Raw genomic sequence first — 118,376 nt, forward strand, 5'->3', positions numbered from 1 at the left:
ACAGTATAAGTGTTATTTAAACAACATAAAATGTAACACCAACACATGAAAGAACGTAACTGGTGGTAACAAATAATTATTTAAATTTAATATCGTCACATAGGAAAAAGTCACACAAGGAATTATGGGAACGTTCGTTTACTGTTTTCACTGTAAATTTTATGGTGGATTGTGTTTAAAAAAACAAACATAATTTTAGCTATATTTTACTGTAAGGTTATATGTATTCTCTTGTTAAACATTATAAAAAAATTTCACCATAAAATATAACGTATTTTCCGGACTATGTCGCTCTGGAGTATAAGACTGTCAACTCGTAAATCAGTCAAAAATGCGTTTTGAAAAGGAAAAAAAATATATGCAGTAAGTTGCACAGGACTATACGTCATGTTTATTCCAAAAATGATTTCACAAAATCCAAGCCCAAGGACAGACTTTTCATCTGGAAAGGCAAGTTATTCAACTAAACAATGGCTCACAGAACAGCAGGCTGAATAGGCGTCCTTACATGTTAACGTAACATTACCATTTATTCACCTAACACAATAGCATATCGAATATACCTAGGCTAAATTAGCATGACAAGCCAAATCAAGTTAAAAAAGGACCCAAAGTCATTCCACATCACTGAATCCATTGAATTACATTAATACAGGAGAAGCATAGAGCGGACTCTCGAGACTGTAGACGGTAATGGTTTCTCTTGGTTCATATGAATTCATTTTGACATATAAATCGCAACTGATTAGAAGTCGCAGGACCAGCCAAACTATGAAAAACGTGCAACTTATAGTCCGGAAAATATAGTAAATAATGCTTTCAATAAACATACATTTTACATTATTTTACAATAAAATGAAATGTAAAGTCTTGTCAAATCCAGCCTGATCTCATGAGAATTCGTACATATTGTATGGGTTGGCTAATTTGTATTAATTCGTACAAAGTTAATTGTGCAAAAACATGATTAGCCTATCATAAAAACACTACCGAAACAAGGCAAATTGTATAAAAATGTAACCAACAATACGAATTACAAATAATTGCAACTTTTTAAACTAGTGAAGGGTTGCTGTAAATTATAATTCAGCTTTATTTTTATAAATTATATCAAATCCTGAAGTTGAAATGAATTGTAAATTCAAGTTGATTAAGCTTAAAAATTGAAGTACATTAAGTGATTTTTTTACGGTGAGTGAATAAAATACAATAGCGTTATAACAGCTTCCACTCTTCTAAAAAGGCTTTCCACAAGATTTCAAAGTGTTACGCTGGAATTTTTGCTAATTCGTCCAGTACATAATTTATGAGCTTAGGGACTGATTTTGGACGAGAAGGCCTGGCTCACAATCTCCGTTCCAGTTCATCCCAAAGGTGTTTGATGAGGTTGAGTTCAAAGCTCTTTGCGGGCCAGTCAAACTCTTTCTCACCAAACTCATCCAACCATATCTTTATGAACTTTGCTTGTGCCTGCACCCTAGTCATGCTGGAATAGAAAAGGCCCTTTCCCAAAAAGTTAGAAGCAAAGCATCATTCAAAATATCCAGAATAACCATGCACGATGGCCCTTACATGCAGTCAAAGTTTGTTTTTATAGCGTTACGTGCCATTTAGTTGCAGTGATGTCAGAAAATAAAATTTGCTAATGGTACGACTCTGAGTATAGCACTTTAAATAATCACATAATGTCAGCGATCACAAGTGTATACTAGAAGTTTTTCTCAGTATTTTGTAGAATGTGCATTAGGCGATTAGCAAAGAGTTTATACAAAACAACCCTTATATAGTGTCTGTCCCATTGACTATTTTTGTTACTGCCATTTTCAAACATTTATGTATGCAGTTACTTTGTACCGTAGTGCAAACCTGCGCATGGATCTGAACATTAAGATAATGGATGGAATGGCTCTTAGCAAGAGAGAAATGACTGAATGGAGCGAAGCTTTATTATAAAATGAATCCCATGGCACAATAAACTGCCTATTATAGAATACAGCACTTTGGAGTTTGTTGAAAGAATATAGCTCGAGAGCAAACCAATTGCGAGCACTTATGGTTCATTTCTGCTGCCCGGTAAAAACACCTTTGATGGGGCTGATTTTATCTCTTTGTACACTGGAACGGTTTCAGCTGTTAGAGCAAACTAATGACAATAAGTCAATGTAACAGCTTTTGTTTAGGGTCAAATCAGACATAACAGTAACAATATCAACAATTAAAAAAAAATAATAATAAAAGTGAGTTGTAACTTTTCTTTATATGTCAACTTTTTAGAAGCTGACTTGCTCTAATAATGCACATAAGTCGTAAGTCAAGTCAAAACCACGCTTAGTTATTTAGGACAAAACCCTTTTAATTGGATAATTGTTTAACACCACTTCCCTTTGTTATCCTGCCCTTGTGTGTTAGATCGAGCCTCCAGGCGGGAGGCTAATGCAGGCTAATGAAAAGGAAAAATGGCACTGGGTAGATGCAACGATCAAGGCCCTCGCTTAGCCAATGCATCTCCAGGCAACCGGTATCGATCCTGCATATGCGAGCTTATTTTTATCAGGCTTGCTTAGGGGAAGATCATGCCTTTGGAATTAGTGGACTGAGGTTTCCAATTAGTGGTTCCGCCTGGGTTGTCTCGCACCGGACCCCCTACCATTCCGGGCTAATCAGAAGTGACTAAGAGAAAAGAGACCTCTCTATCTGCAAATTGCCTCTAAACGGACAAGATAGATATTGCAGGCTGTTAGTAGCCCTGGATCAAGGAGTCTAAAGCCTTTATGATACGTGAAACTCGCTATGTATCATTCATTATCTTGAGCTTTTCTGGACTTATGATGTTTATCGTTTCTTGACCGAATACGAGCTAAAGCTCCAATGCAAGAATTGTGTTACATAGTTTTCTCATAGCTTCAATGTTTGCTTGCTTTGTAATATTATATGCAATTGAACAACAATTCAACACCATCCCATGGGAATTCGTAACTTTTACAAGGTGGAAAATTCATATTTGTGTGATACTCTGCCCAGTGGTGGCCGATGACTTCTCCTGCAAGGGGCGCTTGGAGTGTTGTGTGTTGCTTGTCATGTCAAAAAATGTGTTTGTTGGGTCATGTGAACCTTGTGCATCATTCGTCTTATCAAAATATGTGCCTGCTGCACACACGTCGAGTTAAAAAGAGAACAGTTAAAGAGTTAAAAGAGACGCGCACCTTCACAAAATATTCACAAGACAATCACCTAACACTAAACTCTGATTACACATGACATTTTAAGCGTGGTATGGTTGTTGGTGCCAGACGGGCCGGTCTGAGTATTTCATAATCTACTCAGTTACTTGGATTTTCATGCACAACCATTCCTAGGGTTTACAAAGAATGGTGTGAAAAGGGAAAAACGTCCAGTATGTGGCAGTCCTGTGGAGCATAAATGCCTTGTTGATGCTAGAGGTCAGAGGAAAATGGGCCGACTGATTCAAGCTGATAGAAGAGCAACTTTGACTGATATAATCACTCGTTACAACCGAGGTATGAAGAAAAGCATTTGTGAAGCCACAACACGCACAACCTTGAGGCAGATGGGCTACAACAGCAGAAGACCCCACCGGGTACCACTCATCTCCACTACAAATAGGAAAAAGAGGCTACAATTTGCACAATCTCACCAAAATTGAACAGTTTAAGACTGGAAAAAAGTTGCCAGATCTGATGAGTCTCGATTTCTGTTGGGACATTCAGATGGTTGAGTCAGAATTTGGATCCATCATGCCTTTGTTACCACTGTGCAGGCTTGTGGTGGTGGTGTAATGGTGTGGGGGATGTTTTCTTCCACACTTTAGGCCTCCTAGTGCCAATTGGGCATCGTTTAAATGCCACAGCCTACCTGAGCATTGTTTCTGACCATGTCCATCCCTTTATGACCACCATGTACCCATCCTCTGATGGCTACTTTCAGCAGGATAATGCACCATGTCACAAAGCTCTAATAATTTCAAATTGGTTTCTTGAACATGACAATGAGTTGTCACTGTACTAAAATGGCCCCCACAGTCACCAGATGTCAACCCAATAGAGCGTCTTTTTGGGATGTGGTGGAACGGGGGCTTCGTGCCCTGAATGTGCATCCCACAAATCTCCATCAACTGCAAGATGCTATACTATCAATATGGGCCAACAGTTCTTTCAGCACCTTGTTGAATCAATGGCACATAAATTAAGGCAGTTCTGAAGGGGGTCAAACACAGTATTAGTATGGTGTTCCTAATAATCCTTTAGGTGTAAGTTTACATGAGACGCCAAACACATATTTCGATATAATGAGCCACACACATGATGGGCGCTAAGCATCGTGCACCCTCGAAATCACATTGACACGTGGACATTATCTTCACAAAGCGAATTTAGCTAAGATAGCTTTCACAATGCATCAGTACAACCGAGAAAGAAATGAAAGGGTCCAAAATAAATTTTTCAACCTGTCTTTTCTCATGACGGATGTAGTGGCTGATCTTACTACACGAAGGCTCGCGAGTTGAATGTTCTGACAGCGCATTGTGTGTTTTGCCAGGGCCAAGTAATAAGGCATAGAGTGTCAGAGGACTTTTTTTTCTCTGTGTCTTTTCAATTGTCCTCCCCCTCGCCCCCAGATTCTGTCTGGTGTCTCTAGTTCCTGTTATTTTTGTCAGCTGCGAGGACATTCCAGCTGTGCAGCATCCCATGGTGCTTTCCGGACTCTCTTTCCATCATGACTGATTGTTCTTTGTGAGTACATGAAACTGTCCGCGGGCAATCAGAAAAGCTGCTGTTGTGTGATTTTTCACACTGCTAAAGGAAAAATGATAAATTAAATGGATAAAAAGTTAGCGGTATCACAGTACACTTAAAAATAAAGGTTCTACAATGTTTTTTTCGGGCTGTATTGTTCCATAAAAAACCCTTAGCATTCACAGAACCTTTCTGGTGCGCAAAAAGATTTCTTCTGGATTGGTAAATGGTCTTAAATATGGTTCTTCTGTGGCATCGCAAATGCCCTTTTGGCTTTTGGCAGAGCTTTGTGATTGTGTGGTGTTATCTTTATTGACCTATTATGACTATTGCAAAGTTCACCTTACAAAACGGAAGTGTGTAGATTGTATCTGGTTTTATTTAAGAGAGAGACTTTCTGTTCATATGACATCTTTATGCTGCACATTTCTTCTAAAAATATATGGGTTGACCGGGATAATGTAAAACACAGCTAAGCCTCATCGAAGTTGTTTGATGGTTCCCAGCTTGGATTCCAGGATTTGGTGCGAGGAACATGTCAAAAACTAATATTATGCGATCACAGCTGAGACTGCACTCAGTCACACATACCAGACGAAAGCTTTTAAATGCACGAAATGCATCTGAGACCCATAAATAACTCACTCGTTGACATGAACACCCATCATACTTTTCCAGGACGTTTAAAACAATGCATTCACCTAATATTTGAGGCACACCTGTTTTTCTTGCCATGAGTAGTCCCACCCTGTAAAAAAGCACATTATTGGCAAGCTCTCAATGAGCCAGGGTTATTAGCCCGAGGTCCGTGATGTTAATAAACACAATTCACTCCATGTTCTTTATGCATCTGCCCAGGTTTTAACCTAAACAACAAAAATACATGTTAATGCACAAAGTGAGATTGTGAGTCCCATATTTGCTCGTGTGGGAAGCAGGCTCAAATTCTCAGATTAAACCCTTCACAGTCAGTGTTGTCAGACTTTTTATTATAATTTTTTTCTTATTATTCCTTAATATTTTTTACTGCAGTAAATCACGTCAGCTATGAGGAATGCCAGGAGATCAAGCCAAAGGACGATCCATATGATGTTTTTCACTGTGAGTAAACGTGTTGGAAGTAAAAGAAAAGGAAAATTACATCATTTATCTATTTATTTAGGGTTAGGGCTGTTGGGTTAGATTAACCAAGAAAATGTATATATTTGACTCAACATTAGGTTAAAACAACTCAGCATTTTGTGTTAAACAACCCAGCATATGTTAAATTACAACCCTATGGGCTGGGTTCATCCCTTTTTGACACAATGCTGGGTTCAAAATAGCCTTGCTGCTTGCAATACCTGGGATAATGTTGCATCAAGCTTGGTGAAGACTTTTATATTCTGGCTCCTTAGGAGACATATTTTCAACTTGTGACAAAGACATAAAAAAGATGGATTGTATTTTTGCTCAGTGGCTAGCAACGTCTCTGATGAACTGTTATGGATAAGTGTCAAAAGAAAGCAAAAGGCTTATGAGTGACATTAGGCATGGATAAATAATGACAGGATTTTCATTTCTGAGTGAACTATTCCTTTATTATAACATGGGTCTGTTGAATGCTTTATTCTGATTGGTTGAGAAATGTTCCATGGGTGTTGATTATTGTTCTAAAAAAGGCACACCTGACCTGTCAAATGTCTTAAAAATAGGCACAAGAGTGATGTTTGTGGTAACCGTGCTATAAGAGAAATAATTGACTCCGGACCTTTGAATTATTTGAAAATAATCTGCATGCTTTGCGTCGTGCCGCATTATCATATACAGTATGTATCTTGGATTGGAGAGTACATCATGGGATAATTTTGATATTTATATAGTATAGTATAGCTCCAATAAATAAAAAAAATAAGAAATTAAAGGTACAAGAATGTAAACAAGGTACACTTTTGAGGTACATACTGGTACTTCAAAGGTACATCTGTAACAAAATGGTACATATTAGAACCTTTTTAAAAGATATTATCCCAGTGACAGCTTTTGTACCTTTATTTCTGAGAGTATGTAAAACATTTTCCATGTTATTACAGTTTTTCTGAAATGCCAAAACACTAAAACTTTTTTTCTTTTGGCAACCCATGCTCAGGTAGACACAATTTGACACTATAGGTGCTACATACAGGTAGCACTTTTTGCAATTAACTTTTTTAGTGCTATTTAGCGCCATTCTTTTAGAGTGATATGTAAGTGGTTATGATATTACTACGGTATTACTGCATGTGGATTTGATACCAGCCAAGTACAGTATTAAAATAATCTCTGCTCTTTTATAAACTCATTACTTAGATGTGATTTGGCTCTGCTCTTGTGATGGGGCCCTGCAAAGCCAAATAACATTTCAACACACAACATACTGGTCCCTTCTCTTGGTGGATGCTGAGGCAAGGCAGTCAAGTGACCTTCTAAATCTCATTCATTTTCATAATTACTACATTTGGATTTATGATGCACATGGTCAATATAAACACCAAGTTACATACTAGTAAAGAGACACTAAAATAAAAGCAAATGCTTAATTTTAAAAGTCCTAAAGCTAATTTACTTAATATTGTTGCATATGTTTAATCTTGAACTGTCGGCTGCTGATGATTCACAGACAGAATTAATGAAGCGGTTGATGTTTTCTTTGCATTAAACTCATTTCTGATGGGTCACTGAACTGATCGGCATGTTTAACCGCTAATTGGTGATTATTGATTTAAATGTCTAACTTAGTTACAATGAGGTAAATATCTGTCAACCACTGACCTCTTTCTCAATTAAAAGCTGATTGGAACCACATTAAAACTTTAATATAAACAAAAACAAAGACTTTTGATTATGGTTTGTAATCATGAGATAATGATATTAACTGAATGCTCTTTGCACATAGTTTACATTCATCAAATACTTTATACTGTGTATATGGAAAGATTGGGGCTACTTGTCACATGGGAAAGTTGTCACAAGTACCACATTTTAACATTTAGTTTCATAAATGTGACCTTGCCTCTTTTTGATATCTTTAAAATTGACTGAGTAAGGCATGTCTAAGATTGAAATCAAACTTTAATGTGTCATGACTGCTGGGTGATCGATGGCTGTGTGATCTGTGTGTGTGTGTTGTTTACCTGTGGTGCCGGTTCCTCGTGTGTTCACTAACTCCGCCCCCTTGTTTCAGTTGATTGTTCACCGGTGGTGTCTCGTTTACCTTTCCCTTTATATTGCACGTAGTCCTGTCCTTTGTTGCGCGCTCATTGTTTTATCACAGTCCTGCTGCCCTGCCTTGTCTTGTCAGTCGCTCTCTGTCTTCTCCTTTGTTACCCCAGGTTTGGTTTCGGCGTTCGGGGACGCGTCTTCACCCGGACCGCTCGCTTGTAGGAGCATTGGATTATACTGACTTTGTTTGTCTCTCGATACAGCTGGTTCGCTTCGTTTCTAGGCGGTATACCAGCTGTCTCCCTCTCTCCGGTTTGCATCATCACCCGTGAGTGGAGTTCACCCATTTTACCTTGTGGATTATATTGACTCTAACTACTGTTGTTTCTCGGAACCGCTGGTTCGCTTCGTTTTTAGGCGGTGACCAGTGGTTTCCGGGTGGTCCTTCTACATCTGGATTACACAGTGGATTATCCGTCTGAGAACTTGGACTTCCATCTCCGCCTGTCATCCACCTTCAGGGCGGCGTGTTTCATCCCTCTGTTGCGTGTGGTGACAGTGCTGGCGTTCTCGACGGAGCGCGTGGGTGGCTCTCTCTTCCTTTGGATCTGTACTGAATTATTGTGTAGCGCCGACTCACTCTCCCCTACTGTGGGAGTGATTCATTCCCACAGTAGTGTTTCCATCGGAGTGAGTCAACGGGTGTACGCCGTGTGTGGATCTACCAGTGACTTGCTCTCCTGTTTTCTATATTTTTTCTAAATAAACTATTTAACTTGCACTTGACTCTGAGTCCGTTTCCTGACAGATGAGCGCGCCAAAAATGGAGTCAGCAAGTTTAGAGAGTCTGGAGGTACAGACCGCCCTTCACCAGCAGGGGGCGGCCATCGACCAACATTCGTCGTTATTGTCCGCTGCTGCCAGAGATTTCAGCATCCTGTCTGAGCAACTGAAAGAGCTCAGCAATCGCTTGGACCAAGTGACTCCTCGCCATGAAGCCTCAACCTCATCCGGGGGAGCCGCTTCATTTGAACGGGAGCCACACACGGCTACACCCCCCACCTACAATGGCGATCCCAACACCTGCAGACCCTTTTTACAGCAGTGCTCTCTCGTCTTTGCGCTCCAGCCCCGTCGATTTTCTTCATCCACTTCCAAGGTGGCCTATGTCCTGACATTACTCACTGGAAGGGCGAGAGACTGGGGTATGGCCGCCTGGGGGGCCAAAGCTCCTTTTACTTTTTCATTTGAGGCTCTCGAGGAGGAGATGTTAAAGCTGTTTGACCGCTCACTCAAGGGAGACATGGCAGCGGCTGAGTTGGTGAGATTACGGCAACGTAATGACTCTGTGACAGATTTCGCCATACGATTCAAAACGCTCGCTATTTGCTGCAACTGGAATGACGCGGCATTAAGAGCACAGTTCCTCGAGGGTCTCACGCCAGGTATTCAAGACGAGATTGCACTGAGGGAGCCACCCACGTCCCTGGAAGCTGCCATCGATCTGGCTCTGAGGGTCGAGTCTCGCCATCGGCAGAGAGATCTGCGTCGCTCATTTCGCCACCTGATGTCAGAACCAGGGGAGATCGCTTCAGAGACGCCCGCCGAGGAGCCTATGCAGCTGGGCAAGTTCCGAATTTCTGCTGGAGAGAGAAGTCGTCGGCTATCTAATGGCCTCTGTTTGTATTGTGGCAAGCCGGGGCATCTGGCGGCCACCTGTCCGGTAAAAGCTCACGCCCGCCGATGAACCTGGGAGTCTCGGTGGGCGCATCGTCATTTAAATCTCCCGTAAGCAGCACCACACTACCTGTCATGATTAACTCTTTCTCGTCACAGGCGTTGCTGGATTCCGGTGCGGAGGCGTGTCTTTTGGATGCTGGGTTGGCCAAGTCCTGGGGTATTCCATTCATCCCTCTCTCCTCTCCTTTGTCTGCCTGGACATTGAAGGGCCAGCATATGGCTGTGATCACGCACCGCACACCCCCTGTGAGTTTGTTTGTTTCTGGCAATCATCGTGAGGAGATTGAATTTTACATCTTAGAGGATTCACAATCGCCAGTCATTTTAGGTCATGACTGGCTATCCAAACATAATCCTCACGTTGATTGGCAGAACAATGTTGTGTTATCATGGAAGTCTTCGTGTTATGTTTCTTGTCTTGGTCCTGCTCCCTCTCTTGTCTCTTGTTCTGTCTCGCAGGTCCCGGCTATCGATCTCTCAGGGGTCCCGGCGGAGTACTCGGATCTGTATCAGGTTTTCAGTAAGTCCCGGGCTACTTCTCTGCCTCCTCATCGGTCGTATGATTGCGAGATTAAACTACTTCCCAACACTTCTCCGCCTAAGGGTCGCATATTTTCCCTAGCTAAACCAGAAAGAGAGGCTATGGATAAATACATTAATGACGCTCTTAAAGCCGGTCTCATTCGCCGCTCCTCGTCTCCAGCTGGTGCTGGATTTTTCTTTGTAAAAAAGAAAGACGGGTCTCTTCGTCCGTGCATTGATTATCGAGGGCTGAATGACATTACTGTTAAGAATAAGTACCCCTTGCCTTTAATGTCATCAGCATTCGAGTTATTACAGGGAGCGCGCGTATTTACCAAATTAGATCTGCGCAACGCTTATCATTTGGTACGTATTAGAGAGGGCGATGAGTGGAAGACAGCCTTTAATACACCTTCTGGACACTGGGAATATTCCGTTCTGCCGTTCGGTCTTTGTAACGCTCCAGCTGTCTTCCAGACCATGGTCAATGAAGTGCTGGGTGACATGATTAACAGATTTGTCTTTGTGTATCTCGATGACATTCTCATCTTTTCTCCCTCCATGCAGATACACACTCAGCACGTTCGCATGGTTTTACAACGGCTATTAGAGAATCAGCTATTCGTTAAGGCGGAGAAGTGCGAGTTCCACAAAAAGTCGGTTTCGTTTCTGGGTTTTGTCATTGCCGAGGGAGAAATTCGTCCCGATCCCGCTAAGGTTAAGACGGTTGCCGATTGGCCAGTACCCGACACTCGGAAGGAGCTTCAGCGATTTCTGGGGTTCGCCAATTTTTATCGGCGTTTCATCAGAAATTTTGGTCAGATCGCTAAGCCTCTCACCGCTCTCACTTCACCTAATGTATGTTTCCGTTGGAGTAGAGAGGCTCAGGAGGCCTTTGATGTGTTAAAATCCCGGTTCATCTCTGCGCCTGTCCTCTCTATTCCCGATCCGGCTAAACAATTTATAGTGGAAGTGGATGCATCTGATGTCGGGGTAGGCGCCGTCTTATCACAGCGATCGTCTATTGATGGGAAAGTACATCCGTGTGCTTTTTTCTCTCACCGGTTAAACCCAGCAGAACGTAATTACGACATAGGGAATCGGGAGCTGTTGGCGGTTAGACTCGCTTTGGGTGAATGGCGTCACTGGTTGGAGGGAACCTCGGAGCCCTTTCTGGTCTGGACGGATCATAAGAATCTTGAATATATCCGTTCGGCCAGAAGACTAACATCTAGGCAGGCTCGTTGGGCACTCTTCTTTGATCGTTTCAACTTCACCCTCTCGTACCGGCCTGGCTCGAAAAATACCAAACCTGATGCTCTCTCCCGTCTGTTCGAAAAGTCCGATTCGGAGAGGACGGAGACCATTCTCCCGGAGGGGAGGGTGGTCGGCGCCCTCGTATGGGGAATCGAACAGCGGGTGAGAGAGGCCGGCCGGGAGGGGGAAGTTCCGGAGGGGTGTCCAGCGGGTCGCCTATGGGTTCCTGAGCGGTTACGTTCCGATGTCATCCGGTGGGGTCACGAGTCCAAATTTGTCGGCCATCCAGGTATTCGGAGAACGTTGGCTGCCGTCCGTCAGCGTTTTTGGTGGCCTTCTATGTCCACTGACGTCAGACAGTTTGTATTAGCCTGTTCGGTGTGTGCTCGTAATAAAGCATCTAATTTACCACCCGCTGGTCTGCTTAAATCTTTGCCCGTGCCCTCCCGCCCCTGGTCTCATATAGCTCTTGATTTTGTCACCGGCTTACCGGCATCTAATGGTAACACTGTTGTTCTAACTGTGGTGGATCGTTTTTCGAAGGCGGTTCATTTCATTCCCCTGCCCAAGCTACCTTCTGCAAAAGAGATGGCTCAGGTTTTGATTAATCACGTTTTTCGGTTACATGGTATTCCGACTGACGTAGTGTCAGATAGGGGTCCTCAGTTCATCTCTCGTTTTTGGCAGGAGTTTTGTAGACAAATTGGCGCCACGGCCAGCTTGTCTTCTGGTTATCACCCGCAGACCAATGGGCAATGCGAACGGGCTAATCAGGATCTCGGTAGAACGCTCCGCTGTCTGTCGTCACAATATCCGAATTCCTGGTGCGATCAGCTCCCGTGGGTTGAGTATTCTCATAATTCTCTTCCCGTTACGTCTACCAATTTGTCCCCGTTTGAACTTTCCATCGGTTATCAACCTCCCCTGTTTCCATCACAGGAGCCCGAGGCAGCGGTTCCGTCTGCGTTAGCTTTCGTACGCAGGTGCAGACGCACCTGGAGGAGAGCTAAGACACTGTTATTATCTAATTCCAGACGAACCAAAGCTGCAGCTGATCGTCATCGGCGACCTCCACCCCGTTACGTTTGTGGTCAAAAGGTATGGCTTTCTACCAAGGATCTGTCTCTCCGTGAGCCTTCTCGTAAGCTGGCTCCGAGATTCATTGGGCCATACAGTATTTCTAAGGTCATTAATCCGGTGACGATTAAGCTTAAGTTACCCCTTTCTCTTGGTCGGGTTCACCCTGTTTTTCATGTATCCAAGGTTAAACCTGTGATGTTTGCTCGCTATAACCCCCCTGTCTCTGCCCCCAATCCCCCCGCCCCTCGTCTAGTGGATGGTGCCCCTGTCTACACTGTTAAGAGGTTACTAGACTCCCGCCGCAGGGGCAGAGGATTTCAGTATTTAGTGGATTGGGAAGGATACGGTCCTGATGAGAGGAGCTGGGTTCCGGGTCGGGATTTACTGGATCCTGGGCTGATCGAGGACCTCCGTCGGCGACAGGGTGAGTCCCCCGGTCCGTCTGGTGCCGGTCGTGGAGGGGGGGCTACTGTCATGACTGCTGGGTGATCGATGGCTGTGTGATCTGTGTGTGTGTGTTGTTTACCTGTGGTGCCGGTTCCTCGTGTGTTCACTAACTCCGCCCCCTTGTTTCAGTTGATTGTTCACCGGTGGTGTCTCGTTTACCTTTCCCTTTATATTGCACGTAGTCCTGTCCTTTGTTGCGCGCTCATTGTTTTATCACAGTCCTGCTGCCCTGCCTTGTCTTGTCAGTCGCTCTCTGTCTTCTCCTTTGTTACCCCAGGTTTGGTTTCGGCGTTCGGGGACGCGTCTTCACCCGGACCGCTCGCTTGTAGGAGCATTGGATTATACTGACTTTGTTTGTCTCTCGATACAGCTGGTTCGCTTCGTTTCTAGGCGGTATACCAGCTGTCTCCCTCTCTCCGGTTTGCATCATCACCCGTGAGTGGAGTTCACCCATTTTACCTTGTGGATTATATTGACTCTAACTACTGTTGTTTCTCGGAACCGCTGGTTCTCTTCGTTTTTAGGCGGTGACCAGTGGTTTCCGGGTGGTCCTTCTACATCTGGATTACACAGTGGATTATCCGTCTGAGAACTTGGACTTCCATCTCCGCCTGTCATCCACCTTCAGGGCGGCGTGTTTCATCCCTCTGTTGCGTGTGGTGACAGTGCTGGCGTTCTCGACGGAGCGCGTGGGTGGCTCTCTCTTCCTTTGGATCTGTACTGAATTATTGTGTAGCGCCGACTCACTCTCCCCTACTGTGGGAGTGATTCATTCCCACAGTAGTGTTTCCATCGGAGTGAGTCAACGGGTGTACGCCGTGTGTGGATCTACCAGTGACTTGCTCTCCTGTTTTCTATATTTTTTCTAAATAAACTATTTAACTTGCACTTGACTCTGAGTCCGTTTCCTGACATAATGCTCCTATAAACTCATAATTATGGGACTTTTTTGTCATACAGTAGATAACAAGTCGGGACAAGTTGTCACATATTTAAAATGTTCTATATGTTTAAAATATATAAATAACAAGTTCTAATTTTTTAAGGCCTAATGCAAAGTATTATTTTTATGCAATTTAGGCTAATTATTATCTAAAGAGTGGCTGTGTAGAGCATAAGCAAGCACAATGTACATTTTGATGCTCATTCTCTTGAAAAGCAGTAGTGCTTAAATATTTAAGCAATGAATATATACTGTTTTTATATTGTTGTTCTAAATAGAGTGCTTGCTTTTATATTTGTTCACAGCCTTACTATACAGAGTTACTATATATATTATATAAGAAATACTTACTTTATAATACATTTAATTCATACGGTAGCTTACTATTGCAGCCTACTACTAGTCTTTGTTTTCATTTTACTTTTGAATCTATTAAAAAGTCTATTTTACAAGTGTACTTATTAAATAAATATGAACATGGCACATTTTGTAATAATATTTTTTGTATTTATTTATATTTTTATTATTTAATTACAATGTAATTATAGATAATTGTTATAATAATTATCTTTAAATTATTTTAATGCACTTTTGATGCTCTTTTAACTTCAAAAACTTAATAAAAAAACAACAACGAGTAGCCCAAAACCCACATGGTCATTTTTAGGATGTTTACATAATTTCAAAGAAGTGAAGTTTTCTGAAAATGTGAATCTTTTTTAAATCATATTTTGGATTACTAATACTGGATACACTTCCTCTTTATTTTTGGAAAGCTTTTAAAATGTTCTGTAATAGCAATCATATTGTATGAGTACATGAGTGCTTCAATTGCATTCATGCAAATTTCATTTCCCTTCCCTACTATGATAGTGTTTGTCATCCTCAAGCATACTGTGCATGTTCTCCAAACTGTATGATTGAAACGAAAGCACTTCATCATGGTCATAAAACCTTTCAAGTGCGCTGCTAAATCATATCTTTTACAGGAGAAGTGAACAAAAAACAACTTTACATTTATAGCATTTGCTCAAGAGAAATACAAAAAAGATTCATGTCATGCATTTGAAGGTGCTAAGTGTGTGTGCTTGACTTTGTAATGCATAAGTGAAGCATCTGTATGAGGTAAGTGGAGATGAAGAGAGATACATCCAAGGATATTTGCAGAGACAGCTCCCCATGAGACCGACATTTAATTATACATAAAGAACCAAACTGACAAAGACACTTTCTGAAACCTGTGACGGCACTGTCTTCCTCATTCATCTCATAGCATTAATACTCATTATTGGTTAGGTACAATTTCCAAAATTCCACATATTATTGAGGCCAGATGGTATTTGTACAATTTTTATGCTGCTTTCGAAAAAAAAACTGATATAAATGATGATAAAATGTTTCTTCTTGGAGCTTTGGAGCAGTTGCAGTATAAAGTTGCGATTGATAAGAGCAGACCTATTGCAGACATTACATAAACATCAACATGCTGTCAAATGAAACGCCAATCAACACAATTCATCTCCATGTAAAATACACTTTAGCCATTTGGTTATTTTCTCAAGTGTGAAAACACTTCATCTGCCCATGATTGAATATAAAATGATTGCAGAAGCATTTCTAACCTCTTTGATGGTGGTTCTTCGTGGAAAGTTAGCATCATTCAGAGTAGATAAAATGTATTACTTGAATTGATAGGAATGTCTCAGACTTATTAAAAATAAACTATATATCAAATAACTGGAAAATCATGGAGAGCATAGAGTTCAAATAAGAATATAAAGAGTATGATCGACCTTTGGTGTAATGTGACATTTGGGCATGCATTGGTCTACCTAAAAACCGTAAAGACAGATTGACCTAAACTTTGATAAGCCTGTAATTGAGAGTTATGATACATGTTTAATTGGAAAAACAACTCGACTTGTACTTCAAAACCAATTATTTTAGTTCAAACATACTGACTTACCTCATAAATGTGGTCTTTGGATTGGCAAACTGTAAGAAAAATGGTCTCTAGCTGTCACTGGGGCAATATCCTTTAAAAAGGGCCCTAAATGTACTGTTTAGGTACAGATATGTACTTTTAAGGTACTAATATGCACTTTTTAGATGCAAAGGTGTACTCTTTTTTTAAAAGGGCACTGCCCCAATGACAGCTATAGGGACCATTTTTGACCATCTTTTCTGACAGTGCAGTTTATAGTAATACATAACAACAAGGCTTTTATAATTTAATATTATAAATTAATAGATGAGTTAATATTATTCAGCATGCCTATGTTTTTCTTCGGATGATCCTTGAAGAGTAAATAACAGCTTGCTTGATGACTTGAGAAGGTCAAGCGATTGAGAGTTTGCAGCATATAGTACTGTATATACGGCACATAAAGGACATCTCTGAAGCATACCAACCTAAGTGTTTAATGTGGTGAAAGAAGCACTGTGCTTTAATCCCGTGCATGCTGCTGAATGCTGAATATGAACGTTTATAAAGACTTTGCTCTTCTCATACTGTAACTGTGAGTCGAGTGTATTCAAATTACACATGGAGGCTCAGCCAAAACCACATCGCTATCAATCATATGGTTTGGAAAACAGAAAATCAGAATTTTCGTGTCAAGATAAATTTGTCAGATTATGATGGGTTTAGGCTTTTTATTTTGGTCTGTTATTTGATATTTAGCTTTTACACCTGTGTATTCTCAATGTTAAACAATATATACACTGTGGAAAAATGGTCCCAAGCTGTCACTGGGGCAGTACCCTTTAAAAAGGTCCTAAAATGTACCATTTAGGTACAGATACACAGATCAGCCATAACATTATGACCCCCTGCCTAGTATTGTGTAGGTCCCCCTTTTGCCACCAAAACAATCCTGACCCGTCGAGTCATGGACTCCATCAGACCTTTCCAGAATCCGCATTTACATTTTTAGCAATTTCAGCTGCAGTAGCTTGTCTGTTGGATTTGGGAACACCCCCCAAGAGCTGTAGTTTTGGAGATGCTCTGTCCCAGTTGTCTAGACATCAGCCATCACAGTCGCTCAGATCCTTACACTTGCCCATTTACCTGCTTCTAACTCATTAAGTACACTTGTCCTCAAAGTTGATGTGTTAGAAAAAAGGGCAAGCATAAGGATCTGAGCGGCCAAATTGTGATGGCTAGACGATTGGGTCAGAGCATCTCCAAAACCGCAGCTCTAGTGGGGTGTTCCCGGTCTGCAGTAGTCAGTACCTATCAAAAGTGGTCCAAGAAAGGAAAAGTGGTGAAGCGGTGAGAAGGTCTTGAGCGACCCATTGATGCAAGTGGGGAACGAAGGTTGGCCCCCTGTGATCCGATCCAACAGACAACCTACTGTAGTTAAAATTGCTGAATGCCGAAATACGATAGAAAGGTCTGGTGGAGTCCATGCCTCAACAGGTCAGGGCTGATTTGGTGGCAAAGGAGGACCTACACAATATTAGGCAGGTGGTCATAATGTTATGGTTGATCGGTGTATGTATATTAAGTACATATCATTAATATGAATTATTTAGCGGTGAATGTGTACTTTTAAAAAGGGTACTGCTCCAAGGACAGTAAAAGGCACCATTCTTGACAATTTTTCTGACAGTTTTCAGATTGTGTGTGTGGCCAGATGAGTGAACCAGATCCTCCTATAGCTCAAACAACACAGGTTAAATTACAGCCTAACAGGTTGGGTTTGTCCTTGTTTGACCCACGTATGGTAACAATGTCTAAAATGTGCCCAGACACAATGTATATGTTGATATGCATACAGTATAAGTAGAGCGTACCCTGCAATCTTTGCATTTTGTGTGTTTATTTTAGTTTTCAATACACAGAGAGAGACAAGCCCAGCACTTTGGTTAAATTAACCCAGAAAATGTTAATATTTGACATAACAATGGGTTAAAACAATCAGCATTTTGGGTTGAAACTACCCAGTATAGGTTGGATTACAACCCAACGGGCTGCAGGGGTTGGTCCCTTTTTGACCCAACGCTGAAAAAAAAGATCTGTACATTGACATTTGCAGTAAATGGATTGTAAAGCCATTCCACACATCCTCTACATTGCCTAATGTTTTTTATTGACTCTGGTTTAATTGGTTTTCACTGTTCCTTTTGTTTCTTGGGATTATGCCATACTTTTACTTTTCCTCTTAACAGCAAAAAGCTATGCTAAGTCAAGCAGGCCTGTAAAATGTACAATTTTACAAAGTTTGTTATAAAGTTCACACGTGACATGTGCCATTATGCAGTATAGGCCTATATATAAAGAAGATATAAAAGAGAGTTTATTTGGGTCATAAAGCCCAAAACAACGGTTTAATTCTGAGTATGATTTAAAGTAATGATGTTATGCTAATCTGATTAGTTGATTGAATTTCTGACCATCCTCCATTGACAAATGTTGTCATGATCACATTATTTGTGCATTGGGGACCCCTCATCTTACACAGGTCAAACCAAATGTTCCTTGCAGGAATTAATTTGAAATATATTTTTTTAGGGATAGTGCATTTCATATTCACTTATTAATAATATTAATATTCCAGTCACCCCATAGCAATAAAATAACAAATTTGTTTTATGATGTTTGATAAAAGACAGCTCTGTGAATAACTTCAAAGACAGGAAGTGAACTCTTTACTGGAAGGTTAAATGGCAGATGTCTTATCATTATTCCAAGGCATGACAAGCGATTCGAAATTCTTTATTAGAAACTCATGTCAGATGCACGCTGTGTCACATGACACTGCAAAACAACCACCAGTTCTGGTCAAAGCACTTGGAATAAACATTTAACATCTTGAGAGCAATAATAATATAATTTGTACATATTTTGAGGTTGAGTTGATGACACATACTGAAATAAATGTTTCTAATGTGCTAAAAATGGGAAGACATGTTATGAATAAGATTGTATTATGTTTTCTGTATATTTCAAATAATTCCAGATATTACTTGTATCCACAAGACAAAGAAATCGAGTTATCGCAATATAAGCAGGCGTGTAGCCCATAGCATATGTGACGTTTATCATTATGAGAAAAATGTGCACAGTTTTGCAAAGGAAAGATGGATGAGAGCCCAATGACTTCAGTGCACTCAACGTATCTAATGATATCAACATTTACATCACTCGCCCATGGGCGGAAATCCCGGGGGGGTCGGGGGGGACAGGACCCCCCCTATCTGAGGGTTGTCCCCCCTAAATTATCATTAGAATATGTGTATTGAAAATAATTTAATGATTTATAATACTTAAACTAGTTGTGTAAGAAGTGAAACAATACAAATGCAAACGGAGCAACAACATAAAAACGTTTTAAATATTTGGATTCCCCCTCCCTTGCCTCACAGTGGTTTGGTCCACTGCCCACGCCCCTTTTACCTCACCACCACACATTCCGGTGGTAGAGAAGTGTACGGAGCCGACGCGTTAATAAGCTATATACAATACAACGTTTCCCATCACTTATCAGTTTATCCTCATATGTTTTAAAACTGGACTATTTTGACATATAAACATGAACATATTTCGTTTTCTGAGAACAGAAGCAGATAAACGATCAAGAAAACATTTTTATGCATTCATGCAGAGGTGAGGCAGAGCTGAAAGTAACAAATTACATTTACTCACCTTGCTGTAACTGAGATTTTTGTGTACTTTTACTTTGAGTAGTTTTTAAAATCTGTACTTTACTTTTACTTAAGTATGTTTAAAGTATTGTTGGTTACTTCGCTACATGTTAAATCATATCCGTTACTGAGTAAAAATAAATAAAAAAGTAAGGTGATAAAGACGCGCCACGGTCGGATGATTGATTGATGGGCGGGGGAACGCGCAAAAAGAACCATGGAGAGGGACGAGACAGGCGCAGGCTAATGCAGACCCTCAATTCAATTCTTACGAAAGAAACCCCTGGCCATTGACGCAAAGCGATTGTTTCATTCAGGTAGGGTTCATGCTCTTGAGTACGGAGTTTGAGAATTGCCGACCGTGTTTAACCGCTAATTTGCACGATGCATTTTTAATACATGCGCATTATCTTCCGAGGTCTAGCAGCTTCGCGTCAAGTCAAACAACTTGAGAACGTCCTCGAGAATGCGCAGATCATTAGACATTGCAGAGAGAGAGAGAGCGCGAGAGAGATAGATTGAAAGACATCAGGTACACAGGTCTGGGAGCTAATAAACGTGTAAAGGATGTATAGTGTATAGCCATGGCACTCATCTCATTATATGTTCATTTATGTATATAGTTTAATAACAATGTATGTTACCAGCAATACATCAATTACAACCTTCATATAATGATTGTATTTACTAGCTGCTGACCTCATATTATTTTTGCTTCAAAAGTGCATAACTCACCTGTAAAAATCATTAAATAATTCCATAAATGTTTCTTAGTTATAAAAAGCTTTTTATTTTATTAACATTTGTTATTGCACTTTAATTGTAGAGATGTTTACAATTAAAAACATAGTTTGAGATGTATATATCCTTCCTTTGTGAACTATACTAGAAACCTCTCCCCGCTGTAAAAAAGTAACTCTTAAAATTAAAATGACTTTTTACTTGAGTAGATTTTTAGACCAGTAACTTTACTTTTACTTAAGTAAAATATTATTAAAGTAACTTTACTATTACTTAAGTAGAAAATTGTATTACTCTTTTCACCTCTGCATTCATATGTATTAAAATTAAATTTGCGTCCGTTCATAGAGAAAGAGAAACGTTTTCTATCTGTACCCATTTCCTTGCAAGTACAATTTTGCCTGTATTATTGGTGTCCCCTTCAAAAATTGTTCTTGAAAAATTTTATGTTTATTGTCCCCCCCAACATTTAGATGAGATTTTCGCCCCTGCACTCGCCATGTGGACAAGTTAGACATGGGTCCTACAACCATGTGTTTACTTTATACCCAAGATATTAACATTACTAACTATTAGTTTCGTTAAATATCTTGAAAATATAAAGAGTTTGGTTCCAAAACGAGATAATTCTGTTCTCTTTTTTAAAAATTTCAATCCTAGATTTAGTTAAAAATTGAGATATTGAAAAAGCTTTGGATGTGTGAAATTATAGAATGTAAGATGTGGTTTATTTATTTTTATTTAATGTAATTATTTATTTGTATTTTATTTTATTTGTTTATTTTTAAATCCTACCTGGGGTAAGGGGTTGTGTTTTTTTCTGTTTTAAATATTTTGTAAAATCTCAATAAAGACTTGTTCTAAAAGTTTTTTTATTGTACATTTATTTTTTATTGTTTTTTTATTGTTTTGACTGTTTTGTTTTGATTTAAGCCTTCATAACTAAAAAATACATCTAAGTAAAACAATAAAACATAACATAATAATAAACATGTTTTGACAAAAAAATCTTTTTTTGGAACCAAACTCTTCATATATTACTTGTTGCAATTAACCTTAACATTAAGTTTCCTACAGAATATATCTAGTAAACTTAAAAATTTTCATTTATTATTTATTATTTAAATTTGTTTTGATTCACATATAGTTTCTGGTCACAACGTGTATAAATCATAGACTGTAAAAAAAGATATAAATATATACACATATACATGTTTTAATTGCCTCTATAAGGCTATTTAATTGTAGTCCTATATATTTTATAGTGTATAAACGCAAATACTTGATCGCACAAAAAAAAAATACTTGCTTGCAGTACTTACAGTAAAGTATTCGCTATATTCACTGAACTAAACTTGTGATTACAGTAATAGAGATTTTTAACAGTATTTGTCAAGTGTGTTGTTATGTACAATAAACATGTATTTTTCTGTAAGCAGATCTCCTGGATGTTGTGTTTTCCATTTTTTAAGGTAGTGTCTAATGGATGCTTTGTAGTGTTTTATATAATAGACGTATGTGTGTATGATTTGAAAGCTTAGTTTGATTTTGAGTACAAGTGAAATGGTTTTGAAGGAATTGTTTGATTTTCCTAGAAGAGTCAGGGGTTCTGTGAACTTTGTTTAAAATTGGGATTTGTGTTTAAGGTTTTGAGAAAATGAGTGATGGTTTCAAAAAATGTGTTTTAGCAATTCAGAAATCTGTAATAAAGTTAGGCTATGCTACGTAAATAACTGGCATTAGGACCGAGAGGCAGTCCCGCAGGAGCAGTATTTGTGTGCGTGTGTGTGTGTGTGTGTGTGAGAGAGAGAGAGAGAGAGAGAGAGAGAGAGAGAGAGAGAGAGAGAGAGAGAGAGAGAGAGAGAGAGAGAGAGAGAGAGAGAGAGGCTGCAGCATCAGCATCATAATAAATCACAGCAGCTTTGAGGCGCGAGCAGTAAGGCGAGCAGGCGCGAACTTTCAGAGCTGGATGGTTACGCAAATACGCTTTTATTATTATTAATATTAATCTTTTCCAACCCAAGGAATAAAGAAACTGGACAGCGATTAGGTTTACTTTATCTCCAGGATCCTTTTTAAGGAGCCATGGATTATAAAACTCGACAAACTTCTGCGAAACTCGCGTTTCTCATCTTTACAGGTAAGTGTTTCACGTTATACCTTATGAAGTTTATTGACGTAAAATCCGTTCAGATTAAATGCTTTCGGATAGTTTAGATTAAATCCACTCCATCTATTGTCATTAAACAATGCGTATTATACAAGTGGATGTTGTGTATAAAATGATGAACCCAGCTAACAGGTTTAGGCTAGTTGTCCTGCTTTTCACAGAGGGTGTGTGATGTCTGAAGTTACTATTTCAAAAATAACTATCAAAAGTAATCAGTAGGAATAAACAAATGATTTCAGATGAACAGGACTTTACAATGCTTATACGTTCATCATTTTCTCTCAGTTAAATTAACGTATTTTTTTCGCGGCATAAAATCCTATGACGCATCAGACGGGCAAACATTTGCTGACATAGACTAATTAAATAAAGTAATCTTAAGAATTAGATAATAGGCTACTGGATAGAAGAACAATGTTTTCTGGCACGAGCAGGGTTGAAGGCAAACAAGGTGAAGCTGTGGACAAAACTTTGGCCAAAAGAGTTTAATTTCAGCCTTCCTAAATAGGTCCACGTGTTAGATCTTAGTTCAAGATTAGATACAGACTTCATCTCATCAAAATGTTGATTGTCATATACAGTAATCCTATTTTCTAACTCTCTTTATGGATAAACATGAAACACATGATTCAATGAGGCATCATTATACAATGATAAGGACCCCTAAAATGAACTGCAAATATTTACATTTGTTTCCCAAATACTGGTAGCAATGCATTTCCCCTCTGCATTATCTACAACAGCACCTATGTCATTGTTCACAATTATCCCTTTCTGATTTCCATGAAAATCAAACCCATGACCTTGGAGTGCTCAACTAGTTAATCTATAGCTCCAGTGTAAGTAATTTACAGCTCCAATGTATATATTGTTGTTCACACATGCAGTGGAAGACTGAATTTGTTTAGTGTAAAAACAGTCCAAACAAATAGAGAAGTTGGTGAAAAATATTTGAGGTTTGAGGTTTTATTTGATGTTGGAAGTTTGTTGGATGTGGCTAAATCATGTAATCAATTTGTTGTTTTGAGAAGATTTATTAGATTTTCAACCCAGCATTGGATCAAAAAAGGACAAACACAGCCATTGGGATGTTTATTTTTGAACGTACAATGGATTAAAAGAACCCAGCATTTTAGGTTAAAACAACCCAACATATAGGTTAAATTACAAATTGAATCCCTTTTTTAATCCAACGATGTGTTGAAAATTACCCAGCATTTTATCTGATCTTGTTCAAGTTTTTGTCTGACAAATTGACCTTATCATTGTGAGTTCAATGCATCCTTGTGTTTGTTTTCAATAAGGCAGGAGCATTTATGATTTATGTAATGATTGCATTACATAGTATTACAGTATCACTTTGATCAGATAGTGTACAGGCTTCATTGTTATTTAGCAATTGAGAAAAATGGTCCAGGCACACATGTTCTGATCATAATGGATTGTACACCATTTTCCTCGAACTATAGCTTAGCAGTATTCAGCAATCTTCCAATTTTGCATTCAATGCACGCATTATGTACTGCACTGTTTTGTCAGCGTCTAACATATTTATTTACTTATTTATTCATATCCTTCTTGGCACACAAATACAATCGGGGTTACTTTGCATTTATACTTCTGCAAATCTCTGTTGCGTTTTGCTTTTAGCAAGATTGAATAGGCAGATGTCAGGACTGAGGCAAAAACGAAACCCATTTTGAAGTTACTGAAGGCGCATGTGTGTAGTTGAATACTTGAATACTTTCAATATTTCATTTGAAGTTTTCATTCATTTATCTTTCTTTAATGAGAATGTTTTAAGCTAAATTAATTCACCTATGGGCTATACAAAAACAGATAAAACTGTTGACGTGGCTACAGTTACATTAAATATGGAGCACAGCTCTTAGATATGATGTATTATGAGTCTGCCCTGTCAGCTTATAGTCAGCTTTGAGGACATTTTACTGGAGGATTGTAAATGTCAGTGCTTTTCATGTACAGTACTATTATAAGACTGCACTATATATACTGTAATACTATATTTATATAGTATAAATGTCAATTTATGTTTCCATTTAAAGAGCACCAATTATCTGATTCATGATTTTACATTTCTTTGCTGTGTAGTAGGTGTGTATTAGTACATGTTAACGATATGGAAAAGGTACAAACCCCAAAGTAAACAAAGAGATTTATTTTTCCAACATAAATCTCTTTTCTTGGACTACAACAAACACACAGACTGTAGGCAACAGTTTACGTCCTGGGATTGTTGACGCATAAAAGACCGACATTATCATAATTACTCCCGCTTCGGACTCTGTAACTTAACTCATGAATCTTTCAAACATGGTTAGGAGCGTCACATTTCCGGTTAACGTTTATTTATTTGTAATAATTATGTATTTAGGCCAATCACAACATACAGATTTTCTGGCCAATCAGGGACATAGCCCTTTTCAAATCAATGAGTTTTGTACATGAATCAATGTGTTTCAGTAAGAGAGGGAAATCTGGGGCTACAAATGTATTGTATGTGGAAAATAATTGTAACCATAAACCACGTTTATCTGAAATAAACATGGAGAAATTCATTGATAAAGCCTGATTTACCTATTAGAGCAGCAACCTCTTTACAAAACACAAACAATAAGCAAGAATGTGTCTAAACCATAGACTATAAAAAAGTAGTTAGTGTCTGTGACCCATATGTGAAGAGCATTTTTGAAGCTTAAAGTAGGCGTTGCCTGCTGTCGCCATCTTTGCCGTGCGTCACCGCGCATCACTTGTGGATAACAGAAAATGGGTAAAGAGGTGGGACATGGGTGAAGCTGAGGTTCTGGTTGTTGAAACCACGCCCCCTTAGCTCGATTCTAGTGACAGCAGTGGCAGTTCACCTGTCACTTAAAGCCGCTCTATGCTATTTGGCGTTTTTGTCAAACAGCGACCCCTAGAGCGCCTGAGAATACTTGGAACTGTCGTAATTTCCCACTCTAGTACTCCAAAGATAATGACCAGGTAATGTTTCACAATTTCATATGAATATTAGGCTACTGCATAGTCTACTAAACTACAGATGATGGTGATAGGCGCATAATAAGAAGTTTATTCCAAGTGTAAAGTGCATATAATAATAAAATACCGCGTTTGCTAGCTTATAATGTTTTAACATGATTGCAGCTAAATCACAATTAAACATTACAAAATGCCATGACAAAGTTAATTGTGTACGTTGCATTATCTCATAACATTGTTCGTTATAATGTCACTATACATGATTATAGCTATTTATCATAATAGTTTGCAAATTGTGCATGTTCACACTATTAACAACCTCTAGGCTTATGTATGTCCTAATAATTATGTGAGATATTGACAACTGTTGTCATGATAATCGCATGACATACTACAAGCAAACGCAACAACATACAACATAGACCGCAAACAAGTTTACAAATGAGAGATTTACTTACTAGTCCATCATCAAGATCGCCAGATCAGCATCCCTCCAGTGCTGTCTTTAAGCTCACCCCAACGAGTAAAAACCTGACCGAGTGGGACTCTTGTCCGGTTCCTAACGCGGTCAGATTCTCTTTTCCTACTCGCTTCCGAACGCGCTTTCTTAACTTTTAAATTGTTTAGCATCACGTCTCAAATTCGCGCGTGCAGTTGTTGTTATAGGCTTGATTGACTTCATGCAGCGCTGCAAGAACCGACCGCTGGATGACGTCAAAGTGCCGTCTCGGATCATTCTCGCGGTACTTTGACGTCATCCGGCGGTCGGTTCTTGCAGCGCCACATGAAGTCGAACAAGCCTAACGTGTGTGACGTCGTTGCCGTAAAGCAAGTCGTGCTTCTCGCGAGATTTGTCAGGGGCGGTTCTCTCAAGCTTGCATTGCTGGTTTTGGTAGCGGCGTCCTCCCCGAGCTTCAACAGGAGGATGATTCGCCTTACTATGACTTTGTTTACCACCGAAATAACTTAAGTTATTTGTACTTTGTTGACGACGATGCCTAGCAGGTTGGTCCTATAAAACTCTGTGGCTGTCATGTCTTGCCATATCCAAACATCCTTCTTGGATATGAAATTGTTTAACTCCAAAAGTTGCTCTTTTTTAATAAACTTGCTATCAAAACTACTTAAAACACTATCTAAGGCTGCATTGAAAAGTAACTTCGCATTTGCTGCCGTGAAGGATAAACAAAACTGCTTCGGTTTGTCGCATAGACTTCGTCATCTTCTTGCTGCCCCCAATCCGTTCTGTGATTAGTTTCCTATTTCAGGGGAAAAATTGTTCCATAGTTTCCATGCTAGACTTGCAGCGTAAATAAATTTGCACGCAAGGCAGCATGGGAAACCCAGGCTAAGTTACCACAGACATTTTTAAGACATTGCTGTGGTGGTTATTTAAAGACATTTTACAGGTCAAGTATGCGTTTATTGATAAATAATGCATATTCGTGGAACATTTCTCAACCATCAGACCAAAGCATTCAACATCCCAGAGGTATAAACATACAATAAACAGAAATACAGCTTATTTGTCTTTTATGCGTATAAGATCTTTTTCAATCTGCGCAGCAGAGGTGCAGAGGCATTAAACAGAAAATGTCTTACATTTTGAACAAACAATGTCCAGCAACTTTTTGCTGCCGTTTGACATGAGGCACTACAAAAACAGGCACTGACAAATGAACTCAGCTTTCCTGTGATGTGTTTGATGAATTCTATATTTACAGTACAGTGTTAAATGTCTTTGAGGTTTCTGAGAAAACTGCACTCCATCTATACTTCTAATACCAATGAATTAGATAAATGACCATACGTCAACTGTCATCAGAGAAAGGTTTTATTGTGTGAAGTGAGTGCTTGTGTAAGTGGTGCTCAGCATGAATCTTCTAAAGGAACTTAGACAGCTTGTTTGCTGGATTGGACTTTCTTTGCAGTGACAGCAGCATAATCGTCCAGAAATTACAGCTCTGAATGTCTAAAAACAGTGTTTGCTTCAGACAGGTGCAATAAGTGTTGAGCACTGCGTTTCACAGAAATTTTGCTTTGTTTTTTCGTCACTTACAATTCAGTAATCTGTATACTTGCAAACACATCAAGTGCTTTACGGTCATTGAATGCTGTCAAGAGTTGCATGGTGCTGCAGTCATCTTTGGCTCATGCCATAAAATAGTTTTGATACCTTTGATACCTACTATCGTGTAAGACAATACCTGTAAGATTGATGTTAAATATAAATTATGTTTTATTTAAGGCCACATGTTATTATGTAGTAAAAACCTCTCACACCTGTTACTTACAATAATATCGAATGTATTTGATATACTGTAAAAGGTAGTTTGTGATGTGAGGTGCTGTGATCTAACAACTTTTTTTGTCTAGAGATATCATCTGAGGAGCTCAAATGCAAAGTCGCTAAACACCACCCTTTACATCAAAAATGAGATAATGATATTAACCAAATGCTCTCGGCATGTATTATACTTATTTTATAGAATCTGCTAAACCCCACTGACTTTTTAGCAAAGTACATCACGTGCATAGAATCAAACTGGATGAACAACAGTGCGCGAAAAGACCAAGGATCACATTCAAATTTGGGTCCCTTTTGGTTTAGCTTTTTTCATTTTACATTCTGATTTTTATTATTTACAATGTTTCTTGTTGCATCTTCAGTGATTTTGAAACTGTTAACTTTGTCTTTTCAAAAGAAGTGGCTGTTTTTGCCAAAAACGCTTGTGCACTTAGAGGGTTTTGAAGCGAAAGACAGTTAAATGTGTTTGACCAAAGTGAATTTGTGAAAATAAGACATTTCAGTTACTGACTAATAACCTTTTCCTTGCTATTAAAGTGAAATTACTAAACCCAAACATAAAAGCCTGATTAATAAAAAGGCTCATTTACAAGAAAACACATCAGACGCATTAAGAGGGTTTTGCATCTGAACTTCTCATTTGTTTCCTCCTTTATACTGTGGTATAAATTAGGGATGCAATCAGTGTTGGGTAAGTTACTCAAAAAAGTAATTAATTACTAGTTACTAATTACATCTTTAATCATGTAATTAGATTACTTTACAAATTACTCTTTCCAAAAAGTATTTAATTACTTATTACTAATTACTTTCTAAATCCTATTTAGTACATGATACAAGGATAGGCTTGAAATGGCTCGAAAAAATAATATATAAAAGTACATCAATTATTCTGGTCCCACTTTAGGGTCAATCATCTCTATTAACTAACTAACTACTTTTGCCTCAATATACTCCAAATACTGCTTATTAATACTAAAGAAGTTGTTAATTTTAAGTATTGGTAGAAATGGGGAGGGTTAAGGACGTAGAATAAGGTTTTGCAGAATCAGATATGTGCTAAGCATTAATAAACAGCCAGCATCTCATTAATATTAATGCTAATAATCAACCAGTTAATAGTGAGAATTTTAAACTTAAACCATGTTAAATCCACCTTTGTATTACAGTTAACATAATAGTTTTAGAGTCCATACACAGTATTTAGTTACATCAGAAGTAACTGTAATTAGATTACAAGAAAAATAAGAGTAATCCCTTACTTTACTTTTTCAAGGGAAAAGTAATTTAATTACAGTAACTAATTACTTAGTAACTAGTTACACCCAACACTGGATGCAATGAAAGTAAAATTCTTGGCCGAAGCCAAATAAAATGAAAAATTTGATCGAATAAAGATCTACTAAACAAATTTTTATTTATTTTTCATTTTCCTAATTATTTTGCCAATTTTCACCCTTTTCTGACCCTCTTTGCCGTTATATGACATGAGATGAAGAGCTAAAGTTTCTCGCTTTCTGTGCTTGTGCATTCAGCAGATACCCAGTATCGCTGTCGCTGTGTCTTTCTCATGCGCTGCATGGTGTTCAGGATGTCTTAATTTTAAATGATAAAGGAAACTTGTAGTGCTGTATGTTTTTGCGTCTTTCTCTGACATTTTAAAATGCTTTCATCAAATATCAAATATGTTTGCTGCATTTGCACATCTCTCACTCTGTGCTTGATATTATTTGATTGTGTCATCAAAGACCTCATTGTTCGGTAAAATTTATTTGGCCTTTTTACTTGTTTTTGCTATTTTCAGTTGACGAAACATTTTGTGCATCCCTAGTATAAATTGTTGTGCGTGTTTGTTCGCTGAGTACATCTTTTAGATTATAAAAGAACAGTTAATCTGTTTGGTTGGCTTGACCCAGACATGTTCAACCTGATACTGCGGGTCAATATGTTTTTGACATCTGGCAGTGTAGATTGTTATCAGCTATATGGTTTAGTTGATGACTAAATTATTATGTCAAGTGCTTTTCCTACAGTCACATTGAATCTGATAAGGATGTGCAAATTAATCATCTTAAAAGTTTTTGTTTAGGAAAGAACTGCCTCTGTATAGAACAATTACACTATAGATTTTGACAAACATATGATCAGTTATTGAACAGATGGCAAAGAAATAAAGATTGTTTTTGCTAATTTATAGTTATAACATATTATTCTTATTGGTTAATCAACAAATGCATATTAGTAGCCTGAACAAAGGAAGATATTTTGAGGAATATAATAAGAGGCCACATTGACTTCCATAGTACAATTTTTTCCTGTATGGAAATCATTGGGGCTGATCTGTTTGGTTAAAAACATTCCAAAACAATCCATTAAGAATATCTCCCTTTGTGTTCTTCAGAACAAAGAAATGTATACAGGTTTGTAACAACATGAGTAAATGATGACAGAAGTTTCATTTTTAGGAGAACTATCATTAAAAACAATATTGTTGTGATCAGGGTTTTCCTGCATAGAGATTTTGGAGGTGGCCGCCTCGACCAAATTTCATGCTGCCTCTGGCTCTTTACTTTACTTCAGTTTTATGTTTGTTTAATGGTCTGACTAGTTGCTAAACTGAACTCTTGAACAAATACCCTGTCGAAAATAACAAATGTTTTTGTAACATTTTTCTGTTATTTTAAAACATTATGTGTCATTTCATGTTGATTTTGAGTTCAAATAAATAACTAGACACAAGATGTGCTATTTTAACACATTCGTTTTAAGAGTGTATTGGCAGTCTTGCTGACACTGAAGATGTATAGTAAAAGCATCAGCTTTTTGTAAAGCAATTTGGTTTATCTTCTGTCAAATGTGGTGAGGAATCTTTCTGCAATAATCTGGCAACAAGACAAACATCTGAATGAAATAGGCTTTTAAAAGCAAAGGGGACAGAAACCCACGTAGAAGGTGACGTTCTCACGACCTTTCGCAACGTTCCCTTAAAGTTCTCTAAAGAGGATGAAAAGACCTGAACCTTTAGAGAACATTAGGTACCTTCCTAAAACGTCCTTTGTTGGTAATAAAAGTCTTGCAGTTCAAGGTTCCTTATGTGACTTTAGGGGGACGCCTGAGACATTAACAGAACATTCCCATATGGTACTATTTTGGTCAGATAAAAACGTTCCCGATATGACTGTAGGAAGACGTTCCATATTGGTTATCCTGTGGTCACATAAGAACGTTACAGAGAGGACATTTGGAACCTCAACAGAACATTCCCACATGATACTATTTTGGTCATATCATAACGTTCCTGATATGACTGTAGGAAGATGTTCCATATTGGTTATCCTGTGGTCACATAAGAACGTTACAGAGAGGACATTTGGAACCTCAACAGAACATTCCCACATGATACTATTTTGGTCATATCATAACGTTCCTGATATGACTGTAGGAAGACGTTCCATATTGGTTATCCTGTGGTCACATAAGAACGTTACAGAGAGGACACCTGAAACATTTACAGAACATTCCCACATGGTACTATGTTGGTCAGATAAAAACATTCCCGATATGACTGTAGGAAGACGTTCCATATTGGTTATCCTGTGGTCACATAAGAACGTTACAGAGAGGACACCTGAGACATTAACAGAACATTCCCACATGGTACTATTTTGGTCAGATAAAAACATTCCCGATATGACTGTAGGAAGACGTTCCATATTGGTTATCCTGTGGTCACATAAGAACGTTACAGAGAGGACATTTGGAACCTCAACAGAACATTCACACATGATACTATTTTGGTCATATCATAACGTTCCTGATATGACTGTAGGAAGATGTTCCATATTGGTTATCCTGTGGTCACATAAGAACGTTACAGAGAGGACATTTGGAACCTCAACAGAACATTCCCACATGATACTATTTTGGTCATATCATAACGTTCCTGATATGACTGTAGGAAGACGTTCCATATTGGTTATCCTGTGGTCACATAAGAACGTTACAGAGAGGACACCTGAAACATTTACAGAACATTCCCACATGGTACTATGTTGGTCAGATAAAAACATTCCCGATATGACTGTAGGAAGACGTTCCATATTGGTTATCCTGTGGTCACATAAGAACGTTACAGAGAGGACACCTGAGACATTAACAGAACATTCCCACATGGTACTATTTTGGTCAGATAAAAACGTTCCTCATATGACTGTAGGAAGACGTTCCATATTGGTTATCCTGTGGTCACATAAGAACGTTACAGAGAGGACATTTGGAACATTAACAGAACATTCCCACATGGTACTATTTTGGTCATATCATAACGTTCCCAATATGACTGTAGCGGGACGTTCCATGTTGGTTATCCTGTGGTCACATAAGAACGTTACAGAGAGGACACCTGAGACATTAACAGAACATTCCCACATGGTACTATTTTGGTTATATCATAACGTTCCCAATATGACTGTAGCGGGACGTTCCATGTTGGTTACCCTGTGGTCACATAAGAACGTTACAGAGAGGACACCTGAGACATTAACAGAACATTCCCACATGGTACTATTTTGGTTATATCATAACGTTCCTGATATGACTGTAGGAAGACATTCCATATTGGTTATCCTGTGGTCACATGGCAACGTTACAAAGAGGACATTTGGAACATTAATAGAATGTTCTCACATGGTCCTCTGTTGGTCATTTAATAATGTTCCTGATATCACTAGGAGGACAAAATATGAAATTACAGTTAGAGCATTTTATTTTTATAGGCAGTTAATACAAAGGATGTGTCAATGTGCAGTGGACCATACAAACAAAGTAATAAATAAATGATTTCAGAATGAAGAAAAATAAACGAGTGATTCAGTCTGCACTATCCTACATCAGACAAAGACAAATAGCAATTAAATAAGACTTTACATTAAATTGTGTTAACAAGCACAAAAATACTAGTAAGTAATACTATACTAATATGAATTATGTTGTACTCTCTGAATATGATGATGTAGAAGGCAATGCATCTTGGAAACAGTAGTCCGTTACCAGCAACAGCGTTCAATCCGCTTTATGAAAAGGACTACCTTACCCATAATGCCACAGCTTACAAGAGGACCCGGAAGTCGCATGAAATTCAAACTGCCACACTTGACGACGCGTGATCTTTGTTTTGTCTTTATATAATACTGTAAGGTAAGTTAAGATACTTTTCTTTTTAAACCTACATAGATTTCACTAGTTGTTCTACAGCGAGTTACATGAATGTTTTTTCTGTTTATTTGCTATTCTTTTCTGTGATGTTTTTTATTTCTATGTTAGGCTATATATTCTTATTTTCCATTTAAAGTATAACGATAAACATGCAGGCTTACAGTGAGCTAAACAATTTTAATAAAGAGGATGTTAAAAAAATCTTTAAGATGTTCGATCTTTACAAAATTAATTAATGCTCAGCCCACAAAGAAGCCAACCGAAGATCAAATGTTTTGTGTACAAAACAAAAAAATCGACACTTTTTGGAAATACTTTTGTAAAGGAATTTAATACCTAAGAATCATAAATTAGTGTTTGTCTTACCCATTTATTTTACTTTTTTTTTTTTTACAAAAAAAATGTAATGATTATTGTGCTTTGTTTGCAGAAGTCATGTACCACACATTGTCAAACCTGAAGAAGTGTATCTTCCTGCAATCTGGGTAAAGAAGGTGTAACTTTAATACACTATTTAAAAACATAACAGTCATGTTCATTATTTATCTTTGTGTAATTTGATTTAAATTACAATATTGAATGTATTGAATTTGTTAAATTTTGTATGAGGTAATTTCTTGTATGGGTTAATTTGCCTAATATCAGTATTAGATACAAAAGCACAAGTGTTTTGGTTTAAAAGTGACAGCATGTTTTAAAAATGTTTCAGGTACTGGGGCTTGGATTGTTTAAAGTAGTAAAGAATAATGGCAAATAATGAAGCAGGCAATAAAAAATACTTGACCAACAAGTTTTGGAGCTTAACATTTTTGTAGTTTGTAATTGCTTTTTTCTTTAAGTTGGTAATTTGAAAATCTTTTTGGAAGTCTGACATCTTCCAACATATTATTTCACATCTCGATTTGAACGTTAAAAAAAAGTTCTTGGATTTGTGATGTTTTGTAATATGTGTTTTTGCCCTTACTTATGCATTTTATGTAAATGTATTTTTAACTGGATTTGTATTTGTATGCTCTTATTCTGCAGGCTCCAGACCTGGAGATTGAAGTTCCTAAAGGTTGATGTTTATCAAGCTTGTGACCTTATTGCATGGTGTTATTTTTTTACATTTATATATCTAATACACATTTGCACATCTGTAAACATAAATTTAATATTTTGTGGGTTATTTTTAAATTTTATTTAACCAGTTGTTGTATATTGAAATCTGTTATTACATGTTATGCACTCCAACTGTAAATGTTTTGTTTTAATTGCATCTTTATTGTTTTAAACAATTTAATTAATGTGGGTTTTTGTTAGCTTTTATGTTATTCTTGTATTTTTTGGCTATTTATTTGTTTTTATTATCCTTCTGTTAATTTGCCAGATTTTGACCTTCTATTTGTTTTTCCTGTAATCTCACTTCAATTATTTTCTGTGTTTTTCAATGATACATTTTTGTCACAGTCCCAATTTGTTCCTGCTTGTTTCTCCATGTTTCCCCGTTCATCATCCATTTGGACTTCATTTCCCATAATCCTTTTCACTCTCTCACCTGAACTGTGTTTGTTATTATCCTCACCTGACAGTCATCCCCGTCATCACTCCATTGTCTAAATACCCCACTTTTCCGTTTGTCTAGGTCAGTTCTTGTTTATAGTGATGTGTTGTGTGTTTTGCTGTACCAGTTTCCATGTTCCTTGTTTTATATTAATTAAAGATTATCATTTTGGATTCATCATGATCTCCATCTCCTCCTTTATCTTCCACCACACCAACCGTATCAATTTCACAGTATAATTATATATTGTTTGAGTTATGGCTATTTTCTGTCTTAAATGTTCTGGGAACTTTACTAGGCAATGTCCTTAACACCAGTGGGGTCGTTCCGGGAACATAAAATTTCTACATAAAATATGGTTCCCTTAACATTTTCTGAACGTCCTAAATGTTCCGTGAAGGTCTGCCAAATAACGTCCTTCACCCTTTTAAAGAACTCCACAACACGTTTGTCTCATAACGTTTTGGGAACTTTACTGGGCAACGTCCTTAACACCAGTGGGGTCGTTCTAAGAACATTATGGGAACGTAAAGTGTACATAAAATATGGTCCCCTTAACATTTCCAGAACGTCCTGAATGTTCCGTGGAGGTCTGCCAAATAACGTCCTCCAGCCCTTTAGGGAACTCCACAACACGTCCGTCTCATAACGTTCTGGGAACTTTACTGGGCAACGTCCTTAACACCAGCAGGGTCGTTCTAAGAACATTATGGGAATGTAAAGTGTACATAAAATATGGTCCCCTTAACATTTCCAGAACGTCCTGAATGTTCCGTGGAGGTCTGCCAAATAACGTCCTCCAGCCCTTTAGGGAACTCCACAACACGTCCGTCTCATAACGTTCTGGGAACTTTACTGGGCAACGTCCTTAACACCAGCAGGGTCGTTCTAAGAACATTATGGGAACGTAAAGTGTACATAAAATATGGTCCCCTTAACATTTCCAGAACGTCCTGAATGTTCCGTGGAGGTCTGCCAAATAACGTCCTCCAGCCCTTTAGGGAACTCCACAACACGTCCGTCTCATAACGTTCTGGGAACTTTACTGGGCAACGTCCTTAACACCAGCAGGGTCGTTCTAAGAACATTATGGGAATGTAAAGTGTACATAAAATATGGTCCCCTTAACATTTCCAGAACGTCCTGAATGTTCCGTGGAGGTCTGCCAAATAACGTCCTCCAGCCCTTTAGGGAACTCCACAACACGTCCGTCTCATAACGTTCTGGGAACTTTACTGGGCAACGTCCTTAACACCAGCGGGGTCGTTCTGAGAACGTTATGGGAACGTAAAATTTCTAGGGGGGAATGCATCTCTTGTGATTTTTGCTGCCTGAAATGAGCATCTTTATTTACATCATCAAAGCAGACACTGATCCATATAATTATTAGACAGAAAAGAAACATCTTTTTGATTATTTGCTGAGATATTCAACTATCCAAGAAAACTTAATTTGCTCCTAATTGATTTTTGTGCATAGATGCTATTTCAAATTTTTTTATATGACGCTTTTTACAGTTTACACTGTTGCAAAGGAGCTTTACTGAAGACACAATGTAGAATATTTCTAAATATGTCTTAGGTTTATGTTCTAAAAAATCTCCTAAAATAATTTTATTACTCTAACCGATGGAAAAATTTGTTTTTCTTGCTGGAATTTAATGATAGCTTTTAACATTTGGCGAGCTTTAGCATTCATAACCTAATCACCATTCTTGCTGTGCTGGTCAAAAGTATAGAACCTATATGCAGGACTCGCAATAAACTTTTATTCTCGCTGCAGTATACAAGATAACATTACCATCTGCTAATAAATCTGAATACCGGTTATCTAAAACATTTAGAGTAAAACAAAACACCTCTTGACAGAATTTATCACTCTTGTCTTTAATACAATAAATACTGTGTGTGGAGCTTGGAATGCACAAAACAATGCAGTTTATTTTATTAAGAGTTAACAAAACAAGGAAAAATATCAAAAGCAAAATATAAATTACTCAAAAATTAATTGATGAACAACAGCATTTAAATAAATAATTTATTTCAAACAGATCCAAATGCCTAAGAGTCAATTATCTGATACAGAATAAATGGAACTTTCCAATGAAAGAAAGAAAACCAGTTGTTGTGTCGTTTGGCTATCAAGCTGCATTTGCTTATATACATTTTACCACAAAACCGCACAATTTCTTGGAAAAAAAGGGAAAATTCCACAGTGTTTCAATATATCGGAGCAAATGTCATGCCATGTGGTATTTGTGGTAGAGGAACTGTCCAGGATTGTTGTTGCTTGTTAAATACCTGTTATTTAGTGGACAAAGTCAACAGTGATTACAAGATGTTTGGTTTCATTTTTTTTTTTTAACTTTATATAAGTTGTTTTTGGGCAGTGGTTAGATTGTCTTTATTGTCCTTAACAATTTTACTGTGTTTGGATGGCTATTAGATGCCTTTTAAATGAAAAATTGCTTGCTGCATCAATGCATGTTATCTACAATATAATGCAAGCTTAAATTACCTGAGCTGTTTTAGTGCAGTTTATTGATAAGATAATTTTTGTCCATTATCTCAGAATGTGGTTTGTGTGATCCAGTCACAAAAGATTTCATTTACACCTGCTGTCAGCCCTGTCCACTTGTTTAAATAAGTTGTGGCGTATGGCGTAAAATTCACTTTCATACAATATGGATGTTAAGTCTATATGTAATTATGTACACTTGTTGTTGATAAAAACTAGCTTTTCAAGTCTCATAATTTTCACATGAAACATTTGAAAGTAAACAAAATAAATCAATCTGGCAACACTTGTCACCTCACTCTCAATGTGCAAGTGAATAATATAAAATATATCTCTGCTTATCTAAAGCATTAGGAAACCTAGTTGTAAGTATTGTCCATGTGCCTATCAGCTATAGAGAGCATTAAGAGTTGATAGTTTCCACTCCAAGAAAGGGAAAATCAATAGTTTTCAGTCACATGACCCACCAGGGAGGTTGGCGGGCAAAAGTGGCAGTTCAAATTGGGCTCTCCATAGAAAGACGGTCAATTTTCTGTCTGTTTAAAGCCGTGAATATTTAAAACACCTCTCAACAGAAGACAAAAATTTTGATATAAACAAAAACTACAAGTTTTGGGCACTTGCGATGTATACACGGCACCCCATAACATATTTAATAGTCACTAAAACCACCAGATTCATCCCAGACCTCCACTTTGGTATTTCATGAAATATTCCTCACCTTATACTGATGCCAGAAACATATACTATTAATATTATATCATATTGCATTGTATTATAATATATTAAATCGCATTCATGAAAAACAAAAAAGTAAAATCTGAACACAACTTTAAGGTTTTAATTATCAAGCTTAAGAAAATTATGCAAAGATAAAGATTTATGGCTTAAAATATAATGATAAATATATCTAGTGTTTACGTGAAGTTACATTAGTTGGATGAAGTGGTCACAGTAAATATGAGTGTATATTGATTGCTGTCATTGTTTCCCCTCATTGGGACAGAGGCAGATGTTGTACGTCTATGGCACAAAATGAATTAATTCCTACTTTCTGGGTTTTCTTCGCTGACCTCATTCTGAGGCATAGCCCAGGCATGTCTCCTTGTCGTCAGTGCATTTTATTAAACTAAAACTATTCACTATTTAGGCTAAACAAAAGAAATCACTCACAATGGCAGATAGCGATCTCTTGCTCGCCAGCCAGACGTTACCCTAAGTGCGTGACATCACATAAAAACAAGGAATTGGATCAGTTTTCTGCAGTCTAGGGCTCTGTCTCCGCTGATGAATCCGTCGGACATGCTGTGCTGTGCTGGGTGTCGTGTTAGTTAGGAGAGACAGCGCTCAACTGTTCACCAAGGCAGTGCGGTTAATGAAGCTCAGCTGTCAAATGTTTCTGTATTGGCCTAAACTGGCTGAAACAGGTAAGCCAGGTGTCACGTTTCACCACTTGGACAAAAAGCAGAGGACTGTGATACATGCAAATAAAATAGTTTGTTCTTTATTGGCATTGAAAAATATGCGGAGACAGACCACATCAGATGAATTTTCTACTTTTCTAGAGATCTTTATTAGTCAGATCCAAACCTGGCACATGTCTTGTGCAAAAGATGTCTTTGATCAAAGATTAAAAATATAGCTTCTATCTCTGGTATTGGTTTGCAAACCAAAATGCTTTGTTGGCTTCTTACAAAAATGCAGCATAAGAAGCATCAGCATAAATTGTCCATAATTAAAGCCTATTCTTGCCAAAAACTGAATCTTAGACAGGAACTGACTATCATTAATTTCTGGAACACTAATACCTTAAAGCTTAAACAATGTGCATTAGTTTTACAATAGCAAAACCTCTTTATTTTAGGCAATTCCTTAACTTTAAACAGTATGTACTGTTAAACCATGTATACATTGTATATATACTGTGCAAAACCATGCAATAATTGTTGTTTTGCAATGTTTTAGTGATCATATATAATTGTTTCTCAGTCTCTTTAATAGAATAGATCCAAAAAATACAGGAAATGTGTATAGTATTAAAAACTATATAAAAATTTATAAATGTATATAAACTCCCCTTCCACTTGAGCAATAGCAGGAAACTGTAGGATCTCTTAAACCTTAATCAAATTAAATCCTAATTTATAATTTTTAAAAAATGAGTCTTTTTACTTCATTCTGCTCAAAAACGCTCAAGATGGGTTTAGTGCCAAGAGAGGTCACACTAAACACAGACGATGCCTAAAGAAAACTTTTATTTTTTATGTATCTTAATAAAATAGACTGAAAATAAATATCGATGGACATTAAAACTTCTAAAACAATAAGTCTAACTAACTTGATAACTTTTCCATAAATTCCCCATTGTGTTGGAACATTTAAAACTTTTTTTTTGTTGGAAATTGGTAACTATTAATATATTTAGTCATAGGTCACGATCTTTGTCACATGACAATTTCCCTCTGGGCTATGACCTTTTGAATACACGCTGCACCCCAAGGCAGTCACTTTTGTTCCTTATTTTGCATTTTTCATAGCATTTTTCTAGCCAGTTTATATTGAGGCTTAAGATAATAAAGGCAATGCATTCAAACTCCAACTGAAAAGAAAATAATTGTGTGATCCCTACAGTATATTGACATACTTAACAGCCCTGACCCAAACCAAAACTAGCCATTATGCACGCATGTCATCGATAATAAAGTTTTGTGTTTTATTTGGCATGCGTTTCTCTTTGTGCAGTGTTTTGATTGTGTGCCAAATTTGTACCATGACTCGATTTGTCATGGTATTTAATTTTGGACGAATCGTAAATGATTTCATTGGGTGGACATTTGAAAACCTTTAAAAACATGTTTACAGTATTTGAATTGCGGTTCTCATTCTAGTTGGATTCAGATTTTACGTGCGTTTCTAAAGTTTAAATGACAAACTGTTGAGTTGCATACCTCTTTTTAAAAGAGGCTCTGACTTTTCGAAATAGTGAATTTGTTATGAATGTTCTGTTATAGCATTTGGCACCTTCTGAAATAAATTTTTAGGAAACTCTAGTGGGGAATGGCTGGGGTATTCAAAGTATCATAGTTTTTGATGTTTCATCAAATAGAGTGTCTGGTATACGGCCAGGAAATAACAGCAAAAGTGTACTGCGGACATTATGTAAGACCTTAAATGTGGGTCATAATTGGCAAAACATGTACATATCAGTGCTGCTTTTGTCATAGTACAGTCTGGCGCTTTTCCATTGCATAGTACCCCACAGTTTTCCATTGGGTGCAATACTTAGTACACAATACTTTTTTCATATCACCTCGCTTGGGGTTCCAAGCGATCTGAGCTGATACAAAAACTTGACGCCAAAACACTGTAGATCACGGATTGGTCTGAGAGAATCGTCACTACCAGCATCATCACTATAATGTAAAAGATTAGCTTTACCTTCGTGCTAGCTGGCGCTGTCTCAAACAAATATGTTGTAATCTGTGCTCTGCTGTAAGTTCCCAAACTCCCTTTTAGCGATGAAAAACATCCACAGGTTGAGAATCAGCAACACCATACCAGTTTTTTTCCAGATGGCAGTTTGTGGCGGCACATTCGTGACGAGCATGTCTGCATATGCTTAAATGCAACTTAAATGAGGCTCAGCGGAGTGCAAATCTGAAAACATATATTTGTGGTGGCCAATTTTGATTTTGTGACGGACTGAGAAATAAATGAATGTATGGGGATGTACGACGACACTCTCACTTGTATGATGTCACAGCAGTAGGCAGCGCAAATATAACGACACGTCTATAATCCCTCCCACGGTAAAGCGTTACTAAACTTGATGGAAAAGCTAACCATGCCAAAGTGAGGTGAGGTGACCCGACCTGACCCAAACCAAACCGTGGGGTACTATGCAATGGAAAAGCGCCAACATGGTGTACTATGTGTACTGATAGTCTGACACTAAAGATTAGCTGATAAATAGAAAAGTATGGAACGAAATTAAAACCCACACTGCATCCAGCTGTTCTGAATAAAATACATGTACAGTACATAACTGTACTTACAATATGGTATTATGTAAACCTTTTAGGGTTTTTGTTATTAACAGTGATGACAGATCAAAAAAGCCATTTTTGTGGACTTGAATGCTCTTTTCAAATGAAGGCTTCTTTAGCAGCTTTTGTCATTCAAATTGACGGTCTTATTATTTATTAAATTCTTTCGCTTGAGAACAAGGACTTGCTTTACTGTTTTTGACAGCATGCCTGACCTTTGTACTGATGCAACATGTTCTTGCTTTTTTATCAGTGATCAGCAGCAGTTGTGCTCTGTTGGAACGAATGTTGGAACATCCACCAGCACATCCAGACACTCCTGACTCCAGTTCAAAAGAAGACAGTGAACGTAAGACACTGAGCATTAGTTTATTACCTCAACTGATTCTCATTAGGATGTGATGAACTGCCACGATACAGTCACGAGGAGACAACCAGTCTGTACTGTTGACATTTACTTTTCTTATGAAGTTACTCCTACTAATAAAGAATATGAAGACTGCAGCTGTGCCAAAATCGTGTGTACTGTGACAATATGTTCTGAATTAGATGATGTCGTTTCGTTAAAACAGTACGTTATGTACAGTATGTGTGGTTGCAGTATGAAGACATTTCTGCCATGTTTTCATTGCCGTGTGACCTGTTTGTCCTTTGACGTAGTATAAAAACTATGACCATGATTTACGTATGTGTTGTTTTACGAGTACAAGGAATAATTTTCTTGGTACCAAAATCACTTATAGAGCCGGCCGGTTCATAGATGGCGGGGGATGCTCGGCATAACGGCATGCAACACTTACTGTGGGTTTACACCAGCCACGTTTGAGGCGTCAAATTCACATCTACCGCGTCTAGTTTGCCGCTTTAACATTTTCAGTTTACCTGCTTCATTCGGGCCTGAAATTTTAGTCATCGAGACATTCACACAGAAATTTGCTTCATGGGAGGGGCTTCTGCGACTCCGCTTGCTTCCTAGAGCAAGCTCCTGATTGGTTAACGCGGCACGTTTTTCCGCCAAAGTTCAAATTTCTAAACTCGCGCGTTTGCCGCGGCAATGCCCAATTTGCGCCATTTGCGCAAACGTCTCATTCACGCCTCGAGAGCTCCAGACGCGCGTCAACGCATCTTTACATTGACTTAGCATTGAAATCACTTGCGCTTGATGCATCTACCGTGGCTGGTCTGAACGCAGCATTACTCTGTGTATGTTTTGATCATCGTTCTGAATCTGATGTCTAACAAAAGTCCATTACAAAAATGCAATTATTTCAGCGTTTTGTTTGTTGTTTATTTATTTGTTTGTTTGGAAGCAGAGGGTCTGTTTGCATATTTTATATATTTGTATGTTTACAAATATATGAAATATATTTGGCGGGCAACTTTTTTTAAAGGCTGGCGGGGAATGAGTTTAAAATCTAGTTAAAAATCTAACTGGAAGTTTAAGGTCATCCGGGTTGTGTTTTTTGAATACTATAAATTTGAATACGACTACTCACCTTGCATACTGATATTTCACCTATATATATATATATATATATATATATATATATATATATATATATATATATATATATATATATATATATTAGGGCTGCACGTTTTCAAGTTTTTCATTAACCGTTAACCGACACCCTTAGCGGATACAGTGCTTCAGCCTCTCACCGGTTAGATCACTTGCCCACCGCGACACCGTCTTTCACCATCGTTTTGATATTTTCTTGTAATTAAATCATCTAGTTTCGTTAGAGAGAGCAAACACTTACAACTGAATGTGTCTGATGCCTGAAGCGGAGCTGAATGCGCGTCACGTCACAGAGCAGCCGCAGGTGTCAGATTTCATTTATTTCTGTCAGAGTTTGCGAGGCGAGCTGAATGACCAGACGATAGCAGAAGCCGCGTGCTTACTCGTTTTTTGTTATAATGTACATATATGATGTTTAATATAAGCGAGATCGTTTTGTTGTATTTTTTATCAAGAAAAATAATAAACCCATCATTTAAGCAGCGCTTTATGGAGGAGTAGCCGGTTGCACTGCTTGGAACTGGCGAGTTCTGCGAGAATTACCTGGCCACATTGACTCGAGCACTTAATTAAACCAGCTGTTGCACTCGCATTGCACGCAAATTCATACGCTATTTAACGCAGCTTACGCAAGCGCTGCATTTAAACAGAGTTCCGTACTTCAAAAGTGAAAGTAAAATGCACACATCTGCATGCATTAACAGGTGGGAAAATTCTGTCACCTGATGCCACTTAACCGAGCAAAATGTTTCACTCAGTTAAACAATTTTTAACGGTTAATCGGTTAACCATGGACACCCCTAATATATATATATATATATATATATATATATATATATATATATATATATATATATATAGTATGGAACTAGGTGATTTTGTATGCAGCGTGCAGCCTAAAATAAAACGTATTTACTCACTATTGTTTTATTCCAAACCCATATGACTATTTTTTAAATATCATTTTTTTTATATTTCATATTTTACAAAGACAGGAGCAGTATAAATCCAAAATAATAAAAAGCATAAAATGGTTTACATAACTCATGTGCTTTATATTTGTGCTCTCTGCTTGAGGAACAACAACATTTATGTAATTTTTCGCTGATAACCATGGCTAGATCATTGAGTGGGCTCAAAAAGGATCAATCTGATTTGTGAATAAATCATTCAGGTTGTTTTTTTAGGCTGGTTGTTTTTTCTCCTACATTTATTTCCTTATTATTTCAGTTACCACATTGAACCAAGAACAAACTTTTCCACTTCAAATGTGTGCTGAATCCCACAGGGGTTATGTGGTTTCCCTGTTTTGCGGTCTCTGTTGATCAATAGCTTAATAATTCCAAAGACAACTTGCTTTGTGTTTTTCTACTGAAGTGCCTGATTACAAACAGAAAGCCCTCAGGATTTCTCTCTTCTGCCCGAACTGACATAACCTTTTATTGATTATTTGTTAATTTTAATGTTTTGCATTTTTGAAATCATTAGAGGAAAAGGCAGATGGTGGAGAACGAGAGAATCATAGTTTAATTACATTTTCTTTCCAGGAACCCAATTCTTTCCAGATTTTGTTTACAAACAAGGTCTCTTTTACACCCATTTGTTAAATATAATTGCTGACAGATCATTTGAAAGGTCAGTTTTTAGCCATTTCTTTTCTTCAAATGCATTACTCAAGAAATAATGGCTTGTTTTTGAACACCTACTGTTAAACACATTGTTTAGAAACAATACATCAAAACCAAGATTACAAAATAAACAAAATATTCTTAAATATTATAAACATTGTGGCTTATACACTTACCATCCATGTTTCCAAATGTTTGTGTTTTGGTCTTTCCTCAGTTTGATTCAATATATTTATTTTTCTCTAAATAATGCTTATTTTGTGTGTTTGCCGAAATTTGTGTTATTATAACTCATTTATAACAGGCATTGTTACATATTTCTAATAAGATAATTTCATACAGATTTAAGTATAGGTCATTTTTATAATCTTTGCATGTTGAGTCACATTTAACCCTCTTAGATACTGTTACTTTATCTATCTACAGTTTCCTACTGTGATTTTGAATCTTCATGTTCTTGGACCTTATCCAATCACAGCACAGGAGAGGACTGGTTAGTCACATCACCACAACAACACAGAGCCAATAGATGGGGTTTTCAACCAGTCAAAGATTATTCTACTGGAAAATCTGAAGGTAGAAATAATAACTTTTCTTTGATACCTTTACTTTTTCCTTGTTTTTTGCTGTAACACTCATTTCATTCAGTGGAAAAAAACATATTAGAAATCTTATATGTGTGACCCCTGGACCACATGAAGAGTTTGGTTCCAAAACGCAATAAATCCATTTTGACTAATTTCGATAAAAATGTGTTTTCTATACCAAAAAAGTGACAAGATGAAAACCAATATTTTCTGTTACAAACTTTCACATAGCATCTTTAGGTTATAATAACATAAAAAAATAAAATACATAATTTGATTTTTAAAGATTTATTATAAAAATGAATAATTTTTTCCGCAAAATGCAATGAATCCATGACAAGTTTTTTTTCAAAATGCTATAAATCTATTGAATCAATATATAAATGTGCATTCATCTTTGCCATATTTTATTCATTTACTTAACTAGTGGTATACACTGATTAAAAAATAAACATTAATGTCATTAATCAAAACACTTACTTTGTCACATAAAGAACACGGTCATTGCTGCTGTTACTTGGGATGTCCTCGCTGAACTTTTTTGACAGCGATCAGCTGTAAAATGTTTTGCTTCTGCTCGATTTTCCTTGACTTTGAGTAAAATAATGAAAAGTTTTTCATAAGATCCCCTGGGGTCAATGTGTTAGCATGACAGAAGCTTGATGCTGTCGGGAGAACAAGCAACAATGCTTTTCATGTACATTTTTAGATTTTGATGGCTTACGTTTCTTCCTCGTCACCGAAAACCACCACAGGTTTATCAATGCCATCAAAATTATTATTTTGTTTTTGTTTGTTTGTTGATCACGAAGCAGATAAGGAAAAATTGGATTACGTGTTTATTCAACCATTGTTGAATTGTTGTTTACAATGCATGTGTGCGTTGTTATTTGTTGAGGGATTTATTGCATTCTGCAGAGAAGGATGACTGGCGTTTATCGCGGTTTGGGAAAAAAAGGAGAAAAGATGACAGAATAACATGGCGGATATTGGATTTTGCGTAAAATTAAGAATTTTACATTTTAATACTGACCAGATTCTAAACTACATATTTTTAAAAATGACGTTTATCGTGTTTTGAACCAAAATCTTTATTTGTAGCAATAGCCAACAATACATTGTGTGCGTCAAAATTAGATTTTTTTAAAATGCCAAAAATCATTAAGATTTTAATTTAAGATCATGTTCCATGAAGATTTTTTGTACATTTCCTACCATAAATATATCAAATATTTATTTATCATTAGTAATATGTGTTGCTAAGAACTTAATTTGGACAACATTGAAGGCGATTTTCAGAAAATCCTAATGATTTTTCATTTCAGCTTTTTACTTCCATTGTTATGGTGGTAATATATTTGTTCAAATGTTAGCATATAATCATCATCAGTTTTATGTTTCAGAGATTTTTTTTTTGAAACAGGTCATTATCTGTTACTAAAGCCCAGCTCAACTCATGTTGGTAGATGTATTTTCCACATCACCAGTCCTATAGTGCAAACCAGTGGGCCAACGTGTCGCCTTCAACTCGCTCGCTATCAACCAGAAGCACACAAAGGAAATCTGTCCGTCTTCGTGAAACATGCAGACTCTTCTGACATAACACCGGTAGCTGTTACGCTCAAGGAACAAGGAAGTGGCAGGTGGGCACATTGTCTAAATTCTTAAAAATTCAAATGTGAATTTAGTGATTGCCTCAAACTTGTGACATCTTCAATTTTTTACACTACCTAATACGGTCTGGTACAGCTCACTTTTGGGGGTTTTCCACTGTGTACAGTACAGTAGCTTACCTACTGCAGTACCAGGTACTTTTTTTGGTACCCCCTTGGTTGGGTTCCAAGCGAGATGTAACAGTGCGAGGCAGTAGAGGCAACGCAACTATAATGAAAAACCTATAATCCCACCCACTTTAGAGTGGTACTAAAAAAGCAAACCGAGCCAAAGTAAAGCGAGCCGTGCCAAGCATACCACGCAGTGGAATAATGCCATTAGACTAAGTCTTTGTTAAGCCTGCAGCATACTATACTCCTTAATGTACAAGTGAAAATGTTTTATACGTATTCATATCAAAAAACCACCAGTATTGCCGTAGATTGGCGACATTGCAACAAATCTGGTTGACACGTCATATTGATGTATTGCAGAGACGCTTCTGTAAATAATGCTTTACTTACACGCAGAAGAGCAACCGAAAGACTTTTGTTATGGAGATGTCATTGGTATCGATTTTCTTATGCTGGGCACATCACGGGACAAGATGGATGAAAGCATTTTGTTTCTAAAAGTAGATCCTGATACTCATTTTGGCATAATTGGTCCTGACATCGAGCTTGAAATAGATTGTGATGCAATGTAATTTGGAACGGACCAGCAGAATCATGATGAAGCTAATACACTTTTACTCTCTGGATTTGGCCGCATGGCTCTCGGGCCTAATAAATCTGAGGTTACGCCATATAGTGCGGTGTATTATACAAATCACTCATACATTTATAATGTCGTTTTCAAGCCAAACTCAGAGACTTTAGTTGAGCTTGCATTAGCTCTTTCCACTCTACCAAGCGTCTATATAGGCCTATCTAATAAAGCTAAAAGTCATTCAGCTAACCTCAAACTCTATATGGTTGTGACCTTGAATAGGATACTGAAGTGTGGGTGACACTACATTCTTCATGTACATTATATTTATGCATTTTGTGTGAATTAGAAGTATACATTTCATTAGTATGTGAAACCAATGCAATGCTCTACCAATTGCGATAATTTTAACTACTCATATTTCATGGAAAAAGGAACAATAACTGTTTTTACTCTTTTCCATAAAATATGAAGTTGAAGGTGACACTCAATGAGCATTCATTTTATTATATTGTATATAAAGGAATGTAATGATGTATAATTCTTTTCATTGCGGTCAAGGGCACAGTGGGATGTGCTGGAGGCTCTGATTGGTCAGTCAGATGAACCCTTCCGGGTGACAGTGCAGTACTCATCCTGTAGAAGTCATGAGGTCGGTTTTCTTGCGATTGATTCGCTGGAGCTGATTGACTGTGTGATGGGTGCGTATTATCTTTCCTTGAATCAACACAAGTTTTTTATCAGAGACATTTCAATGTTTTGTTTATTTATTTATTCTTAATTTTCTTTCGGCTATATTCATGCCAAGTTCTGGTTAATCCCATGCTCTACTTAAACCGCACACGTTAGGGGAGGGCAATATAGTGAAAGACCGATATATTGGCCGGCCAATATATCGGGCCGATTTTTGTGAGTTTTATGTGTATCGGCATCGGCCGATATGTGGCTGCTGAGTTTGCCGATAGTTTTTTCCAGCATTATTTACAGACAGAGTGCTGGAAGCCACAAGCGACTGCAGGTCATGTGACTAAAAATGTGACGTTTCCATGACAACATCGAAAGCTCGGCTTTACAGCTGATCAAAGCTGGACAAAGCGGGTTTTTATTTCTCATCTCTATATATATTTGTAGTAGTAAAGTGCTAGAAATCAATATCCTTTGCTGATAGTTCCTCCTCATTGTGGACACCGCAATTTTACTATTTGTTAATTATAGGTTTTTTAAAGTTTAATAAATGTTACTTTTTTTAAATTAAGACTTTTAACATTTGGCATCATCATTGTGTAATTTTGATGATGTAAATTGAGTGAGCAAAAGCAGTATCGGCTCCAAATATCGGCTCAAGAAAATCGGCAGCCTGTATCGGTCATCGGCTAAGGCTGATTAAAACAAAAATTGGCATCGGCACTAAAAAAAAATCCATATTGGTCGATCCATAATTCGCAATTCACTTAACATGCACGTTTTTGGCCTGTGGGAGGAAACCTGGAGTGCACAGAGTAAACCCACGCTGACACAGGGACCACCTCTCCTAGCCGGCGTTCAAACCAGGGTCTTACTGTGAGGCAACAGTGCTACCCACGGAGCCACTGTGCCACCCTTCTGTTATGCAAACCATTAAACTTGGCTGTAGTGTTTGGTCAAAGACTATAGATATTGATAAAATGCTAAAGTTTTTTGTGAACGGGTAAAAGTGTTATGCTCAATAAGTTCAAGTAAAAGAGCCAATCATCGACTGAGGGTCAATCACTTGCCAAACTCATAAGCTTGAACAATCCAGAAATGTTTTTTAGGGCAATTTGAAGTTAACTATTTACTTGCAATTGATGAGTTTTTAAGGCAATCCATATTTCTGCTATTATCCACTAGGTGGCGCTCTTACCCAATTTACAAAACACTAAAGTATCCACTGACCTAAAACTGTAAAAACTCTCTGTATGTTTTAATAATCGCTCTGAATCTGATCTCTAACAAAAGTCCTTGCGGGGAAAAAGTTAAGAAACAACACTTGTGATGTAGTTGATGTCATCTTGAATTGTTGGTTGGAAAAATGTTTGTTATATTTTATCTCTCTTATCTTATTCAAATAGATTTGGTCTTCTTTGGCTCTAATAGCTGCCTGGAGACGTTGCAAATATGACTGTCGAAAGCTTTAACTAAATCTTTATTTTCTTTTGGTTTTATCGCAGGTGATGATGATTTACGGTTGAATCTAGACTGTGAGAATCCTTCATCTTTTCACTGCAATAGCGGAAGCTGCATTGAGCAACAAAGAGTGTGTGATTTTCATATTGACTGCCCACTTGGGGAGGATGAGGGATTAATATGCAGTAAGTAAAATGAGAGATTTTTTATATTTAATGAACTTTGAAAATGTGTAGTTCGGATGCAGCATTTCAAGGCAGGAAGGCATTGAATCCAATGTTTGACTCCTGAGATACCTTTATCGTCTTGTCGATAAAACGCTTTATTACGTTTTGTACAACCAGATTATGTCATCCCACGGTCCTTAAATGCCTTATTAAACAACTTACCATTGGTTGTTGGCTGTTATAAAACTTTTATATCTGGCTTGTCAGGGCAAAGTTGTTTGATATCCATTTACATACCTGTAGTGATAGCTGGGGTACATATTTTGTCCATTTCATCCAACAGTGCATTAAAGGAAAATTCCATTATTTTTCATAAAGGTCCGTTTTTCCTTTAATTTTACTAACTAAATGCACTATACCACCTACAATTATTTGTGCTTCAGTTAAATTATGTGTAAAGCCTTACAGTGCAGCACACACTTAAACAGGAGAAATTGGTATTTCCACTGAGAAATTAAACAACATCTGTTAAATGTGTGTATAGTGTGGATTGTGATCCTGCGAATAACATCTGGAAATGAATCCATATCAGTTCCTATCCCATGTCACCATAACTATATTATTGTTGGACACAGATGATATTGGAATATGCTGATACTCGAACACGATCATAAATTGTGTTGTCTTGGTTGTCTCTACATGTTTTAGTAGATTTGTTCTGGTCGAACTTGATTCTCTGCCAAACTGCAGTAAGAAACAACGTTCAAAAATGTTTAATGTTCAAAAAACATTAAATAAAGCTGTAACAACATGAAAGAATAGTTGAGATTTTTGGTTAATGTACATTATTAATTGTAGCTTCTCTAATAACATTGTGGGATGTATTTGCAGATGCTTTACCTTTTGGCTCATATTGTTCTTTTGAGTCTGACACTTGTGGATGGTCTGCGTCTAATTCCCAGTCCACATGGAAACGAGTTAGCGGAGAACAGCTATCTGAAAACAGTGATCTACTGGGCACAATGCTTCAAAACACTAAAGGTAAATGTGAAACAGCTTCATTAATATTATATTATATATAATATTATATAACATTAAAGGATTAGTTCATTTTCTTAAAAAAAATCCAGATAATTTACTCACCACCATGTCATCCAAAATGTTGATGTCTTTCTTTGTTCAGTCGAGAAGAAATTATGTTTTTTTTTTGTTGAGAAAAAACATTCCAGGATTTTTCACATTTTAATGGACTTTGATGGACCCCAACACTTAACTCAACACAACACATAACAGTTTTTTCAACGGAGTTTCAAAGGACTCTAAACGATCCCAAACATGGCATAAAGGTTTTATCTAGCAAAACGATTGTCATTTTTGACAAGAAAAATAAAAAATATGCACTTTTAAACCACAACTTCTCGTCTATCTCCGATCCTGTGATGCACCAGCGCGACCTCACATAATTGCGTAATGACGTGGAAAGGTCACGTGTAAACGCACATTTGCGGACCATTTTAAACAATAAATTGACATAAAGACATTAATTAGTATCATTCAACATACAACAATGTCGGAACGGTCCTCTTTCTCCACACTTGTTAACACTGGGGCGTAGTTTTGGACGCATCATCCGTGACCTCATGACGTGATGACGTATTGCGTGAGGTCGCGCTGGTGCATCACAGGACCGGAGATAGACGAAAAGTGAATTTTTTTTTTCTTGTAAAAAATGACAATCATTTCGCTAGATAAGACCCTTATGCCTCGTTTGGGATCGTTTAGAGTCATTTGAAACTCTGTTGAAGAAACTGTTGAGTGTTGAATTAAGTGTTAAGTGTTGGGGTCCATTAAAGTCCATTAAAATGAGAAAAATCCTGGAATGTTTTCCTCAGAAAACATAATTTCTTCTCGACTGAACAAAGAAAGACATCAACATTTTGGATGACATGGTGGTGAGTAAATGATCATATATAAAGAATCATTGGTCTATAGAAAGAATCATTGGAGAAAGAATCACCTGTCTCACACATACCGGGTTCAGTGTATTCATTTCGCCAAATAAGACTACAGGATGAGTCATGTCAAAAGTTTTCTCATATCAGTTTAATTGGCTTGGGTTTGTGCAAAGAGTCCAATTAGAGAGGTGCAGTTATACCACAAGGTGGTTAGCAAGTTTTCATCTGAAACGAACAGTTTTTAACGTTAAATGCTCCAATCTCCCCTTGTGCTTTTAGTTGCTTTTGCCAAAGCGTGATCTCATTAAATGAAGGTCAAACAGGGACATGTAGGAGACCCTTGTTTACACAAGACAAAGATATTCGCATGTATGCATTTCTCTAAAGACACATAAATTTAAAAGCTGTGATGTTAGTTATGAATGCGACCAGAGAGACTTTTCTTCCTAATGCTACATTGGAGAAAGTAATTTTGTGACGTGCTTATGGCATATGGGATTGTAACATGATCGAAATGATATCCTTGAGAGAAGTCTGTGCTGATTTAAAGGCTTTAGTGTTATTATGTAGCATTGTGATATAATGTTTTGCCAAACGAAATTTCACATCTGTAACAAAATTGTTCAGTTTATGGGTTATGACTTATTTAATTTCAAATCTTCCAGGTTGAAAAAGCTAAATGTCTGTTTTAAAAAGAAAACAGCTGGTATTAGTTTTTTGTGAAACACTGTGTACCTCTCTAAAGAATTGTCTGTGTTGTATCTGAGGGTTGCAATGCTGTAAAACCCATTTTGGAGATTTTCAATAGTCTCTCTTACGTTTTTCATTTGTAAGCAGTGCAATATCTGAGCGCTCTGTGGAGTACTGATGTTTTCTCGCCTCAGGGCATTTTCTTTTCCTCAAGGTCAAAGGTCACGGTGATGAACGTGACGTGATCCTTCAAAGCCCTGCTTTTCCCTCAACTATATCCAATCATGGATGTCAGGTAAAAGTTTATGTTTTCAAAGTTATGTAGGAACTCTTAATGGTGAATAGTAAAAAGCATGCACTCTTAAAAATAACGATGCTTCACAATACTATAGTTGAAGAACCTTTTAAAGCCCTGCGGTTCCATAAAGAACCTTTAAAGTCCCTGTGAACCAGAAGTTGCTCTCCGTGTTTTGACGCATTTCTGAGTGAAACAGAATATCATGCAAGGAAAATAGTGGGTGTGGCTTGTGTTTTCCACTGTGCTTTGATTGGATATTAAAAACTAGGTCATTCATTGAGATATTGAACTGTCAGCAGAGTTTACAGATGCTCTAGCCCAAACCATATAGCTGACTAGTTAATGGCGCAAAAGAGGATGTTTTTCGCCGACTGAGAATCCAAAAACGGTTACTGAGTTTTTTAAATGAGCGCATGCGTAAGAACAGCCTCCCTCCTTCACAGCTCATTTCTGGGGAACGCCTTCCAAAACTCGTGCACGAATATTTGAACACGAGTGTTTGTTTAACACCGGCATATGCTGTGTCGCGTGACTCGCGTCAGTGGATTCATTATGTGAAATGATGATAATAAACAAATAAGACGTTAAAACATTAGATCAGTCGACGCTACTCCCATTTCAACTAGCATGTAGCAGACTGGTCACTGCCTTACAACTACAGTACACAAACAACGTCAATATACCTGAATAACAGAACAACAATAATTATTCCCCAAAGAAAGAATAATCACTGTTACCTGTCGAGAAGAATTTTGCGAACTGCGCGTCTGTCTTGACACCTCTCTGTTCCTTCATTGCTCTCCAGCGTTGAAATGTTTCTCCAATAACGACTCTGTTTACATTACGTTCTTTTGACAATTTTCTCCTATTCCCAGCGGCTTAAAAAAGTCTTTCTTTTGCGTCCTCCTTCGAGTTTCTTCTCTACCGTGGTGCAAATTCGAGGAGGAAAGCAGGATCGACAATGAAAACAAAACGAAACTTAAGACGGAGTTTTATGCGCATGCGTCGCCTGTGTTTAGTTACTGGAGCGCGCACGTCTCTCACAAGGATCGTAATGGCAGTGATTGACAAGCCAGAGGGCCAATCGCTTATGCGATGACCGCATGAGCAATTGGATGATGTTTTTAAAGCATAACTAAACCCCTGGTCAGAGCCTGACTCCACCCACTGCAATATTTGAAAAATGCAAGAAAAGTGGGCAGATCCCAACGGAGATAGAGGGGACGAACTAAGTGTGTGGTGAGATCGTAACAAGGGCGTGGTGAGCTTGAACCTGCTTACGTCACGAGTCATTTTTTGGACCCAACATCCAATAGGAAAATTCAACTGCAGTAGCCACCGTTCAACCTGAAGAGGGCAGCACTCAGACGTTTTTACACCATATATTGTAGTATTGAAACACTTTATATCCAAATGTCAAAAAACTTACTAAAATCAATGAACAGCACTAATAAAGCCTCATTCTTACAGATCATTAACTAAAAAAAGTTGGTTTAGGGTTTAGTTACTCTTTAAGGCCCTATCTTGTGCACAGATGACGTATATTAATAATATTACGTTCAGTGCAGCTAATAAATAGTCTTTTATCATTTAGTAAAGACAGTTTCAAGTAATATTGCAAAAATGTATAAAACAAACATCCTCTTTTTCACCTTTAAATAATGATTTATGTTAATTAGGGATGTCAAAATGTATAACACGTTAACGCAAATTCATTTTAACGCCACTAATTTTATTAACATGCGATTAACGCAATGTGCAATTTCTGTTTGACCCTTGGTATCCACACTATTCCTACGCCCCATGACGCTTTGCGCGAATTGTGGGTGCGACTTCCGGCGCGTACTGTCACTGGACCAGAGTGGTGATTTCCATGATGATTACGGTCATAATTTCATGTATGAACCAGTGTGAGGATGAAATTAAGAAGTGTCCTGATACATCAATATATATTCAATCGTTTCATGTTGTTCCTCGGGGGCGACGGATCTTCAATGTGCAAATAAAAGCACAGAGACATGCCGTATCTCTACAGTGGGACAGTCAGTCGAGTGTTTAATACATGGAATATACAGAGACTTCTTGTTTTTAAACGTTTCAGGTGATGGTTTAAAATGTCACAACTGTCCCTGGTGTGAGGTTTTTTTAAACGGCAATTTTTAATCGACTTATCGAGTTTTTAAGGCTTCACATCAAGCTTCACGCGATCCGACAGCAGCAGTAACTCATTCAATACAATGTAAGTTATTTAAACAAACCATAATAAACATATTAAACTCCTATTACATGTTTTCAGTTTTCGTTTTATGAAAATATTATACAGTAAATAAGACATGAGCTTATGAAATTATTTGCTTAAATAATTCATTTAAAACACAACAAAAGTAACGGTATGCGTAACACATCACGAACTATTATAAACATTAACTAATAAGCAGTTAATGTCGTAGGCTATATATTATGTGCTGTAATCTCATTTTTGTAATAATATATAGGCCATAGTAGCAGAATAAATAAATCAGCATATTTTTATCTGCATAATATGTTGTTTTTTAATAATTATTGTATTTATTGTTCACTGTCAGTTTCTATGAAAGGTTTTACTGGATGGATGTGTGGATACAGTTAATAGATGCACGTGCGCCACATAAACATTCAGTTCTTGAGCGTGTATTACAGTTAAAACAACCGTTTTGTAAAGGTTTACTGCGTTTGTATCATCTATTATGTTAACCCCTAACTGCACAAATTATGCCGATCTTCCTGGATTTCATAATAAGCATTAAAATGCCAGTCAAAACGGCAGACTCGTATCCCTCGCAATAGGACTATTATTAGCTGTAGTGGCTCACCGGAAGTTTTACCCATCTGAGCTCAAGATGGCGTCGCCCGCATTAACCTCAGGAATAGTGTGGATAGCCCATAGTTGACAGTTAGACAGTAAATGACTTGTGCTGTCTAAATGAGTTGGAGGTTTTTTGAAAAAAAGAACATTAAGCCCTCATCTAGCGTTCCCAATGCTCTAAATAGTTGTTGAGCATCAAAAAAATTTTGTACGATTTCTAAGAGGCACCTGATTGAGTTATTAACTCTTTCCCCGCCATTGACGAGTTATCTCGTCAATTAAGAGAAACATTTGCATAAAAGATACGTGTCTCAGAAGATTTTCCATGTTAATCTGTAATACCACGACTATTCACTAGATCTGTTATGTCTTAAGTGAACTGTTGGGGAAAAAACAGTCTGCCTGTCTCAATGTCAATCAAATAAAAGAAAGAAAAAAGTTTAACATATATTAATAAATAAGTTATGGATTCTGTAATTTTGTTTTTGAACCTTAAAAAAACCTTGGATTTTCCTCTAAATTAACTTTGCTGACTCAACTTCAAACAGGTGTAGTTCTGTCATGTTTTAAAGTTTTTTAATAGAGAATGTCAAAATATAAATAAATTTGCTCATTCCGACTCAATTTGCCAACACGCGTCACAAATGACAACACAGCAAACAAAAATGGAGAAAAAAAAGGGTCTTCTGAAAGGAACATTCATATACTAAACAATGGCAGATGGTTCTGTCGAAAATGTAAACAGGCTGTTGTAAGTTAATTGCTCTGTGCAAAGAAAGAGAAGTAATGGGAACCTGTGGTTTTTCTATCTTTTCCCCATGCGTTTAATAGATAAACAAGTTCTTAAAAAATCTGCTATATTTGAAATATGTTCTTTATGCTCTATTTTGAGTATGGTTTCACTAATAATAAACATACATTTGCATAAAGCATTTATGTTTGTCCACACCCATGTTGATTAGAGTATTAAAAACTTGAAAGTGTTCAATTAAAGTAAATTAATGTGTGATTAATTTGCGATTAATCATGAGTTAACTCATTGCAATCATGCGATTAATCTTGATTAAATATTTTAATCGATTGACAGCCCTAGTTAAAACCTTGAAACCAAATCTTAGTTCTTGTACTTACCCTTTTAAAAGAAAAGCTCGACTGAAATGATTTACTTAACTTTAGAAATATTTAAAAACTGATCACACAGCTCTTTTTATGTACCAAAAGTTCCAAATAGCTTACACAATGCACCAAGTCTGACTGTTTTTATTTCCCATTTCATCTGTTCCTTTACTAATGTTTTCTGTGCAGTTACACTTTTCCCTGTACCTTTATGGAGACTTCAATGGAACGGTTGTTGTGTCTGTGGTAGAAAATGAAACCTCATCACCTTCGCTTGTGTGGGAGAAATCTGGAAAATGGAAAGATAGTTGGCAGGATGTCAATCTGCAGATAACAAAGATCTTAAATGGGTGAGATGAATAGATGGGAATCATGGAAGATTGATTTAAATGAAGAAATTACGCTACATGGACAAATGTGGACACCCAATCAACAAACCATTATGATTTTTATCCATTAACAAAAATAAGTTGTCGGTCTCCTTCTGTTCTGTGGGGTTCAGATCTACATTTTGTGCAGGCCAGACTGTTAAGTGTCGAAATGCCAATCCGAATCAAGCATTCCAACGAGCCGTATTATAACAGATAAACCTGGTTATTACTGTAGAAATGGGTGCCAGACTACTTTTGGCCATGTGATGTATATTTTACATTGTTGATTTTTATGCTTTACTCCAATAGTTAATGCATTTACATAAACAAATCTATTATTATTAAAAGATAATATTGTATGTCATTTGTTTTACTACAGGTTTTATATTAAAGTGCAGACGTCATGGACATCTGGCTCAAAGGCTGACATTGCACTAGATGGTATTTCATTAAGTGCGGGATGTTTTGAAACAGGTACGTTTTTTCTGCCTTACTCACAAGCACACATAAGTGTGCATGCACTCATTCATTGAATCACAGATTGAATCTATTTGTTACAGTCTGTTAAAAGCATGTGGACTATAGCACAGTTTTAAGCATAAAGCTTAACATAAGGTTTAGACGTACAGAAGATTCAAAAGTTGTAATAAATGCACCTAATGTGTTTCTAGCGGGAAATGGTTCTCATAATGTTAATGGAGACTCTGCTAAACTGCTTTTTATTTTTTTATTGGTTTTTTATTTCACAAACCCACAAAACACATTAAAAAAGTGTCATTTTCCCAGGCAAAGCAGTGAGGAGGGCAGCATACCATACACATTTCAGTCTATGGGGACTGGTGCTCCTTTATATTTATATTCATTTAAATACTGCATGTTTAGCTCAGTTTAAGGAGCATGTTGCAAATCTGTTAAATATTTAGCAAGAACAATTGGTTTTGTTTACAATATCCAATCAAAGTTTATATAAAGTATAGTGAAGTAAAAATTCACCCGTTTTCCACCCGTCGATTGACCACAGGAATTGTTTGGCCTGTTAATTGAAATTGGAGGCTCCCATGACATTTATGAGAGGAGATTTATGGTCCTTGTTAACATTACTTCCCATAATTTGTTATTTTGTGAAGTTCTTGAACACAGCCGCTCCTCATAAATCATCAATTTCCTATTCTTTATTGTGTTTTGTTCACTCACCACCTTTATTCTCCAGCACATTTATAATTTATCTCATCCAATAGCTCATGTTATCTGCTGAGCTATTGACTTAAGCTTTTAGTCTCTGCATCAAAATGCTTGTATTTTGTTGCAAATCGGCGTGTAAGTGTGTGTAAAATATAAATGACATGAATATGTAGTGTATTATAAGCTATCCAGAGATAGTGAGATAATGTTTTGTGTGTTGCTTGCTCGTGACTCGCTCCACCCACAGTGCGTCTCAAGGAGCTCGTGTTTATTCGGAAAGAATCGGTACAGCTGATTCGTCTTTTATAAATCTGATTAAACTAAAGACTCTTTGGATATATTTAGAATTTAATACTACTCTATAGGTGCTCATGTTAAAATAAACATGAGATATGCAGAAACAGAGTGTGTTATGTGAGCTTTATCTCAGTGCTGGGATCTTAAGTTGAGGTGCTCTTTTGGGCAACACTTCTGTTTATCTTGTGAAATCAGCACTTTGCTGTTTTCTGTCTCTGTACCATACTTTACATATAATAGGAAAAAATCCTTTTAAAGTTGGTTTAAAATAAGATACAACATCACAATGCATCACTTCTTCACTTCTTTTTTGCAGATTTAAATAAATACCTTTTGGAAAAAAGGGCTTCAAGACTCCAGCTAACCAAAGACCATAATTTGGACTCCAACAGTGATTTAGATGACAACAGCCCTTTACCGGAGCCCTTTGCATCAGGTATAGTGTTTTGCTTTCATGATATGATAACATTAGGTAGAGCCATTAGTTATTTTAGCAATGCCATCACCATCTGTCCAAGTGCCAAGGTACCAACAAATGAATGTCTTTTTAGATGTGTCCCTAATGACATGGTTGTTTACCTCCTGTGGAGCAAGTGGACCTCTAGGACCGACTCAAGCCCAGTGTGACAGCGCTTACCGCAACACCAACATCAGCGTGGTGGTGGGAAAGGAAAGCCCTCTCAGGGGTGTTCAGATGTGGAGGGTGCCAGCTACCCAAATGTACAAGTAAGTAGATAAACTTGAAATCATTCGATAACATTAACCCTGCTGTTCCAGCACAAAAATGATCTGTGGATGAGGTTGAAGTGGTACTGCATGTGTAATGTTTAATCACACTGCCACCTCTTTATTTTTTAAGCACTGCGCAAAGAAAAAATTTTTAAGATGTAAATTAAATCTTTGGTGTCTCCAGAGTGTCTATGGGCGCACTCACATTATCCAAACCAAACCAAACCATGCCCCAGCGCGATTGTCAACCCTCCCTACTTCCCCAGATGCACGCACTCACACTGTACTTCTTATCGATCCGAGTCCGGACGCGCTTTCGTCATTAAGATGCGATTGTTTTGAAAAAAGCAGGAAGTAAAGCTCTCTCTTAACACTGGAACCCACCGTGATGATAAGTCTGTGTTTTTTATTCGGAGTCGTTTGGTGCGCGATTACAGACAGCCCTCTCACATGTCATCATATTGCTTAGTTGATCTGTCACGTGTGCAGCTCGGACATTCACGGAACCCCGCTGCTCGCAGCAAAAGGTTTTTACGGAGGCAGATGAAGGTGAGTGGTCGTGCAACTGACGTCTTCACCTTTTGAATCGCGCTCAGGCGCGATTGCGCTCACACCACAGCCTTCCGCGCCTGAGCCCAAGTGAACCGCGCTCCGGCCCACCTCTGCAACCCGGCCGCGGCGCGAATAACCAATCCGCGCCCGGGCACGGAACAGAGCGATCACACTAGTCAAACAAACCAGGCTTTGGGGGTCAAACGCGCCCGAGCGCGGTTTGGTTTGGATAGTGTGAGTGCGCCCTCAGTGAAGTTTTAGCTCAAAATACCATATAGATAATTTATTCAATTTATTATGTTAAAATTGCCACTTTGTTGGTGTGAGCAAAAATGTGTCGTTTTGGGTGTGACCTTTTAATTGCAAATGAGCTGATCTCTGCACTAAATTGCAGTGCCATTTTCTAGGTTAATAGAAGCACTGGGGACCCAATTATAGCACTTAAAAATGGAAAAAGTCAGATTTTCATGATATATCCCCTTTAAAATGTTAAAGTGTCTATTTTTTGTGTCCACTCCCAATATAAACAGAATTTTGTGCTCTTCGCAAAATTAAGAAAATAAACATGATTTTTGTTCTCTCTTCCTCAATGAAGTACTTTCAGAAATGCTTTAGAAAAATTTACTGGAACTTAATGAATACTTGTTAGACAAACAAAAGATAAATGTCTACATAATGCTTGGAACTTTTAAATGATGTAAGTGAAATCTTAAACAAATATTCTAATTTTATGTAAACTGTATGAGAAAAAAAGAGGTACTGTCTTTCTCCTGTTACTTCATTACCTAAAATGAGCTGAGATTGCCACACCCCCATGCTTTTGACAAGTAAAAGAGCTGAGACGATCCATATGCATAGCTCACGCCACAGTCAATATTGTTAAGTTGACCACGCTCATCCTTTACTAAAGTTACAATGATTTACTATAGTAAACCACAGTAACCACAAATCTATCATTGTCTCATTACAATACAAATTGCATTTAGTCAAAAACAGTTGGTTTGTTTTGATTTTTAACCTTCATAACTTAAAAAATACAGCTAGCACCATAAAACAAAATAATAACATTATAACATAATAATAAACATGTTTTGACAAAAATGTTAAAAAAGGAGTTATCTTGTTTTGCAACGAAACTCTTCATATATATATTGCATTTTTTTATTTATTACAAATAAATGTGAACTGCTATAAAAAAATTATAAGAATTGTAAGTAATTATAAGAAATAATAATTATATTAATTTGAAGGTGTACATCACGTTTTCACCCCCCCCCCCATTCAAAAGGGCTGCACCAGTTAAAGTGTTAATGGCTTTCCTTCATTGATCATCAGAACACAAATGAAGATATTTTAGTGAAAATCTGTGAACCTTTCTGACCCCTAATACACAGCAACGTAACTCGCAACGTTTAAGGTCTAGAAAGGTAGAAAAGGCATAGTTAAAGTAGTTCATGTGACTACCGTGGTTCAACCCTCATTTCATGAAGTGTCAAGAATACTTTTTGTGCCAAAATGTCAGTCTCCACTGCACATTTACAAAAGCAGCACATAAATGTGTGCATCAGCCATAGACATAAATACATAGATGCCTCATTTGACCTTTACGTATATGCCGGATGTTGCTTTTTGCACACTCACATTCTCGTCACTTCATAAAATGAAGATTGAACCATTGTCGTCACATGGACCATTTTAACAATTTTATTGCCTTTCTGGGCTTTGAAAGTGGTAGTTGCATTGCTGTCCATAATAAAATTGGGTGAACTAACGTTTTAATATCAACAGTGTCTAGGGTTTATCTGGCATATGAGCACAAAGTTGTCTGGATTTGTGGACAGGACCCAAACGCAGACAGCTTATGAACACACAAGGACTTTTAATATAAAAAAATTTAAAACAAAAACCCACAAGCATGTGAAACAAGACAAATATCAATGACGATAAACAGACTAGAAAGGACTGAAACTAAATTTGACAGGAACATAACAGTAACCCACTTAACCTACAGAGTATACACAGGTAAGGCACAAAACAAACCAGCACAGGTCAGCAAACACAAGGGCATTAAATGGAGGATAAATAATGAGGGTAACAGATGAGAGCAATGAATTAATGACAAGATAATTAAAATTAGGTTAAGTAGTCTTGAGGAGACAACGGGGTGGGGTCAGGACACCAGAAAGGAGACCGGAGAGCACAGGGCATGTTGAAAACAAACAAAAACCACATGCCTCCACCCAAAACACATTAGGCTGTCAAGATCCTGACCAAAGGATAGAAAAAGCATGAACAAGACAGGCATAATCCTGACAGAAAGTAGAGTTTGTTTTTCGTAACTCTCTCTTACTGTCCTTCTCCTCCTTTGCTTTATTCACTGTCTCGTCTCGGTAAAGCAGCAGGATGCATCATGATGACTCACTGGCTGTGGGCACAGATAAATCTCTTCTTGTACTTTGCTTAATCTGGCCCCTGTGTAGTGATGCCTTTGAACAGATTTAGAGTGATTATAGAGGCTTGTCATGGGAGCTCATTAAAATCAACTCAGAAAAAAGTAAGTAAGTATACATTATGTCAGGTAAGGGATAATTTATATGCAGCTGGTTGTTATCGCAGAAATAAAAGAACACACAATCGCACTATCACACTAAAGGGGCTTATTTCACGATAACAACCAGATGCCTGTACATTATCCCGCTTATTACATATTAAAAGTTGTCCCCCAGAATTTTTTGTGATTTTCACAAAAGTTTCACAAAATGCCTTCCAGTAAAATTTTCTTCTAAAATATATATATAAACATACAAATATATCAAATGAAAGATCAGACCCTCTGCTTTCAAACAAACAATAAACAAACAAAAAACGATCTATATTTTTTCTCTGCTTATAAACTCTTAAATATGTTTTTTATGCACTTTTTTTCGCAAAAAGCTGAAATAATTGCATTATTGTGAAGGAATTTAGTTAGAGATCAAATTTAGAACGATTATCAAAACATACACAGAGTTTAAAATTAGTAAATAACGTTTTTGGGTAAGTCTAGTGGATAATCGCGGTATTGCAGATTAACATAAAAATGAATCAGGAACACATTTTTTATGCAAATGTTTTCTCTTAATTGACGAGATAACTCCTCAATGGCGGTGAAAGAGTTAAATATTGATTTTTAATATAATCTTTTTCATTTTTAACGAATGCAGACCTTCCATGAGGAACACCCGTTAACTTTTGGTTTTAAGATGAGACAAGACGTTCAAATGTCACAAACACACTATTTGGTTTAATCATTTGTAAATATAATATCATATATGTTATTAAAAGACATATTTATATGTAATATTTAACTTGAACTGTCAGGATCCTGCCAGATCCTTGTTTGTATTTAGATCTAGTCATCATGGCAGGGTTCTGACAGTGCAATGTTTTATGTGGGAGATGCGGGCTTTTAATATTGGTTTATTCTGACCACGCATTTCCCAGGTTTTTCCCGATCCCTTACTTGTGATTATTTCCAGGTGTATGTAATTTATTTTCTCCCTATTTAAGTGAACTTGTGTTTGTCGTCCAGTGCGGGTTCGTCAGTGTTACTTTGTTCGTCAAAGAGTCTACCAGTGAGTTCAACAGTGTATACCTTGTGTTCCTGTTTATGCCTAGTGTTTTGTTTAAATGATAGTGTTTAGTCTGTTTGATTTGTGTTTGCCCTGATTTGTTTGCCCCCTCGTGGGTTTTGTTTTCCTGTTGTTTACCCCGTTTTGTTAATAAAAGTCCTGTGTAGTCTATCCACGTCTGCGCTTGGGTTCTTCCTCGTTCCGATACCTGACAGTACCTGTCAAAATGATTTTGCACAAAATGGTTTGCTGGCCAATCAGAATCAAGCATTCCAACAAGCCGTGTAATAAATAATCTATACCATAAAACTATAGGATTGTATGATGCCAGACTGGAAAGCAATTGATCAGACCCAGGCAGTCCCTCTTCTTGGGTGAAATGATTTTATAAAATCTTTTCTTTTGCTATTTTGGCTGAGCTGGTATTAATAAAAAAAGTTATTTTATTTCCCTTGTGACCGGAAATTTTATCTTATGCAAAATTAAGAAATTTCCTATGCAACAAGATCTTAGTGTTAACCTCATCCGGGTGTTGAGTTTTGGAATTGCGTATTTAGTATGTTAAAGTAATATTGTATTATATTCACATGCCTAATGATTATGACTGTAGGGCCTCTTATTGCTTAATCCTTATCATTGATTTATGAGAGATTGAACAAAGCATATTTAGTAATAAACATTTTACTGCCATTATGATATTACAAGAATGTTTTTACAAAAATGTACAAATTTATATTGCAGTATATTAAAATTATACATTTCCATCTAAATTATGAGTTTGCACAATACATAACATATAATTTTATGCTGTATATATAATAGTGGCCAAAAGTGAAGCCAGGAGGAAATTATACAATATTTGCTTTTAAGCAAAACTAGGTTAGATTAATACATCAAAATATGAGGTTACAAAAAGGACAAAACACTAAACTTAATTAAACTAAATATTTTTGGCATAAAGGTAATAAAGCATACATTGATTACAGTTTTATGTGTTATTAATATTTGTTGATCCTCTTTTGTGTAATCATTGTCTTGGACTATGTCTTTATGAACGTTGCATATGTGTTGTGTGTGATTTTTGCATAAAATATTTGAATAAAGATCAAATATGTAAATTATTCAAAGTTGAAACTACTGTAAATGATTTCTGAATGACTGCTATTATTAACTTATAATTGTTAATTCAACATCCTCATTTTCCAGGATTTCAGCGTATGGAGCCGCAGGTGGCAAAGGAGCAAAGAACCATAACAAGCGCTCACATGGTGTAATCATCTCAGCTATCTTCCCTCTGGATGCAGGAGAAATACTCTACATCCTAATTGGTCACCAAGGGGAAGATGCCTGTCCAGGGGTGAGTGATAACATTTCTCAAAACAGGAAATGAGTCTGAACCATAAAGTAGTGCATCCACATTTTTATGTTTTTTATGTCCTCCAATGTTTTCTTTTTTCTTTTTCAGAGAAACGACCTTACGCAAAACATTTGCCTGGGCGAGTCTTCTATTATCGAAGATGGGTTGGACGGTGACGGTTTAGCTTTGGAGGTGGCAGGGGGTGGAGGTGGCGGTGGGGGAGCTACTTACATTTATCGAGTAAGGTTTTACTTTTTTCTCCTTTCTTGTCTTATAGCTATAAACGCATTCATAACACTCTTGCAAGTCCCCTAAAGGGAATCATGTGGACAACAGTCTGATAGCGTCTGTCTAGACAGGCATTTTTGATACATGTTGAAATCATTTAAAGTCGAATTGGAATGCTGAAGGAAGCGAGGGCCCGTCTGGAAGCACAGTTGGTTTTATGTTTACTGCGATTTAAATCTTTTTTTGGGATGTCTGGGAGCAGATGGAGAACGGGGAAGCAGTCCCTTTGCTGATTGCGGCAGGAGGGGGAGGAATGGCCTACCTGGAGGACCCTGAAAGCAGCCTGGAGCAGATGTTTCTGGAACAGTATGAGAATGAGATGGCAGCCACAGGTGTCAATGGCAAAACTGGAGCTGCAGGTGTTTTTCAAGCACATTTCACTCCTATATTTATTTACCAATTTTTAAATATTAATATATCTTAAAGGAACAGTATGTAAGACATTTATATCAATTAATCATAAAATGGCCCTGATATGTCACTAGACATGAAGAAATCATTTTCATTTCAAATACTTATATCACTGACAACAGTGGTCTGGTCAGGATATTGTCATTTAAAAAGTGGATTTGCAGCCCTCAACTGATGTTTATTTTGTCATTTTGTGTATTGGCCACCAGTTGTGTAATTGCAGTACCAGTTTTAGCCACAAGTTTTGTGATTGCAATACCAGTTTTGGCCACAATCCTACATACTGTTCCTTTAAATATTATTTTATATTGTTATATTATTATACCAACCCAGTCTCATGGAGTTGCATATAAATAGCACAAAGTGTGAAAATCATGCAATACATACGCCAAATTTCACTTTGATGTGCATATGATACGCCAGTCCTTCCCATTCACTTAAATGGTGCATCTTTTTTGTCATTTTATTTATTGGTTTCTTAATTTTTTGCTATTTTTTACCATTTTCGCTTGGGTTTAAGGTTAGAACAACTTTTTGTTATATAAAAATGACATCCTAACCCAGGGATGGGCAACTTCGGTCCTGGAGGGCCGGTGTCCTGCAGAGTTTAGCTCCAACCATAATTAAACACACCTGAAGCAGCCAATTAAGGTCTTACTAGGCATACTAAAACTTTTAGGCAGGTGTGCTGAGGCAAGTTGGAGCTAAACTCTGCAGGACACCGGCCCTCCAGGACCGAAGTTGCCCATCCCTGTCCTAACCCAAACCCCAATTCTTATCCCAGCTCCAAGCGGCCATGGCTTAAATATAGACAAAACATGGAGAAACCTGTATATTAAATAACCTCCTTAAGCAAATCTCAAATCTAACCCTAAACCCAAGCGAAAATGGTTTAAAAAACAGAAAAAATGGAGAAACCAATAAATAAAACGACAAAAAAAAATGCGCCGTTTAAGTGAATGGGAAGGACTGGCGTATCATATGCACGCCAAAGTGGAATTTGATATATGTATTGCCATATAATTATTGTGATAATTACCAGGTACACACACACACACAGAAAGCCAATCTATAAGTTTTTTTTTTTTAATAATTTTTAGGGATTTAAAGGAAAAGGTTTAGACAGAAATGTGCAATACTGTGTAGGCAGGCAGCTCAGTTTACTGCAAGTGTCTGTGTTTTTGTGTGTTTAGGTGGAGGAGGAGGATGGAACGACTCAACTTCTGACTCCAGGGCAGGAAGATCTGTTGTTGAAGGAGGGCAAGGAGGCTCATCCTGTCCTCAAGCTCTGGAAAAGCTAGGATGGGCTACATCCGGAGGATTTGGGGGAGGAGGTGGTGCGTGCACTGCTGGAGGGGGCGGTGGAGGTTACAGAGGTGAGTTTCAATTAAAATATTTTTTTTAAACTTGCATAAATGTTACATTCACACACCATTTATTTCTTCCCCCTGTAAATAAAGTCTGAATGTACAACAATTAAATGAATCTTAATATCGCCTCTGCTCAGGTGGAGATGCGCCACTTTTTGATGGAATCATAGCAGACGGACAAGATGGAGTCTCTTTTGTTCACCCCATTGGGAAGATATTTCTTCAGCCACTGGCAGGTCAGGCTTTCCTGATCTTCAGTGTCTGTCCTGTATGTGCACAATATACAGAATTGAATCTGCAATGAATTTCACAAACTGACTATTTTAACAATCTAAGTGCATTGTCTAAAGCGCATGGCACACAGTCACTTTTGCTAATTTAACTACTGGAAACATAGTTTATGCGCCAAGTGCACGGCCTAAATGGGCCTATTCTTTTAATGAGTAATGGGAGTGTTTTGGGCATAACGTGCAATAAACCAAGGAGAGTCTCAGCTCTCATCCCCTTTAAAAGCAAGTTGCACCTGGCGCCATGCCTAATCCCTATTTAGAAAGCGGAATTTGTAAACTTGGTAAATCTGTAAACAGTTCAAGATTAATGTTAAAAAATTATGTTGTTTTTTGTATGAAAATTAAAAAAAAATTGGATTAAAACCTTTAAAAGCCGTTTTCTTTCTGTCATGGAAGTAAAAATAGCAGGCTTTTAATTGCTGTAAATGTATTGATATCCTACATAATTATAGTAATCTCAAAAAATAAAAATAAAATGCAAAAATGCAAGAAAAGGTTTGTACTCTAAAAAATACTTTATTTGTAACAAACAGGAGATAAAGAATTTGCAAACGTGCGGAAAGCCGTTTCAGCACTCGGACAGCTGCATGTTTTTTTTTTTAAAAAAAGCATTACTTAAAAAAGTTTCTAAAAAAGAAAGGCCACACACAATAAACCATACTGATTCAGTAATGGAGATTGTGATAGATAATAAGAGACCTTATGTGACTTATTAAAGTTGGCGCCACTGTTTATTACTGCAAATATGCTTGGAGTTAAAGGGTCATGACTGACTGTTTGCATGAGGAATAGTACTTCAAATATAAAATGAATGACCAATTTAAAGACAAAATGACTTGAACGTTGACATTTGCTGTATTTTTATTTTTTTGCGATATTTGCTTTATTCCAGCCATGGAGAGTCATGGAGAAGCAGAGATCAAGGTGTATCTGAATTGCAGCCACTGTCAGACACAGAGTTGCAAGCGAGATGAAGATACTAAACTCATCTTCTGCTTGTGTGACAACGATGAGGTGCTTGCACCAGACAACGTCACCTGCTTAGGTAACTAAATACCCTGTGCTCATTTGTTCCTTAATCAATGCATTTATTTGAAAGATTTAATTTATTGCTGTTTATCTCCCCCTCAGTTGTTCCACTGGGGTCTCTGGCAGATGGACCTCCCTCCCTCATATTTATCCTGGCGGTGATCGCGTCCACGGTAGTAACCGGTGTCGTTCTGACCTGCGCCAGCCTCACTCTCAGTAAGAGACTCTTCCAGTCCTGCATCAATTCTGTGCCTTCAACCTTTCATCGACTCTGACATGACCCATTTTCAATCTCTATGTGTTACGCTAAACAACAGACTTAGTCATGTACAATTATAATTCCCAGAAGAGCAAATGCATCGATGTTTTAGAGCTGGCGGAAAAAATTGTAAGGATGATGGAAATATAACAGGAGTTGGTAGCTTTACTTTTTTTTCTTTTTATACCCCACAGCTATTTTGGAAGTTAAAAACAAATAATAAAAAAATACACTGGGCATTAGTGTTATAAAACATAAAAATGCCTTAAAGCTTTAAAAGGAGCCAAATGTGACATAAACAAAACTGTGACATGGACACATTTTAGGGACAATCTTATAAAGCCAGGCCAAATTTGATATAGCACTTTAACTCGGTGAGAAAGAATCAGTTGATGCAATAACACGCGGGGCACAAAATATTATCTACTGACACAAATGTAACATAAATAAATCCTATGTAACATATACAGTATAATGCCCCATATAAAAAATGTTATATGATTTACTGACAATAAGACTTATCATAATCACCCAAATATTTCTGTATTTACGTAAAATATTAAGTCAACATTTTTTTTATATTTGTGTTCAAAACCCAAAGGAAGCCTATTCTAATTGCTTGCTTTTTTTGTTACATATATATAGTGTTGCACATTAAAGGAATAAGCAGGGAACTAAGACATGTGGCTGGTTGCATAAACATACTGTAGCTGCAAAGTTAAAGTTAAAATTTCACTTTTTTGAAAATATGCTCATTTTCCAGCTCCACTAGAGTTAAACATTTAATTCTTACTGTTTTGAAATCCAGTCAGCTGATCTCCGGGTCTGGCGCTAGCACTTTTAGCATAGCTTAGCATAATCCATTGAATCTGATTAGACCATTAGCACCGCGCTAAAAAATAACCAAAGAGTTTCGATATTTTTCCTATTTAAAACTTGACTCTTCTGTAGAAGCCCGTTACATCGTGTACTAAGACCGACAGAAACTTAAAAGTTGAGATTTTCTAAGCAGATATGGCTAGGAACTATACTCTAATTCTGGCGTAATAATCAAGGACTTTGCTGATGTAACATGGCTGCAGCAGGCGTAGTGATATTACGCACTGCCCGAAAATAGTCCCCTGCCATTGAAAGTAACCAAGGGGACAATTTTTGGGAAAATTAGCATATTTTCAAATAAAAGTGGAATGTCCATTTAAGACCAACTAGCAATTAGTAAAGTAATTAAACCAATCTACCGTTTATGTAACTGAGTTTAAACAGTAATGACTATTCTTGATAATACAAATGAGATGACTAATTGGTAAGACAGCTCCAAGTAGTTTATGCAGCCAGCCAGTGGACTTCATCATTTAAACATGGGCTGTTGAAAGGGCTTTGAAATTAATGAATGTACATAAACAATTAAGCCAACTTTTTTCTAAGCATTTTCTCGCCGGGCTTTTTTGTAAATGCTCACTCAACGATCACTATCTTGATATTGATAGCTGCTATTTAACATCTGTGTTTTGCAAATGCTGTGTTATTCAACATTTATTTTCCAGTATAGGACAGTGAGGGAATATAGAGGGTGTATTAAACACTGTCCCAGAGTCCTGCACTGGTCAATTTTTTGGGACCAGCTCCCGCCCGTACCCGCCAGTACAGGACAGTGAGAAAGGAACAAGACTCTGCGTCTTCCTTGTCATAAATTCTACGTCCCTGCAATATTTGATTTCAGATAGCGATATACTTCCTGGCTCCCGCATCACCCTGTCTTTGTCACAAAGCATTGGTTGAATTTGATATACACATTCAGACACTTTTATGCGGGTACCCGACCTGTTGAAGGACTCTGCTCTGTCCCTTTAAATGTGAGCCTCTTTTGGAATGAATGAGCATATAATGAACTTTTTTCTATTAAAAAAATAACGTGGTGTTATAATGTTAACTGATAATTGCATTATTAAATATTAACTCTTTCCCCGCCATTGACGAGATATCTCGTCAATTAAGAGAAAACGCTTCCCCGCCAATGACGAGATTTTCCGTCTTTCCGCAATACCGCTATTATCCACCAGGTGGCGCCCTTCCGCAACTTTTTAAAACTGGAAGTATTGCTCTATGGCAAGCTGCTGCATGTCCGTGTCTGTTTTAAAGATCGCTCTGAATGGGATCTCTATGAAAAGTTCGTCATAAAAATGGAATTATCTCTGCTTTTTGCTCAAAATATGGTGTTTTTGCAAAAACCTACCCATATTCAAAAGCTGATTGCAAAAGAACCACTAAAGGTAGGATGAAACGGTTTTTTTTGTTTGAAAGCAGAGGGTCTGTTCTTTCATTTGGTATATTGTATGTTTATATATTTAAAGAAGAACATTTTCTGGAAGGCATTAAACTTTGGTGAAAATCATGAAAAACGCTGGCGCTGGCTGGCAACTTTTTTTAAAAACGCTGGCGGTGAAAGAGTTAATATTCAGTTTTTTTAGATTAGTATTCAATGTTTCTGGTGTCATGGCCTAATGGTAAGACGGTCGGGGTTGAAATCCGGGAGGTTACGACTGAGGTGTCCTTGAGCAAGGCACCTGTCCCCTCAATACTTCCCAGTGATAGCTGCCCACTGCTGCGTCAGGTGTGTGTGTGTGCATGACTTGCTGTGCGTGTGTTCACTACCCACTGGATTGGTTAAATGCAGAGGTCACACTTTTAAAGTATGGGTTACCATACATTGGTCATTACGTCAGTTCACTTATAATGCATTTTTATGAGTTATGGATTTCATATCACAGCGAGAATGTTGGTCTGTATATCAGACCTGTATGTTTCTAAGTTCCCAAACCTTTTGAATGTGATCGAGGTTTGTTTGTTGAACCAATATGAACTCTTTCCCCACCAAGTTTATTGCTTTCAGAAAATGTTCTTTCAATATATAAACATCCAATATATCAAATTAATTAACACACCCTCTGCTTTAAAAATTTCATCCTACCTTCATTAGTTCTCTTTGTATCACCTCTCAAATATGGATAGGTTTCTTTAAAATCACATTTTCAGAAAAAGCTAAGATAATTAAATTTTTGTGATGTACTTTTGATGGAGATCAGATTCAGAGAGATCCTCAAAACATACACGGACATACAGCTGTTTGCCCTAGGGCGATACTTCTGGGTTTTATAAGTTCAGGAAGAGCGCCACCTGGTGGATAATAGCAGTATTAAAGATTGCTGGAAATACTCGTCATTGGCAGGGAAGCGTTTTCTCTTAATTGACAATGGCGGGGAAAGAGTTAACAGTATGTATATGCGATGGACTCTCTCATTATAATGGCTGTCATTAATAACAATATATTTTATATTTGACAAGGCTAAAAATCAAGGATTTCCCCAATGTTTAAATCCATATAAAGCATATATTGTTTGACTGCACTAACTGTAATGCTTGACATGTTTTTAATGTCTTTGTAAAATAAATAAACACTTGCCATAGCCCAACCCTTTATTCACTTTAGAAAGACAAACAGGTGAATTTGCTATTTTTGCGCAAAATATTTAATCGCAAAAATCTGCATGGGTTCACTGTAAAGGAAGATTTGTTGTTTTAACTTAAAAAAGTTAGTGTTTGTTCTGCCTTAAAATTTTGAGTTAATTCAACTAAAAAAGATCCCCATGTTAAATAAATATGTTTACAGGCTGGTACAAAAAGTCTGGATAGCTAAATTTGCCCTTAGTGACAACTGTGAGGGGGTGAATTTTTTTGTAACTCATCCGTTTAAATTAAGCCTTAAAGTTCTGCATAAATAAGGGCGTGGCCACGTGAGTGACGGGTGAACTGCCACTATTGTCACTAGAATCGAGCTTCAGCAACCAGCCATCTCAACTTTATCCATGTCCCGCTTTACTCATTTCCGGTTATTCCAGAGTGATGTGCAGTGACCATAGACTGCAAAAAAAAATTTGATTTAGTGTCCGTGACGTCACCCATCTGAATATCGTTTTTGAAGCCAATAGTAGGCGGTGCCTGCCGTCGCATCTTGGCCGCGCGTCACCGTGCATCACTCGCGGATATCCGAAAATGGGTAAAAGGTGGGACATGGGTGAAGCTGAGGTGGCTGAAACTACACCCACCTAGGTCGACTCTAGAGACAGTAGTGGCCGTTCACCCGTCACTCAAGTGGCCACGCCCTTAATTATGCAGAACTTAAAGGAATAGTCCATTTTCTTAAAAGAAAAATCCAGATAATTTACTCACCACAATGTCATCCAAAATGTTGATGTCTTTCTTTGTTCAGTCGAGATGAAATTATGTTTTTTGAGGAAAACATTGCAGGATTTTTCTCATTTTAATGGACTTTAATAGACACCAACAATTAACACTTAATTCAACCTTTAACAGTTTTTTTCAACGGAGTTTCAAAGGACTCTAAACGATCCCAAACGAGGCATAAGGGTCTTATCTAGCAAAACGGTTGTCATTTTTGACAAGAAAAATAACAAATATACACTTTTAAAGCACAACCTTTCGTTTAGATCCGGTCCAGCGCGACATAACGTAAATGCGTGGTGACGTAGGGAGGTCACGTGTTACATATATAAAACGCACATTTGCGGACCATTTTAAACAATAAACTGATACAAAGTTATTAATTAGTATCAGTTGACATACAACAACGTAGGAACGGTCCTCTTTCACCACATTTGTAAACACTGGGGCGGAGTTTTCGCGTTCGTCCTCTGTGACCTCTTGACGTGATGACGTATTGCGTCGGGTCACGGTAGCGCATGACGACCGGATCTTAACGAGAAGTTGTGCTTTAAAAGTACATATTTCTTATTTTTATTGTCAAAAATGAAAATCGTTTTGCTAGATAAGACCCTTATGCCTCGTTTGGGATCGTTTAGAGTCCTTTGAAACTCCGTTGAAAAAACTGTTAAGTGTTGAGTTAAGTGTTTAGTGGTGGTGTCCATTAAAGTCCATTAAAATGAGAAAAATCCTGCAATGTTTTCCTCAAAAAGCATAATTTCTTCTCGACTGATCAAAGAAAGACATCAACATTTTGGATGACATGGTGGTGAGTAAATTATCTGGATTTTTCTTTTAAGAAAATGGAATATTCCTTTAAGGCTTAATATAATTTAAATAAATGAGTTACAAAAAACACCCCCCCCCACAGTTGTCATGAAGGGCAAAATTAGCTATACAAAAACAATTTTTGTACCAGGCTGTAAACATATTTTTTCTGCTCGAAAGATCGCCATTTTAACATGGAGGTCTATGGGAATTGAATCCTTTTGAAGCCAGCCTCTAGCTGCCAGTCGATGAATTGTAAAAGTCACCGTCGTATTGGCTTCATCAGATAGATCAGAAGGTTGCACCTCGGCGAGACCCGCTGCCAAGATGGCAACGGCAGGGTCTGCCAACTACTGGCGTTATAAAAGCTCTTCACAAACCTATGGGTGTTGTCACAGACACTACATCCATATTTTTTACAGTCTATGGTCAACAAGTTGAATTCACTCCAAATGTTAAAGCAGCACGAACACTTACTTTTTTAAAAGAATTTAATATCCAGGTATTCATTCACTTGCATGGTATTTTTGAGTACACTTTTAAAAATAAAGGTGTTTCATAATGCCATTTAAGGACCATTTTGGGCTACATGGTTCCATTTGTTTTACAGAAAAGGTTCTTTTTAGTGAGAAAAGGTTATTTGGATTATAAAAAAGTAAGAATGAAATGCTACCTTGAAGAACCTGAATGGCTCTTTGAGCAACCAAATTTTTTTCTTCTATGACATCATCGTTGTGAAGAACCTTTTATGCACCTTTCATTTTAAGTGTCAGAAAGAGCAATGCGGGACAGATCCAGCAAACTGTGCCAGATTGCAGCAGTCTGTTGTATCCTCAACAACCCAGCACTCTGTATGGATCCATACTGCGACACGCAAATCTTTCTCAGCACAGATTTTATGAATGCATTTGTGCCGTTACCTGATTTGCATGATTCCTCTCTTAAATTATTCAAATAACATACAGTAGGGCGTGCAAATGACTAGTGTTTTATGAAATGCAATTATTCTTTGTCCATTTGCCTTAATTTGACTGATATTTTGTATAAAACGTCAATAAACGGAATACATCTGCTTAAACTCATGCACAAGACCATCTCAAATCAGCAGACAAAGATCTCTAGGTCCTCAGATTGCAGTGCTCCATTGGAGGTTAACTGTATCTCCTGAGCTCTCCCCCATGCAGGTTGGTAGTCTTGCTCGGGTCACCCCCTCTCACCCCTAATCACTGGTCAACTTCCTGCCGGCTTCGCGCCACTGCGCCAGCAGACCGACGGCATAAGGGGACCTCTCACCTCCACGCAGCGCCCTCCCTGGCAGACTACCAACCTGCATCTGGGACATGGGCCGCTTCCATTGAGGGTGAGTCCACCCTGCCCCATTGACTGCTGAAAGGACCAGAGCTCCAGCCCATATAATTAAGGAATCTGTTTGTCGATTTCTTAATTCAAAAGTAAAGTCTTTAGCTGGGGATCTTTTTTTCTTAATAGAAGAGACATTTGTTCACTTGATTGTTCTGTTTCTTGGAATCAATTATGTTTGAAAAGTACATAAAAAAGCCTGTAATTTTCCATTTATCCTTATTGTGTTTTAAGACCACTGAATATGAAAATGAAACAGGTGAACAAAGACTAACAAAAACATCAGTGTTTTCTGATTTCTGGTTTGTGTTTTGTCTCATTGCAGTCTATTATCGTAAAAAGAACCACCTGCATGCGGTCAGGATTCGTCTGCAGAGCCCGGAGTACAAACTCAGCAAAATTCGTTCTTCCACCATTATGACTGATTACAACCCTAACTACTGCTTTGCTGGCAAAGCACCCTCACTAAATGAGCTAAAAGAGGTGCCACGCAAGAACATCACACTCCTCAGGTACTCTTCATCTTTTTTTTATTTTTATTATAAGTGCAAAACATACAACAGATAGTTAAGTAGTAAACAACAAAAACAAAACAGACAACAAAAACAAAAACAACAAATGTGACAATGATTTGTTCTGCTCAATGATATAATAAATAAATGAATAATAAATTAAACGGATAATAATATAGATGATAATATTGTTATGAAGCAATGATAATAAGCAAAATAATAATAATAAGACAAAATAATAATAATAATAAGTTAAACAGATAATAAGATACATATTTGGGTAGTAATAATAATAATAATAATAATAAATATAATATCATGTATATTATGTCATAATAGTATTACAATAATAATGGTAATACCAATGATAATTCTAGGGATTGTTATGGTTTTAGGATTTTTTTACTCTTCATCTTTTAAATGCTACCCTCCAAAAGTATTGGGACAATAAAGTTAAAATAAAAATATGGGTGATTCTCGCGAAATTAGATTTATGAGGTGTCATGAAACATTTTGATAAAAAAATTAATTGCAAAGTAAGAGTATCAAAATAAGAAGCATACAGTTACAAACATCACTTCATGTACTATTTTGCACATGATTTCAAATGACATCATACAAACCAATTTTGTTGTTTTTTCCACATTTAAGGGGAACATTTTCATTACCGCAACGTGTCCATGACTGGATTTGGGTTCTTTGACATGGAAATATTTATAATTAAAAAAATGTAAAAACTTAAAAGCTTCAGTGCATGTTATACTATAAACATTTACAGTAAAGAAACATGTGGTATTTGGTGATCACTGGTAAATGTAGAGACAATAATAAGGAATACAAATGTGTCCAAGACTAATTTTCTCATCCTCCGCAACAATTTTCAATCATTGTTTTAGCCCTCAAGGAACTAACATTTAAAAAAAAAAAAAATAGTTGGAAGGGACATAATTGACTGTGACACTCAAGATGGCCATGTAAGCAGTTCTTATTTTTTCTCTCAAGATAAAAGTTTACATTTTATTTGTCATAGTACCTAGACAACTTTTTAGTTGTCATTACCGAAACATGATTTTGTAAATGCATATATTTAATGTAATATCATGTTGCGGTAATGATAATTTTTTATAATGATGATCTTAAAAATGTAAATAATTCTATAGGAAATATTTTTTCAATCCTCTAAAATAATGGTTATAGTAAGTTCAGACCTTAATCTTCAATGTGCAAAAAAATGTCTTCAAGGGTTTTTTTAAAAATCTGATGCTGGACACCTTCTAAGTCTGGATTTCGTGAGAATCACCCATATGAATCCCCTGGAATATTAATTTAATGCCGATGTACTGTATAACAACATTATATTAAAGATTGCATACTTATTTTTGTACTTACAGTGTGTACTTTTTCTTGGGTTGCAGGGCATTGGGTCACGGGGCCTTTGGCGAAGTATATGAAGGACAGGTGTTGGGCATGAAAGGAGACAACACTGCTATGCAGGTTGCTATAAAGGTGAGTCTTTCCAGACCTGCCTTTGAAGACTTTTGTTATCTGTTCCTGGTTGCTCGTAATTGGCTCTGTGTTTTGTCACTATGACAGACTCTTCCAGAAATCTGCTCCGAACAGGATGAGATGGATTTTCTTATGGAGGCCCTGATTATGAGGTAGACTTGGCTACAGTTGTTATAGCCACACATGTGTGGTACAGATTTTCAGCCATTATCATTCCAGTCCTTGAGTTATTTTTACTACATATTTGTGTTGTTTTTCAGGTTCACATCTGTAGTTTGTTTTTTAAGGAATATACCGTAGATTACATCATCTTTGGACAGGCAACAGATGTTTTGTAAATAGTTTAGCAAACTGCACTATTAGTTAATGAATTAATCATATTGTGTCTACCTAAACCGCCTAATAATGCATGCAATTTTAATAGTGTAATAATAATAATAAATGTTGCTAAATTTGAAAAGGATGATAAAATGTTCACTACTGTTCTGTAATGTCTTCTTACAGTCTCAGAAAAAGGTACAAGAGCTGTCACTGGGGCGGTACCCTTTCAAAAAGTACACATTTATACTTGAAGAGTGCCTATTAGTACCTCAAAGGGACATAATAGTACCTCACAGGTACATATGGTACATACTGTTATCATTTCAAAGGCTACTATCCCAGTGACAGCTTTTGTACCTTCTTTCGGAAAGTGTTATCGCAGTCCCCATATTGTGCCATACACAGACCTTCACTTCAAAAATGCAATGATGGATATTATTAATGAACCAGTTATCCTTACATACATTAATAAGATTAAGATGTATACAATATTTTACACAAAATTGTGATGATTAAAATGAAAATTATGCCATTACTCATTCTCATGTTGTTCCCAATCTTAATTACTTTCTTGTGGGGAGATATTTAAAAGAATGAAAGTTTATAATGAAAGTAAATGAGGATTGGGACTGTCAGTCACTTAACACCTCCAATCTCGTGTTTCATGAAAGCCCCATAGGTTTGGAAGAACTATCTCTCTTGTGACACACATCTTTATTGTAAAACTAATATTAGGAATTTCTTATGATTCGTTTGGATTTATTTCTCGCCTGTTTTCTGTCTCCAGTAAGTTTAACCATCAGAACATTGTGCGCTGTATTGGAGTCAGTCTGCAGATTTTGCCTCGCTTCATCCTGCTCGAACTTATGACCGGAGGAGATTTGAAGAGCTTCTTGAGACTGAACCGACCCAGAACTGTGAGTGTTTGTAAATATCATACTTCATTTTGTCTTTCAACTATTTCATTTCTTTGATGCCATTTTATTAGATAACAAATAAGATTATTTATTATAAAGAAAGCCAGTGTAAGCATACAGTACATTTTAATCAAAACTTTTCACTAAATTTACTAAACGGGGCAAATTAGTTTAATTCCAAAAAAGCTTGATGGAAGTGATAATATCTGCGGGTTATTAACTAAAAAAGCGCAATCTACTAAAAGCAGCGCAAACCAGTTCAGGGTCGCAAATAAGCAGATGAGGTGCAGGTGATCTACATACGCCTGATGCACTTGAGTTCAGCACCACGGCTGAAAATGCGAGGTGTGAAATCCCAGCTAACAAAGCCAAGGTACACTGAAATGAACCAGAGGACAAAAAATTAAGGTTTGCAAAACGTTTTGCAACACCTGGTATTGTTTGACTTCTCCTAATGACTCCTCTTTTATTTCCTCCAGCGAGTAAAAAATAACATGGCTTTGCAAACAATATTTTTGAATAATAGTCTGTGCTCCTCTGGCATTCCAAATAAACTGTTACGTGTTGAAAAAAATACTTGATGATGCATCTTCTATCAGCAATAATTGCAGCCATTTCAAGAGCAAAATGATTAAGGAAATGTTTTTTCCGGCATTAAATAATACCAGTAAACACACGCAAACATTAGTAAATCACATCGGTAAATCATTAAAATACTCTTCTCACATAAATTTTGCTCTCAAAAAGGGTATGGTCAGTTGAAAAATAACTAGACCACACCTTTTTAGCGCTAATTATCCACTGTGCATCTTCAGTAAATCCCGACAGTCATTATTTAACGACAAAATTATGATTTGCGCTGGTGCAAGCTGTTAGTAAATATGGCCTTTTATGTCAGGTTTTGAAGGTCCACTGTGTAGATTTTAGCTGCATTTAGCTATGAGCAGTGTTGGGAAAAGTTACTTTTAAAAGTAATGCATTACAATATTAAGTTACTCCACAAAAAAGTAACTAATTGCGTTTCTTTGTTACTTTTTATGGAAAGTAATGCTTACGTTACATTTAAGCTACTTTTGCGTTACTTTTTCTTACTTGGCTGAGGCCTGATCTCTTTCAGGCCTTGCAGGTGTTTTTTATGATTGCAAAAAATGTCAAGCTCTGGTCTGCTATCTCCGTTTCTGACTCAAACTGTTTCCCCTCAGGCGCACAGAGTGCGTAATTCTACGTTAATATATTCAGTTTAATTCAGTACATTATTTTATTTTTAAATTGAATTAATTAAACTGAAAAGTAACTTGCATTACTTAAAAAAAAAGTAACTCAAATATTAATGTGTACATTTATAAAGTAATGCGTTACTTTACTCGTTACATCAGAAAAATTATATTTTACGTAATGTGCGTTACTTGTAAATGCGTGTTACCCCCAACACTGGCTGTGAGTTTGTGAAATGCAACCAATTGCTCAGTCCACAGCTCACCCCTCTCTTTTGAGAAGCTACAGTTGCCACCACAGGAAAAACATGTCGTCATCCGAAACAACTTAGTGACAAACCGCTCTCTATGGAACATTTTGCCAGTTTAGGGCTGCTATTAAAACATGACAGCACAAAATGCCGACTTTCATGTAAGGGGCTGCTTGGTAATAAAAACAATACAGTAACAATACATTTTGTAAGGTCTTTATACACCATTGATAATATAGTTGCATGTATATTATATTGCATTTTTGTCAAGAGATCTTTCTAAAAGTTACACAATGCACCTTGGGAATCAAAACCATGACAATAACGCAATGCTGTAGCAATTGATCTACATGAACCCCACAGTGTTTATATCTGTATTATAAGCCAGGCGTATGCCTCTTGTGTGTTAGAGTGTATGAATTTGTACTCGGATGTTATTTGTACTTTAAAATTTGAACACTTTACAATTGTTAGTATCTCTTCCCACAGAACCAGCCCTCTTCTCTGAGTATGCTTGAACTGCTACACATGGCAAGAGACATTGCACTCGGCTGTCGCTACCTAGAGGAGAACCACTTCATTCACAGGTGAATACAAGCTTGGATAAACCTAAACTAAAATAGCTTCACTGTCTTATTAAGTAAAATCAAGTGGTCTCTGAATGGGCAATATGTTCCACACCTCTCCTTGATGTGTGCGTCAGTGAGTCACATCTTTATTTTTGGTGCATTGTTTCAGAGACATCGCAGCGCGCAATTGCCTTTTGACCTGTCCTGGTCCAGACAGAGTGGCTAAAATTGGAGACTTTGGAATGGCTCGTGACATATACAGGTGCTTTTATCAAACCAATGACTTTGCATTTTGTTTGTTACTGTGTGTATCTGTAATAATGCAGTGAGCTTGCATTACAGGGCAAGTTACTATAGGAAGGGTGGTCGTGCCATGTTACCAGTGAAGTGGATGCCACCTGAAGCCTTCTTGGAAGGCATTTTTACCTGCAAAACTGACACTTGGTAATAACCAAACTGGTTTACGTTCTTGTTGTCATTAGTGGTAAAAAGCTATTAATTTTAAAACACGGATGTTATGTCTGTGATTCAAGGTTTGTTTGGGGTGTTTAAATAGCTTAAACTTACAGTGGGTGATTGTTTTTTCTAGTTGCCAGCTGCGCAGCAGACCCAAAGCCATTATGTTTAATTTGTCTCCATCTGCAGGTCGTTCGGGGTACTGCTGTGGGAGATTTTCTCTCTTGGGTACATGCCTTATCCGTGCAAGACCAATCAGGAAGTATTGGAATTTGTAACAGGGGGAGGTCGTATGGATCCTCCTAAAAACTGTCCAGGGCCAGTGTGAGTAACATTGACATAACTTGTGTTCATTCTAAACTGAATGACTTACTGTTAGCCATTACCAGCCTGATGTTATGGATATTCTTAAAGGGATAGTTCACCCAAAAATAGTAATAATAATAAATAATGTTATTATTGACTTCCAAACTTATAAGACCTCCATTCATCTTCGGAAAACAGTTTACAATGTTTTATATTTAGTCCGAGATCTTGTTGACCCTTCATTGAAAATCTATGCACAGTACCCTGTCCATGTCCAGAAAGGTAATAAAAACATCATCAAAGTAGTCTATGTGACATCAGTGGGTCAGTTAGAATGTTTTGAAGCATCAAAAATACATTTTGGTCTAAAAATAAATACAATTACGACTTTATTCAACTTTGTCTTTTCTTCCGCGTCTGTTGTGAGACTAAAGTCACATGACTGCAGTTACGCGGATGACGTACAACATGGCTGACGTGTTATCTGGTGTGCCCCAGCTGGTGTTTTTGTGCGCCTGAGGGAGACGCATGCTGCAAGTTTGGAGAAAAAAACTTTACAAACATGCCTGAGGATAACACGTCATCCGCGTCACTGCAGTCACGTGACTTTAGTCTCGTGCATGCACTTCACAACAGACAACAATGCTGAATAAAGTCGTAATTTTTGTTATTTTTGGACCAAAATTTATTTTCGATGCTTCAACTCATTCTAACTGACCCACTGATGTCACATGGACTAATTTGATGATGTTTTTATTACGTTTCTGGACATGGACAATATACCTTGCAAAGATTTTCAATGAAGGGTCAACAAGCTCTCAGACTAAATATAAAACATGTTCCGAAGATGAACGGAGGTCTTACGAGTCATTAATGACATTATTTTAATTTTTGGGTGAACTATCCCTTTAAGTAGCCAACCACAAGGTGGCTAATTCGTATTAAATTTTATTTGTATAAAATGTGTAATTAATCGAAAAAACATTAATGAAGCCCCACCCCTAAACCCAACATCAGTTGGGCGAAATCAGATCATACTTAAACGTACGATTGTTCGAATTCATACAAATTGACTACCTCCAAAATTGTTATTAATTGCTGTGAGATTGTGTTGCATTTACCTATTAAAATATGCATGATTGTTTATGTAATTATTCATATTTTGACTTTGTTTTAGTTATCGGATTATGACACAGTGTTGGCAACATTGTCCAGAGCACCGACCGAACTTCACCACCATTTTAGAGAGGATCAACTACTGTACACAGGTACTGCATAACAGATATACCAATGTACATTGTACCTATTCTGCGCTCCTTTTTTCCGCTTTAACCTCATCTTTCAAACACCCAGGACCCTGACGTCATCAACACCGCTCTTCCAGTGGAGTACGGTCCGGCTCTGGAAGAAGACAGTAGCACTGTTATCCACCCAGATGGATCTGTTCGCATGAGTCCTCTACTAGCCGGGCACTCTATCTCCCAAGATGCTTGTTCCCAAACAGGAATCTCATGCCAATCTCCACATGCCCTCAAGCCACATTTGCAGCCACAAGGAACACCCCAGCTTGCACATGAGGTAGGAACGTACCATGAAACACTGGAGCAATGTTGGGCTGAGTCTGGTGCCTGTCCTGTACAATGGCTTCAGGTCCCAGACCACCGACCGTGCTCCAGAACCAGCTCATCATCAGGTAGCCAGAAGCTGAAGAACAAGACTAAAAATCTGTGGAACCCCACCTACGGTTCCTGGGTTCTGGAGAGCATTGGAAGAGGCAAAACAACCCTGTCCCACACACAGTCCATGCCTCCATCTTGTAACCCTCCATCAACCACTGTTTCAGGCTGTACTACAGAGTGCGTTGATCCAGAAGTAGCGGATGCAATCGTTTCTACGCCCAAATGTCCGCCTCCATCTGCCACGTCCTCCCCGACCGCCTTTAAACCTAAGCGTCCTCCATCAAGCTTGGCTTCTCGGAAAGGTGCAGAAGTATCTACAGGAGGCTCGCTTGCTGCAGTTATGGACTTGGCAAAACTCCAGAGCTTCCCGTGTGGCAATGTAAACTATGCTTATGACGAGCAGAGCTATGAGTCGGAGAGCTTGCCCGTGCTAGGGGCCAATGCCGTGGAGCCCAGCACTACATCTTCACTGGCCGCTCTAGGCCTGGCCACAACCATAACCCAAAAGCCTCTGGTCAAGCGGCACTCTAGCTATGGACATGAGGATGTCAGAAGGTACACCCAACTTGAGAATCCCATGAGGGACAGAGATTCTGGCTTTTCACTGTCAGAGGACCTCAGTGTCACCTCGGTGTAACATTGCAGAAAGGACTTGGACAGCAGTAGATATGGAAAAACACCCAGCACCTCATTTTGTTTGGCCCTAAACTTTTATCAGCTTTTTGGTGTTTTGTTTTAATGTGTTGATGCTAGTTGCCATGTATTAGCTAGAAGCCGAATGTCAGGTTAGTACTGCTAGTGGATGATCGTAAAAGAGAGTGTTGCTTTTGTGGGTTACCAAAAACACCAAAGACATAGAGAGTTGGTGTAACTAATTTCTCTCTCTTCTTAAATGCTGATGGTTTCTATGGAAACTTGGCTAATAGCAGCCCCTTTACACTGGATTCTCATCTGTTGTCTACACTGTGAAAACACATTAGGTTCACTTTATGGACCCTCTTAAATGACAAATCCTACGTGTTTCTGTTTTCTACTGATTAATCGTTATTATTACTGCGTATATATGTAAGTTTAAAGGTGCCATGTGTATTTTTTAGAAGGATCTATTGATAGAAATGCAATATAATATACATAACTATATTACAGGGTGCGTTTCGTCTCCCCCACGCACAGCTTAGTGACGCCGTTCTAAAAAACAGAACACATTGTTTTTTATGAGTGTACGCACACAAGCGCCGCTGTGACTCAGGACACTGCTCAAATCCCTGTCACGCCACAGCACCACTCACATAGTTTACCATTAAAAAACATCATATTTGTCCCAAATCATTAGCGATTAACATTGGCTGCTAACGTATATTTTGCATTTTGAACAGTGGCGGCTCGTGACTGCTCTTCCAAGGATGCGCTAATTCAAAATAAATGTTTGGATTGTCACGTGTGTGGTTCCCTTTTCCAAAACATGTGTCATGCGTGTGGAGAGATCCTGTGTGCATCACGTGTTTTGTCAAAATAAGTGCCTGCTGGAGACGTGTCAAAACCGTTTATGATAAAAGATACGCTCACGTTCCCTAAATACGCGCAAGACACTCCCTTAACAGTAAACTCTGATTAGGCATGAGATTGTGCGAGTATCTGGCACACGCGAGCGTCTCTTTTCAAGTTCAAGACAGCAGGCACTTATTTTGGCATGACATGTGATGCACACATGATCTCTCCACACGCATGACACATATTCTGGAAAAGGGAACCACACACACGAAAAGCTACATACATGTTGTGACGAACTTCGCATCGTGCGCTTCACAAAAAGAAGTCACCAGCCGCCACTGATTTTGAAGTGGATGCTTTTTGACTAAGCTTGCGCTATTTAATGTGCATTTCCTGTGTACGATACCTCCGAGTTGTCTTAGACGCGGTGCTGAGCTGCGCGTCCGGTGTGCGACCCGCTTTAGACGCCGACATGTTTGTCCTGTGGCGGCTACCGTAGCTTCTCATTGCGTTTCGAAATTGAAGTTGGTTGCAATTTGGAATATCACCACTAGATGCCACTGAATAACACATTACACCTTTAAGTCATGTTGCCTTTAGAGGAACTTGTTTTGTGCATTGATCTGCCAAACTGAACTTGATTTCTTATGTTTTGCCTCGTTTATTTAAGTGACTTGGCACAAATGAGGTAAATAAAACTTGATGGGGTTGTCATAAATCTTCTATTGTAGTAAGAATACTGGTAGTCTATCACTGGTAGCCGAGAAATAATATAATAAGTTAGCCGTGTATTGCAAGGTGGTAAAGAAATCCACTGCTATTTTACTATGTTCTTACCTCAACTTAGATGAATTAATACATATATGTCTTTTTTCAATACGTAAACTTAATATTTGTACAGCGCGTCATGAATGTGTTAGCAATCATCATTTTTATCCGCTTCGAAAAAAGCCATGTTTTATTTTGTGCCACCATACTTACTCGTGTAACTACTCATGTAACAGTCTTTAAATAGGGAAAACATGGAAGTGTTTGGTTGCTTTTAAATTCATCCCTGTTTGGATCCTAAGGAATGAATGGGGCTAAGCTAAATGCTAACACATTCACGACACGTTGTACAAAGATTAAGGGCACACATTGAAAAAAGATAGGTATGTATTAATTTGTCTAAGCTGAGGTAAGAACACAGTAAAATATTGAAAAATTGTGGTGTTTTCCTTTAAAGGGATAGTTCACCCTAAAGGTAAAATTCTATTGTATGGAATGGATGATGAACTATCCCTTTAATTTCACATTAAAAAATCAGGTTGTGCCCCCTATCTGTCACTCACTGGGACAGTACCCTTTAAAAAAGGTCCTGATTAGTACCATTAGGTACAGATGTGTATACATTTGTTAACAATATGTATCAATACCCTTGAGGTACCAATATGAACTCTTGAGGTCAAGCTGTACTTTTTAAAAGGGTGTATTATTTAGACTATGGTTAGGTTGGTTCTGTGTTTTGGGGTTTGTTTTGACAACAACAAGACATTTACAAAGTGTGTTGCTGTTTTACAGAGGCTGTGTTTTGTGAACCGCTGAGGTAATGTGTGGGCATAAGAACGGTGTAGCACCCATATGTGTTGGAAGTAAATGAGGCATGTGACACTGGGTGCAGTTGTTACGTCTGTAAAGAAAATATTGATTTTCACTTCAATGCACTCGTCTGGGATGTTAAAAACCATTCTGTGAAAGTGAAATTTAGCAGTCTCTTTTTTTAGTGTGCGATTTGACATCTTTTTTCCTCAACAATAAGTTGATTTTTTATTTTTTTACATTAAACCACCCATTTTCTTATTGTTTTCATGTCTTTACAGATATGCAGTGCATACAGCTTCACAATCACAGACCACACAACACCTCAGTGTGTGTAATGCGACGCATGATATTTGTTTGTCTCATACAGTATAGGATTATTCTTAATAATTCTTAAGATTATTCATATTCAAGATCGTTCTTATGTATTTTGTTACATATTGTAAGGTGAGGTGACTGTAAAAAGTGTTTTTATAAGAGGAATTGTGTCTCAGTCATTTTAGTCAGGGAAAACTAAATATATTCTTATGCAAAAAGACAGATGAGGGTAAAACCAGCCTAATCTCACAGAAATCCGTAATTATTTAACAACGTGGCCATATAAATACGTAATATTCGTCATAAAGCATAGTCATTTATTCGTAAAAATAAATATACTATACTTAGAAAAAGCAATACATGAAGCCCCGCCCCTAAACCCATGGTCATTGGGGCGAACTCGGATTGTACCGACAAGTAGGAATGAGATGTTACAAATAAGCAAAATAGTTACGAATTGCCATTAGCACAAACTATTGCTAGTTTTTCCTAATTGTTTTGGCTCTCTTTCATATTTTGACTGCCATTTTGGGTTCTTCATGTTATGTAAAATTAGAAATGTAGCAATAGAAAATGAGTGCTGTATTGTATTAATATTCATTTCAAATTAAACTAACCCTTATGTAGCTGTAATATTTAATCTCATGTTTGTACTGGTTTTTATTATTATTTGTTGAATTATGTTGAGGTCATCACTGCCAATGTTCTGCATATTATGTTTATTAAAGGCTTTGCAGAGTCAACCAGATCAGAAATGTATTTGTCATGATCCTGCCAGCCTGTCACAGTTATTCATAGTTCCTGTGGCGGGATTGTGGCGTACCCATGTTTTGTGTGGTAGCACATGGCCTTTGTTTGGGATTTCTGCTTTCTTGTCTCTAACCCCGCCTCCATGTCTCCTCGTTAATTATTCATAAATGGTTAACTCCCCTCACATGACCTTTCCTCCTTATCTTGTTTAGTTTTTCCTATTTAAGGCCCCAGTGTGTTCTGTCCATAGCTGAATCGTTTTGGTTTGTTTGTTTCCATTTCATCTTTTTTAAATTAACAAAAAAAAGAAAAAGAAACGCATTTCCATGTTTTAGCGAATGACGGTGGTTTTGGTAACCTACCAAAAGTAAACAAAACAAAGTATGTGTGGACAATGGAGACAGGACTGCATGAAGTCAAGATGAGGCACGTTATTAATTTATTAGCAGTGCAGCTTGTAATTGCCAAACTGAATGCTGTGCACAGAAGAAGGAATGCAGCATTTTTGATGAAGGCACTCGAGGACATTAAGACGACGTCGAGCCCCATATATGGTAAGGACAACTCCAGCGGAAACAGACGGTCAGTCCCGTGGGTGTTTACTACGTAAGAATTAATTCTGCACTTTAAATTTTTTTTTGCGAATTAAGAGATTTTTTATCGAAATTTGGCGTTTATAATTGCTCGTTTTTGATGCGGTACCTCAAAATGCGCATAATTTTTTGTGATGGAAACATGGCTAGTAGTAACTTAGCTGGGTTTCCATCCAAACGTAAAGCAAATATTTTCAAAATTCGGCAAAAAAAGAAAAGGAAAAACAAAGAAACGCGAATTACGTGCGTTTCCATCAAGTTGTTTAAGCGAATGACGGTGGTATTGGTAACCTAGTGACCAATAGTAAACAAAACAATGTATGCGTGGACAACTGGGACAGGACTGCATGTAGTCACGATGAGGCAAGTTATTAATTTATAAGCAGTGCAGCTTGCAATGGCCAAACTGAAGAAGGAATGCAACATTTTTCATGAAGGCACTCGAGGACATGACGTCGAGCCCCATATATGGTAAAGAAAACGCCACCGGAAACAGACGGTCAGTCCCGTGGGTGTTTACTTTACGTAAGAATTAATTCTGCACTTTTAAAAATATTTTTTTTGCGATTTAAGGGATTTTTTATCGAAATTCGGCGTTTATAATTATTCGTTTTCGATGCGATACTTCAAAATGCGCATAAATGTTGTTGATGGAAACATTACTTAGCTGGGTTTCCATCGAAACGTGAAGCGAATCTTTTCAAAATTCGCAAAAAAAAAGGAGAGAGAAACCAAGAAATGCGAATTAGGTGCGGTTCCAAAATTGTTTAAGCGAATGACGGTGGTATTGGTAACCTAGTAACCAACAGTAAACAAAACAAGGTACGCGTGGAAAAGGGAGACAGGACTGCATGTCATCACGATGAGGCAAGTTATTAAACTGAATGAAGAAGTAGAAGAAGGAATGCAACATTTTTGATGAAGGCGAGGACATTATAAGAAGACGTCGAGCCCCATATATGGGCTGCGTTCAGCCCCGACAAAACGTTGCACAACGTTTATTAAACTGAAACGGTGATGCATTGAACACCCTGTTGTGATGACGCAAGAGTTGCAACTACGGTAGCTGAGAGGCCATTCTTTGTGTTCTTTTTTAAATGTTTCTGAAGCCTGATGAAATCGTTATAAATGTGTGTTTAATACTGTTAAATACCCTCGATGTTACAGTCACTGACCTTGCCGTCCAGAATGAAAGACAACATCCAACTTGAACCCATTGAGCGAGCTGTCTCTTTACTATCGCGTGGTTTTATACATCTTGCCGCTGATTGGGCGGACATTTCTGACACACCCACCAAACAAGAGAAAACGCTTCTAAAACCTGTTGCATTCCGTTGCACACCGTTTCCAGGAAACATGTCGTTCAACCCGGAAACCGTAGCAAAACGTTGCGCACCGGTGTGAGATTGAACGTGCCCCATGGTAAAGACAACTCCAGCGGAAACAGACGGTCAGTCCCGTTCGATTCCATCTCCCTTTGTTTTGTTTTTTTGCATTAACTCTTTTTCGCGCACATCAAAAACCAATTCAAAGGAGCATTTTTTTTTTGCGAATTAAGGGATTTTTTAATCGAAATTTGGCGTTTTTAATCACTCGTTTTTTAAGCGATCCTTCAAAATGCGCATAAAATCTTGATGGAAACATGGTTAGTAGCTGGGTTTCCATCGAAACGTGAAGCGAATCTTTTCAAAAATCGCAAAAAAAAGAAAAAAAAAAGAAATGCAAATTAGGTGCGGTTCCATCAAATTGTTTAGGCGAATGACGGTGGTATTGGTAACCTAGTAACCAACAGTAAACAAAACAAGGTACCCGTGGAAAATGGAGACTGCGTGTAGTCACGATGGGGCTTATTTATTTATAAGCAGTGCAGCTTGTAATTGCCAAACTGAATGATGTGCACAGAAATAGGAATGCAACATTTTTGATGAAGGCGAGGACATTAAGACGACGTCGAGCCCCATTTATGGTCCAACGGAAACAGACGGTCAGTCCCGTGGGTGTTTACTACATAAGAATTAATTCGGCAAATTCGTTTACATCTCCCATTTTTGGCATTAACTCTTTTTCGCACAAATCAAAAACCACCTCAAGCGAGCGTACATTTAATATTTTTTATAGAATTTTTATAGAAATTTGGCGTTTTTAATCACTCGTTTTTGATGCGATCCTTCAAAATGCCCATAAATTCTAGTCGATGGAAACATGGCTAACACAGCTGGATTCCATCAAAACATGAAGCGAATCTTTTCAAAATTCGCAAAAAAAGAAATGCGAATTAGGTGCGTTCCATCAAGTTGTTTGAGCGAATGATGGTTGTATTGGTAACCTAGTAACCATGCAACTGTAAACAAAACAGGCAGGCATGGAACATTGAGAGAGGGCTGCATGTAACGTTACTGTAGTCACGATGGGGCAAGTTATTAATTTATTAGCAGTGCAGCTTTTAATTGCTAAACTGAATGCCATGTTTCCATTACAACAATAGCCATGTTTCCATCACCATAATTGTATCGCATCGGAAACTAGTGGAAACGCCACATTTCAATTAAAAATCTTTATTCGCAATAAAGTTTTTACGCTCGCTTGAGGTGGTTTTTGGTTTGTGCGAAAAATAGTAAATGCGAAAAATGGGAGATGGAAACGCATTTGCGTTTGAATTAATTCTGACGCGGGACTGACCTTCTAGCTGTTTCCGGAGTTGTCTTTGCCATATATGGGTCTCGACGTCGTGGCAATGTGCTCGTGTGCCTTCATAAAAAGTCTGCATTCCTTCTTCTGTGCACAGCATTCAGTTTAGCAATTACAAGCTGCACGGCAAATACATTAATAAATTGCCCCATCGTGACTACATGCAGTCCTGTCTACATTTTCCACGCGCATTGTTTTGTTTACTGTTGGTTACTAGGTTACCAATACCACCGTCATTCGTCCAAAACAACTTGGAAACGCACCTAATTCGCATTTCTATGTTTATCTTTTTTTTTGCGAATTTTAATAAAGCTAATGATTTTATGGGCATTTTGAAGTATCGCATCAACGAGTTATGAAAATGCCGAATATCAATAAAAAATCCCTTAATTCGCATTAAATGTTTTACGCTCGCTTGATGTGGTAATTTATGCGAAAAAAAAATAATGCGAATAAACTGAGATGGAAACGCATTTGCCGAATAAATTCTAACGTGGCGAACATAAACTCACGTGACTGACCGTCTAGCTGTTTCCGCTGAAGTTGTCTTTACCATATATGGGCTCGACGTCGTCTTAATGTCCTTACTGCTAATGCTGCATAAAAAATGCTGCGTTCCTTCTTTACTACATGATTACATGCAGTCTTGTCTTAATATTCCAAGAGTGCTTTGTTTTGTTTACTGTTGGTTGGTTACCAGGTTACCAAACACCGTCATTCGCTCAAACAACTTGATTAAAAAGCGAATTTCGCTTCACGTTTGATGGAAACCCAGCTATTGTCAAGTAAGTCTCGTGTGTCTGTCACGTCATAGTCTCATTTATTGTCATCAGTTTATGTCATGTTATTTTTTTCCCATGTGGGCCTTTTGTTTTCTTAGTTTAAATAAAAATTTTGAGTTCACAAGTTAGTAAATCTTATTGTGTTTATTGTGAATGTTGCTGAGTAAAAAGCAAATCTTAAATTAAAGGTTTTCAACTACTATTTGTGATAATAAATAAGCTACTAAAAAAATCTGAAATATGATACCCAAACTTTCTTGTTTAACTTCTGGTTCCTTTGCTGAAAAAAATACCAAGTGATTTTTGAGCAGACGTTTTATTGTCATAAACCTACTGCCCAATGAACACTATAACAAAACTCACCCACTCCAATATAAAATAGTGTCACAAGGTTAAGTTTGTGTGAGCCATAAAATAAAATAAAAACTTTCTGATGTGCAGAAAGATTGCGACCCAGATCTTCATACATAACACCTATACAATACACCCGTGTAATCATCAAAAGAATAACCTGTAACACCACCCTTGATTGATTACTGCAGTGTCAAAGCATTAAATATCATCAAACATATTGTGAATTGGGAAACACTATTTTATGGTGTCTTTGTTCCACATGTTACATGTCAATTACTATAGTAATATAACATGCAGCTAACCAAAACCAAACCCCAACCCTATAGTAATAAAATTTATATATATTATAATGTATAACAATGCAACAGTGACACCGTAAAATAAAATGTAACCAAAATTTGTATTTGCACTCCCACCCTCCCACTAGTTTGTGTATACTATAAGTTTGTAAATCAGTTGTTTGACTAGTGTTGGTTGGGCATAGACATCTAGCAATGCTGCATAAAACCAATTGTTCTTACAAGTTTGTTTCACAATGTTAAAAAAATGCTGGCTTGTTTCAACCCGTGGTTGGGTTTGTCCACATTAGAGTGTACACAAAGTGAACAGAATTGATATTAATCAATCTTTTGACAGGTTTCAACATGCACACTACCACCCAAACATTTGGACGCACACCACAAAATTTTGTTTTTGAGCTACGCTATGTATGAATTTTCTACAAAACTATTTTTAATAATGTAAAGTAGCCATCAGGTGACTACCAAACTCCAATACTGTGAAAGTATTCCAGCATGCACCTTATTATTAAGTTTGAGTGTCATAAGGGGTTAAATGCTAAGATGGTGCAGAGCTGTAAAGAAGACACATTTTTAAAGATAAAGTATAACGTGTTTCAATACCGTTTTGATCGCAGCATAATTTCCATACTTCAGTTTGTGTGTCCAAAGTTTTGACAGGCAGAGCACATAAAATGCACACAATTACAGACAATATGTTAAAGATATATTGCAATACTAAGGACAAATGTGAGTTTTCAAAGCCATGATTATGTTCTGACAGTGAAATGCTTTTACAGCTTAATACTGTAAAGTAATAATTTTTTTTACACAATGATGCCTCCCCATAATGCACCACAAAGGTTTGTACTGTAAATGTCTATTATCATCATCCGTCCTGTCACAGTAGGGCAAAAGTTTGCAATGGGAAGTCAGTAAGACTATTCTCTGGCCAGTGATGCAAGAATCTGCAACAGGTTGTCAAAGCCCCATAAGTATCCATCCTCTCGGTTGCCCTCCGCCCAGGGTTTGTAGTGATCCAAGATCTGTCCTTCTGGGAGAGGAATGGTTTTACCAAAATCAATGACCCAGACTTCGGCTCTGCCTTTGTGATTGTGAATGAACAGCAGTGAGCTTCCAACGACCTTAAAGACACAAATGAAGAAAATTGGGAAGGACCAAACATTTGGCAAAATTTACAAACATTTTGTTTTATAATTTGTGCTATCCATTGTTACCGGTGTCTCTCTGGTAAACAGGTACACTAACCATTCATAGCATAGTTATTACAGTAAAAAAAAAAGAAAGAATAATGGTACATAAAAATATTGAAATCATTTACATTTTACTCAACACCTAAATTACCAAAGTCTTACAAATGCAAAAAAGTATAGTAAAATATTTACATATAATATAGTGCAACTCTTTACAAATATATTCGTAACAAATTTAAGCGAAAATCCAAATTTGGGTTAACTATGGAACAAAAAAGTAAGATTTTTTACCTCGTGTTTTTTGAAGAACTCTGATTTCATCATAGCCTGTTTAATATCCTCAAGTCTTGTAATATATGAGTTCTGTTAGAGGTATGTGACGAAGAAAAGCATAACATGAATCAATAATTATACTGATGGTACATATTCAGCATTCATGAATAACTGTTTTAACTTAAAATGTTAAAAATAAAGGAACTTAAATTAGCGACTACCTCAGTTTTCCTGAATTGCTTAAATACACCTTATCCTGGGAAGTAGGGATGCATAACGATTAATCGCGATTAATCTATAGCAGAATAAAAGTTTTTGTTTACGTCATATATGTGTGTAAACTGTGTATAATAATTATGTATAGATAAATGCGCACACATGCATGTATATATTTAAGAAATGTTTAGATGTGTATATACATTTGTATATTTATGTATAATTTATATTATATATAAATATAAATACTTAATATATAAATATATATTCTTTCTTAAAATTATACATGCATGTGTGCATATTTACATACATAATTATTATTCACAGGTCACACATATATATGATGTAAACAAAAACTTTTATTCTGCTATAGATTAATCGCGACTAATCGTTTGCCTTTACATATTTCATACTGCATTCATTTGGGCTATTGTAATACTATTTATTACACAGCTCATTGGAATGCTTGATTCTGATTGGCCATTTGCGACATTTGCAGGTTTGTTATTCTCGGATAAAAAACACTCAAAACTAATAACTATAAGAATATGTCTTTTAAACTATTTCTCTGCCAGCTATTTTTTTTTTAAGTTGCCAGTTAGCATTTTTTTGGGGGTGATTTTTGCAAAAGTTTCACAAAATGCCTTCCAGGAAAAATTTCTAAATATATAAACATACAATATATTAAGTTGGACCGTCTCCCGTTTCCAAAGCGTTTTCAGAAATTGTGCACTTCACCTTTAAACAAAATAGTGTGTTCGTGCCATTTAAACATTTAAAAAAAAAAATGTGTTTTTGTTCGCAGAAGCTCTGAATTTGTTAAAAATGAACAAATAAAATAAAATATTTAAAATTAATATTAAATGTTACCTTACACAGTAAAAAATTGCAAAATTAAGTTAAAACAACTTGTTTTTTCAAGTCAACCTACTTTATAAAGTTTTGGCTGTGAAAAGTTGACAACTTATAAAATCAAGTTGAAATTGTTTAACTTAATTTTTTTTAGTTAAAGTAACATAAAAATATATGTTGATTTGACAAAAATGCTGCATTTTTTACAGTGTACTTATAAGGTAAAGAGCCGTGTCATAAGCGGGATGATGTACAGGCAGCTGGTTGTTTTCGTAAAATAAGCCCCTTCAGTGTGATACAAGACCCTTCGCTTTGTGTTGAGTCCCTGTCAAGGCTTATTTCTGCAATAATAACCCGGCTGCCTATACATTATCCCCTTACTTAACCACTTTGTGGGAGCATCTAGTAAGTGGATAAACATATTTATTTAGCCAGACTTATAAATTCTGGATTAAAAGTAATTTCCATTACGTTACCATGAATGCAAACAATGTTTTATGAAAATGTAGGTGTGCATGCCTAACATAACACAACCGGTTGATCTAGTTTCTAAGAAGTCACGCACGATTATGTTTTTATTTCCATGGACAAAATCCCTGAAGACTTCAGTGACATCATCTTTTGACCGCGTCCTTTTAAAGTCTGTGCTGCAGTTGTCACCCCTCTGAAATAAAAGAAATAAAAAATATTGTAATTCGTGTGCACATTTTTTCATATTAAAAAGTATTAAAAGCATAAAAGAAATGTGAAAAATTATGTATTTTTAGAAAGCTGTTTTATTTTATTTGTAATAAATGACAAAAGTGCCATGGTTGGATAGTGCAGATTAAGGGGTGGTATTATCCCCTTCTGACATCACAAGGGGAGCCAAATTTCAATAAATGTTGATAGAAGTACTGGGGACCCAAATATAGCTCTTAAACATGGAAAAAGTCAGATTTTCATCATGTCCCTTTAAAAATCAATACTTGTCATGGACACCTATGTGTTTATAACTATTTATATCTTAGCTACAAATTAAAGGGCACTGTGGGTACCTTGATGCCCTCAATACGGAACCCAAGTGTGTTAGTAGAGCTGACGCTTTCTCTCCACTGCATGTAGCGTGGTTTTGTTATCGCCCGCTTGTTTTTTTCCTCAGGTGTAGGCGCCGTACTGTCCACATCCAGCATCTTTTTGTATAAATCTTCACGCATTTTTGGCTTTACCCTGGCCAGTACCAGTTCCTCCTCCAGATATGTTCTGACAGACAGAAATAATACATTTTTCTGTTATAATTGCACATTTAAAAGCCAGTTGAGAGAGCTGTGAGGAGATCAGTCAGTCAGTGCTGATTTCAAAGTCTTTTTTTGAACTTTACGTGACTTCCTGTGTGCTAGAAAAGGAAGTCACAGAGGGACTCCTTGCACACAGCGTCTCTCAGTGTATTGAACGCGTGAAATGTTTGTGAGAAGGAAGCCCTCAGGGACGCCCTGCGTCTGCCTCTGTAAAAATGCATGTAGTTTTGACTGCATATGCACAGGAAGTGGTTATTATTGTTGTTCGTTGTGTGAGAGAGCCTCTCTCTTCATGAGCTCCACCCACTGCCCTGACAGGAAGCAGACCAAGTACCAAAACAGGTGTTTAGCAGGTCTAGTTTTCCACAGCACACAAAAAAAGCTCATAAAGTGTGAGTCTTACTATACAAAGGAGAGAATTACACGTTAGAAATTTTGGTGCGGCTTAAAATTTCTCTAAAATCAGTTATCGGCTCTAGTGTTTTACGCGCCGTAAATAGTCAACTAAAGAGTTAACCATGTACATTTTTTTTTTTTTAGGTTTTTAACAGCAAATTTCTTCATTCATTTGGTTAATTTTAATTGTATTTATTTAAATTGATTGAAAAAAGTAAATTCATGGTTAATGTAGTAAAACCATAGTTTTGTTATTAGTAATCAATACACCAAAAAAAACATGGTTACTACACTTTTACCACAAAAACACATGGTTAATTTTCCTAAGGGCACTGGTGAAGATCAGAATGTATCATTATGGTACAAAAAGCTATGCTACTACATATATTTGTTCCATTTCTGATCGAAGATTTTCCGTCTTTGACAGATAGATCACTGATAGATCTGCACAGCGCTGCTGAAGTACAGTGACATAAAAAAAGTCATTGGGGTTTAGTTTAGTTTCTTTTTACACGTTTGTTAATATTTTAATTGCAATAGCGTTTTGTAATTTGATTTGTTAATATTTGCCTGTTCAGGCACAAAGGTCGCGTGTTTTACCACCTCCGCTGTCACTGCTGGAAAAAAACCAATCTGCTTCATGTGATTGCAGTATTTTCTTCAACCCATGTAAATATAAGTGGGTGATTCTTGCGAAATTAGACTTGCGAGGTGTCTTGAAACATTTTGATAATAAAAGTAAATGCTATCAAAATAATCATACAGTTACAAACATCTTTTCATGTACTATTTTGCATATAATTTCAAATGACATCATACAAACCAATTTTGTTGTTTTTTCCACATTTAAGGGGAACATTTTCATTACCGCAACGTGTCCATGACTGGATTTGGGTTCTTGTCATGAAAATATTTATAATTAAAAAAATCTAAAAAATAAAAAGCTTCAGTGCATGTTATACCATAAACATTTACAGTAAAGAAACATGTGGTATTTGTTGATCATTGGTAAATGTAGAGACAATAATAAGGAATATAAATGTGTCCAAGACCAATTTTCTCATCCTCCGCAACAATTTTCAATCATTGTTTAAGGCCTCATTTTTACACTCAAGATGGCTACCAGATAACCAGTTCTTATTTTTTCTCTCCAGATAAAAGTTGACATTTTCTTTGTCTTAGTACTTAGACAACTTTTTAGTTCTCATTACCAAAACATGAGTTTGTAAATGCATGTATTTAATGTAATATCATGCTGCGGTAATGATCATTTTTGATAATGATAATCTAAAAAGTGTAAATAATTCTAGGAAATATTTTTTAAATCCTCTAAAAATAATGATTATAGTAAGTTCAGACCTTAATCTTATATGTGCAAAAAAATTGGCTTCGAAGGGCTTTTTAAAAATTCTGTTGCTGGACACCTTCTAAATCTGGATTTCGTGAGAATACAAGTTTGTAAAGCAACCTGCCAATTTTTTTTTTTGTCAAACACAGATGGCGATAGAGAGGCAAACGTAATGAATGTAGCTTTAATCATCAAATAATTTTGACTGACAATAAAAGCTGTTTTGCTTGGCCAACGGAATGTAAAAATATACAAAATAATCTAAACAACATGTTGTGCATTAAAGGCCCATTTAAGGTCTTTCTGTCAATGTACCTCATTCCCATCTTGCAGTCCATGACATTTGGTGACTCAAAGCCGGCCAGCAAGTCTTTCATTTTCAGAAAGAGCTCGCCATCTCTGTCCACCACTCCATAGTAGCTTGGCACGAAGGAATATAAAGCATCCTCTTTCAGCCACTCGAAACACATCTTCTCATTCTCAGAGAACTTTTTTAGTATGGATCCTTCATCTGCCGCTTTGAAGCTGCCTGGGCAGAAACACAAACACAGACATGAACCCACTGGAGCACAGATAATCAAAAGCAAAGCATACAGGGCTTTGTCAATCCTTAAAGGGACAGTTCATCCAAAAAATTTTATTGTGTCAGCATTTACTTGACCTCAGAGATTTACAGCTAATACTGTGCCTAAAGGTCGAAGTATGATCTATTTTTACGCATGCGTGTCATGCAAGTTTCGTCATCAGAAGAGTGCACGCGTACTGTACACCAGTGGTTCTAAAACTTTTTTGGTGTGTGGCCCCCCTTGTGTACAGAGCCCCCCCCCAAAAGAAAATGTATGACATAAAATATTTAAAAACATCAAATTTGAATTAAACAAACTTATTAAAATATACAATGTAGTGATGTTGGTTATGTTTAATTACACACAATTCATGATAAATTAATGTATTTTATAAACTGTCATAAAATTGGGGCCCCCAGTTTGAGAACCACTGCTGTACAAGCAGCGTCGGATTTTTGAAACCCTGCGTACATTATATGCGTAGTTCACGCATGCGCCTACAGGAGAATGTAGTATGTAGCCCAGGAGATGCATTGCATTTTTGTTGCATTGTCTGTGTACATGTACGAGCACACAGCAAGGCTGTGTGTTCGACTGTGTACATTCCCATACACCTAAAAAAACAGACCATACTTTGGGCTTAAAAGGACACTCTACTTTTTTTTTAAATATGCTAATTTTACAGTTAAACATTTGATTTTTATTGTTTTGGAATCCATTCAGCTGATCTCCGTGTGTGGCGCTAGCACTTTTAGCATAGCTTAGCACAATCCATTGAATCTGATTAGACCATTAGCATCGCGCTCAAAAATAACCAAAGAGTTTCAATATTTTTCCTATTTAAAACTTGACTCTTCTGTAGTTACATCATGTACTAAGACCGACTGAAATTTAAAAGTTGCAATTTTCTAGGCCGATATGGCTAGGAACTATACTCTCATTCTGCCGTAATAATCAAGGACTTGTGACATGTTACAGCAGCAGGCGTAGTGATATTATGCAAAGCCTGATTATAGTCCCCTGGCTGCTATTGAAAGTAACCAAGGGGACTATTTTCCAGCAGTGCGTGATATCACTACGCCTGCTGCTGCCATGTTACAGCAGCAAAGTCCTTGATTATTACGAAACCCTTTGGTTATTGAGCGCGATGCTAATGGTCCCAATCAGATTCAATGGATTATGCTAAGCTAAGCTTAAAGTGATACCGCCAGACCCAGAGATCAGCTGAATGGATTTCAAAAAGGTAAAAATCAATTGGGCACAGAAGATTGACAGAAGTTTGAGCGAGAGGGGGAGTAGTCAGGAGTGATGATGTCACTGCGCACCAAGGTTGAAGTGCTGCAAAATAAGTGCTTTTCTGCCATACAATATAGTTCTTATTTTCTATCCGCTCATGTAACAGTCTTTAAATAGGGAAATGGAACACTCTAAAAAAACAAACGGTGCTATATAGCACCAAAACAATTGCTTTGGATCGTAACGATAGAAGAACCATTTTAGTGCCATATAGCACCGGTGAAGAACCAGTGAAGCACCAGTGAAGCACCAGTGTAGAACCATATAGGGGCCATATAGCACCACATATGGTTCTACATAGCACTATATGGTTCTACACAGGTGCTTCACTGGTGCTTCACTGGTTCTTCACCGGTGCTATATGGCACTAAAAATGGTTCTTCTATCGTTACGATCCAAAGCAACTGTTTTGGTGCTATATAGCACCGTTTGTTTTTTAGAGTGAAGTGTTTGGTGGCTTCTAAATTTATCCTTGTTTGGATCCTAAGGAATAAATGGGGCTAGGCTAAATGCTAACACATTCACAATGTGCTGAACAAAGATTAAGTGCACGCATTGAAAAAAGATAGGTATGTATTTATTAGTCTAAGTTGAAGTAAGAACATAGTAAAATATTGAAAAACGGTGGTGTTTTCCTTTAAAGCTGGGTGCACAATGCTAGCGGCTGGCAACGGCATGTCCAGCAAAGTTCAACTTTACGCAAATGATGAGTGACTTTGGGAGCAACTACAAATGAGAATGAAGCATGCACTGTAAAAAATTTGCAGCATTTTTGTAAAATCAACATTTATTTAAATTAAACAGTTTAAACAATTTCAACTTGATTTTATAAGTTATGTCAACTTTTTTAAGCCAAAACTTAAAATAGTAGGTGGAATTGACTTGCAAAAGCAAGTTGTTTTAACTTCATGCTGCATATTTTTTACACTGCAGTGGAGCTCACGTTATCCATCTCTCAACAGTTACTGTGGTGGACAGTTGCTCATTTGTTCATGACTGTTACTAGGACAAACAGATTTAGGAACTGACCTCTTTAAAAGAGACACTGGCGGTGTGCACAGAGCCATAATATGTCTTTCTGTGTGCTACGTATGAAAATAAGTTATAGTTGTTTGGAATAATAGGAAGTTAATGATAAGTAGTTTAATTATGTGAACTGTGTATTTAACTTAAAGCTTGAAGCACTCTCTGTCATTTTTGAGCCTTGACAGACCATTCGCTTTTAATGCAAGTCAACATTTTAATGAACATTACTTGTGTTTCATGAAAGAAAAAATCATCAGTTTTGAAATTATATTAGGGGTAATTAGTCAATACAAAGTATGATTTATTTAATATATGCACCAACGCTTTATTATTTTACTGAGGAAAAAAATAAAACCATGAAACCGTCATGTGAATACTGTATGTACAAGTATCATAACCCTGTTCAATCCCACTTCCCTAAAAACAGGATTAAATGACTACTTCCCTTGTGCATTTAGTATAAAAGACTACCATTTACACAAGGCAAAGACGTACTACAATTTAGAGATATCAGACCATTGCTCACTTACCTTCATGGCCTGCCAACTGAACCCATGGCAGTCGCCTTGAATGTGAAGTTAGCAAATGGCAATGGACAAGGGTCTTCAGCTTCCACCTGGTGTTGTTGTACTGGTAGATAATAAAGCATACGTATTAATGATGGACCAACAGCTATAAATTCAAACATTATATAAATACACTATGTATGCTTTTTTGCATAGAGCAAATCAGGCCCACATTTTTAGTACCCAGAGCGATTCAACCATAAGCCTCAAACCCTGGTAGTGGATCCAATAAAAACACTCTGATCGGTCACCAAAACCAACTGAGAGTGTTTTTTCAAGCCCTGCACAATGTCCTTTAACTGTGTGATTTTGACTCAGACACACTTGGTCTCAGTTTGAGCTGTGAAGACTGGAGATCTTTAGCACTTCAGCCCGTTTGATTTGCTTTGGAAACCATTTCTGTTCATTTGAGAAGTGAAAATCTGTATTTTGCTGTTGCTTTTTTCATTTCCCGGACAGGGCTTATCCTAGTCCCAGACTAAAATACATGTTTGAATTGCCTTAATTTAATAACATCTTGTACTGACATTTTAACATACTGTATATCAAGGCTATGGTTTTGTCTTAAGATGCACACCAGTTTTGTTTTTGTAAGATTTGTTTGTAAAATACACTTAAATGTCCTAATATATAAGGCCTAGTCTTGGATTAATCTAAACCCTGTCTGGGAAATTGCCCTATAATGTATTTGAACCAATGCATCATACAAGATGATGCGAATAGCATGACAAAGCAGAAAAAAAATATATACAAACTTGTACAAACTGTCAAATCATCACTTGTAGTCAAAACTAACAAAAAATATTAGGTCGACATGCATGTTAAACTTAAAGGAAAACACCACTGTTTTTCAATATTTTACTATGTTCTTACCTCAACTTAGACAAATTAAAACATACCTAATTTATTCAATGCGTGCACTTAAACTTTGTACAGCGCGTTGTGAATGTGTTAGCATTTAGCCTAGCCCCATTTATTGCTTAGGATCCAAACAGGGATGAATTTAGAAGCCACTGTTTAAAGTCTGTTACATGAAAAAAAATTTAAGTGGATAAAAATGAGAACTATATTGTATGGCGGATGAGCACTTAGTTTGCAGCATTTCGACCTCAGCTCAGTAATATTTATGGAAGTTTAAGTAAATGAAGTGCTCTTCTGCCATCCAATATAGTTCACATTTTTATCTGCTTAAAAAATAACCACGTTTTATTTTGTGCCACCATACTTACTCGTGTAACTCCTCATGTAACAGTCTTTAAATTGGGAAAACAGGGAAGTGTTTGGTGGTTCTAAATTCATCCCTGTTTGGATCCTAAGGAATGAATGTGGCAAAGCTAAATGCTAACACATTCATGACGCGCTGTACAAACATTAAGTGTATGCATTGATAAAAGATAGGGATGTATTAATTTGTCTAAGAACATAGTAAAATATTGAAAAACGGTGGTGTTTTCTTTTAAAGGAGCTATATGTTACATTGACTCTAGGGTGTAAATTTGGTACCGCAGTCTAAATTCAAAATATTGGAGATGTTTTTTCCCTTAAACCAGACACAGGAGCGCAACTGATGATGGAAAGCACAAGTTTATCTGCTGTGTTTTTTGTTTTATGCAAATTACAAACCCCCTCATGTGGATTTATTTGCAGCTCATTACGGAGGTTGCGTCCGCCAGAGGTCGCATTTAGGGCCATTGCGTTTTCATTTAAGCAGCCGTGATAAATGGCAACCGAGCTGTCGCAATACATCCCGGAGGGGCCCTTCAAACGAGCCAACCCGTCTCTCTAACCCTTTCCCCTGCTGAGATACGGCGTACCACTCCCTGAACCTCAAGCGGCCGTAGCTCGGGCGCCTTAGGTCCGCGGCCTTTGCCCTTTGGGTCGCTTGGGTGAACTGGCAGTGGGCAGAATCACACAGACCAAAAAAAAAAACAGACAACCCAACACAGAAGGGACATTTCAAACAGAGAATAACTGTTTCCTAAATATCTACAAATATATTATAGTATTTTTTATTTAGCAGTAAAAATGGGTCTTTGTTGTCCCAGATGGTGTATGTGAAATTTTAGCTCAAAATACCAAACAGATAATTTATTATAGCATGTTAAAATTGCCAATTTGTAGGTGCGAGCAAAAATGTGCTGTTTTGGGTGTGTCCTTTAAAAAGCAAATGAGCTGTCGGAGCCGATGGTGTAGTGGGCTGGGCATTGCTCCAACATGTGGTGCTTTCGCACTTTTGGCAACCCGAGTTCGATTCCCGGCTCGTGGTCATTTGCCAATCCCATACCCCTCTCTCCTCCCTGTACTTTCCTGTCCTCTCCTTACTCACTGACAATTAAAGGCAAAAATTGACAAAAAATATCACTTTAAAAAAAGCAAATGAGCTGATGAAATGCAAACATTGATCGCCATGATGGTAAAACTCAATTGTGCTGTCAATTATTTTTTTCTCTCTCTTTATCTTAGCCCTAAATGGCAGTGTCGTGGTTGGATAGTGCAGATTAAGGGGCGGTATTATTGTAATAAGACTCACTACCTACGTCACAAAAGAGGGAAAATCTGAACTACCTATTTTCTCACATGCTTGCAGAGAATGGTTTACCAAAACTAAGTTACATGGTTGATCTTTTACACATTTTCTAAGTTGATAGAAGCAATGGGCACCCAATTATAGCATTTAAACATGGAAAAAGTGACCCCTTTAAAGGAAAACACCACTGTTTTTTTTAACATTTTACTATGTTCTTACCTCAACTTGGATCAATTAATACATACCTATCTTTTTTCAAAGCGTGCACTTTTACTCTTTGTACAGCGCTTCGTGAATGTGTTAGCATTTAGCCTAGCCCCATTCATTTCTATGGCTCCAAACAGGGATGAATTTAGAAGCCACCAAACACATCCATGTTTTCCCTATTTAAAGAATGTTACATGAGGAGTTACACGAGTAAGTATGGTGGCACAAAATAAACCTTTTGTTTGGCGCCATAGGAATGAATGGGGCAAGGCTAAATGCTAACATATTCATGAAGCGCTGTACAAAGTTGAGATAAGAACATAGTAAAATATTGAAAAACGGTGGTGTTTTCATTTAAGACAGCATTTTTACAGTGCATGTAAATTTTTACTCTTTTTGGGAATATGTAATTTTAATGCATTACATATAACCATTTAAAAATGTTGCTGCCTGAATTATTGACTCTTTTGTCTTCTAAATTGTAATGCATACTGTTGAAAGGTGTTGAAATCATAAGGGCGTAGCTAAACTGCAGCAGTCTTTGTTTTTCTTTCACCTGACACTGCAAAAACAATGTAATATATTTTTGGTTGCGTTCTTCCTCTAGTAGTAGTGAAGTTTAGACAAGGTCAGGTTTGTCAGCATGCGACTATTATATTATAGTCATTCATCGAAAAGCAGTTCTTCTTATAACTGCTTAGGAGGGTTGGACAAGATCCAGAGTGTACTGTACATCACATTTAACGTCAAGCACACGGTGTACAGCCCTCTATAAATACTGAAGAAGCCATAAACCAAAGGCTATGTCCTGCACCTTGTAGAGCTGTGCATACACACATTTCTAACACACCCATAACTAAATATTGAACGGGACAGTCATGCAGATAATGCAAACATTATATCGACTCTCAAACAAATACCAATTAAGTTTTATAAATGTCTGAACGTTTTATTAAACAACAGAAAAGCTCTAAAGAGGGCATGAAATTTATAGATAGAAAAAAAGCCACGTGACATCTGAAGTTACTCTTCCTTCAAATGCTGTTGTTTATGACACTGTGGCTTCATTTTAAATGTCAAGTTTATCTTCTGATAAATATAACTTCGTGTCACTGTGCGTGGTTTGTACGTGTGAGCAGCTTTTCATTATAGGTGTCTGGGATCGGCCTTTAATACTCTTTTAAAAACGATGAATGGCATTTTTCATTGCCGTTTGACTTATCGTGTGATGCAAAAGTTAAACAAAGACGAGTTTATTCAATGCAAGGTGTGTAACTTTTAGACACTATGCAGACATGGCCTCTTGACTTAAACAGACACAGGGTGTTTAAAGTACAGTGACAGCGGATACCTTCTATGGCTGTGATTGAGTTTATCACATCCATTCAAATTAATCACAACATGGCTGTAGTAAAAAAACAAAATGAATTTTTAGAAATGTTTTTGTCTATTTTAGATATTCTTCAAGACTTACAGACACCTTTATCCAAACCAACTTTAAGTGCCCTGAAATGACATTTTATCAAGGCTATCAAAGCCACAACTTTAGTGTTGCTAGCACCACGCTCAGAATAAGCTGAGCTCATTACTTTTAAAAGGTGCTTGCTTAGTTTGTGTTTCTGCAGGTGAACAGGTAAACCATTGTGTTTGGATTTGAACACAAATAAAAATGTATAGCGAGAATGCACTTTGGATAGTAGTGTGAAAGTAAATTTGTTTAATGTGTGCGCACCACAAACCTAAAATCTGTCATTAAATTTGTATAAAGTTCTTTGTTCCGCTGAATACAAAGAAATGTAGTTTGTTTGTAACCAAGCAGATGTGGGGCACCATTGGCTTTCATCACAGGAAACAAAAAATAACACTGTGGAAGTGAATGGTGCCCATATCTTCATTTGTGTTTAGCAGAACAAAAAAATGGTTTAAAACAACGTGAGGGTGAGTAAACTATCCCTTTAATAGTTGTTATCTCTAAATTGGAGTCATTTGAAAATCATCTACATTGCTTGTCTTATCCACAAAAGCATTATTTTTAAACATTGCAAAGGTCACTACTTCAAAAAAAAAAAAAATAAAAAAAAAAAAATTACGAGGACATGAAGAATATATATCTAATCTTCAGGTTTAACAACACTACTTGCCTCCTGGTTAACAAGGTTGCACATTTGTTATATTTACCCAACTCAAACCACCCTGAAGTAGCTTCATGCAAAATTCTGAACAGCCTACTTTGTAAACAGTTGACTTTAATTGATGTTGATATTTTGGTTACGGTTTTTTCAAAGAGGTACACCGCAATTGTTAATTCTATAGACTCTCAATAGTGCAAACATTTCATTAGAAAAACATACAAGAGCAACGTATTGATCAAACCATGTGCCAACCACACACAACGTTCACAGTAACAACCAAGTACAGGCAAGCCTAATAATAAAAAATGTAACACAAATGCCACAGCTTGAATTGTGAGAATTATGCAGATCTGGATTAAAATGTTGTCTGATCTCACTTTGACAACAGATGAAATTTCTCGAGGTACAAGTTAAAGCTACATCAAATACTCCAGCAGAGATAAAAGTATTTCATAACTTTGTAACTCAGCAGTTCCTCATTACTGGTCTATGTTCTAATGTGAGGTTTCGAAGAGTCTGCTCTTATTTTAAGAAGGCACACTTATAGGCTACAGTTTATATATTGACCCCAAATCACAATATATAATATTTCATGTCAGTGCACCATGAATTACCATGCAAATTGTTTTATTATCTGGTCATCATATGTAAAGGGTGGCACGTTTTTTAATTTATTATTTATTTTCCTTCTGAAGATTTGGCTTCATATTATATAAAGGCTATTTACAGATAGGCCTATTGTATAAAACAATGAAAAAATGCACCCTAACTGAAAAAGTCAAGTGTATGGCTATTTAGAAATGGAGCAATAAAATAAGCACGATTCCTCTGTTGACATTCGTTTTAAAGCACGTGAGCCACTAAAATCAATAGCTTAACATACCTCTCCAAATGCTCCAGAGTCCCCGCAATGCTCCAACGTCACGATCCCTTTGCTTTTGGTCTCGTTGTCACTGAGGATGTCATCCTCCGATTCTTCAAACCCCGTGGAGGAGCCATTGGAAGAGAGGGATGAGTTTGAGAGTTTACGGCGCAGTCGTCCGATCTCCCCCTCCTCCTCCAGGTCATCGTGCGTGATCTCCCGCGAGTCCCCATCCGAAGTGATCGTCACCTGCGGCACCTGGCACTCTCTCACCGGGTTAGCGTCTGAGCTCGCTCGCCCACTGTACTGTTCCGCCATGTGTGTCTGATCATCACAAATCTCGGTGGATGAAAAGTTTCTTTCGCGTCCTACTCCTCCTCTGCCCGATCCGTCGCAAATAGGAGACAACCGGGATAACGCCGCCTCTCTCAGCGACCTCCGCCTCTCTTTAGGCATCGAGCCCGGTTCGGGGTTGGGTTTATTCCCTCGGTCCGAGGGGCCACGGGTTCCTGAACTGGGGCCCCCAAAAATCAATCCAGTCTAAATGTGTCGCCACTTCAGTCACTTTTTTGCAGGAAGTTATGTAACAATCGATGTCCATCCAGATAATTCTGTTTACCTTTAGGTGTCAATTCACACCTAGGGAAGCCCAGTAATAGCGCGCAACCTCAGCGCGGTCTACTGTACACTGTGAAGTCAGATCTTCCGCATTGAAGCGTTTCACCTCTCTTCCTGACTTTTAAATTGACTTTTGATATGTTATTTCCTTATTCAGTGTAGTACTTTGACACAATGGTGTTATTGTGGAGTAAACATAAAGTTGACTTTGTCAAACCACAGAACTTGAAAGGTTTATGAAAATATCTACAATATAGGCTGTTGAAGCAATATGTGCAGTAAGATAGTAGGATAGCTAAAAAAAAAACACTTTTAATAAATTTATAGTTTTAATTACGTGTAAAGTTTATGCTTTCCTATCGATACAACAATAGACATATTATTAAAACATTAGGCTATATAGAATAATACTTATAATAGTACCTCAGTTTCGAGATTTATAAATTAGTTTTATATTGAAATTACACTTTAAAGAAAAAACTTTCGAGCCAACAATGCTAATCATATAAAAGATCTCAAAGTACATTTATAGCGTTAAATAAAACAATAAAAAACAGGACAAAGGACAAAGTCAGTCCGTCTCTCTGCGAATTGTTTTTAGACTGTAATTCATACCTTCATACAGTAGGTGGCAGTAGTAAGCTTTAGTGATTTGTGGATGCCACCTATAAAATACTAGAGAAGGAGAACAGAGTTCTTTCCAGAGGCTTTAAGTGAGGTTTTCGTTGCCCTCTGCACTCTCCTTTTTGCTGTTGGGTAACTTTCTGCTTTATCTGGCATATATTTCGATTTCCCAACATGTTTGCTGCCAGACGAGCGCTGCGTCTTTGTCAGAGAGTTGCAAACATTAATTTATCGCGACGCGGATGCGCCGGTGCTGTTCCTGTCGATGACATCGTCAACGGGCTCACCGACGAGCAAATCCAGGTATCTGGCTTGCATAACTGCACGCAAAAGTTTGCAAAATGTCAGCGTTTCTTGTTTAAGTCACGTTGATTCACAGAACTTTGAAGGTATGAGCTGTATCACCCGGCCAGCTCACACGATGACCTTTGACACAATTTATCAGTATTTTGGTAATCATGCTCGCAGTAGTTGTTCAATATTTACAGAGTGTATCACAATGGCCAAGTCACTGTCGTGGAGATTTGATGTGTGCCCACTTTTGCATTATATTTTATGTAATGCAAATGTATTCGGTAACACAAGGATAAAACGGAACTCTCTAGTATATGTTACCTGCTGTCACAGTTTTAATGTATAACATTGTGCCATTTTGTTATTGTGTTGCCTCTGGAAACGAAACATTTTGGCCAGAGGTGTACATAAATGGCAGCTTTTGATTGGCCAGAATCATTTCAGATGCCCTGCATTATATTGTACCAGAGATACAGTAACTACTGAAAAATCCAGCTAAGACCAGCATAAGCTGGTTTTAACTGGTCTCCCAGCTTGGTTTTAGCTGGTATTGCTGGTGTAGCAAGCTGGTCTAGCTGTGTTTTGGTCACCTTAAAAGCTGGACTTAACTGGTCAGGCTCGAAGACCAGCTGACCCACCAGCTTGACCAGCTTTGCAAGTCTGGTATGACCAGCTTAAACCAGCTACTGCCACCTTAAGCCAACTAAAACCAGCTACCATCTTATGCTGGTCTTAACTGGATTTTTTAGTAGTGTTGACAATATCGTATGTTATTGAGGGGTAAACATGCCCTGAAATTAGAAAAAATGGGCAATGTCAAAACGCATTCTATAAATTGTCTCAATTGTAATATTTATTTATTACATATTTTTTATATTAGCTTGGCTTGGTTTACGTATGTTAACGTTTTAAACAATACTAAAACATATCAGCAAGTAAAATACAATTAAATCAACAGGTAAAACAATTTTTTTAGTAGACTATATCAAAAAGTATCCCTCCAGATTGTTTTATCCATTGTGGTATCCAACCTTTTTGTTCTTTTTTTATATTTTCTAAGTTGGTAGATGCACTAGGGACCCAATAATAGCACTTAACCATGGAAAAAGTCAGATTTTCATAATATGTTCCTTTAAAAAAAACTAAAGGCCATACAGTTTGTGGTGGATTATAAACATTTTACTGTCTAACATACTGCAAGTAGGCTAGAAGTTTTTGATTTGTTGTATTTTCTTCACAACCAGTGTTGTGCTAAAATATCTGGCAACTATACACTGTAGTTGATCGATTTATGACTTGATAGGTCTAATAAAAATGAGATGCTATGGGGAAATAAGTTGAATAAATAATACTATTATATATTAAATTGATAACTATGGGGAAATAAAATCAGCATGTGTGCAATGCTCCATAGAGTGCACATTACAATAACTGACAGAGATTATGCAAGGAAAAATGCACATAATACACAAACTATTTACATCTGTGCTCTCAAATGTGAAATATTTGGTCAATTTTGACTCTGAATTGTAGTTATTTTTTACCCTGGTCATATATTCTTACGACTTTGTGTCATGGCCTATAAGAGTTTAAAAAAGAAAAAGCACTGCACTGCACCTACCTAAGATGGAAGGCCAAAACACATAGTCAAATGCTCCATTTACCTTCATCACCATTTAGTTATTTTGGCAGCTCATTCACTCTATGGCCTGACTGACCTGTGTTTTTCACACACATCTTCTTTTAACACCAGCTCAGACAGACGGTTCAGAGATTCTGCCAGGAGAAACTCGCTCCACAGGCCGATGAGATTGACAAGAAAAACGAGTTTCCTCGCATGAGGGTAAAAATGTTGTGTTCCAATGTTGCTAAGGAGTGTTTTTGTTATAATCGAATGTCGTATATTATATCAAGACGATAATCTCTTTGTGCTATAGGAGTTTTGGAAGGAAATGGGTGACCTTGGACTGCTTGGAATCACTGCTCCAGGTTCGACCATTTACACACCCAACTTATTTTAAAGGTGAAGTGTGTAGTTCCACTGGAAATGCAAAGACGGTGCTTCACATATCTTATACGCTCACCTAAAGGATTATTAGGAACACCATACTAATACAGTGTTTGACCCCCTTTCGCCTTCAGAACAGCCTTAATTCTACGTTGCATTGATTCAACAATGTGCTGAGAGAGAGAGAGAGAGAGAGAGAGAGAGAGAGAGAGAGCGAGAGAATGGTGCCCATGTCGAAAAAACTTAATAGAAGTTTAGAAACAAAGTATTAAAGTATGTATAGCCATGTCACTCACTCATTACAAAATGTTAACTAGATAACTGGATGCAACTGATTGTATAGTTTAATAAAATAATGTATTTTGATTATACAAATGAATCACAACCTAACTATAGGTATTTTATAACTAACTTCTGACCAGCTTAGGGAATCTATGTCTAATTTATAAGATATATTGCTGAATCAGTATGTTGTTTTTCTTGTTAATTAAGTCTTTTGGGTTATCTTATGCCTAGAATGAGTCAAGGAGGTTAAGTCTTATAACTTCATTCAAAGTTTGATCAATTGTGCATAATGACATGTGCAACAAATGCATATAGGGTGTCAGACTCATAGATTTGCATAATTTAAAGTTCAGGTTTTAAAGTTTGGGTCAACATGTGGCACAGCTTTAAAACTGAAAGTTATAAAATCCTATCAGAGATACAAAATGTCATTGAAACACACCCAGTGGCTTTGCTGTCATCAGGATTAAACATGTTACCCCTCGAACCCTCCCTCCCTCCCAACAGAGCCTCCCCACAAAACAAACCCCAATTTAACCCCTGAACATATATACTATATATTCATTATTTTTTAACACATCTGTAGTTATGCGCTGGCACAGAGTTAGACTCTTTTGACTCCACACAGAAACAGCAATGCGTGCGGCATGACATAAGGAACATCCTGGACTGGTTCTGTTTTTTCGCTCTTCTTTATTCTTTTTTTTATGTATTATAGAAGTATCGGATCGGGACTCAGTATCGGCAGATACTCAAAATCAAATGATTCGGACTCAGACTCGAGGGCAAAAAAACCTGATCGGGACATCCCTACATTTTAGTACAGTGAACTCATTGTCATGTTCAAGAAACCAATTTGAAATGATTCGAGCTTTGTGACATGGTGCATCATCCTGCTGGAAGTAGCCATCAGAGGATGAGTACATGGTGGTCATAAAAGGATGGACATTGTCAGAAACGATGCTTAGGTAGGCTGTGACATTTAAACGATTTCCAAAGAAATGTACCCAACCCGAAATGACCCGAATCACTTCATACCCGAACCCGACGTGCATAAATAAAAAAAATTTAAAGAAAGACCCGACCCGAGACAAACCCGAGAAAATTAGACCCGAGTCCGACCCGAACTAGTGAATTTTTTTTTACCCGACTGGAACCGAATGTAAACGGCACTGACGTGTGTTCATTCTGCAGACCAATGCGCAGCAGTCAGACAGAAAGAAACTCCGGTGGCCTTGCAACCAATTTGGCGAGCTGCTCCATTCGTTTTACTTTGTTATCTGACGACGACACCAACGTAACCGCTAAAATGTACATTTATAATTGACTGACATGTTTGTCTCAACGAAAATGAACCTTCCGACAACCACACAATGTCGCAAGCGCTCTTGGCAAACAGATGAGAGGTTTGAAAAGGACATTGACGCACACAGGCGAGAGAGTTCGGGTCTTCTCGGGTCCGTTTAGAAAAAACACATTCATTTTTAAATTACCCAAGACCCGATGCCGCTATTATTGTACCCGACCCGTGTCCAAAGCACATGTGAAACTTTTAGACCCGAACCCGATCGGGTCTCGGGTCGGACCTCGGGTTTTCGGATCTAAGTGGACCCGTGAAGACCTCTAGTTGACACTAAGGGGCCTAAACTCAACAGAAATCGAGACTCATCAGACCAGGCAACATTTTTCCAATCTTCAACTGTCCAATTTTGGTGAGCTCATGCAAATTGTACCCTCTTTTTCCTATTTGTAGTGGAGATGAGTGGTACCCGGTGGGGTCTTCTGCTGTTGTAGCCCATACGCCTCAAGGTTGTGCGTGTTGTTGCTTCACAAATGCTTTGCTGCATAACTCGGTTGTAACGAGTGATTATTTCAGTCAAAGTTGCTCTTCTATCAGCTTGAATCAGAATTGGACCTTTCTTTCCAATTCTGACACTCCGTTTGGATTTCAGTAGATTGTCTTGACCAGGACCACACCCCTAAATACATTGAAGCCACTGCCATGTGAATGGTTGATTAGATAATTGCATTAACGAGAAATTGAACAGGTGTTCCTAAAAATCCTTTAGGTGAGTATATGTGCGTCCAAGCTTCCTTTATTTTTTAGCTTACATCAACATGTAACTTATAAAGTGAATTTATACGTGTCGTGCATCAGGTTTTGTTTACAAAATACCTCCGCATATGATACATCAGTGTATCCTCACTCATAACTCCTCTTGGAAACATCCTTGTTCCTTGCGGGGGAATTAAGGATGATGTTTTATTCCCCTTTTTTACAGGATGTAATATGAGTCTTTGCTGTCCCAAAAAAACACACTGCTCAAAATGCCTCACGGATCACACGTGTATGTGCACTGAGACTTCCTCAATCACAATCAAAAAAGTCGATCTGCACACTTCACCTTTAAATAAATTTAGCTTGGCAAACTCTTAAAACAATATTAAGCAAAATCTGATAAGATTGATGCAGTTCAGTGCTCTCATAAGTACACATGCAACCTTTCTTGTATTTGTTGTCTTTGACAAAAATGTTTTGATTTCTTTATTCCCGTATGCAGTGGAGTACGGTGGAACGGGATTGGGATATCTTGATCACGTAATCGTCATGGAAGAGCTCTCCCGAGTATCTGCAGCTATTGCGCTCAGCTATGGAGCGCACTCCAACCTGTGTGTAAACCAGCTGGTTCGACACGCAAACCAGAAGCAGAAGGAGAAGTACATGCCTAAAGTAGGAGTCCAAAAATTATTATTGTCTAGGAAATGACCTTTACATTTTTAAAATAGGAGAAATGGCTGCTATAAAAATAACAGTTGGACATGAATATTGTTTACTTATTTCAAACATTTGGTACAAATATGTAAAGGCATGTAGACTGCAAATATCTTCACTTGTCTGGTTGTATTTAAGTGTGGTTAAATTGTTGCTTATCTATGTTCAGTTGATGACAGGGGAACATGTGGGAGCCTTGGCCATGAGTGAGTCCAACTCTGGCTCTGACGTGGTGTCCATGAAACTGACAGCCCGAAAACAAGGTGACTGGCCTTCTTTTAACACTGTGTGCCGCTGTGTTACACATCCTTGTGTGGAGCTATAATCAGCAGAGCTATAATCATCAGAACCATGGATGTGTCATTGCTTAGATAATGATAGATATGCATGCATGGTCGTTGAATAATTTGTTCAATTTCCCCACATATCTTATTACTGTGTCTCTGTTTAAGTAAAATGTATAACATTTTTAAAGGTGACCACTACGTGTTAAATGGTAATAAATTCTGGATTACGAATGGACCCGATGCGGATGTTCTGATTGTGTATGCTAAGACAAACCCAGAGGCAGCAGCCCGTGGCATCACTGCTTTTATTGTAGAAAAGGTTAGAGATGATGATATTGCTATTATTTGATAAAAATATAATTGTTTCATTTATGATCTGTCCTATCCCAGCAAGCAATAACCGTTATTTCACGGTCTGTGTCAGGGGTGGCCATTCCTCGAGGGTGTGTTTTATTAGGATAAGAGCTAAACTTCACAGGACAGTGGCCCTCCAGGACCAGGAATGCCCACCCCTGGTATAGGTTAACTATAGACCTGATATAGTGTGGATATGAGTAACCCACTTCTAGCCAAAATAATCTTGAATTTGGTTATATGTAATTTTGCCAAAATAACTTTGTTTTCCATCAAACAGCCCAAATTTTTCCCTATTTCAGCCTTGATGTCTGGGGTGTGTTTGGCCTTCTATTAGACATCTTTTAAACGCAGATTTGCTTGCCGTGATAGTAACGTTTGGTTCAATAAAGCTGCACTTCCTTAATCATTTTGCTGTTGGTTCTTAAAGGGCATGACGGGATTCAGCACTGCTCAAAAGTTGGATAAACTAGGAATGAGGGGATCAAGCACTTGTGAACTTGTCTTTGAGGACTGCAAGGTTCCTGGTGGGTGAAGGTGCACGAGTCTGTCATGCATTGTGAATTTGTTGAAGGTCCTCCTTAAATGTTTAACATGTTCTCTTATGGTTTTAGAGGAAAACGTATTGGGTCCATTAAATAAAGGCGTATATGTTTTAATGAGTGGTTTGGACCTGGAGAGACTGGTATTGGCTGCAGGGCCTGTTGGGTAATTATTCCACTGTTAATTTCGTATATGTGCTGAAAGAATTGTTCAACAGTTAATGTGAATTTATTTGTTGGACCCTTCAGTATCATGCAAGCTGTGTTGGACCATGCAATCCCTTATGTGCATGTTCGCGAAGCCTTTGGACAAAAAATTGGCCACTTTCAGGTATGTTTTAAGTATGTGACCTGACGTTTTTGTATGTATAAATCAGTACAAACACAAGATAATCTAAATGGTAATTTTTAAGAGCAATGGCAAACTGTCTTAGAAGGAAGTTAAAAGTATACTCCAGCCAAATATCAAAATTACCCCATGATTTACTCACCCTCAAGCAATCTGAGATTCACATGTCCATCATCTTTCAGAGGAACCCATTTGAAGTTATTTTAGTAAGTGTCCTTGCTTTTTCGAACTTTATAATGGTAGGAAACAGGGATAAGGAAACAACAACTGACTTTAAACCCCAAGAATTGCAATTATCCTTCACAGAAGTAATCCACACAGCTCCAATTGGTAAATAAAGGTGTTCTGTGGGTAATCGATGTGATTGTGTAAGAAAAATATCCATATTTTAAACTTTATAAACTGTAATAACTATCTTCCAGAGAAGATAGTTATTACTGTAAAGTTTTAGCATGGTGAACATTAGTTCCCATAGGTACGTTGCGCAGTGCGAATCGCATGAGTCCCAAGATGCCGTTGTTACTGGAAGTATTATAGGGTGTTTTCACATCCGTAGTTCGGTTTATTTGGTCTGAACCAAAATCAAAAAATGAAACGTAGCTTTTTTAGCAGTTTTGGTTCCTTTTCACACCACACTGATTGCTTTGGTCCGCACCAGTTGAAACAAACCAAAATTCTCTTAAAGGAGGTCTCGGTCCGCTTGTTTGGTCTGCTTTTGGTGCGCACCAGAGTTCAATTGCTGCATTCTCACCCGTCCAAATGAACCACACCAACTGAGCAATCGAACTCTGGTACGATTCAACCGAACTAAAAGAGGCAGGTGTGAAAACACCCATAGTTTGTAAAGTTTAAAATATGGAAATGTTTCTTACAATATTGCATCGTTTTTCCGAAAAGACCGCTATTAATTTGGAGCTGTGTGGATTACTTCTATTACTAATAGGGATGGATGCACTTTAAAGTCAGAAGTTGTTCCCTGTTTTCTACAGTTATAAGCTTGGAAAAGCAAGGACCTTTACTAAAATAACTCTAAATGTGCTTGTGTAATTTTGATATATAGCTGAAGTATCGCTTTAAATTGATGTTTTTGGAGAACTGCATAATACAATCGGCATTAAAGGAAATCACCACCATTTTTCAATATTTTACTACGTTGTTACCTCAGCTTAGACAAATTAATACATGCCTATCTTTTTTAAATGCGTGCACTTCATTTTTTTTTACAGCGCCTTGTGTGAATGTGTTAGCATTTAGCTTAGCCCCATTCATTCCTATGGCTCCAAACAGGGATTAATTTAAAAGCCACCAAACACTTCCATGTTTTCCCTATTTAAAGACTGTTACATGGGTAGTTACACGAGTAAGTATGGTGGCACAAAATAAAACTTTTGTTTGGAGCCATTGGAATGAATGGGGCTAGGCTAAATGCCAACACATTCAAGAAGCGCTGTACAAAGATTAAAAGTGCACGCACTGAAAAAGTTAGGTGTGTATTAATTAATTTAAATTGAGGTAAGAACATAGTAAAATATTGAAAAACAGTGGTGTTTTCCTTTAAACAAACAATAATAATATTTCACAATGCTTACTGCGTTATTTAAATTGTTTCCTGAGACTTGGCAACCTAAGGAATAAAATAAATAATTTCTGTCTATTAACTAGCTAATCCAAGGAAAGATGGCCGATATGTATACACGACTCAGTTCGTGTCGGCAATATTTATACAACGTCGCCCGCGCTTGCGACAAAGGCCATTTCAGCGCTAAGGTAACAGTTTTTCTTATTTGTCTTGCTTTGTTTCATAATGTTTGGCCCGGAACTGATGCATGCAGCTCTTCTAGACTGCATAGTAGCAATATTGATTTGTGATGTTATTGTAGGACTGCGCTGGGGTAATTCTTTATTGTGCTGAGAATGCGACTCAAGTTGCCTTGGATGGGATTCAATGCCTGGGTGAGTGCCTAGTAGTTAGCACAGCAGAAACTGAAAGAAATGGCTCCTCTTGTCAGGGCCAAACCCTTTCATCTTCATTCATTCTTGCTGCAGCAGTAAATTATCAGATGGATAGACACCAGCGTGTGAAATTTTAACCAGTTGCTATGTTTTGAGTAGATGATGCTACTACGTGTCTTAAGCACATGCTATCATGGTTCAAAACCATGTGTTTGCTTTCACAGGTGGAAATGGGTACATTAACGACTACCCAATGGGACGATTTCTGAGGGATGCTAAACTTTATGAGATTGGAGCTGGGACCAGTGAGGTCAGAAGAATGGTCATTGGCAGGGCTTTCAATGCCATGTTCAAATAAAAGCAGCACTTACTTAATGGGAGGGTCAGATTATAGCACTTTGGATTATAGCACAGCTAATATATCATTAAATATAAAATCCGGTACATGAACTACAATAGATGATTTTCTGTTTTGTTTTTCTTCACTGCTTTTCTAAATGTCAAAAACCTTTTGATGTCAAACTACCTGTATACCTCCATGATAAAAGGGTCAAACTCACAGGGACAAATGCAATGTTAAGAAATAACATTTGATGATGGATAGTTAAATGGATAGTTCACCCAAAAAAATGAATATTCTGTCATTTACTCACACTCATGTTGTTACAAACCTGTATACATGTATTTGTTTTGATGAACACACAGATATTATTAGGAATGTTTGTAACACAAAATCGATCAGAGACCCCATTGGCTTCCATAGTATTGTTTTTCCTACTATGGAAGTCAATGGGGCCTCTGATCAGTTTTTTTTTTACAAACATTCCTCAAAATATCTTCCTTTGTGTTCATCAGAACAAAGAAATGTATACAGGTTTATAACAACATGAAAGTGAATAAATGATGACAGAATTTTTGGGTGAACTATACCTTTAATTATACTCTACCTTTTGAAGAAAAGGAGTGGTGACGCACAAACTCATCACATATTATTTTTTCCAGAAGCCTTTGTTGTGTGTCTTGGGTGTGATCAATAAAATCAGTGTTATTCATGACGTGTTACATATTTTGCATACAACCCCTGCCTTTCTAATGTGATGTTTTGTGGCTGTTTTTTTTGTGAGGAAAAGTACTTTAGAAGATATTTATTGCAGTGAATGTAATTGAAATGTTCATAATTCATTTGCATTTAAACATTATGTAATTTACCAATAAATTGTAGGATTTTAAACAAACTGTCAACACATCAAATTTCCCTTCAGCCTTAATGGTTAATCATTTCTTGTCTGTAAAATAATCAATTTTGTTTGTTGTAATGCTTGTTAAGAATAAACAACTTAAAGACCATGTGTTGTCCGATTTACGTTTTTACGTTTCCTTTGGTTTGTAAGTGTGTATTAGTCACTGATCTATATAAATGACTGGATTGCGCATAGAACGCTTATTACGTAACAGCGTGAGGTGAAGCCAGCGCAGAGTTCGAGCCGCCATCTTGGTATACCCAACCGACAGAGGGCGTCATTGACTTCCATTCAAAATCATGTTTTAAATTGACCCGCTTTACAGCGTATCAGTCACGCAAGATTATTTTTAGGATGTGTGTACGTAAATTAACTGTTAATTCTGGTGTTATTTGCAATGTTTATGCTTTAATCGGGCAGGAAAATGGATTTATAAAAAACCGTTAAGGTGAGTGTATCTGCTGCGTTCTGTCAAAGACACGGGTATAAATAAAGTTTTTTTTTTGACATTCAGCTACACGGTCAGCGTTATTTCTCTAAAAAAGTTTAGGTAATTTGTAAGTTTAGATAACATAAAACCAGCAAATTATTGCATGCACATAGGTATGAAGTATGATTATTTATTTTGATTTCAGAATGAGCACGTTTGTCATTAATACTAAATATGTCTGCTGATCTGATACTGTAATAAAGATGAATGTATAATAACTGATTAAAAACTAAAATGTACAACTTTCAGTAAATAACTATGTACATGCTTAGAACGTTTGTGTTGTAATAATGTACAGGGTAACTTCAGATATAAAAACAAAGACTAGTGAAGTGATGTTTTATCATTAAAATCTGATCGCGTCCATTGATTTAATAGAATGTTTGGGTATACCAACATGGCGGCTCGGTGGCTTCACAGTTGTGACGTCATGCGCAATCCAGTCATTTATATAGATCAGTGGCATTAGTACATGTTAACGATATGCAAAAGCTACAAACCCCAAGTAAACAATGACGGGAGTTATCGTCTCAAACATAAATCTCTTTTCTTGGACTAAAACAAACACATGGAATGCAACAGTTTACTTCCTGAGATTGGTGATGTAGACAAGACCGACATTATCATAATTCGTCCCGCTTGGATTCACAGCCTGTAAGTT

The 118,376-nt window shown here is 37.4% G+C and overlaps 3 protein-coding genes and 1 long non-coding RNA gene across 4 annotated transcripts; 3 read left to right on the plus strand and 1 right to left on the minus strand.

The window, feature by feature from the left end:
- The first annotated feature begins 22,239 nt into the window (after window positions 1-22,239).
- ltk (leukocyte receptor tyrosine kinase) lies at window positions 22,240-83,623 on the plus strand. Its single transcript, XM_065288369.2, has 29 exons — window positions 22,240-22,453; window positions 41,365-41,460; window positions 44,688-44,837; window positions 46,272-46,491; window positions 47,771-47,910; window positions 49,399-49,539; window positions 50,413-50,562; window positions 52,361-52,461; window positions 56,615-56,775; window positions 57,176-57,270; window positions 58,592-58,711; window positions 58,827-59,001; window positions 64,374-64,524; window positions 64,633-64,764; window positions 65,015-65,171; window positions 66,417-66,599; window positions 66,731-66,829; window positions 67,776-67,928; window positions 68,015-68,128; window positions 74,902-75,088; window positions 76,504-76,594; window positions 76,682-76,746; window positions 77,703-77,832; window positions 79,787-79,884; window positions 80,036-80,128; window positions 80,209-80,310; window positions 80,512-80,646; window positions 81,806-81,896; window positions 81,982-83,623. Exons 1-29 carry the CDS (start codon window positions 22,399-22,401, stop codon window positions 82,942-82,944), a joined length of 4,548 nt encoding a protein of 1,515 aa, XP_065144441.2. The 5' UTR covers window positions 22,240-22,398; the 3' UTR covers window positions 82,945-83,623.
- Window positions 32,466-35,138, plus strand: LOC141280956 (uncharacterized). Its single transcript, XR_012335321.1, has 3 exons — window positions 32,466-32,987; window positions 33,436-33,490; window positions 34,032-35,138. It is a non-coding gene; the product is annotated as an uncharacterized lncRNA (long non-coding RNA).
- Window positions 83,624-90,526: 6,903 nt separating the features above from the next.
- Window positions 90,527-106,628, minus strand: itpka (inositol-trisphosphate 3-kinase A). Its single transcript, XM_065288367.2, has 7 exons — window positions 105,919-106,628; window positions 100,134-100,233; window positions 97,031-97,244; window positions 94,732-94,936; window positions 94,260-94,358; window positions 92,645-92,716; window positions 90,527-92,284 (listed from the first exon to the last, which is right to left on the minus strand). Exons 1-7 carry the CDS (start codon window positions 106,351-106,353, stop codon window positions 92,081-92,083), a joined length of 1,329 nt encoding a protein of 442 aa, XP_065144439.2. The 5' UTR covers window positions 106,354-106,628; the 3' UTR covers window positions 90,527-92,080.
- Window positions 106,629-107,186: 558 nt separating this feature from the next.
- ivd (isovaleryl-CoA dehydrogenase) lies at window positions 107,187-117,331 on the plus strand. Its single transcript, XM_065288368.2, has 12 exons — window positions 107,187-107,442; window positions 109,187-109,276; window positions 109,371-109,422; window positions 112,288-112,457; window positions 112,669-112,762; window positions 112,975-113,105; window positions 113,571-113,667; window positions 113,755-113,848; window positions 113,932-114,013; window positions 115,694-115,798; window positions 115,912-115,984; window positions 116,209-117,331. Exons 1-12 carry the CDS (start codon window positions 107,314-107,316, stop codon window positions 116,340-116,342), a joined length of 1,251 nt encoding a protein of 416 aa, XP_065144440.2. The 5' UTR covers window positions 107,187-107,313; the 3' UTR covers window positions 116,343-117,331.
- Window positions 117,332-118,376: the final 1,045 nt, after the last annotated feature.

This window comes from Paramisgurnus dabryanus, chromosome 17, assembly GCF_030506205.2.
Source record: "Paramisgurnus dabryanus chromosome 17, PD_genome_1.1, whole genome shotgun sequence".
NCBI classification, from domain to species: domain Eukaryota; kingdom Metazoa; phylum Chordata; class Actinopteri; order Cypriniformes; family Cobitidae; genus Paramisgurnus; species Paramisgurnus dabryanus.

Excerpts from the sequence above, each read along its gene's own strand:
- ltk (XM_065288369.2), top strand. The coding sequence starts at position 22,399 with ATGGATTATAAAACTCGACAAACTTCTGCGAAACTCGCGTTTCTCATC. Across the intron at positions 76,595-76,681 it reads CTATGCAGGTTGCTATAAAG|ACTCTTCCAGAAATCTGCTC; the intron begins GTGAGTCTTTCC and ends TCACTATGACAG. Across the intron at positions 77,833-79,786 it reads GACTGAACCGACCCAGAACT|AACCAGCCCTCTTCTCTGAG; the intron begins GTGAGTGTTTGT and ends CTCTTCCCACAG.
- itpka (XM_065288367.2), bottom strand. The coding sequence starts at position 106,353 with ATGCCTAAAGAGAGGCGGAGGTCGCTGAGAGAGGCGGCGTTATCCCGG. Across the intron at positions 100,234-105,918 it reads ACTCTGGAGCATTTGGAGAG|TACAACAACACCAGGTGGAA; the intron begins GTATGTTAAGCT and ends ATTATCTACCAG. Across the intron at positions 97,245-100,133 it reads TCAGTTGGCAGGCCATGAAG|GCAGCTTCAAAGCGGCAGAT; the intron begins GTAAGTGAGCAA and ends GTTTCTGCCCAG.
- ivd (XM_065288368.2), top strand. The coding sequence starts at position 107,314 with ATGTTTGCTGCCAGACGAGCGCTGCGTCTTTGTCAGAGAGTTGCAAAC. Across the intron at positions 107,443-109,186 it reads TCACCGACGAGCAAATCCAG|CTCAGACAGACGGTTCAGAG; the intron begins GTATCTGGCTTG and ends TTTTAACACCAG. Across the intron at positions 109,277-109,370 it reads ACGAGTTTCCTCGCATGAGG|GAGTTTTGGAAGGAAATGGG; the intron begins GTAAAAATGTTG and ends TTTGTGCTATAG.